This window comes from Aegilops tauschii, chromosome 3 (genome assembly GCF_002575655.3).
Source record: "Aegilops tauschii subsp. strangulata cultivar AL8/78 chromosome 3, Aet v6.0, whole genome shotgun sequence".
In the NCBI taxonomy this organism is placed as follows: domain Eukaryota; kingdom Viridiplantae; phylum Streptophyta; class Magnoliopsida; order Poales; family Poaceae; genus Aegilops; species Aegilops tauschii.
Genome location: NC_053037.3, coordinates 171990781 through 172128402, shown reverse-complemented (window position 1 = coordinate 172128402; position 137622 = coordinate 171990781).

The following is a 137622-nucleotide window of genomic DNA, read 5'->3' as shown; positions in this document are numbered from 1 at the left end:
AGGGGGGGGCATAGGTCGAAGTGTGTGTTGGTCGTGCAGCGTGCAGGTTCGTCCGGCACGTTGTTCGTCGTGGTGTGACATGGCGGCTCCCGCGCGAGGGAACCTCCTGCTCGCCTTTGGCTCGTTTAATTTTCATAAACATCTTGAAGGGGGGGGCATAGGTCGAAGTGTGTGTTGGTCGTGCAGCGTGCTGGTTCGTGCGGCGCGTTGTCCCTCGTGGTGTGACACGGCGCCTCCGGCGCGAGGGAACCTCCTGCTCGCCTTCGGCTCGTTTAATTTTCATAAACATTTTGAAGGGCGGGCATATGTCGAAGTTTGTGTTGGTCGTGCAACGTGCTGGTTCGTGCGGCGCGTTGTCTGTCATGGTGTGACACGGCACCTCCGGCACGAGGGAACCTCCTACTCGCCTTCGGCTCGTTTAATTTTCGTAAACATCTTGAAGAGGGGCATAGGTCGAAGTGTTTGTTGGTCGTGCAGCGTGTTGGTTCGTGCGGCGCGTTGTCCGTCATCGTGTGACACGGCGCCTCCAGCGCGAGGGAACCTCCTGCTCGCCTTCGGCTCGTTTAATTTTCATAAACATCCTGAAGGGGGGGCATAGGCCGAAGTGTGTGTTGGTCGCGCAGCGTGCTGGTTCGTGCGGCGCATTGTCCGTCGTGGTGTGACACGGCGCCTCCAGCGCGAGGGAACCTCCTGCTCGCCTTCGGCTCGTTTAATTTTCATAAACATCTTGAAGGGGGGGCATAGGTCGAAGTGTGTGTTGGTCACGCAGCGTGCTGGTTCGTGCGGCGCGTTGTCCGTCGTGGTGTGACACGGCGCCTCCTGCGCAAGGGAACCTCCTGCTCGCCTTCGGCTCGTTTAATTTTCATAAACATCTTGATGGGGGGGCATAGGTCGAAGTGTGTGTTGGTCGTGCAGCGTGCTGGTTCGTGCGGCGCGTTGTCCGTCGTGGTGTGACACGGTGCCTCGTACGCGAGGGAACCTCCTGCTCGCCTTTGGCTCGTTTAATTTTCATAAACATCTTAAAGGGGGCATAGGTCGAAGTGCGTGTTGGTCGTGCAGCGTGCTGGTTCGTGCGACGCGTTGTCCGTCGTGGTGTGACACGGCGCCTCCTGCGCGAGGGAACCTCCTGCTCGCCTTCGGCTCGTTTAATTCTCATAAACATCTTGAAGGGGGGGGCATATGTCGAAGTGTGTGTTGGTCGTGCAACGGGATGGTTCGTGCGGCGCGTTGTCCGTCGTGGTGTGACACGGCACCTCCGGCACGAGGGAACCTCCTGCTCGCCTACGGCTCATTTAATTTTCATAAACATCTTGAAGGGGGGCATAGGTCGAAGTGTTTGTTGGTCGTGCAGCGTGCTGGTTCGTGCGGCGCGTTGTCCGTCGTGGTGTGACACGGCGCCTCCGCCGCGAGGGAACCTCCTGCTCGCGTGCGGTTCATTTAATTTTCGTAAACATCTTGAAGGAGGGGCATAGGTCGAAGTGTGTGTTGGTCGTGCAGCGTGCTGGTTCGTGCGGCGCGTTGTCCGTCGTGGTGTGACACGGCGCCTCCGGTGCGAGGGAACCTCCTGCTCGCCTTCGGCTCGTTTAATTTTCATAAACATCTTGAAGGGGGGGGCATAGGTCGAAGTGTGTGTTGGTCGTGCAGCGTGCAGGTTCGTCCGGCACGTTGTTCGTCGTGGTGTGACATGGCGGCTCCCGCGCGAGGGAACCTCCTGCTCGCCTTTGGCTCGTTTAATTTTCATAAACATCTTGAAGGGGGGGCATAGGTCGAAGTGTGTGTTGGTCGTGCAGCGTGCTGGTTCGTGCGGCGCGTTGTCCCTCGTGGTGTGACACGGCGCCTCCGGCGCGAGGGAACCTCCTGCTCGCCTTCGGCTCGTTTAATTTTCATAAACATTTTGAAGGGCGGGCATATGTCGAAGTTTGTGTTGGTCGTGCAACGTGCTGGTTCGTGCGGCGCGTTGTCTGTCATGGTGTGACACGGCACCTCCGGCACGAGGGAACCTCCTACTCGCCTTCGGCTCGTTTAATTTTCGTAAACATCTTGAAGAGGGGCATAGGTCGAAGTGTTTGTTGGTCGTGCAGCGTGTTGGTTCGTGCGGCGCGTTGTCCGTCGTCGTGTGACACGGCGCCTCCAGCGCGAGGGAACCTCCTGCTCGCCTTCGGCTCGTTTAATTTTCATAAACATCCTGAAGGGGGGGCATAGGCCGAAGTGTGTGTTGGTCGCGCAGCGTGCTGGTTCGTGCGGCGCATTGTCCGTCGTGGTGTGACACGGCGCCTCCAGCGCGAGGGAACCTCATGCTCGCCTTCGGCTCGTTTAATTTTCATAAACATCCTGAAGGGGGGGCATAGGTCGAAGTGTGTGTTGGTCACGCAGCGTGCTGGTTCGTGCGGCGCGTTGTCCGTCGTGGTGTGACACGGCGCCTCCTGCGCAAGGGAACCTCCTGCTCGCCTTCGGCTCGTTTAATTTTCATAAACATCTTGATGGGGGGGCATAGGTCGAAGTGTGTGTTGGTCGTGCAGCGTGCTGGTTCGTGCGGCGCGTTGTCCGTCGTGGTGTGACACGGTGCCTCGTACGCGAGGGAACCTCCTGCTCGCCTTTGGCTCGTTTAATTTTCATAAACATCTTAAAGGGGGCATAGGTCGAAGTGCGTGTTGGTCGTGCAGCGTGTTGGTTCGTGCGACGCGTTGTCCGTCGTGGTGTGACACGGCGCCTCCTGCGCGAGGGAACCTCCTGCTCGCCTTCGGCTCGTTTAATTTTCATAAACATCTTGAAGGGGGGATAGGTCGAAGTGTGTGTTGGTCGTGCAGCGTGCTGGTTCCTCCGGCGCGTTGTTCGTCGTGGTGTGACACGGCGCCTCCGGCGCGAGGGAACATCTTGCTCGCCTTCGGCTCGTTTAATTTTCATAAACATGTTGAAGGGGGGCATAGGTCGAAGTGTGTGTTGGTCGTGCAGCGTGCTGGTTCGTGCGGCGCGTTGTCCCTCGTGGCGTGACACGGAGCCTCCGGCGCAAGGGAACCTCCTGCTCGCCTTCGGCTCGTTTAATTCTCATAAACATCTTGAAGGGGGGGGCATATGTCGAAGTGTGTGTTGGTCGTGCAACGTGCTGGTTCGTGCGGCGCGTTGTCCGTCGTGGTGTGACACGGCACCTCCGGCACGAGGGAACCTCCTGCTCGCCTACGGCTCATTTAATTTTCATAAACATCTTGAAGGGGGGCATAGGTCGAAGTGTTTGTTGGTCGTGCAGCGTGCTGGTTCGTGCGGCGCGTTGTCCGTCGTGGTGTGACACGGCGCCTCCGCCGCGAGGAAACCTCCTGCTCGCGTGCGGTTCATTTAATTTTCGTAAACATCTTGAAGGGGGGGCATAGGTCGAAGTGTGTGTTGGTCGTGCAGCGTGCTGGTTCGTGCGGCGCGTTGTCCGTCGTGGTGTGACACGGCGCCTCCGGCGCGAGGGAACCTCCTGCTCGCCTTCGGCTCGTTTAATTTTCATAAACATCTTGAAGGGGGGGCACAGGTCGAAGTGTGTGTTGGTCGTGCAGCGTGCTGGTTCGTCCGGCGTGTTGTTCGTCGTGGTGTGACATGGCGGCTCCCGCGCGAGGGAACCTCCTGCTCGCCTTTGGCTCGTTTAATTTTCATAAACATCTTGAAGGGGGGGCATAGGTCGAAGTGTGTGTTGGTCGTGCAGCGTGCTGGTTCGTGCGGCGCGTTGTCCCTCGGGGTGTGACACGGCGCCTCCGGCGCGAGGGAACCTCCTGCTCGCCTTCGGCTCGTTTAATTTTCATAAACATTTTGAAGGGGGGGGGCATATGTCGAAGTTTGTGTTGGTCGTGCAACGTGCTGGTTCGTGCGGCGCGTTGTCTGTCATGGTGTGACACGGCACCTCCGGCACGAGGGAACCTCCTACTCGCCTTCGGCTCGTTTAATTTTCGTAAACATCTTGAAGGGGGGCATAGGTAGAAGTGTTTGTTGGTCGTGCAGCGTGTTGGTTCGTGCGGCGCGTTGTCCGTCGTGGTGTGACACGGCGCCTCCAGCGCGAGGGAACCTCCTGCTCGCCTTCGGCTCGTTTAATTTTCATAAACATCCTGAAGGGGGGGCATAGGTCGAAGTGTGTGTTGGTCGCGCAGCGTGCTGGTTCGTGCGGCGCGTTGTCCGTTGTGGTGTGACACGGCGCCTCCAGCGCGAGGGAACCTCCTGCTCGCCTTCGGCTCGTTTAATTTTCATAAACATCCTGAAGGGGGGGCATAGGTCGAAGTGTGTGTTGGTCGCGCAGCGTGCTGGTTCGTGCGGCGCGTTGTCCGTCGTGGTGTGACACGGCGCCTCCTGCGCGAGGGAACCTCCTACTCGCCTTCGGCTCGTTTAATTTTCATAAACATCTTGATGGGGGGGCATACGTCGAAGTGTGTGTTGGTCGTGCAGCGTGCTGGTTCGTGCGGCGCGTTGTCCGTCGTGGTGTGACACGGCGCCTCCGGCGCGAGGAAACCTCCTTCTCGCCTTCGGCTCGTTTAATTTTCATAAACATCTTGAAAGGGGGGGGCATAGGTCGAAGTGTGTGTTGGTCATGCAGCGTGCTGGTTTGTCCGGCGCGTTGTTCATCGTGGTGTGACATGGCGGCTCCCGCGCGAGGGAACCTCCTGCTCGCCTTTGGCTCGTTTAATTTTCATAAACATCTTGAAGGGGGGGCATAGGTCGAAGTGTGTGTTGGTCGTGCAGCGTGCTGGTTCGTGCGGCGCGTTGTCCCTCGTGGTGTGACACGGCGCCTCCGGCGCGAGGAAACCTCCTGCTCGCCTTCGGCTCGTTTAATTTTCATAAACATTTTGAAGGGGGGGGGGGCATATGTCGAAGTTTGTGTTGGTCGTGCAACGTGCTAGTTCGTGCGGCGCGTTGTCTGTCATGGTGTGACACGGCACATCCGGCACGAGGGAACCTCCTACTCGCCTTCGGCTCGTTTAATTTTCGTAAACATCTTGAAGGGGGGCATAGATCGAAGTGTTAGTTGGTCGTGCAGCGTGTTGGTTCGTGCGGCGCGTTGTCCGTCGTGGTGTGACACGGCGCCTCCAGCGCGAGGGAACCTCCTGCTCGCCTTCGGCTCATTTAATTTTCATAAACATCCTGAAGGGGGGGCATAGGTCGAACTGTGTGTTGGTCGCGCAGCGTGCTGGTTCGTGCGGCGCGTTGTCCGTCGTGGTGTGACACGGCGCCTCCAGCGCGAGGGAACCTCCTGCTCGCCTTCGGCTCGTTTAAGTTTCATAAACATCCTGAAGGGGGGGCATAGGTCGAAGTGTGTGTTGGTCGCGCAGCGTGCTGGTTCGTGCGGCGCGTTGTCCGTCGTGGTGTGACACGGCGCCTCCTGCGCGAGGGAACCTCCTGCTCGCCTTCGGCTCGTTTAATTTTCATAAACATCTTGATGGGGGGGGCATAGGACGAAGTGGGTGTTGGTCATGCAGCGTGCTGGTTCGTGCGGCGCGTTGTCCGTCGTGGTGTGACACGGTGCCTCGTACGCGAGGGAACCTCCAGCTCGCCTTTGGCTCGTTTAATTTTCATAAACATCTTAAAGGGGGCATAGGTCGAAGTGCGTGTTGGTCGTGCAGCGTGCTGGTTCATGCGACGCGTTGTCCGTCGTGGTGTGACACGGCGCCTCCTGCGCGAGGGAACCTCCTGCTCGCCTTCGGCTCGTATAATTTTCATAAACATCTTGAAGGGGGGAATAGGTCGAAGTGTGTGTTGGTCGTGCAGCGTGCTGGTTCCTCCGGCGCGTTGTTCGTCGTGGTGTGACACGGCGCCTCCGGCGCGAGGGAACATCTTGCTCGCCTTCGGCTCGTTTAATTTTCATAAACATGTTGAAGGGGGGCATAGGTCGAAGTGTGTGTTGGACGTGCAGCATGCTGGTTCGTGCGGCGCGTTGTCCCTGGTGGTGTGACACGGAGCCTCCGGCGCGAGGGAACCTCCTGCTCGCCTTCGGCTCGTTTAATTCTCATAAACATCTTGAAGGGGGGGGCATATGTTGAAGTGTGTGTTGGTCGTGCAACGTGCTGGTTCGTGCGGCGCGTTGTCCGTCGTGGTGTGACACGGCACCTCCGGCACGAGGGAACCTCCTGCTCGCCTTCGGCTCGTTTAATTTTCATAAACATCTTGAAGGGGGGGCATAGGTCGAAGTGTGTGTTGGTCCTGCAGCGTGCTGGTTCGTGCGGCGCGTTGTCCCTCGTGGTGTGACACGGCGCCTCCGGCGCGAGGGAACCTCCTGCTCGCCTTCGGCTCGTTTAATTTTCATAAACATTTTGAAGGGGGGGGGCATATGTCGAAGTTTGTGTTGGTCGTGCAACGTGCTGGTTCGTGCGGCGCGTTGTCTGTCATGGTGTGACACGGCACATCCGGCACGAGGGAACCTCCTACTCGCCTTCGGCTCGTTTAATTTTCGTAAACATCTTGAAGGGGGGCATAGATCGAAGTGTTTGTTGGTCGTGCAGCGTGTTGGTTCGTGCGGCGCGTTGTCCGTCGTGGTGTGACACGGCGCCTCCAGCGCGAGGGAACCTCCTGCTCGCCTTCGGCTCGTTTAATTTTCATAAACATCCTGAAGGGGGGGCATAGGTCGAAGTGTGTGTTGGTCGCGCAGCGTGCTGGTTCGTGCGGCGCGTTGTCCGTCGTGGTGTGACACGGCGCCTCCAGCGCGAGGGAACCTCCTGCTCGCCTTCGGCTCGTTTAATTTTCATAAACATCCTGAAGGGGGGGCATAGGTCGAAGTGTGTGTTGGTCGCGCAGCGTGCTGGTTCGTGCGGCGCGTTGTCCGTCGTGGTGTGACACGGCGCCTCCTGCACGAGGGAACCTCCTGCTCGCCTTCGGCTCGTTTAATTTTCATAAACATCTTGATGGGGGGGCATAGGTCGAAGTGGGTGTTGGTCGTGCAGCGTGCTGGTTCGTGCGGCGCGTTGTCCGTCGTGGTGTGACACGGTGCCTCGTACGCGAGGGAACCTCCAGCTCGCCTTTGGCTCGTTTAATTTTCATAAACATCATAAAGGGGGCATAGGTCAAAGTGCGTGTTGGTCGTGCAGCGTGCTGGTTCGTGCGACGCGTTGTCCGTCGTGGTGTGACACGGCGCCTCCTGCGCGAGGGAAGCTCCTGCTCGCCTTCGGCTCGTATAATTTTCATAAACATCTTGAAGGGGGGAATAGGTCGAAGTGTGTGTTGGTCGTGCAGCGTGCTGGTTCCTCCGGCGCGTTGTTCGTCGTGGTGTGACACGGCGCCTCCGGCGCGAGGGAACATCTTGCTCGCCTTCGGCTCGTTTAATTTTCACAAACATGTTGAAGGGGGGCATAGGTCGAAGTGTGTGTTGGTCGTGCAGCATGCTGGTTCGTGCGGCGCGTTGTCCCTCGTGGTGTGACACGGAGCCTCCGGCGCGAGGGAACCTCCTGCTCGCCTTTGGCTCGTTTAATTCTCATAAACATCTTGAAGGGGGGGGCATATGTCGAAGTGTGTGTTGGTCGTGCAACGTGCTGGTTCGTGCGGCGCGTTGTCCGTCGTGGTGTGACACGGCACCTCCGGCACGAGGGAACCTCCTGCTCGCCTACGGCTCATTTAATTTTCATAAACATCTTGAAGGGGGGGCATAGGTCGAAGTGTTTGTTGGTCGTGCAGCGTGCTGGTTCGTGCGGCGCGTTGTCCGTCGTGGTGTGACACGGCGCCTCCGGCGCGAGGGAACCTCCTGCTCGCGTGCGGTTCATTTAATTTTCGTAAACATCTTGAAGGGGGGGCATAGGTCGAAGTGTGTGTTGGTCGTGCAGCGTGCTGGTTCGTGCGGCGCGTTGTCCGTCGTGGTGTGACACGGCGCCTCCGGCGCGAGGGAACCTCCTTCTCGCCTTCGGCTCGTTTAATTTTCATAAACATCTTGAAGGGGGGGGCATAGGTCGAAGTGTGTGTTGGTCGTGCAGCGTGCTGGTTCGTCCGGCGCGTTGTTCGTCGTGGTGTGACATGGCGGCTCCCGCGCGAGGGAACCTCCTGCTCGCCTTTGGCTCGTTTAATTTTCATAAACATTTTGAAGGGGGGGGGCATATGTCGAAGTTTGTGTTGGTCGTGCAACGTGCTGGTTCGTGCGGCGCGTTGTCTGTCATGGTGTGACACGGCACCTCCGGCACGAGGGAACCTCCTACTCGCCTTCGGCTCGTTTAATTTTCGTAAACATCTTGAAGGCGGCCTAGGTCGAAGTGTTTGTTGGTCGTGCAGCGTGTTGGTTCGTGCGGCACGTTGTCCGTCGTGGTGTGACACGGCTCCTCCTGGGCGAGGGAACCTCCTACTCGCCTTCGGCTCGTTTAATTTTCATAAACATCTTGAAGGGGGGCATAGGTCGAAGTGTTTGTTGGTCGTGCAGCGTGTTGGTTCGTGCGGCGCGTTGTTCGTCGTGGTGTGACACGGCGCCTCCAGCGCGAGGGAACCTCCTGCTCGCCTTCGGCTCGTTTAATTTTTATAAACATCCTGAAGGGGGGGCATAGGTCGAAGTGTGTGTTGGTCGTGCAGCGTGCTGGTTCGTGCGGCGCGTTGTCCGTCGTGGTGTGACACGGCGCCTCCAGCGCGAGGGAACCTCCTGCTCGCCTTCGGCTCGTTTAATTTTCATAAACATCTTGAAGGGGGCATAGGTCGAAGTGTGTGTTGGTCATGCAGCGTGCTGGTTCATGCGACGCGTTGTCCGTCGTGGTGTGACACGGCGCCTCCTGCGCGGGGGAACCTCCTGCTCGCCTTCGGCTCGTTTAATTTTCATAAACAACTTGAAGGGGGGAATAGGTCGAAGTGTGTGTTGGTCGTGCAGCATGCTGGTTCCTCCGGCGCGTTGTTCGTCGTGGTGTGACATGGCGCCTCCGGCGCGAGGGAACATCTTGCTCGCCTTCGGCTCGTTTAATTTTCATAAACATGTTGAAGGGGGGCATAGGTCGAAGTGTGTGTTGGTCGTGCAGCATGCTGGTTCGTGCGGCGCGTTGTCCCTCGTGGTGTGACACGGAGCCTCCGGCTAGAGGGAACCTCCTGCTCGCCTTCGGCTCGTTTAATTCTCATAAACATCTTGAAGGGGGGGGGGCATATGTCGAAGTGTGTGTTGGTCGTGCAACGTGCGGGTTCGTGCGGCGCGTTGTCCGTCGTGGTGTGAGACGGCACCTCCGGCACGAGGGAACCTCCTGCTCGCCTACGGCTCATTTAATTTTCATAAACATCTTGAAGGGGGGGCATAGGTCGAAGTGTTTGTTGGTCGGGCAGCGTGCTGGTTCGTGCGGCGCGTTGTCCGTCGTGGTGTGACACGGCGCCTCCGGCGCGAGGGAACCTCCTGCTCGCGTGCGGTTCATTTAATTTTCGTAAACATCTTGAAGGGGGGGCATAGGTCGAAGTGTGTGTTGGTCGTGCAGCGTGCTGGTTCGTGCGGCGCGTTGTCCGTCGTGGTGTGACACGGCGCCTCCGGCGCGAGGGAACCTCCTTCTCGCCTTCGGCTCGTTTAATTTTCATAAACATCTTGAAGGGGGGGCATAGGTCGAAGTGTGTGTTGGTCGTGCAGCGTGCTGGTTTGTCCGGCGCGTTGTTCGTCGTGGTGTGACATGGCGGCTCCCGCGCGAGGGAACCTCCTGCTCGCCTTTGGCTCGTTTAATTTTAATAAATATCTTGAAGGGGGGGCATAGGTCGAAGTGTGTGTTGGTCCTGCAGCGTGCTGGTTCGTGCGGCGCGTTGTCCCTCGTGGTGTGACACGGCGCCTCCGGCGCGAGGGAACCTCCTGCTCGCCTTCGGCTCGTTTAATTTTCATAAACATTTTGAAGGGGGGGGGGCATATGTCGAAGTTTGTGTTGGTCGTGCAACGTGCTGGTTCGTGCGGCGCGTTGTCTGTCATGGTGTGACACGGCACCTCCGGCACGAGGGAACCTCCTACTCGCCTTCGGCTCGTTTAATTTTCGTAAACATCTTGAAGGGGGGCATAGGTCGAAGTGTTTGTTGGTCGTGCAGCGTGTTGGTTCGTGCGGCGCGTTGTTCGTCGTGGTGTGACACGGCGCCTCCAGCGCGAGGGAACCTCCTGCTCGCCTTCGGCTCGTTTAATTTTTATAAACATCCTGAAGGGGGGGCATAGGTCGAAGTGTGTGTTGGTCGTGCAGCGTGCTGGTTCGGGCGGCGCGTTGTCCGTCGTGGTGTGACACGGCGCCTCCTGTGCGAGGGAACCTCCAGCTCGCCTTCGGCTCGTTTAATTTTCATAAACATCTTGAAGGGGGCATAGGTCGAAGTGTTTGTTGGTCGTGCAGCGTGTTGGTTCGTGCGGCACGTTGTCCGTCATGGTGTGACACGGCTCCTCCTGGGCGAGGGAACCTCCTACTCGCCTTCGGCTCGTTTAATTTTCATAAACATCTTGAAGGGGGGCATAGGTCGAAGTGTTTGTTGGTCGTGCAGCGTGTTGGTTCGTGCGGCGCGTTGTTCGTCGTGGTGTGACACGGTGCCTCCAGCGCGAGGGAACCTCCTGCTCGCCTTCGGCTCGTTTAATTTTTATAAACATCCTGAAGGGGGGGCATAGGTCGAAGTGTGTGTTGGTCGTGCAGCGTGCTGGTTCGTGCGGCGCGTTGTCCGTCGTGGTGTGACACGGCGCCTCCAGCGCGAGGGAACCTCCTGCTCGCCTTCGGCTCGTTTAATTTTCATAAACATCTTGAAGGGGGCATAGGTCGAAGTGTGTGTTGGTCATGCAGCGTGCTGGTTCATGCGACGCGTTGTCCGTCCTGGTGTGACACGGCGCCTCCTGCGCGGGGGAACCTCCTGCTCGCCTTCGGCTCGTTTAATTTTCATAAACATCTTGAAGGGGGGAATAGGTCGAAGTGTGTGTTGGTCGTGCAGCGTGCTGGTTCCTCCGGCGCGTTGTTCGTCGTGGTGTGACACGGCGCCTCCGGCGCGAGGGAACATCTTGCTCGCCTTCGGCTCGTTTAATTTTCATAAACATGTTGAAGGGGGGCATAGGTCGAAGTGTGTGTTGGTCGTGCAGCATGCTGGTTCGTGCGGCGCGTTGTCCCTCGTGGTGTGACACGGAGCCTCCGGCTAGAGGGAACCTCCTGCTCGCCTTCGGCTCGTTTAATTCTCATAAACATCTTGAAGGGGGGGGGGCATATGTCGAAGTGTGTGTTGGTCGTGCAACGTGCTGGTTCGTGCGGCGCGTTGTCCGTCGTGGTGTGACACGGCACCTCCGGCACGAGGGAACCTCCTGCTCGCCTACGGCTCATTTAATTTTCATAAACATCTTGAAGGGGGGGCATAGGTCGAAGTGTTTGTTGGTCGGGCAGCGTGCTGGTTCGTGCGGCGCGTTGTCCGTCGTGGTGTGACACGGCGCCTCCGGCGCGAGGGAACCTCCTGCTCGCGTGCGGTTCATTTAATTTTCGTAAACATCTTGAAGGGGGGGCATAGGTCGAAGTGTGTGTTGGTCGTGCAGCGTGCTGGTTCGTGCGGCGCGTTGTCCGTCGTGGTGTGACACGGCGCCTCCGGCGCGAGGGAACCTCCTTCTCGCCTTCGGCTCGTTTAATTTTCATAAACATCTTGAAGGGGGGGGCATAGGTCGAAGTGTGTGTTGGTCGTGCAGCGTGCTGGTTTGTCCGGCGCGTTGTTCGTCGTGGTGTGACATGGCGGCTCCCGCGCGAGGGAACCTCCTGCTCGCCTTTGGCTCGTTTAATTTTCATAAATATCTTGAAGGGGGGGCATAGGTCGAAGTGTGTGTTGGTCCTGCAGCGTGCTGGTTCGTGCGGCGCGTTGTCCCTCGTGGTGTGACACGGCGCCTCCGGCGCGAGGGAACCTCCTGCTCGCCTTCGGCTCGTTTAATTTTCATAAACATTCTGAAGGGGGGGGCATATGTCGAAGTTTGTGTTGGTCGTGCAACGTGCTGGTTCGTGCGGCGCGTTGTCTGTCATGGTGTGACACGGCACCTCCGGCACGAGGGAACCTCCTACTCGCCTTCGGCTCGTTTAATTTTCGTAAACATCTTGAAGGGGGGCATAGGTCGAAGTGTTTGTTGGTCGTGCAGCGTGTTGGTTCGTGCGGCGCGTTGTTCGTCGTGGTGTGACACGGCGCCTCCAGCGCGAGGGAACCTCCTGCTCGCCTTCGGCTCGTTTAATTTTTATAAACATCCTGAAGGGGGGGCATAGGTCGAAGTGTGTGTTGGTCGTGCAGCGTGCTGGTTCGGGCGGCGCGTTGTCCGTCGTGGTGTGACACGGCGCCTCCTGTGCGAGGGAACCTCCAGCTCGCCTTCGGCTCGTTTAATTTTCATAAACATCTTGAAGGGGGCATAGGTCGAAGTGTGTGTTGGTCATGCAGCGTGCTGGTTCATGCGACGCGTTGTCCGTCGTGGTGTGACACGGCGCCTCCTGCGCGGGGGAACCTCCTGCTCGCCTTCGGCTCGTTTAATTTTCATAAACATCTTGAAGGGGGGAATAGGTCGAAGTGTGTGTTGGTCGTGCAGCGTGCTGGTTCCTCCGGCGCGTTGTTCGTCGTGGTGTGACATGGCGCCTCCGGCGCAAGGGAACCTGCTTCTCGCCTACGGCTCGTTTAATTTTCATAAACATCTTGAAGGGGGGGCATATTTCGAAGTGTGTGTTGGTCGTGCAACGTGCTGGTTCGTGCGGCGCGTTGTCCGTCGTGGTGTGACACGGCACCTCCGGCACGAGGGAACCTCCTGCTCGCCTACGGCTCGTTTAATTTTCATAAACATTTTGAAGGGGGGCATAGGTCGAAGTGTTTGTTGGTCGTGCAGCGTGTTGGTTCGGGCGGCGCGTTGTTCGTCGTGGTGTGACACGGCACCTCCGGCGCGAGGGAACCTCCTGCTCGCCTTCGGCTCGTTTAATTTTCACAAACATCTTGAAGGGGGGCATAGGTCGAAGTGTGTGTTGGTCGTGCAGCGTGCTGGTTCGTGCGGCGCGTTGTCCGTCGTGGTGTGACACGGCACCTCCGGCGCGAGGGAACCTCCTGCTCGCGTGCGGCTCATTTAATTTTCGTAAACATCTTGAAGGGGGGGCATAGGTCGAAGTGTGTGTTGGTCGTGCAGCGTGCTGGTTCGTGCGGCGCGTTGTCCGTCGTGGTGTGACACGGCGCCTCCGGCGCGAGGGAACCTCCTGCTCGCCTTCGGCTCATTTACTTTTCATAAACATCTTGAAGGGGGGGCATAGGTCGAAGTGTGTGTTGGTCGTGCAGCGTGCTGGTTCGTCCGGCGCGTTGTTCGTCGTGGTGTGACATGGCGGCTCCCGCGCGAGGGAACCTCCTGCTCGCCTTTGGCTCGTTTAATTTTCATAAACATCTTGAAGGGGGGGCATAGGTCGAAGTGTGTGTTGGTCCTGCAGCGTGCTGGTTCGTGCGGCGCGTTGTCCCTCGTGGTGTGACACGGCGCCTCCGGTGCGAGGGAACCTCCTGCTCGCCTTCGGCTCGTTTAATTTTCATAAACATTTTGAAGGGGGGGGGCATATGTCGAAGTTTGTGTTGGTCGTGCAACGTGCTGGTTCGTGCGGCGCGTTGTCTGTCATGGTGTGACACGGCACCTCCGGCACGAGGGAACCTCCTACTCGCCTTCGGCTCGTTTAATTTTCGTAAACATCTTGAAGGGGGGCATAGGTCGAAGTGTTTGTTGGTCGTGCAGCGTGTTGGTTCGTGCGGCGCGTTGTCCTTCGTGGTGTGACACGGCGCCTCCAACGCGACGGAACCTCCTGCTCGCCTTCGGCTCGTTTAATTTTTATAAACATCCTGAAGGGGGGGCATAGGTCGAAGTGTGTGTTGGTCGCGCAGCGTGCTGGTTCGTGCGGCGCGTTGTCCGTCGTGGTGTGACACGGCGCCTCCTCCGCGAGGGAACCTCCTGCTCGCCTTCGGCTCGTTTAATTTTCATAAACATCTTCAAGGGGGGGCATAGGTCGAACTGTGTGTTGGTCGTGCAGCGTGCTGGTTTGTGCGGCGCGTTGTCCGTCGTGGTGTGACACGGGGCCTCCGGCGCGAGGGAACCTCCAGCTCGCCTTCGGCTCGTTTAATTTTCATAAACATCTTGAAGGGGGCATAGGTCGAAGTGTGTGTTGGTCATGCAGCGTGCTGGTTCATGCGACGCGTTGTCCGTCGTGGTGTGACACGGCGCCTCATGCGCGGGGGAACCTCCTGCTCGCCTTCGGCTCGTTTAATTTTCATAAACATCTTGAAGGGGGGAATAGGACGAAGTGTGTGTTGGTCGTGCAGCGTGCTGGTTCCTCCGGCGCGTTGTTCGTCGTGGTGTGACACGGCGCCTCCGGCGCGAGGGAACATCTTGCTCGCCTTCAGCTCGTTTAATTTTCATAAACATCTTGAAAGGGGGAATAGGTCGAAGTGTGTGTTTGTCGTGCAGCGTGCTGGTTCGTGCGGTGCATTGTCCCTCGTGGTGTGACACAGCGCCTCCAGCGCGAGGGAACCTCCTGCTCGCCTTCGGCTCGTTTAATTCTCATAAACATCTTGAAGGGGGGCATATTTCGAAGTGTGTGTTGGTCGTGCAACGTGCTGGTTCGTGCGGCGCGTTGTCCGTCGTGGTGTGATACGGCACCTCCGGCACGAGGGAACCTCCTGCTCGCCTACGGCTCGTTTAATTTTCATAAACATCTCGAAGAGGGGCATAGGTCGAAGTGTTTGTTGGTCGTGCAGCGTGTTGGTTCGGGCGGCGCGTTGTTCGTCGTGGTGTGACACGGCGCCTCCGGCGCGAGGGAACCTCCTGCTCGCCTTCAGCTCGTTTAATTTTCACAAACATCTTGAAGGGGGGGCATAGGTCGAAGTGTGTGTTGGTCATGCAGCGTGCTGGTTCGTGCGGCGCGTTGTCCGTCGTGGTGTGACACGGCGCCTCCGGCGCGAGGGAACCTCCTGCTCGCGTGCGGCTCATTTAATTTTCGTAAACATCTTGAAGGGGGGGCATAGGTCGAAGTGTGTGTTGGTCGTGCAGCGTGCTGGTTCGTGCGGTGCATTGTCCGTCGTGGTGTGACACGGCGCCTCCGGCGCGAGGGAACCTCCTGCTCGCCTTCAGCTCGTTTAATTTTCATAAACATCTTGAAGGGGGGCATAGGTCGAGGAGTGTGTTGGTCGTGCAGCGTGCTGGTTCGTGCGGCGCGTTGTCGCTCGTGGTGTGACACGGCGCCTCCGGCGCGAGGGAACCTCCTGCTCGCCTTTGGCTCGTTTAATTTTCATAAACATTTTGAAGGGGGGGGCATATGTCAAAGTTTGTGTTGGTCGTGCAACGTGCTGGTTCGTGCGGCGCGTTGTCTGTCGTGGTGTGACATGGCACCTCCGGCAAGAGGGAACCTCCTACTCGCCTTCGGCTCGTTTAATTTTCATAAACATCTTGAAGGGGGGCATAGGTCGAAGTGTTTGTTGGTCGTGCAGCGTGTTGGTTCGGGCGGCGCGTTGTTCGTCGTGGTGTGACACGGCGCCTCCGGCGCCAGGGAACCTCCTGCTCGCCTTCGGCTCGTTTAATTTTCACAAACATCTTGAAGGGGGGGCATAGGTCGAAGTGTGTGTTGGTCGTGCAGCGTGCTGGTTCGTGCGGCGCGTTGTCCGTCGTGGTGTGACACGGCGCCTCCGGCGCGAGGGAACCTCCTGCTCGCGTACGGCTCATTTAATTTTCGTAAACATCTTGAAGGGGGGCATAGGTCGAAGTGTGTGTTGGTCGTGCAGCGTGCTGGTTCGTGCGGCGCATTGTCCGTCGTGGTGTGACACGGCGCCTCCGGCGCGAGGGAAACTCCTGCTCGCCTTCGGCTCGTTTAATTTTCAGAAACATCTTGAAGGGGGGCATAGGTCGAGGAGTGTGTTGGTCGTGCAGCGTGCTGGTTCGTGCGGCGCGTTGTCCCTCGTGGTGTGACACGGCGCCTCCGGCGCGAGGGAACCTCCTGCTCGCCTTCGGCTCGTTTAATTTTCATAAACATTTTGAAGGGGGGGCATATGTCAAAGTTTGTGTTGGTCGTGCAACGTGCTGGTTCGTGCGACGCGTTGTCTGTCGTGGTGTGACACGGCACCTCCGGCACGAGGGAACCTCCTACTCGCCTTCGGCTCGTTTAATTTTCATAAACATCTTGAAGGGGGGCATAGGTCGATGTGTTTGTTGGTCGTGCAGCGTGTTGGTTCGTGCGGCGCGTTGTCCGTCGTGGTGTGACACGGCGCCTCCGGCGCGAGGGAACATCCTGCTCGCCTTCGGCTCGTTTAATTTTCAAAAACATCCTGAAGGGGGGGGGGGCATAGGTCGAAGTGTGTGTTCGTCGCGCAGCGTGCTGGTTCGTGCGGCGCGTTGTCCGTCGTGGTGTGACACGGCGCCTCCTGCGCGAGGGAACCTCCTGCTCGCCTTCGGCTCCTTTAATTTTCATAAACATCTTGAAGGGGGGCATAGGTCGAAGTGTGTGTTGGTCGTGCAGCGTGCGGGTTCGTGCGGCGCGTTGTACGTCGTGGTGTGACACGGGGCCTCCGGCGCGAGGGAACCTCCAGCTCGCCTTCGGCTCGTTTAATTTTCATACACATCTTGAAGGGGGCATAGGTCGAAGTTTGTGTTGGTCGTGCAGCGTGCTGGTTCGTGCGACGCGTTGTCCATCGTGGTGTGACACGGCGCCTCCTGCGCGGGGGAACCTCCTGCTCGCCTTGGGCTCGTTTAATTTTCATAAACATCTTGAAGGGGGGAATAGGACGAAGTGTGTGTTGGTCGTGCAGCGTGCTGGTTCCTCCGGCGCGTTGTTCGTCGTGGTGTGACACGGCGCCTCCGGCGCGAGGGAACATCTTGCTCGCCTTCAGCTCGTTTAATTTTCATAAACATCTTGAAAGGGGGAATAGGTCGAAGTGTGTGTTGGTCGTGCAGCGTGCTGGTTCGTGCGGTGCATTGTCCCTCGTGGTGTGACACAGCGCCTCCAGCGCGAGGGAACCTCCTGCTCGCCTTCGGCTCGTTTAATTCTCATAAACATCTTGAAGGGGGGCATATTTCGAAGTGTGTGTTGGTCGTGCAACGTGCTGGTTCGTGCGGCGCGTTGTCCGTCGTGTTGTGATACGGCACGTCCGGCACGAGGGAACCTCCTGCTCGCCTACGGCTCGTTTAATATTCATAAACATCTCGAAGAGGGGCATAGGTCGAAGTGTTTGTTGGTCGTGCAGCGTGTTGGTTCGGGCGGCGCGTTGTTCGTCGTGGTGTGACACGGCGCCTCCGGCGCGAGGGAACCTCCTGCTCGCCTTCGGCTCGTTTAATTATCACAAACATCTTGAAGGGGGGGCATAGGTCGAAGTGTGTGTTGGTCATGCAGCGTGCTGGTTCGTGCGGCGCGTTGTCCGTCGTGGTGTGACACGGCGCCTCCGGCGCGAGGGAACCTCCTGCTCGCGTGCGGCTCATTTAATTTTCGTAAACATCTTGAAGGGGGGGCATAGGTCGAAGTGTGTGTTGGTCGTGCAGCGTGCTGGTTCGTGCGGTGCATTGTCCGTCGTGGTGTGACACGGCGCCTCCGGCGCGAGGGAACCTCCTGCTCGCCTTCAGCTCGTTTAATTTTCATAAACATCTTGAAGGGGGGCATAGGTCGAGGAGTGTGTTGGTCGTGCAGCGTGCTGGTTCGTGCGGCGCGTTGTCGCTCGTGGTGTGACACGGCGCCTCCGGCGCGAGGGAACCTCCTGCTCGCCTTTGGCTCGTTTAATTTTCATAAACATTTTGAAGGGGGGGCATATGTCAAAGTTTGTGTTGGTCGTGCAACGTGCTGGTTCGTGCGGCGCGTTGTCTGTCGTGGTGTGACATGGCACCTCCGGCAAGAGGGAACCTCCTACTCGCCTTCGGCTCGTTTAATTTTCATAAACAAGTTGAAGGGGGGCATAGGTCGAAGTGTTTGTTGGTCGTGCAGCGTGTTGGTTCGGGCGGCGCGTTGTTCGTCGTGGTGTGACACGGCGCCTCCGGCGCCAGGGAACCTCCTGCTCGCCTTCGGCTCGTTTAATTTTCACAAACATCTTGAAGGGGGGGCATAGGTCGAAGTGTGTGTTGGTCGTGCAGCGTGCTGGTTCGTGCGGCGCGTTGTCCGTCGTGGTGTGACACGGCGCCTCCGGCGCGAGGGAACCTCCTGCTCGCGTGCGGCTCATTTAATTTTCGTAAACATCTTGAAGGGGGGCATAGGTCGAAGTGTGTGTTGGTCGTGCAGCGTGCTGGTTCGTGCGGCGCATTGTCCGTCGTGGTGTGACACGGCGCCTCCGGCGCGAGGGAACCTCCTGCTCGCCTTCGACTCGTTTATATTTCAGAAACATCTTGAAGGGGGGCATAGGTCGAGGAGTGTGTTGGTCGTGCAGCGTGCTGGTTCGTGCGGCGCGTTGTCCCTCGTGGTGTGACACGGCGCCTCCGGCGCGAGGGAACCTCCTGCTCGCCTTCGGCTCGTTTAATTTTCATAAACATTTTGAAGGGGGGGCATATGTCAAAGTTTGTGTTGGTCGTGCAACGTGCTGGTTCGTGCGGCGCGTTGTCTGTCGTGGTGTGACATGGCACCTCCGGCAAGAGGGAACCTCCTACTCGCCTTCGGCTCGTTTAATTTTCATAAACAAATTGAAGGGGGGCATAGGTCGAAGTGTTTGTTGGTCGTGCAGCGTGTTGGTTCGGGCGGCGCGTTGTTCGTCGTGGTGTGACACGGCGCCTCCGGCGCCAGGGAACCTCCTGCTCGCCTTCGGCTCGTTTAATTTTCACAAACATCTTGAAGGGGGGGCATAGGTCGAAGTGTGTGTTGGTCGTGCAGCGTGCTGGTTCGTGCGGCGCATTGTCCGTCGTGGTGTGACACGGCGCCTCCGGCGCGAGGGAACCTCCTGCTCGCGTGCGGCTCATTTAATTTTCGTAAACATCTTGAAGGGGGGCATAGGTCGAAGTGTGTGTTGGTCGTGCAGCGTGCTGGTTCGTGCGGCGCATTGTCCGTCGTGGTGTGACACGGCGCCTCCGGCGCGAGGGAACCTCCTGCTCGCCTTCGACTCGTTTATATTTCAGAAACATCTTGAAGGGGGGCATAGGTCGAGGAGTGTGTTGGTCGTGCAGCGTGCTGGTTCGTGCGGCGCGTTGTCCCTCGTGGTGTGACACGGCGCCTCCGGCGCGAGGGAACCTCCTGCTCGCCTTCGGCTCGTTTAATTTTCATAAACATTTTGAAGGGGGGGCATATGTCAAAGTTTGTGTTGGTCGTGCAACGTGCTGGTTCGTGCGGCGCGTTGTCTGTCGTGGTGTGACACGGCACCTCCGGCACGAGGGAACCTCCTACTCGCCTTCGGCTCGTTTAATTTTCATAAACATCTTGAAGGGGGGCATAGGTCGAAGTGTTTGTTGGTCGTGCAGCGTGTTGGTTCGTGCGGCGCGTTGTCCGTCGTGGTGTGACACGGCGCCTCCGGCGCGAGGGAACATCCTGCTCGCCTTCGGCTCGTTTAATTTTCAAAAACATCCTGAAGGGGGGGGGGGGCATAGGTCGAAGTGTGTGTTCGTCGCGCAGCGTGCTGGTTCGTGCGGCGCATTGTCCGTCGTGGTGTGACACGGCGCCTCCTGCGCGAGGGAACCTCCTGCTCGCCTTCGGCTCCTTTAATTTTCATAAACATCTTGAAGGGGGGGCATAGGTCGAAGTGTGTGTTGGTCGTGCAGCGTGCGGGTTCGTGCGGCGCGTTGTACGTCGTGGTGTGACACGGGGCCTCCGGCGCGAGGGAACCTCCAGCTCGCCTTCGGCTCGTTTAATTTTCATAAACATCTTGAAGGGGGCATAGGTCGAAGTTTGTGTTGGTCGTGCAGCGTGCTGGTTCGTGCGACGCGTTGTCCATCGTGGTGTGACACGGCGCCTCCGGCGCGGGGGAACCTCCTGCTCGCCTTCGGCTCGTTTAATTTTCATAAACATCTTGAAGGGGGGAATAGGTCGAAGTGTGTGTTGGTCGTGAAGCGTGCTGGTTCCTCCGGCGCGTTGTTCGTCGTGGTGTGACACGGCGCCTCCGGCGCGAGGGAACATCTAGCTCGCCTTCGGCTCGTTTAATTTTCACAAACATCTTGAAGGGGGGCATAGGTCGAAGTGTGTGTTGGTCGTGCAGCGTGCTGGTTCGTGCGGCGCGTTGTCCCTCGTGGTATGACACGGCGCCTCCGGCGCGAGGGAACCTCCTGCTCGCCTTCGGCTCGTTTAATTCTCATAAACATCTTGAAGGGGGGAATAGGTCGAAGTGTGTGTTGGTCGTGCAGCGTGCTGGTTCCTCCGGCGCGTTGTTCGTCGTGGTGTGACACGGCGCCTCCGGCGCGAGGGAACATCTTGCTCGCCTTCAGATCGTTTAATTTTCATAAACATCTTGAAGGGGGGCATAGGTCGAAGTGTGTGTTGGTCGTGCAGCGTGCTGGTTCGTGCGGTGCATTGTCCCTCGTGGTGTGACACGGCGCCTCCAGCGCGAGGGAACCTCCTGCTCGCCTTCGGCTCGTTTAATTCTCATAAACATCTTGAAGGGGGGGCATACTTCGAAGTGTGTGCTGGTCGTGCAACGTGCTGGTTCGTGCGGCGCGTTGTCCGTCGTGGTGTGACACGGCACCTCCGGCACGTGGGAACCTCCTGCTCGCCTACGGCTCGTTTAATTTTCATAAACATCTTGAAGGGGGGCATAGGTCGAAGTGTTTGTTGGTCGTGCAGCGTGTTGGTTCGGGCGGCGCGTTGTTCGTCATGGTGTGACACGGCGCTTCCGGCGCGAGGGAACCTCCTGCTCGCCTTCGGCTCGTTTAATTTTCACAAACATCTTGAAGGGGGGGCATAGGTCGAAGTGTGTGTTGGTCATGCAGCGTGCTGGTTCGTGCGGCGCGTTGTCCGTCGTGGTGTGACACGGCGCCTCCGGCGCGAGAGAACCTCCTGCTCGCGTGCGGCTCATTTAATTTTCGTAAACATCTTGAAGGGGGGGCATAGGTCGAAGTGTGTGTTGGTCGTGCAGGGTGCTGGTTCGTGCGGCGCATTGTCCGTCGTGGTGTGACACGGCGCCTCCGGCGCGAGGGAACCTCCTGCTCGCCTTCAGCTCGTTTAATTTTCATAAACATCTTGAAGGGGGGCATAGGTCGAGGAGTGTGTTGGTCGTGCAGCGTGCTGGTTCGTGCGGCGCGTTGTCGCTCGTGGTGTGACACGGCGCCTCCGGCGCGAGGGAACCTCCTGCTCGCCTTTGGCTCGTTTAATTTTCATAAACATTTTGAAGGGGGGGCATATGTCAAAGTTTGTGTTGGTCGTGCAACGTGCTGGTTCGTGCGGCGCGTTGTCTGTCGTGGTGTGACATGGCACCTCCGGCACGAGGGAACCTCCTACTCGCCTTCGGCTCATTTAATTTTCATAAACATCTTGAAGGGGGGCATAGGTCGAAGTGTGTGTTGGTTGTGCAGCGTGCTGGTTCGTGCGGAGCGTTGTCCGTCGTGGTGTGACACGGCGCCTCCGGCGCGAGTGAACCTCCTGCTCGCCTTCGGCTCGTTTAATTTTCATAAACATTTTGAAGGGGGGGCATATGTCAAAGTTTGTGTTGGTCGTGCAACGTGCTGGTTCGTGCGGCGCGTTGTCTGTCGTGGTGTGACACGGCACCTCCGGCACGAGGGAACCTCCTACTCGCCTTCGGCTCGTTTAATTTTCATAAACATCTTGAAGGGGGGCATAGGTCGAAGTGTTTGTTGGTCGTGCAGCGTGTTGGTTCGTGCGGCGCGTTGTCCGTCGTGGTGTGACACGGCGCCTCCGGCGCGAGGGAACATCCTGCTCGCCTTCGGCTCGTTTAATTTTCAAAAACATCCTGAAGGGGGGGGGGGCATAGGTCGAAGTGTGTGTTCGTCGCGCAGCGTGCTGGTTCGTGCGGCGCGTTGTCCGTCGTGGTGTGACACGGCGCCTCCTGCGCGAGGGAACCTCCTGCTCGCCTTCGGCTCCTTTAATTTTCATAAACATCTTGAAGGGGGGCCATAGGTCGAAGTGTGTGTTGGTCGTGCAGCGTGCGGGTTCGTGCGGCGCGTTGTACGTCGTGGTGTGACACGGGGCCTCCGGCGCGAGGGAACCTCCAGCTCGCCTTCGGCTCGTTTAATTTTCATAAACATCTTGAAGGGGGCATAGGTCGAAGTTTGTGTTGGTCGTGCAGCGTGCTGGTTCGTGCGACGCGTTGTCCATCGTGGTGTGACACGGCGCCTCCGGCGCGGGGGAACCTCCTGCTCGCCTTCGGCTCGTTTAATTTTCATAAACATCTTGAAGGGGGGAATAGGTCGAAGTGTGTGTTGGTCGTGAAGCGTGCTGGTTCCTCCGGCGCGTTGTTCGTCGTGGTGTGACACGGCGCCTCCGGCGCGAGGGAACATCTAGCTCGCCTTCGGCTCGTTTAATTTTCATAAACATCTTGAAGGGGGGCATAGGTCGAAGTGTGTGTTGGTCGTGCAGCGTGCTGGTTCGTGCGGCGCGTTGTCCCTCGTGGTATGACACGGCGCCTCCGGCGCGAGGGAACCTCCTGCTCGCCTTCGGCTCGTTTAATTCTCATAAACATCTTGAAGGGGGGAATAGGTCGAAGTGTGTGTTGGTCGTGCAGCGTGCTGGTTCCTCCGGCGCGTTGTTCGTCGTGGTGTGACACGGCGCCTCCGGCGCGAGGGAACATCTTGCTCGCCTTCAGATCGTTTAATTTTCATAAACATCTTGAAGGGGGGCATAGGTCGAAGTGTGTGTTGGTCGTGCAGCGTGCTGGTTCGTGCGGTGCATTGTCCCTCGTGGTGTGACACGGCGCCTCCAGCGCGAGGGAACCTCCTGCTCGCCTTCGGCTCGTTTAATTCTCATAAACATCTTGAAGGGGGGGCATATTTCGAAGTGTGTGCTGGTCGTGCAACGTGCTGGTTCGTGCGGCGCGTTGTCCGTCGTGGTGTGACACGGCACCTCCGGCACGTGGGAACCTCCTGCTCGCCTACGGCTCGTTTAATTTTCATAAACATCTTGAAGGGGGGCATAGGTCGAAGTGTTTGTTGGTCGTGCAGCGTGTTGGTTCGGGCGGCGCGTTGTTCGTCATGGTGTGACACGGCGCTTCCGGCGCGAGGGAACCTCCTGCTCGCCTTCGGCTCGTTTAATTTTCACAAACATCTTGAAGGGGGGGCATAGGTCGAAGTGTGTGTTGGTCATGCAGCGTGCTGGTTCGTGCGGCGCGTTGTCCGTCGTGGTGTGACACGGCGCCTCCGGCGCGAGAGAACCTCCTGCTCGCGTGCGGCTCATTTAATTTTCGTAAACATCTTGAAGGGGGGGCATAGGTCGAAGTGTGTGTTGGTCGTGCAGGGTGCTGGTTCGTGCGGCGCATTGTCCGTCGTGGTGTGACACGGCGCCTCCGGCGCGAGGGAACCTCCTGCTCGCCTTCAGCTCGTTTAATTTTCATAAACATCTTGAAGGGGGGCATAGGTCGAGGAGTGTGTTGGTCGTGCAGCGTGCTGGTTCGTGCGGCGTGTTGTCGCTCGTGGTGTGACACGGCGCCTCCGGCGCGAGGGAACCTCCTGCTCGCCTTTGGCTCGTTTAATTTTCATAAACATTTTGAAGGGGGGGCATATGTCAAAGTTTGTGTTGGTCGTGCAACGTGCTGGTTCGTGCGGCGCGTTGTCTGTCGTGGTGTGACATGGCACCTCCGGCACGAGGGAACCTCCTACTCGCCTTCGGCTCATTTAATTTTCATAAACATCTTGAAGGGGGGCATAGGTCGAAGTGTTTGTTGGTCGTGCAGCGTGTTGGTTCGGGCGGCGCGTTGTTCGTCGTGGTGTGACACGGCGCCTCCGGCGCGAGGGAACCTCCTGCTCGCCTTTGGCTCGTTTAATTTTCACAAACATCTTGAAGGGGGGGCATAGGTCGAAGTGTGTGTTGGTCGTGCAGCGTGCTGGTTCGTGCGGCGCGTTGTCCGTCGTGGTGTGACACGGCGCCTCCGGCGCGAGGGAACCTCCTGCTCGCGTGCGGCTCATTTAATTTTCGTAAACATCTTGAAGGGGGGCATAGGTCGAAGTGTGTGTTGGTCGTGCAGCGTGCTGGTTCGTGCGGCGCATTGTCCGTCGTGGTGTGACACGGCGCCTCCGGCGCGAGGGAACCTCCTGCTCGCCTTCGGCTCGTTTAATTTTCATAAACATTTTGATGGGGGGGCATATGTCAAAGTTTGTGTTGGTCGTGCAACGTGCTGGTTCGTGCGGCGCGTTGTCTGTCGTGGTGTGACACGGCACGAGGGAACCTCCTACTCGCCTTCGGCTCATTTAATTTTCATAAACATCTTGAAGGGGGGCATAGGTCGAAGTGTTTGTTGGTCGTGCAGCGTGTTGGTTTGTGCGGCGCGTTGTCCATCGTGGTGTGACACGGCGCCTCCGGCGCGAGGGAACCTCCTGCTCGGCTTCGGCTCGTTTAATTTTCAAAAACATCCTGAAAGGGGGGGGGGCATAGGTCGAAGTGTGTGTTGGTCGCGCAGCGTGCTGGTTCGTGCGGCGCGTTGTCCGTCGTGGTGTGACACGGCGCCTCCTGCGCGAGGGAACCTCCTGCTCGCCTTCGGCTCCTTTAATTTTCATAAACATCTTGAAGGGGGGCATAGGTCGAAGTGTGTGTTGGTCGTGCAGCGTGCGGGTTCGTGCGGCGCGTTGTACGTCGTGGTGTGACACGGGGCCTCCGGCGCGAGGGAACCTCCAGCTCACCTTCGGCTCGTTTAATTTTTATAAACATCTTGAAGGGGGCATAGGTCGAAGTTTGTGTTGGTCGTGCAGCGTGCTAGTTCGTGCGACGCGTTGTCCGTCGTGGTGTGACACGGCGCCTCCGGCGCGGGGGAACCTCCTGCTCGCCTTCGGCTCGTTTAATTTTCATAAACATCTTGAAGGGGGGAATAGGTCGAAGTGTGTGTTGGTCGTGAAGCGTGCTGGTTCCTCCGGCGCGTTGTTCGTCGCGGTGTGCCACGGCGCCTCCGGCGCGAGGGAACATCTAGCTCGCCTTCGGCTCGTTTAATTTTCATAAACATCTTGAAGGGGGGCATAGGTCGAAGTGTGTGTTGGTCGTGCAGCGTGCTGGTTCGTGCGGCGCGTTGTCCCTCGTGGTATGACACGGCGCCTCCGGTGCGAGGGAACCTCCTGCTCGCCTTCGTCTCGTTTAATTTTCATAAACATCTTGAAGGGGGGAATAGGTCGAAGTGTGTGTTGGTCGTGCAGCGTGCTGGTTCCTCCGGCGCGTTGTTCGTCGTGGTGTGACACGGCGCCTCCGGCGCGAGGGAACATCTTGCTCGCCTTCAGCTCGTTTAATTTTCATAAACATCTTGAAGGGGGGCATAGGTCGAAGTGTGTGTTGGTCGTGCAGCGTGCTGGTTCGTGCGGTGCATTGTCCCTCGTGGTGTGACACGGCGCCTCCAGTGCGAGGGAACCTCCTACTCGCCTTCGGCTCGTTTAATTCTCATAAACATCTTGAAGGGGGGCATATTTCGAAGTGTGTGTTGGTCGTGCAACGTGCTGGTTCGTGCGGCGCGTTGTCCGTCGTGGTGTGACATGGCACCTCCGGCACGAGGGAACCTCCTGCTCGCCTACGGCTCGTTTAATTTTCATAAACATCTTGAAGGGGGGCATAGGTCGAAGTGTTTGTTGGTCGTGCAGCGTGTTGGTTCGGGCGGCGCGTTGTTCGTCATGGTGTGACACGGCGCTTCCGGCGCGAGGGAACCTCCTGCTCGCCTTCGGCTCGTTTAATTTTCACAAACATCTTGAAGGGGGGGCATAGGTCGAAGTGTGTGTTGGTCGTGCAGCGTGCTGGTTCATGCGGCGCGTTGTCCGTTGTGGTGTGACACGGCGCCTCCGGCGCGAGGGAACTTCCTGCTAGCGTGCGGCTCATTTAATTTTCGAAAACATCTTGAAGGGGGGCATAGGTCGAAGTGTGTGTTGGTCGTGCAGCGTGCTGGTTCGTGCGGCGCGTTGTCCGTCGTGGTGGGACACGGCGCCTCCGGCGCGAGGGAACCTCCTGCTCGCCTTCGGCTCGTTTAATTTTCATAAACATCTTGAAGGGGGGCATAGGTCGAGGTGTGTGTTGGTCGTGCAGCGTGCTGGTTCGTGCGGCGCGTTGTCCCTCGTGGTGTGACACGGCGCCTCCGGCGCGAGGGAACCTCCTGCTCGCCTTCGGCTCGTTTAATTTTCATAAACATTTTGAAGGGGGGGCATATGTCGAAGTTTGTGTTGGTCGTGCAACGTGCTGGTTCGTGCGGCGCGTTGTCTGTCGTGGTGTGACACGGCACCTCCGGCACGAGGGAACCTCCTACTCGCCTTCGGCTCGTTTAATTTTCATAAACATCTTGAAGGGGGGCATAGGTCGAAGTGTTTGTTGGTCGTGCAACGTGTTGGTTCGTGCGGCGCGTTGTCCGTCGTGGTGTGACACGGCGCCTCCGGCGCGAGGGAACCTCCTGCTCGCCTTCGGCTCGTTTAATTTTCATAAACATCCTTAAGGGGGGGGCATAGGTCGAAGTGTGTGTTGGTCGCGCAGCGTGCTGGTTCGTGCGGCGCGTTGTCCGTCGTGGTGTGACACGGCGCCTCCTACGCGAGGGAACCTCCTGCTCGCCTTCGGCTCCTCTAATTTTCATAAACATCTTGAAGGGGGGGCATAGGTCGAAGTGTGTGTTGGTCGTGCAGCGTGCTGGTTCGTGCGGCGCGTTGTACGTCGTGGTGTGACACGGGGCCTCCGGCGCGAGGGAACATCCAGCTCGCCTTCGGCTCGTTTAATTTTCATTAACATCTTGAAGGGGGCATAGGTCGAAGTTTGTGTTGGTCGTGCAACGTGCTGCTTCGTGCGACGCGTTGTCCGTCGTGGTGTGACACGGCGCCTCCGGCGCGGGGGAACCTCCTGCTCGCCTTCGGCTCGTTTAATTTTCATAAACATCTTGAAGGGGGGAATAGGTCGAAGTGTGTGTTGGTCGTGCAGCGTGCTGGTTCCTCCGGCGCGTTGTTCGTCGTGGTGTGACACGGCGCCTCCGGCGCGAAGGAACAACTAGCTCGCCTTCGGCTCGTTTAATTTTCATAAACATCTTGAAGGGGGGCATAGGTCGAAGTGTGTGTTGGTCGTGCAGCGTGCTGGTTCGTGCGGCGCGTTGTCCCTCGTGGTGTCACACGGCGCCTCCGGCGCGAGGGAACCTCCTGCTCGCCTTCGGCTCGTTTAATTCTCATAAACATCTTGAAGGGGGGGCATATGTCGAAGTGTGTGTTGGTCGTGCAACGTGCTAGTTCGTGCGGCGCGTTGTCCGTCGTGGTGTGACACGGCACCTCCGGCACGAGGGAACCTCCTGCTCGCCTACGGCTCATTTAATTTTCATAAACATCTTGAAGGGGGGCATAGGTCGAAGTGTTTGTTGGTCGTGCAGCATGTTGGTTCGGGCGGCGCGTTGTCCGTCGTGGTGTGACACGGCGCCTCCGGCGCGAGGGAACCTCCTGCTCGCCTTCGGCTCGTTTAATTTTCATAAACATCTTGAAGAGGGGCATAGGTCGAAGTGTGTGTTGGTCGTGCAGCGTGCTGGTTCGTGCGGCGCGTTCTCCGTCGTGGTGTGACACGGCGCCTCCGGCGCGAGGGAACCTCCTGCTCGCCTTCGGCTCGTTTAATTTTCATAAACATCTTGAAGGGGGAGGCATAGGTCGAAGTGTGTGTTGGTCGTGCAGCGTGCTGGTTCGTCCGGCGCGTTGTTCGTCGTGGTGTGACAGTGCGCCTCCGGCGCGAGGGAACCTCCTGCTCGCCTTTGGCTCGTTTAATTTTCATAAACATCTTGAAGGGGGGGGGGCATAGGTCGAAGTGTGTGTTGGTCGTGCAGCGTGCTGGTTCGTGCGGCGCGTTGTCCCTCGTGGTGTGACACGGCGCCTCCGGCGCGAGGGAACCTCCTGCTCGCCTTCGGCTCGTTTAATTTTCATAAACATTTTGAAGGGGGGCGGCATATGTCGAAGTTTGTGTTGGTCGTGCAACGTGCTGGTTCGTGCGGCGCGTTGTCTGTCGTGGTGTGACACGGCACCTCCGGCACGAGGGAACCTCCTACTCGCCTTCGGCTCGTTTAATTTTCGTAAACATCTTGAACGGGGGCATAGGTCGAAGTGTTTGTTGGTCGTGCAGCGTGTTGGTTCGTGCGGCGCGTTGTCCGTCGTGGTGTGACACGGCGCCTCCAGCGCAAGGGAACCTCTAGCTCGCCTTCGGCTCGTTTAATTTTCATAAACATCCTGAAGGGGGGCATAGGTCGAAGTGTGTGTTGGTCGCGCAGCGTGCTGGTTCGTGCGGCGCGTTGTCCGTCGTGGTGTGACACGGCGACTCCTGCGCGAGGGAACCTCCTGCTCGCCTTCGGCTCGTTTAATTTTCATAAACATCTTGAAGGGGGGAAATAGGTCGAAGTGTGTGTTGGTCGTGCAGCGTGCTGGTTCGTGCGGCACGTTGTCCGTCGTGGTGTGACACGGTGCCTCCTACGCGAGGGAACCTCCTGCTCACCTTTGGCTCGTTTAATTTTCATAAACATCTTGAAGGGGGCACAGGTCGAAGTGCGTGTTGGTCGTGCAGCGTGCTGGTTCGTGCGACGCGTTGTCCGTCGTGGTGTGACACGGCGCCTCCTGCTCGCCTTCGGCTCGTTTAATTTTCATAAACATCTTGAAGGGGGGAATAGGTCGAAGTGTGTGTTGGTCGTGCAGCGTGCTGGTTCCTCCGGCGCGTTGTTCGTCGTGGTGTGACACGGCGCTTCCGGCGCGAGGGAACATCTTGCTCTCCTTCGGCTCGTTTAATTTTCATAAACATGTTGAAGGGGGGCATAGGTCGAAGTGTGTGTTGGTCGTGCAGCGTGCTGGTTCGTGCGGCGCGTTGTCCCTCGTGGTGTGACACGGAGCCTTAGGCGCGAGGGAACCTCCTGCTCGCCTTCGGCTCGTTTAATTGTCATAAACATCTTGAAGGGGGGGGCATATGTCGAAGTGTGTGTTGGTCGTGCAACGTGCTGGTTTGTGCGGCGCGTTGTCCGTCGTGGTGTGACACGGCACCTCCGGCACGAGGGAACCTCCTGCTCGCCTACGGCTCGTTTAATTTTCATAAACATCTTGAAGGGGGGCATAGGTCAAAGTGTTCGTTGGTCGTGCAGCGTGCTGGTTCGTGCGGCGCGTTGTCTGTCGTGGTGTGACACGGCGCCTCCGGCGCGAGGGAACCTCCTGCTCGCGTGCGGCTCATTTAATTTTCGTAAACATCTTGAAGGGGGGCATAGGTCGAAGTGTGTGTTGGTCGTGCAGCGTGCTGGTTTGTGCGGCGCGTTGTCCGTCGTGGTGTGACACGGCGCCTCCGGCGCGAGGGAACCTCCTGCTCGCCTTCGGCTCGTTTAATTTTCATAAACATCTTGAAGGGGGGGCATAGGTCGAAGTGTGTGTTGGTCGTGCAGCGTGCTGGTTCGTCCGGCGCGTTGTTCGTCGTGGTGTGACATGGCGCCTCCGGCACGAGGGAACCTCCTGCTCGCCTTTGGCTCGTTTAATTTTCATAAACATCTTGAAGGGGGGGCATAGGTCGAAGTGTGTGTTGGTCGTGCAGCGTGCTGGTTCGTGCGGCGCGTTGTCCCTCGTGGTGTGACACGGCGCCTCCGGCGCGAGGGAACCTCCTGCTCGCCTTCGGCTCGTTTAATTTTCATAAACATTTTGAAGGGGGGGGGGCATATGTCGAAGTTTGTGTTGGTCGTGCAACGTGCTGGTTCGTGCGGTGCGTTGTCTGTCATGGTGTGACACGGCACCTTCGGCACGAGGGAACCTCCTACTCGCCTTCGGCTCGTTTAATTTTCGTAAACATCTTGAAGGGGGGCATAGGTCGAAGTGTTTGTTGGTCGTGCAGCGTGTTGGTTCGTGCGGCGCGTTGTCCGTCGTGGTGTGACACGGCGCCTCCGGCGCGAGGGAACCTCCTACTCGCCTTCGGCTCGTTTAATATTTATAAACATCCTGAAGGGGGGGCATAGGTCGAAGTGTGTGTTGGTCGCGCAGCGTGCTGGTTCGTGCGGCGCGTTGTCCGTCGTGGTGTGACACGGCGCCTCCTGCGCGAGGGAACCTCCTGCTCGCCTTCGGCTCATTCAATTTTACTAAACATCTTGAAGGGGGGGCATAGGTCGAAGTGTGTGTTGGTCGTGCAGCGTGCTGGTTCGTGCGGCGCGTTGTCCGTCGTGGTGTGACACGGGGCCTCCGGCGCGAGGGAACCTCCAGCTCGCCTTCGGCTCGTTTAATTTTCATAAACATCTTGAAGGGGGCATAGGTCGAAGTGTGTGTTGGTCGTGCAGCATGCTGGTTCGTCCGGCGCGTTGTTCGTCGTGGTGTGACACGGCGCCTCCGGCGCGAGGGAACCTCCTACTCGCCTTTGGCTCGTTTAATTTTCATAAACATCTTGAAGGGGGGGCATAGGTCGAAGTGTGTGTTGGTCGTGCAGCGTGCTGGTTCGTGCGGCGCGTTGTCCCTCGTGGTGTGACACGGCGCCTCCGGCGCGAGGGAACCTCCTGCTCGCCTTCGGCTCGTTTAATTTTCATAAACATTTTGAAGGGGGGGCATATGTCGAAGTTTGTGTTGGTCGTGCAACGTGTTGGTTCGTTCGGCGCGTTGTCTGTCGTGATGTGACACGGCACCTCCGGCATGAGGGAACCTCCTACTCGCCTTCGGCTCGTTTAATTTTCATAAACATCTTGAAGGGGGGCATAGGTCGAAGTGTTTGTTGGTCGTGCAGCGTGTTGGTTCGTGCAGCGCGTTGTCCGTCGTGGTGTGACACGGCGCCTCCGGCGCGAGGGAACCTCCTGCTCGCCTTCGGCTCGTTTAATTTTCATAAACATCCTGAAGGGGGGGGCATAGGTCGAAGTGTGTGTTGGTCGCGCAGCGTGCTGGTTCGTGCGGCGCGTTGTCTGTCATGGTGTGACACGGCACCTCCGGCACGAGGGAACCTCCTACTCGCCTTCGGCTCGTTTAATTTTCGTAAACATCTTGAAGGGGGGCATAGGTCGAAGTGTTTGTTGGTCGTGCAGCGTGTTGGTTCGTGCGGCGCGTTGTCCGTCGTGGTGTGACACGGCGCCTCCGGCACGAGGGAACCTCCTACTCGCCTTCGGCTCGTTTAATTTTCGTAAACATCTTGAAGGGGGGCATAGGTCGAAGTGTTTGTTGGTCGTGCAGCGTGTTGGTTCGTGCGGCGCGTTGTCCTTTGTGGTGTGACACGGCGCCTCCGGCGTGGGGGAACCTCCTGCTCGCCTTCGGCTCGTTTAGGTTTCATAAACATCTTGAAGGGGGGAATAGGTCGAAGTGTGTGTTGGTCGTGCAGCGTGCTGGTTCTTCCGGCGCGTTGTTCGTCGTGGTGTGACACGGCGCCTCCGGCGCGAGGGAACATCTTGCTCGCCTTCGGCTCGTTTAATTTTCATAAACATCTTGAAGGGGGGCATAGGTCGAAGTGTGTGTTGGTCGTGCAGCGTGCTGGTTCGTGCGGCGCGTTGTCCGTCGTGGTGTGACACGGCGCCTCCGGCGCGAGGGAATCTCCTGCTCGCCTTCGGCTCGTTTAATTCTCATAAACATCTTGAAGGGGGGGTCATATGTCGAAGTGTGTGTTGGTCGTGCAACGTGCTAGTTCGTGCGGCGCGTTGTCCGTCGTGGTGTGACACGGCACCTCCGGTATGAGGGAACCTCCTGCTCGCCTACGGCTCGTTTAATTTTCATAAACATCTTGAAGGGGGGGCATATGTCGAAGTTTGTGTTGGTCGTGCAACGTGTTGGTTCGTTCGGCGCGTTGTCTGTCGTGATGTGACACGGCACCTCCGGCATGAGGGAACCTCCTACTCGCCTTCGGCTCGTTTAATTTTCATAAACATCTTGAAGGGGGGCATAGGTCGAAGTGTTTGTTGGTCGTGCAGCGTGTTGGTTCGTGCAGCGCGTTGTCCGTCGTGGTGTGACACGGCGCCTCCGGCGCGAGGGAACCTCCTGCTCGCCTTCGGCTCGTTTAATTTTCATAAACATCCTGAAGGGGGGGGCATAGGTCGAAGTGTGTGTTGGTCGCGCAGCGTGCTGGTTCGTGCGGCGCGTTGTCTGTCATGGTGTGACACGGCACCTCCGGCACGAGGGAACCTCCTACTCGCCTTCGGCTCGTTTAATTTTCGTAAACATCTTGAAGGGGGGCATAGGTCGAAGTGTTTGTTGGTCGTGCAGCGTGTTGGTTCGTGCGGCGCGTTGTCCGTCGTGGTGTGACACGGCGCCTCCGGCACGAGGGAACCTCCTACTCGCCTTCGGCTCGTTTAATTTTCGTAAACATCTTGAAGGGGGGCATAGGTCGAAGTGTGTGTTGGTCGTGCAGCGTGCTGGTTCGTGCGGCGCGTTGTCCGTCGTGGTGTGACACGGCCCCTCCGGGGCGAGGGAACCTCCTGCTCGCGTGCGGCTCATTTAATTTTCGTAAACATCTTGACGGGGGGGCATAGGTCGAAGTGTGTGTTGGTCATGCAGCGTGCTGGTTCGTGCGGCGCGTTGTCCGTCGTGGTGTGACACGGCGCCTCCGGCGCGAGGGAACCTCCTGCTCCCCTTCGGCTCGTTTAATTTTCATAAACATCTTGAAGGAGGGGGGGCATAGGTCGAAGTGTGTGTTGGTCGTGCAGCGTGCTGGTTCGTCCGACGCGTTGTTCGTCGTGGTGTGACATGGCGCCTCCGGCGCGAGGGAACCTCCTGCTCGCCTTTCGCTCGTTTAATTTTCCTAAACATCTTGAAGGGGGGGCATAGGTCGAAGTGTGTGTTGGTCGTGCAGCGTGCTGGTTCGTGCGGCGCGTTGTCCCTCGTGGTGTGACACGGCGCCTCCGGCGCGAGGGAACCTCCTGCTCGCCTTCGGCTCGTTTAATTTTCATAAACATTTTGAAGGGGGGCATATGTCGAAGTTTGTGTTGGTCGTGCAACGTGTTGGTTCGTGCGGCCCGTTGTCTGTCGTGATGTGACACGGCACCTCCGGCATGAGGGAACCTCCTACTCGCCTTCGGCTCGTTTAATTTTCATAAACATCTTGAAGGGGGGCATAGGTCGAAGTGTTTGTTGGTCGTGCAGCGTGTTGGTTCGTGCAGCGCGTTGTCCGTCGTGGTGTGACACGGCGCCTCCGGCGCGAGGGAACCTCCTGCTCGCCTTCGGCTCGTTTAATTTTCATAACCATCCTGAAGGGGGGGGGCACAGGTCGAAGTGTGTGTTGGTCGCGCAGCGTGCTGGTTCGTGCGGCGCGTTGTCCTTCGTGGGGTGACACGGCGCTTCCTGCGCGAGGGAACCTCCTGCTCGCCTTCGGCTCCTTTAATTTTCATAAACATCTTGAAGGGGGGGCATAGGTCGAAGTGTGTGTTGGTCGTGCAGCGTGCTGGTTCGTGCGGCGCGTTGTACGTCGTGCTGTGACACGGGGCCTCCGGCGCGAGGGAACCTCCAGCCCGCCTTCGGCTCCTTTAATTTTCGTAAACATCTTGAAGGGGGCATAGGTCGAAGTGTGTGTTGGTCGTGCAGCGTGCTGGTTCGTCCGGCGCGTTGTTCGTCGTGGTGTGACATGGCGCCTCCGGCGCGAGGGAACCTCCTGCTCGCCTTTCGCTCGTTTAATTTTCATAAACATCTTGAAGGGGGGGCATAGGTCGAAGTGTGTGTTGGTCGTGCAGCGTGCTGGTTCGTGCGGCGCGTTGTGCCTCGTGGTGTGACACGGCGCCTCCGGCGCGAGGGAACCTCCTGCTCGCCTTCGGCTCGTTTAATTTTCATAAACATTTTGAAGGGGGGCATATGTCGAAGTTTGTGTTGGTCGTGCAACGTGTTGGTTCGTGCGGCGCGTTGTCTGTCGTGATGTGACACGGTACCTCTGGCATGAGGGAACCTCCTACTCGCCTTCGGCTCGTTTAATTTTCATAAACATCTTGAAGGGGGGCATAGGTCGAAGTGTTTGTTGGTCGTGCAGCGTGTTGGTTCGTGCAGCGCGTTGTCCGTCGTGGTGTGACACGGCGCCTCCGGCGCGAGGGAACCTCCTGCTCGCCTTCGGCTCGTTTAATTTTCATAACCATCCTGAAGGGGGGGGGCACAGGTCGAAGTGTGTGTTGGTCGCGCAGCGTGCTGGTTCGTGCGGCGCGTTGTCCTTCGTGGGGTGACACGGCGCTTCCTGCGCGAGGGAACCTCCTGCTCGCCTTCGGCTCCTTTAATTTTCATAAACATCATGAAGGGGGGGCATAGGTCGAAGTGTGTGTTGGTCGTGCAGCGTGCTGGTTCGTGCGGCGCGTTGTACGTCGTGCTGTGACACGGGGCCTCCGGCGCGAGGGAACCTCCAGCCCGCCTTCGGCTCGTTTAATTTTCATAAACATCTTGAAGGGGGCATAGGTCGAAGTGTGTGTTGGTCGTGCAACGTGCTAGTTCGTGCGGCGCGTTGTCCGTCGTGGTGTGACACGGCACCTCCGGTATGAGGGAACCTCCTGCTCGCCTACGGCTCGTTTAATTTTCATAAACATCTTAAGGGGGGCATAGGTCGATGTGTTTGTTGGTCGTGGAGCGGGTTGGTTCGGGCGACGCGTTGTCCGTCGTGGTGTGACACGGCGCCTCCGGCGCGAGGGAACCTCCTGCTCGCCTTTGGCTCCTTTAATTTTCACAAACATCTTGAAGGAGGGGCATAGGTCGAAGTGTGTGTTGGTCGTGCAGCGTGCTGGTTCGTGCGGCGCGTTGTCCGTCGTGGTGTGACACGGCGCCTCCGGGGCGAGGGAACCTCCTGCGCGCGTGCGGCTCATTTAATTTTCGTAAACATCTTGAAGGGGGGCATATGTCGAAGTTTGTGTTGGTCGTGCAACGTGTTGGTTCGTGCGGCCCGTTGTCTGTCGTGATGTGACACGGCACCTCCGGCATGAGGGAACCTCCTACTCGCCTTCGGCTCGTTTAATTTTCATAAACATCTTGAAGGGGGGCATAGGTCGAAGTGTTTGTTGGTCGTGCAGCGTGTTGGTTCGTGCAGCGCGTTGTCCGTCGTGGTGTGACACGGCGCCTCCGGCGCGAGGGAACCTCCTGCTCGCCTTCGGCTCGTTTAATTTTCATAACCATCCTGAAGGGGGGGGCACAGGTCGAAGTGTGTGTTGGTCGCGCAGCGTGCTGGTTCGTGCGGCGCGTTGTCCTTCGTGGGGTGACACGGCGCTTCCTGCGCGAGGGAACCTCCTGCTCGCCTTCGGCTCCTTTAATTTTCATAAACATCTTGAAGGGGGGGCATAGGTCGAAGTGTGTGTTGGTCGTGCAGCGTGCTGGTTCGTGCGGCGCGTTGTACGTCGTGCTGTGACACGGGGCCTCCAGCGCGAGGGAACCTCCAGCCCGCCTTCGTCTCGTTTAATTTTCATAAACATCTTGAAGGGGGCATAGGTCGAAGTGTGTGTTGGTCGTGCAGCGTGCTGGTTCGTCCGGCGCGTTGTTCGTCGTGGTGTGACATGGCGCCTCCGGCGCGAGGGAACCTCCTGCTCGCCTTTCGCTCGTTTAATTTTCATAAACATCTTGAAGGGGGGGCATAGGTCGAAGTGTGTGTTGGTCGTGCAGCGTGCTGGTTCGTGCGGCGCGTTGTCCCTCGTGGTGTGACACGGCGCCTCCGGCGCGAGGGAACCTCCTGCTCGCCTTCGGCTCGTTTAATTTTCATAAACATTTTGAAGGGGGGCATAGGTCGAAGTGTGTGTTGGTCGTGCAGCGTGCTGGTTCGTGCGGCGCGTTGTCCGTCGTGGTGTGACACGGCGCCTCCGGGGCGAGGGAACCTCCTGCGCGCGTGCGGCTCATTTAATTTTCGTAAACATCTTGAAGGGGGGCATATGTCGAAGTTTGTGTTGGTCGTGCAACGTGTTGGTTCGTGCGGCCCGTTGTCTGTCGTGATGTGACACGGCACCTCCGGCATGAGGGAACCTCCTACTCGCCTTCGGCTCGTTTAATTTTCATAAACATCTTGAAGGGGGGCATAGGTCGAAGTGTTTGTTGGTCGTGCAGCGTGTTGGTTCGTGCAGCGCGTTGTCCGTCGTGGTGTGACACGGCGCCTCCGGCGCGAGGGAACCTCCTGCTCGCCTTCGGCTCGTTTAATTTTCATAACCATCCTGAAGGGGGGGGGCACAGGTCGAAGTGTGTGTTGGTCGCGCAGCGTGCTGGTTCGTGCGGCGCGTTGTCCTTCGTGGGGTGACACGGCGCTTCCTGCGCGAGGGAACCTCCTGCTCGCCTTCGGCTCCTTTAATTTTCATAAACATCTTGAAGGGGGGGCATAGGTCGAAGTGTGTGTTGGTCGTGCAGCGTGCTGGTTCGTGCGGCGCGTTGTACGTCGTGCTGTGACACGGGGCCTCCGGCGCGAGGGAACCTCCAGCCCGCCTTCGTCTCGTTTAATTTTCATAAACATCTTGAAGGGGGCATAGGTCGAAGTGTGTGTTGGTCGTGCAGCGTGCTGGTTCGTCCGGCGCGTTGTTCGTCGTGGTGTGACATGGCGCCTCCGGCGCGAGGGAACCTCCTGCTCGCCTTTCGCTCGTTTAATTTTCATAAACATCTTGAAGGGGGGGCATAGGTCGAAGTGTGTGTTGGTCGTGCAGCGTGCTGGTTCGTGCGGCGCGTTGTCCCTCGTGGTGTGACACGGCGCCTCCGGCGCGAGGGAACCTCCTGCTCGCCTTCGGCTCGTTTAATTTTCATAAACATTTTGAAGGGGGGCATATGTCGAAGTTTGTGTTGGTCGTGCAACGTGTTGGTTCGTGCGGCGCGTTGTCTGTCGTGATGTGACACGGCACCTCTGGCATGAGGGAACCTCCTACTCGCCTTCGGCTCGTTTAATTTTCATAAACATCTTGAAGGGGGGCATAGGTCGAAGTGTTTGTTGGTCGTGCAGCGTGTTGGTTCGTGCAGCGCGTTGTCCGTCGTGGTGTGACACGGCGCCTCCGGCGCGAGGGAACCTCCTGCTCGCCTTCGGCTCGTTTAATTTTCATAACCATCCTGAAGGGGGGGGGCATAGGTCGAAGTGTGTGTTGGTCGTCCAGCGTGCTGGTTCGTGCGGCGCGTTGTCCTTCGTGGGGTGACACGGCACTTCCTGCGCGAGGGAACCTCCTACTCGCCTTCGGCTCCTTTAATTTTCATAAACATCTTGAAGGGGGGGCATAGGTCGAAGTGTGTGTTGGTCGTGCAGCGTGCTGGTTCGTGCGGCGCGTTGTACGTCGTGCTGTGACACGGGGCCTCCGGCGCGAGGGAACCTCCAGCCCGCCTTCGGCTCGTTTAATTTTCATAAACATCTTGAAGGGGGCATAGGTCGAAGTGTGTGTTGGTCGTGCAGCGTGCTGGTTCGTGCGACGCGTTGTCCTTCGTGGTGTGACACGGCGCCTCCGGCGTGGGGGAACCTCCTGCTCGCCTTCGGCTCGTTTAAGTTTCATAAACATCTTGAAGGGGGGAATAGGTCGAAGTGTGTGTTGGTCGTGCAGCGTGCTGGTTCCTCCGGCGCGTTGTTCGTCGTGGTGTGACACGGCGCCTCCGGCGCGAGGGAACATCTTGCTCGCCTTCGGCTCGTTTAATTTTCATAAACATCTTGAAGGGGGGCATAGGTCGAAGTGTGTGTTGGTCGTGCAGCGTGCTGGTTCGTGCGGCGCGTTGTCCGTCGTGGTGTGACACGGCGCCTCCGGCGCGAGGGAACCTCCTGCTCGCCTTCGGCTCGTTTCATTCTCATAAACATCTTGAAGGGGGGGTCATATGTCGAAGTGTGTGTTGGTCGTGCAACGTGCTAGTTCGTGCGGCGCGTTGTCCGTCGTGGTGTGACACGGCACCTCCGGTATGAGGGAACCTCCTGCTCGCCTACGGCTCGTTTAATTTTCATAAACATCTTAAGGGGGGCACAGGTCGATGTGTTTGTTGGTCGTGGAGCGGGTTGGTTCGGGCGACGCGTTGTCCGTCGTGGTGTGACACGGCGCCTCCGGCGTGAGGGAACCTCCTGCTCGCCTTTGGCTCCTTTAATTTTCACAAACATCTTGAAGGAGGGGCATAGGTCGAAGTGTGTGTTGGTCGTGCAGCGTGCTGGTTCGTGCGGCGCGTTGTCCGTCGTGGTGTGACACGGCGCCTCCGGGGCGAGGGAACCTCCTGCGCGCGTGCGGCTCATTTAATTTTCGTAAACATCTTGAAGGGGGGCATAGGTCGAAGTGTGTGTTGGTCATGCAGCGTGCTGGTTCGTGCGGCGCGTTGTCCGTCGTGGTGTGACACGGCGCCTCCGGCGCGAGGGAACCTCCTGGTCGCCTTCGGCTCGTTTAATTTTCATAAACATCTTGAAGGAGGGGGGGCATAGGTCGAAGTGTGTGTTGGTCGTGCAGCGTGCTGGTTCGTCCGGCGCGTTGTTCGTCGTGGTGTGACATGGCGCCTCCGGTGCGAGGGAACCTCCTGCTCGCCTTTCGCTCGTTTAATTTTCATAAACATCTTGAAGGGGGGGCATAGGTCGAAGTGTGTGTTGGTCGTGCAGCGTGCTGGTTCGTGCGGCGCGTTGTCCCTCGTGGTGTGACACGGCGCCTCCGGCGCGAGGGAACCTCCTGCTCGCCTTCGGCTCGTTTAATTTTCATAAACATTTTGAAGGGGGGGCATATGTCGAAGTTTGTGCTGGTCGTGCAACGTGCTGGTTCGTGCGGCGCGTTGTCTGTCGTGGTGCGACACGGCACCTCCGCCACGAGGGAACTTCCTACTCGCCTTCGGCTCGTTTAATTTTCATAAACATCTCGAAGGGGGGCATGGGTCGAAGTGTTTGTTGGTCGTGCAGCGTGTTGGTTCGTGCGGCGCGTTGTCCGTCGTGGTGTGACACGGTGCCTCCAGCGCGAGGGAACCTCCTGCTCGCCTTCGGCTCCTTTAATTTTCATAAACATCTTGAAGGGGGGGCATAGGTCGAAGTGTGTGTTGGTCGTGCAGCGTGCTGGTTCGTGCGGCGCGTTGTCCGTCGTGGTGTGACACGGCGCCTCCGGCGCGAGGGAACCTCCAGCTCGCCTTCGGCTCGTTTAATTTTGATAAACATCTTGAAGGGGGCATAGGTCGAAGTCTGTGTTGGTCGTGCAGAGTGCAGGTTCGTTCGACGCGTTGCCCGTCGTGGTGTGACACGGCGCCACCGGCGCGGGGGAACCTCCTGCTCGCCTTCGGCTCGTTTAATTTTCATAAACATCTTGAAGGGGGGGTATAGGTCGAAGTGTGTGTTGGTCGTGCAGCGTGCTGGTTCGTGCGGCGCGTTGTCCCTCGTGGTGTGACACGGCGCCTCCGGCGCGAGGGAACCTCCTGCTCACCTTCGACATGTTTAATTTTCATAAACATCTTGAAGGCGCGCATAGGTCGAAGTGTGTGTTAGTCGTGCGGCGTGTTGGTTCGTGCGGCGCGTTGTCCGTCGTGGTGTGACACGACGCCTCCGGCACGAGGGAACCTCCTGTTCGCCTTTAGCTCGTTTAATTTTTATAAACATCTTGAAGGGGGGCATAGGTCGAAGTGTGTGTTGGTCGTGCAGCGTGCTGGTTCGGGCGGCGCGTCGTCCGTCGTGGTGTGACACGACGCCTCTAGTGCGAGGGAACCTCCTGCTCGCCTTCGGCTCGTTTAATTTTCATAAACATCTTGAAGGGGGGGCATAGGTCGAAGTGTGTGTTGGTCGTGCAGCTTGCTGGTTCGTGCGGCGCGCTGTCCGTCGTGGTGTGACATGGCGCCTCTGGCACGAGGGAACCTCCTGCTCGCCTTTGGCTCGTTTAATTTCCATAAACATCTTGAAGGGGGGGCATAGGTCGAAGTGTGTGTTGGTCGTGCAGCGTGCTGTTTCGTGCGGCGCGTTGTCCGTCGTGGTGTGACACGGCGCCTCCGGCGCAAGGGAACCTCCTGCTCGCCTTTGGCTCGTTTGATTTTCATAAACATCTTGAAGGTGGGGCATAGGTCGAAGTGTGTGTTCGTCGGGCAGCGTGCTGGTTCGTGCGGCGCGTTGTCCCTGGTGGTGTGACATGGCGCCTCCGGCGCGAGGGAACCTCCTGCTCACCTTCGGCTCGTTTAATTTTCATAAACATCTTGAAGGGGGGCATAGGTCAAAGTGTGTGTTGGTCGTGCAGCGTGCTGGTTCGTGCAACGCGTTGTCCCTCGTGGTGTGACATGGCGCCTCCGGCGCGAGGGAACCTTCTGCTCGCCTTCGGCTCGTTTAATTTTCATAAACATATTGAAGGGGGGGCATAGGTCGAAGTGTGTGTTGGTCGTGCAGCGTTCTGGTTCGTGCGGCGCGTTCTCCGTCGTGCTGTGACACGGCGCCTCCGGCGCGAGGGAACCTCCTGCTCGCCTTCGGGTCGTTTAATTTTCATAAACATCTTGAAGGGGGGGCATAGGTCGAAGTGTGTGTTGGTCGTGCAGCGTGCTGGTTCGTGCGGCGCGTTGTCCCTCGTGGTGTGACACGGCGCCTCCGGCGCGAGGGAACCTCCTGCTCACCTTCGGTTCGTTTAATATTCATAAACATCTTGAAGGGGGGCATAGGTCGAAGTGTGTGCAGCGTGCTGGTTCGTGCGGCGCGTTGTCCGTCGTGGTGTGACACGCCACCTCCGGCGTGAGGGAACCTCCTGCTCGCCTTCGGCTCGTCTAATTTTTATAAACATCTTGAAGGGGGAGCACAGGTCGAAGTGTGTGTTGGTCGTCAGCGTGCTGGTTCGTGCGGCGCGTTGTCCCTCGTGGTGTGACACGGCGCCTCCGGCTCGAGGGAATCTCCTGCTCACCTTCGGCTCGTTTAATTTTCATAAACATCTTGAAGGGGGCATAGGTCGAAGTGTGTGCTGGTCGTGCAGCGTCTTGGTTCGTGTGGCGCGTTGTCCGTCGTGGTGTGACACGGCCCCTCCGGCGCGAGTGAACCTCCTGCTCGCCTTCGGCACGTTTAATTTTCATAAACATCTTGAAGGGGGGGCTTAGGTCGAAGTGTGTGTTGGTCGTGCAGCGTGCTGGTTCGTGCGGCGCGTTGTCCGTCGTGGTGTGACATGGCGCCTCCGGCGCGAGGGAACCTCCTGCTCGCCTTCGGCTCGTTTAATTTTCATAAACATCTTGAAGGGGGGCTTAGGTCGAAGTGTGTGTTGGTCGTGCAGCGTGCTGGTTCGTGCGGCGCGTTGTCCGTCGTGGTGTGACATGGCGCCTCCGGCGCGAGGGAACCTCCTGCTCGCCTTCGGCGCGTTCAATTTTCATAAACATCTTGAAGGGGGGCATAGGTCGAAGTGTGTGTTGGTCGTGCAGCGTGCTGGTTCGTGCGGCGCGTTGTCCCTCGCGGTGTGACACGGCGCCTCCGGCGTGAGGGAACCTCCTGCTCGCCTTCGGCGCGTTTAATTTTCATAAACATCTTGAAGGGGGGCATAGGTCGAAGTGTGTGTTGGTTGTGCAGCGTGCTGGTTCGTGCGGAGCGTTGTCCGTCGTGGTGTGACACGGCGCCTCCGGCGCGAGGGAACCTCCGGCTCGCCTTCGGCTCGTTTAATTATCATAAACATCTTGAAGGGGGGCATAGGTCGAAGTGTGTGTTGGTCGTGCAGCGTGCTGGTTCGTGCGGCGCGTTGTCCCTCGTGGTGTGACACGGCGCCTCCGGCGCAAGGGAACCTCCTGCTCGCCTTCGGCTCGTTTAATTTTCATAAACATCTTGAAGGGGGCCATATGTCGAAGTGTGTGTTGGTCGTGCAGCGTGCTGGTTCGCGCGGCGCGTTGTCCGTCGTGGTGTGACACGGCGCCTCCGGCGCGAGGGAATCTCCTGCTCGCCTTCGGCTCGTTTAATTTTCATAAACATCTTAAAGGGGGGGCATAGGTCGAAGTGTAGGTTGGTCATGCAGTGTGTTGGTTCGTGCGGCGGGTTGTCCGTCGTGGTGTGACACGGCGCCTCCAGCGCGAGGGAACCTCCTGCTCACGTTCGGCTCGTTTAATTTTCACAAACATCTTGAAGGGGGGCATAGGTCGAAGTGTGTGTTGGTCGTGCAGCGTGCTGGTTCGTGCGGCGCGTTGCCCCTCGTGGTGTGACATGGCGCCTCGGGCGCGAGGGAACCTCCTGCTCGCCTTCGGCTTGTTTAATTTTCATAAACATCTTGAAGGGGGGGCATAGGTCGAAGTGTGTGTTGGTCGTGCAGCGTGCTGGTTCGTGCGGCGCGTTGTCCCTCGTGGTGTGACACGGCGCCTCCGGCGCGAGGGAACCTCCTGGTCACCTTCGGCTCGTTTAATATTCATAAACATCTTGAAGGGGGGCATAGGTCGAAGTGTGTGCAGCGTGCTGGTTCGTGCGGCGCGTTGTCCGTCGTGGTGTGACACGCCACCTCCGGCGTGAGGGAACCTCCTGCTCGCCTTCGGCTCATTTAATTTTTATAAACATCTTGAAGGGGGAGCATAGGTCGAAGTGTGTCTTGGTCGTGCAACGTGCTGGTTCGTGCGGCGCGTTGTCCCTCGTGGTGTGACACGGCGCCTCCGGCGCGAGGGAATCTCCTGCTCACCTTCGGCTCGTTTAATTTTCATAAACATCTTGAAGGGGGCATAGGTCGAAGTGTGTGCTGGTCGTGCAGCATCTTGGTTCGTGTGGCGCGTTGTCCGTCGTAGTGTGACACGGCCCCTCCGGCGCGAGTGAACCTCCTGCTCGCCTTCGGCTCGTTTAATTTTCATAAACATCTTGAAGGGGGGGCTTAGGTCGAAGTGTGTGTTGGTCGTGCAGCGTGCTGGTTCGTGCGGCGCGTTGTCCGTCGTGGTGTGACACGGAGCCTCCGGCGCGAGGGAACCTCCTGCTCGCCTTCGGCTCGTTTAATTTTCATAAACATCTTGAAGGGGGGGCATAGGTCGAAGTGTGTGTTCGTCGTGCAGCATGCTGGTTCGTGCGGCGCGTTGTCCCTCGTGGTGTGACACGGTGCCTCCGGCGTGAGGGAACCTCCTGCTCGCCTTCGGCGCGTTTAATTTTCATAAACATCTTGAAGGGGGGCATAGGTCGAAGTGTGTGTTGGTTGTGCAGCGTGCTGGTTCGTGTGGAGCGTTGTCCGTCGTGGTGTGACACGGCGCCTCCGGCGCGAGGGAACCTCCGGCTCGCCTTCGGCTCGTTTAATTAACATAAACATCTTGAAGGGGGGCATAGGTCGAAGTGTGTGTTGGTCGTGCAGCGTGCTGGTTCGTGCGGCGCGTTGTCCCTCGTGGTGTGACACGGCGCCTCCGGCGCGAGGGAACCTCCTGCTCGCCTTCGGCTCGTTTAATTTTCATAAACATCTTGAAGGGGGGCATAAGTCGAAGTGTGTGTTGGTCGTGCAGCGTGCTGGTTCGCGCGGCGCGTTGTCCGTCGTGGTGTGACACGGCTCCTCCGGCGCGAGGGAATCTCCTGCTCGCCTTCGGCTCGTTTAATTTTCATAAACATCTTAAAGGGGGGGCATAGGTCGAAGTGTAGGTTGGTCATGTAGTGTGTTGGTTCGTGCGGCGCGTTGTCCGTCGTGGTGTGACACGGCGCCTCCGGCGCGAGGGAACCTCCTGCTCGCATTCGTCTCGTTTAATTTTCACAAACATCTTGAAGGGGGGCATAGGTCGAAGTGTGTGTTGGTCATACAGCGTGCTGGTTCGTGCGGCGCGTTGTCCCTCGTGGTGTGACATGGCGCCTCCGGTGCGAGGGAACCTCCTGCTCGCCTTCGGCTCGTTTAATTTTCATAAACATCTTGAAGGGGGAGCATAGGTCGAAGTGTGTCTTGGTCGTGCAGCGTGCTGGTTCGTGCGGCGCGTTGTCCCTCGTGGTGTGACACGGCGCCTCCGGCGCGAGGGAATCTCCTGCTCACCTTCGGCTCGTTTAATTTTCATAAACATCTTGAAGGGGGCATAGGTCGAAGTGTGTGTTGGTCGTCCAGCGTCTTGGTTCGTGTGGCGCGTTGTCCGTCGTGGTGTGACACGGCCCCTCCGGCGCGAGTGATCCTCCTGCTCGCCTTCGGCTCGTTTAATTTTCATAAACATCTTGAAGGGGGGGCTTAGGTCGAAGTGTGTTTTGCTCGTGCAGCGTGCTGGTTCGTGCGGCGCGTTGTCCGTCGTGGTGTGACATGGCGCCTCCGGCGCGAGGGAACCTCCTGCTCGCCTTCGGCTCGTTTAATTTTCAGAAACATCTTGAAGGGGGGCATAGGTCGAAGTGTGTGTTGGTCGTGCAGCGTGCTGGTTCGTGCGGCGCGTTGTCCCTCGTGGTGTGACATGGCGCCTCCGGCGCGAGGGAACCTCCTGCTCGCCTTCGGCTCGTTTAATTTTCATAAACATCTTGAAGGGGGGGCCTAGGTCGAAGTGTGTGTTGGTCGTGCAACGTGCTGGTTCGTGCGGCGCGTTGTCCCTCGTGGTGTGACACGGCGCCTCCGGCGCGAGGGAACCTCCTGCTCACCTTCGGCTCGTTGAATATTCATAAACATCTTGAAGTGGGGCATAGGTCGAAATGTGTGCAGCGTGCTGGTTCGTGCGGCGCGTTGTCCGTCGTGGTGTGACACACCACCTCCGGCGTGAGGGAACCTCCTGCTTGCCTTCGGCTCGTTTAATTTTTATAAACATCTTGAAGGGGGAGCATAGGTCGAAGTGTGTGTTGGTCGTGCAGCGTGCTGGTTCGTGCGGCGCGTTGTCCCTCGTGGTGTGACACGGCGCCTCGGGCGCGAGGGAATCTCCTGCTCACCTTCGGCTCGTTTAATTTTAGAAACATCTTGAAGGGGGCATAGGTCGAAGTGTGTGTTGGTCGTGCAGTGTCTTGGTTCGTGTGGCGCGTTGTCCGTCGTGGTGTGACACGGCCCCTCCAGCGCGAGTGAACCTCCTGCTCGCCTTCGGCTCGTTTAATTTTCATAAACATCTTGAAGGGGGGGCTTAGGTCGAAGTGTGTGTTGGTCGTGCAGCGTGCTGGTTCGTGCGGCGCGTTGTCCGTCGTGGTGTGACATGGCGCCTCCGGCGCGAGGGAACCTCCTGCTCGCCTTCGGCTCATTTAATTTTCACAAACATCTTGAAGGAGGGCATAGGTCGAAGTGTGTGTTGGTCGTGCAGCGTGCTGGTTCGTGCGGTGCGTTGTCCCTCGTGGTGTGACATGGCGCCTCCGGCGCGAGGGAACCTTCTGCTCGCCTTCGGCTCGTTTAATTTTCATAAACATATTGAAGGGGGGGCATAGGTCGAAGTGTGTGTTGGTCGTGCAGCGTTCTGGTTCGTGCGGCGCGTTCTCCGTCGTGCTGTGACACGGCGCCTCCGGCGCGAGGGAACCTCCTGCTCGCCTTCGGGTCGTTTAATTTTCATAAACATCTTGAAGGGGGGGCATAGGTCGAAGTGTGTGTTGGTCGTGCAGCGTGCTGGTTCGTGCGGCGCGTTGTCCCTCGTGGTGTGACACGGCGCCTCCGGCGCGAGGGAACCTCCTGCTCACCTTCGGTTCGTTTAATATTCATAAACATCTTGAAGGGGGGCATAGGTCGAAGTGTGTGCAGCGTGCTGGTTCGTGCGGCGCGTTGTCCGTCGTGGTGTGACACGCCACCTCCGGCGTGAGGGAACCTCCTGCTCGCCTTCGGCTCGTCTAATTTTTATAAACATCTTGAAGGGGGAGCACAGGTCGAAGTGTGTGTTGGTCGTCAGCGTGCTGGTTCGTGCGGCGCGTTGTCCCTCGTGGTGTGACACGGCGCCTCCGGCTCGAGGGAATCTCCTGCTCACCTTCGGCTCGTTTAATTTTCATAAACATCTTGAAGGGGGCATAGGTCGAAGTGTGTGCTGGTCGTGCAGCGTCTTGGTTCGTGTGGCGCGTTGTCCGTCGTGGTGTGACACGGCCCCTCCGGCGCGAGTGAACCTCCTGCTCGCCTTCGGCACGTTTAATTTTCATAAACATCTTGAAGGGGGGGCTTAGGTCGAAGTGTGTGTTGGTCGTGCAGCGTGCTGGTTCGTGCGGCGCGTTGTCCGTCGTGGTGTGACATGGCGCCTCCGGCGCGAGGGAACCTCCTGCTCGCCTTCGGCTCGTTTAATTTTCATAAACATCTTGAAGGGGGGCTTAGGTCGAAGTGTGTGTTGGTCGTGCAGCGTGCTGGTTCGTGCGGCGCGTTGTCCGTCGTGGTGTGACATGGCGCCTCCGGCGCGAGGGAACCTCCTGCTCGCCTTCGGCGCGTTCAATTTTCATAAACATCTTGAAGGGGGGCATAGGTCGAAGTGTGTGTTGGTCGTGCAGCGTGCTGGTTCGTGCGGCGCGTTGTCCCTCGCGGTGTGACACGGCGCCTCCGGCGTGAGGGAACCTCCTGCTCGCCTTCGGCGCGTTTAATTTTCATAAACATCTTGAAGGGGGGCATAGGTCGAAGTGTGTGTTGGTTGTGCAGCGTGCTGGTTCGTGCGGAGCGTTGTCCGTCGTGGTGTGACACGGCGCCTCCGGCGCGAGGGAACCTCCGGCTCGCCTTCGGCTCGTTTAATTATCATAAACATCTTGAAGGGGGGCATAGGTCGAAGTGTGTGTTGGTCGTGCAGCGTGCTGGTTCGTGCGGCGCGTTGTCCCTCGTGGTGTGACACGGCGCCTCCGGCGCAAGGGAACCTCCTGCTCGCCTTCGGCTCGTTTAATTTTCATAAACATCTTGAAGGGGGCCATATGTCGAAGTGTGTGTTGGTCGTGCAGCGTGCTGGTTCGCGCGGCGCGTTGTCCGTCGTGGTGTGACACGGCGCCTCCGGCGCGAGGGAATCTCCTGCTCGCCTTCGGCTCGTTTAATTTTCATAAACATCTTAAAGGGGGGGCATAGGTCGAAGTGTAGGTTGGTCATGCAGTGTGTTGGTTCGTGCGGCGGGTTGTCCGTCGTGGTGTGACACGGCGCCTCCAGCGCGAGGGAACCTCCTGCTCACGTTCGGCTCGTTTAATTTTCACAAACATCTTGAAGGGGGGCATAGGTCGAAGTGTGTGTTGGTCGTGCAGCGTGCTGGTTCGTGCGGCGCGTTGCCCCTCGTGGTGTGACATGGCGCCTCGGGCGCGAGGGAACCTCCTGCTCGCCTTCGGCTTGTTTAATTTTCATAAACATCTTGAAGGGGGGGCATAGGTCGAAGTGTGTGTTGGTCGTGCAGCGTGCTGGTTCGTGCGGCGCGTTGTCCCTCGTGGTGTGACACGGCGCCTCCGGCGCGAGGGAACCTCCTGGTCACCTTCGGCTCGTTTAATATTCATAAACATCTTGAAGGGGGGCATAGGTCGAAGTGTGTGCAGCGTGCTGGTTCGTGCGGCGCGTTGTCCGTCGTGGTGTGACACGCCACCTCCGGCGTGAGGGAACCTCCTGCTCGCCTTCGGCTCATTTAATTTTTATAAACATCTTGAAGGGGGAGCATAGGTCGAAGTGTGTCTTGGTCGTGCAACGTGCTGGTTCGTGCGGCGCGTTGTCCCTCGTGGTGTGACACGGCGCCTCCGGCGCGAGGGAATCTCCTGCTCACCTTCGGCTCGTTTAATTTTCATAAACATCTTGAAGGGGGCATAGGTCGAAGTGTGTGCTGGTCGTGCAGCATCTTGGTTCGTGTGGCGCGTTGTCCGTCGTAGTGTGACACGGCCCCTCCGGCGCGAGTGAACCTCCTGCTCGCCTTCGGCTCGTTTAATTTTCATAAACATCTTGAAGGGGGGGCTTAGGTCGAAGTGTGTGTTGGTCGTGCAGCGTGCTGGTTCGTGCGGCGCGTTGTCCGTCGTGGTGTGACACGGAGCCTCCGGCGCGAGGGAACCTCCTGCTCGCCTTCGGCTCGTTTAATTTTCATAAACATCTTGAAGGGGGGGCATAGGTCGAAGTGTGTGTTCGTCGTGCAGCATGCTGGTTCGTGCGGCGCGTTGTCCCTCGTGGTGTGACACGGTGCCTCCGGCGTGAGGGAACCTCCTGCTCGCCTTCGGCGCGTTTAATTTTCATAAACATCTTGAAGGGGGGCATAGGTCGAAGTGTGTGTTGGTTGTGCAGCGTGCTGGTTCGTGTGGAGCGTTGTCCGTCGTGGTGTGACACGGCGCCTCCGGCGCGAGGGAACCTCCGGCTCGCCTTCGGCTCGTTTAATTAACATAAACATCTTGAAGGGGGGCATAGGTCGAAGTGTGTGTTGGTCGTGCAGCGTGCTGGTTCGTGCGGCGCGTTGTCCCTCGTGGTGTGACACGGCGCCTCCGGCGCGAGGGAACCTCCTGCTCGCCTTCGGCTCGTTTAATTTTCATAAACATCTTGAAGGGGGGCATAAGTCGAAGTGTGTGTTGGTCGTGCAGCGTGCTGGTTCGCGCGGCGCGTTGTCCGTCGTGGTGTGACACGGCTCCTCCGGCGCGAGGGAATCTCCTGCTCGCCTTCGGCTCGTTTAATTTTCATAAACATCTTAAAGGGGGGGCATAGGTCGAAGTGTAGGTTGGTCATGTAGTGTGTTGGTTCGTGCGGCGCGTTGTCCGTCGTGGTGTGACACGGCGCCTCCGGCGCGAGGGAACCTCCTGCTCGCATTCGTCTCGTTTAATTTTCACAAACATCTTGAAGGGGGGCATAGGTCGAAGTGTGTGTTGGTCATACAGCGTGCTGGTTCGTGCGGCGCGTTGTCCCTCGTGGTGTGACATGGCGCCTCCGGTGCGAGGGAACCTCCTGCTCGCCTTCGGCTCGTTTAATTTTCATAAACATCTTGAAGGGGGAGCATAGGTCGAAGTGTGTCTTGGTCGTGCAACGTGCTGGTTCGTGCGGCGCGTTGTCCCTCGTGGTGTGACACGGCGCCTCCAGCGCGAGGGAATCTCCTGCTCACCTTCGGCTCGTTTAATTTTCATAAACATCTTGAAGGGGGCATAGGTCGAAGTGTGTGCTGGTCGTGCAGCATCTTGGTTCGTGTGGCGCGTTGTCCGTCGTAGTGTGACACGGCCCCTCCGGCGCGAGTGAACCTCCTGCTCGCCTTCTGCTCGTTTAATTTTCATAAACATCTTGAAGGGGGGGCTTAGGTCGAAGTGTGTGTTGGTCGTGCAGCGTGCTGGTTCGTGCGGCGCGTTGTCCGTCGTGGTGTGACACGGCGCCTCCGGCGTGAGGGAACCTCCTGCTCGCCTTCGGCTCGTTTAATTATCATAAACATCTTGAAGGGGGGCATAGGTCGAAGTGTGTGTTGGTCGTGCAGCGTGCTGGTTCGTGCGGCGCGTTGTCCCTCGTGGTGTGACACGGCGCCTCCGGCACGAGGGAACCTCCTGCTCGCCTTCGGCTCATTTAATTTTCATCAACATCTTGAAGGGGGCCATAAGTCGAAGTATGTGTTGGTCGTGCAGCGTGCTAGTTCGTGCGGCGCGTTGTCCGTCGTGGTGTGACACGGCGCCGCCGGCGCGAGGGAATCTCCTGCTCGCCTTCGGCTCGTTTAATTTTCATAAACATCTTAAAGGGGGGGCATAGGTCGAAGTGTAGGTTGGTCATGCAGTGTGTTGGTTCGTGCGGCGGGTTGTCCGTCGTGGTGTGACACGGCGCCTCCGGCGCGAGGGAACCTCCTGCTCGCGCTCGGCTCGTTTAATTTTCACAAACATCTTGAAGGGGGTCATAGGTCGAAGTGTGTGTTGGTCGTGCAGCGTGCTGGTTCGTGCGGCGCGTTGTCCCTCGTGGTGTGACATGGCGCCTCGGGCGCGAGGGAACCTCATGCTCGCCTTTGGCTCGTTTAATTTTCATAAACATCTTGAAGGGGGGGCATAGGTCGAAGTGTGTGTTGGTCGTGCAGCGTGCTGGTTCGTGCGGCGTGTTGTCCCTCGTGGTGTGACACGGCGCCTTCGGCGCGAGGGAACCTCCTGCTCACCTTCGGCTCGTTTAATATTAATAAACATCTTGAAGGGGGGCATAGGTCGAAGTGTGTGCAGCGTGCTGGTTCGTGCGGCGCGTTGTCCGTCATGGTGTGACACGCCACCTCCGGCGTGAGGGAACCTCCTGCTCGCCTTCGGCTCGTTTAATTTTTATAAACATCTTGTAGGGGGAGCATAGGTCGAAGTGTGTGTTGGTCGTGCAATGTGCTGGTTCGTGCGGCACGTTGTCCCTCGAGGTGTGACACGGCGCCTCCGGCGCGAGGGAATCTCCTGCTCACCTTCGGCTCGTTTAATTTTCATAAACATCTTGAAGGGGGCATAGGTCAAAGTGTGTGCTGGTCGTGCAGCGTCTTGGTTCCTGTGGCGCGTTGTCCGTCGTGGTGTGACACGGCCCCTCCGGCGCGAGTGAACCTCCTGCTCGCCTTCGGCTCGTTTAATTTTCATAAACATCTTGAAGGGGGGGCTTAGGTCGAAGTGTGTGTTGGTCGTGCAGCGTGCTGGTTCGTGCGGCGCGTTGTCCGTCGTGGTGTGACACGGCGCCTCCGGCGTGAGGGAACCTCCTGCTCGCCTTCGGCTCGTTTAATTTTCATAAACATCTTGAAGGGGGGGCATAGGTCGAAGTGTGTGTTGGTCGTGCAGCATGCTGGTTCGTGCGGCGCGTTGTCCCTCGTGGTGTGACACGGTGCCTCCGGCGTGAGGGAACCTCCTGCTCGCCTTCGGCGCGTTTAATTTTCATAAACATCTTGAAGGGGGGCATAGGTCGAAGTGTGTGTTGGTTGTGCAGCGTGCTGGTTCGTGTGGAGCGTTGTCCGTCGTGGTGTGACACGGAGCCTCCGGCGCGAGGGAACCTCCGGCTCGCCTTCGGCTCGTTTAATTAACATAAACATCTTGAAGGGGGGCATAGGTCGAAGTGTGTGTTGGTCGTGCAGCGTGCTGGTTCGTGCGGCGCGTTGTCCCTCGTGGTGTGACACGGCGCCTCCGGCGCGAGGAAACCTCCTGCTCGCCTTCGGCTCGTTTAATTTTCATAAACATCTTGAAGGGGGGCATAAGTCGAAGTGTGTGTTGGTCGTGCAGCGTGCTGGTTCGCGCGGCGCGTTGTCCGTCGTGGTGTGACACGGCTCCTCCGGCGCGAGGGAATCTCCTGCTCGCCTTCGGCTCGTTTAATTTTCATAAACATCTTAAAGGGGGGGCATAGGTCGAAGTGTAGGTTGGTCATGTAGTGTGTTGGTTCGTGCGGCGCGTTGTCCGTCGTGGTGTGACACGGCGCCTCCGGCGCGAGGGAACCTCCTGCTCGCATTCGTCTCGTTTAATTTTCACAAACATCTTGAAGGGGGGCATAGGTCGAAGTGTGTGTTGGTCGTACAGCGTGCTGGTTCGTGCGGCGCGTTGTCCCTCGTGGTGTGACATGGCGCCTCCGGTGCGAGGGAACCTCCTGCTCGCCTTCGGCTCGTTTAATTTTCATAAACATCTTGAAGGGGGCATAGGTCAAAGTGTGTGCTGGTCGTGCAGCGTCTTGGTTCGTGTGGCGCGTTGTCCGTCGTGGTGTGACACGGCCCCTCCGGCGCGAGTGAACCTCCTGCTCGCCTTCGGCTCGTTTAATTTTCATAAACATCTTGAAGGGGGGGCTTAGGTCGAAGTGTGTGTAGGTCGTGCAGCGTGCTGGTTCGTGCGGCGCGTTGTCCGTCGTGGTGTGACACGGCGCCTCCGGCGTGAGGGAACCTCCTGCTCGCCTTCGGCTCGTTTAATTTTCATAAACATCTTGAAGGGGGGGCATAGGTCGAAGTGTGTGTTGGTCGTGCAGCATGCTGGTTCGTGCGGCGCGTTGTCCCTCGTGGTGTGACACGGTGCCTCCGGCGTGAGGGAACCTCCTGCTCGCCTTCGGCGCGTTTAATTTTCATAAACATCTTGAAGGGGGGCATAGGTCGAAGTGTGTGTTGGTTGTGCAGCGTGCTGGTTCGTGTGGAGCGTTGTCCGTCGTGGTGTGACACGGCGCCTCCGGCGCGAGGGAACCTCCGGCTCGCCTTCGGCTCGTTTAATTAACATAAACATCTTGAAGGGGGGCATAGGTCGAAGTGTGTGTTGGTCGTGCAGCGTGCTGGTTCGTGCGGCGCGTTGTCCCTCGTGGTGTGACACGGCGCCTCCGGCGCGAGGGAACCTCCTGCTCGCCTTCGGCTCGTTTAATTTTCATAAACATCTTGAAGGGGGGCATAAGTCGAAGTGTGTGTTGGTCGTGCAGCGTGCTGGTTCGCGCGGCGCGTTGTCCGTCGTGGTGTGACACGGCTCCTCCGGCGCGAGGGAATCTCCTGCTCGCCTTCGGCTCGTTTAATTTTCATAAACATCTTAAAGGGGGGGCATAGGTCGAAGTGTAGGTTGGTCATGTAGTGTGTTGGTTCGTGCGGCGCGTTGTCCGTCGTGGTGTGACACGGCGCCTCCGGCGCGAGGGAACCTCCTGCTCGCATTCGTCTCGTTTAATTTTCACAAACATCTTGAAGGGGGGCATAGGTCGAAGTGTGTGTTGGTCGTACAGCGTGCTGGTTCGTGCGGCGCGTTGTCCCTCGTGGTGTGACATGGCGCCTCCGGTGCGAGGGAACCTCCTGCTCGCCTTCGGCTCGTTTAATTTTCATAAACATCTTGAAGGGGGAGCATAGGTCGAAGTGTGTCTTGGTCGTGCAACGTGCTGGTTCGTGCGGCGCGTTGTCCCTCGTGGTGTGACACGGCGCCTCCGGCGCGAGGGAATCTCCTGCTCACCTTCGGCTCGTTTAATTTTCATAAACATCTTGAAGGGGGCATAGGTCGAAGTGTGTGCTGGTCGTGCAGCATCTTGGTTCGTGTGGCGCGTTGTCCGTCGTAGTGTGACACGGCCCCTCCGGCGCGAGTGAACCTCCTGCTCGCCTTCGGCTCGTTTAATTTTCATAAACATCTTGAAGGGGGGGCTTAGGTCGAAGTGTGTGTTGGTCGTGCAGCGTGCTGGTTCGTGCGGCGCGTTGTCCGTCGTGGTGTGACACGGCGCCTCCGGCGTGAGGGAACCTCCTGCTCCCCTTCGGCTCGTTTAATTATCATAAACATCTTGAAGGGGGGCATAGGTCGAAGTGTGTGTTGGTCGTGCAGCGTGCTGGTTCGTGCGGCGCGTTGTCCCTCGTGGTGTGACACGGCGCCTCCGGCGCGAGGGAACCTCCTGCTCGCCTTCGGCTCATTTAATTTTCATCAACATCTTGAAGGGGGCCATAAGTCGAAGTATGTGTTGGTCGTGCAGCGTGCTAGTTCGCGCGGCGCGTTGTCCGTCGTGGTGTGACACGGCGCCTCCGGCGCGAGGGAATCTCCTGCTCGCCTTCGGCTCGTTTAATTTTCATAAACATCTTAAAGGGGGGGGCATAGGTCGAAGTGTAGGTTGGTCATGCAGTGTGTTGGTTCGTGCGGCGGGTTGTCCGTCGTGGTGTGACACGGCGCCTCCGGCGCGAGGGAACCTCCTGCTCGCGTTCGGCTCGTTTAATTTTCACAAACATCTTGAAGGGGGGCATAGGTCGAAGTGTGTGTTGGTCGTGCAGCGTGCTGGTTCGTGCGGCGCGTTGTCCCTCGTGGTGTGACATGGCGCCTCGGGCGCGAGGGAACCTCCTGCTCGCCTTTGGCTCGTTTAATTTTCATAAACATCTTGAAGGGGGGGCATAGGTCGAAGTGTGTGTTGGTCGTGCAGCGTGCTGGTTCGTGCGGCGTGTTGTCCCTCGTGGTGTGACACGGCGCCTTCGGCGCGAGGGAACCTCCTGCTCACCTTCGGCTCGTTTAATATTAATAAACATCTTGAAGGGGGGCATAGGTCGAAGTGTGTGCAGCGTGCTGGTTCGTGCGGCGCGTTGTCCGTCATGGTGTGACACGCCACCTCCGGCGTGAGGGAACCTCCTGCTCGCCTTCGGCTCGTTTAATTTTTATAAACATCTTGTAGGGGGAGCATAGGTCGAAGTGTGTGTTGGTCGTGCAATGTGCTGGTTCGTGCGGCACGTTGTCCCTCGAGGTGTGACACGGCGCCTCCGGCGCGAGGGAATCTCCTGCTCACCTTCGGCTCGTTTAATTTTCATTAACATCTTGAAGGGGGCATAGGTCAAAGTGTGTGCTGGTCGTGCAGCGTCTTGGTTCGTGTGGCGCGTTGTCCGTCGTGGTGTGACACGGCCCCTCCGGCGCGAGTGAACCTCCTGCTCGCCTTCGGCTCGTTTAATTTTCATAAACATCTTGAAGGGGGGGCTTAGGTCGAAGTGTGTGTTGGTCGTGCAGCGTGCTGGTTCGTGCGGCGCGTTGTCCGTCGTGGTGTGACAGGGCGCCTCCGGCGCGAGGGAACCTCCTGCTCGCCTTCGGCTCGTTTAATTTTCATAAACATCTTGAAGGGGGGGCATAGGTCGAAGTGTGTGTTGGTCATGCACCGTGCTGGTTCGTGCGGCGCGTTGTCCGTCGTGGTGTGACACGGCGCCTCCGTCGCGAGGGAACCTCCTGCTCGCCTTCGGCTCGTTTAATTTTCATAAACATCTTGAAGGGGGGGCATAGGTCGAAGTGTGTGTTGGTCGTGCAGCGTGCTGGTTCGTGCGGCGCGTTGTCCCTCGTGGTGTGACACGGTGCCTCCGGCGTGAGGGAACCTCCTGCTCGCCTTCGGCGCGTTTAATTTTCATAAACATCTTGAAGGGGAGCATAGGTCGAAGTGTGTGTTGGTTGTGCAGCGTGCTGGTTCGTGCGGAGCGTTGTCCGTCGTGGTGTGACACGGTGCCTCCGGCGCGAGGGAACCTCCGGCTCGCTTTCGGCTCGTTTAATTAACATAAACATCTTGAAGGGGGGCATAGGTCGAAGTGTGTGTTGGTCGTGCAGCGTGCTGGTTCGTGCGGCGCGTTGTCCCTCATGGTGTGACACGGCGCCTCCGGCGCGAGGGAACCTCCTGCTCGCCTTCGGCTCGTTTAATTTTCATAAACATCCTGAAGGGGGGCATAAGTCGAAGTGTGTGTTGGTCGTGCATCGTGCTGGTTCGCGCGGCGCGTTGTCCGTCGTGGTGTGACACGGCTCCTCCGGCGCGAGAGAATCTCCTGCTCGCCTTCGGCTTGTTTAATTTTCATAAACATCTTAAAGGGGGGGCATAGGTCGAAGTGTAGGTTGGTCATGCAGTGTGTTGGTTCGTGTGGCGCGTTGTCCGTCGTGGTGTGATACGGCGCCTCCGGCGTGAGGGAACCTCCTGCTCGCGTTCGTCTCGTTTAATTTTCACAAACATCTTGAAGGGGGGCATAGGTCGAAGTGTGTGTTGGTCGTGCAGCGTGCTGGTTCGTGCGGCGCGTTGTCCCTCGTGGTGTGACATGGCGCCTCCGGTGCGAGGGAACCTCCTGCTCGCCTTCGGCTCGTTTAATTTTCATAAACATCTTGAAGGGGGCATAGGTTGAAGTGTGTGCTGGTCCTGCAGCGTCTTGGTTCGTGTGGCACGTTGTCCGTCGTGGTGTGACACGGCCCCTCCGGCGCGAGTGAACCTCCTGCTCGCCTTCGGCTCGTTTAATTTTCATAAACATCTTGAAGGGGGGGCTTAGGTCGAAGTGTGTGTTGGTCGTGCAGCGTGCTGGTTCGTGCGGCGCGTTGTCCGTCGTGGTGTGACATGGCGCCTCCGGCGCGAGGGAACCTCCTGCTCGCCTACGGCTCGTTTAATTTTCATAAACATCTTGAAGGGGGGGCATAGGTCGAAGTGTGTGTTGGTCGTGCACCGTGCTGGTTCGTGCGGCGCGTTGTCCGTCGTGGTGTGACACGGCGCCTCCGGCGTGAGGGAACCTCCTGCTCGCCTTCGGCGCGTTTAATTTTCATAAACATCTTGAATGGGGGGCATAGGTCGAAGTGTGTGTTGGTAGTGCAGCGTGCTGGTTCGTGCGGCGCGTTGTCCCTCGTGGTGTGACACGGCGCCTCCGGCGTGAGGGAACCTCCTGCTCGCCTTCGGCGCGTTTAATTTTCATAAACATCTTGAAGGGGGGCATAGGTCGAAGTGTGTGTTGGTTGTGCAGCGTGCTGGTTCGTGCGGAGCGTTGTCCGTCGTGGTGTGACACGGCGCCTCCGGCGCGAGGGAACCTCCGGTCGCCTTCGGCTCGTTTAATTATCATAAACATCTTGAAGGGGGGCATAGGTCGAAGTGTGTGTTGGTCTTGCAGCGTGCTGGTTCGTGCGGCGCGTTGTCCCTCGTGGTGTGACACGGCGCCTCCGGCGCGAGGGAACCTCCTGCTCGCCTTCGGCTCATTTAATTTTCATCAACATCTTGAAGGGGGCCATAAGTCGAAGTATGTGTTGGTCGTGCAGCGTGCTAGTTCGCGCGGCGCGTTGTCCGTCGTGGTGTGACACGGCGCCTCCGGCGCGAGGGAATCTCCTGCTCGCCTTCGGCTCGTTTAATTTTCATAAACATCTTAAAGGGGGGGCATAGGTCGAAGTGTAGGTTGGTCATGCAGTGTGTTGGTTCGTGCGGCGGGTTGTCCGTCGTGGTGTGACACGGCGCCTCCGGCGCGAGGGAACCTCCTGCTCGCGTTCGGCTCGTTTAATTTTCACAAACATCTTGAAGGGGGGCATAGGTCGAAGTGTGTGTTGGTCGTGCAGCGTGCTGGTTCGTGCGGCGCGTTGTCCCTCGTGGTGTGACATGGCGCCTCGGGCGCGAGGGAACCTCCTGCTCGCCTTTGGCTCGTTTAATTTTCATAAACATCTTGAAGGGGGGGCATAGGTCGAAGTGTGTGTTGGTCGTGCAGCGTGCTGGTTCGTGCGGCGTGTTGTCCCTCGTGGTGTGACACGGCGCCTTCGGCGCGAGGGAACCTCCTGCTCACCTTCGGCTCGTTTAATATTAATAAACATCTTGAAGGGGGGCATAGGTCGAAGTGTGTGCAGCGTGCTGGTTCGTGCGGCGCGTTGTCCGTCGTGGTGTGACACGCCACCTCCGGCGTGAGGGAACCTCCTGCTCGCCTTCGGCTCATTTAATTTTTATAAACATCTTGTAGGGGGAGCATAGGTCGAAGTGTGTGTTGGTCGTGCAATGTGCTGGTTCGTGCGGCACGTTGTCCCTCGAGGTGTGACACGGCGCCTCCGGCGCGAGGGAATCTCCTGCTCACCTTCGGCTCGTTTAATTTTCATAAACATCTTGAAGGGGGCATAGGTCAAAGTGTGTGCTGGTCGTGCAGCGTCTTGGTTCGTGTGGCGCGTTGTCCGTCGTGGTGTGACACGGCCCCTCCGGCGCGAGTGAACCTCCTGCTCGCCTTCGGCTCGTTTAATTTTCATAAACATCTTGAAGGGGGGGCTTAGGTCGAAGTGTGTGTTGGTCGTGCTGCGTGCTGGTTCGTGCGGCGCGTTGTCCGTCGTGGTGTGACAGGGCGCCTCCGGCGCGTGGGAACCTCCTGCTCGCCTTCGGCTCGTTTAATTTTCATAAACATCTTGAAGGGGGGCATAGGTCGAAGTGTGTGTTGGTCATGCACCGTGCTGGTTCGTGCGGCGCGTTGTCCGTCGTGGTGTGACACGGCGCCTCCTGCGCGAGGGAACCTCCTGCTCGCCTTCGGCTCGTTTAATTTTCATAAACATCTTGAAGGGGGGGCATAGGTCGAAGTGTGTGTTGGTCGTGCAGCGTGCTGGTTCGTGCGGCGCGTTGTCCCTCGTGGTGTGACACGGTGCCTCCGGCGTGAGGGAACCTCCTGCTCGCCTTCGGCGCGTTTAATTTTCATAAACATCTTGAAGGGGGGCATAGGTCGAAGTGTGTGTTGGTTGTGCAGCGTGCTGGTTCGTGCGGAGCGTTGTCCGTCGTGGTGTGACACGGTGCCTCCGGCGCGAGGGAACCTCCGGCTCGCCTTCGGCTCGTTTAATTAACATAAACATCTTGAAGGGGGGCATAGGTCGAAGTGTGTGTTGGTCGTGCAGCGTGCTGGTTCGTGCGGCGCGTTGTCCCTCATGGTGTGACACGGCGCCTCCGGCGCGAGGGAACCTCCTGCTCGCCTTCGGCTCGTTTAATTTTCATAAACATCTTGAAGGGGGGCATAAGTCGAAGTGTGTGTTGGTCGTGCAGCGTGCTGGTTCGCGCGGCGCGTTGTCCGTCGTGGTGTGACACGGCTCCTCCGGCGCGAGAGAATCTCCTGCTCGCCTTCGGCTCGTTTAATTTTCATAAACATCTTAAAGGGGGGGGCATAGGTCGAAGTGTAGGTTGGTCATGCAGTGTGTTGGTTCGTGCGGCGCGTTGTCCGTCGTGGTGTGACACGGCGCCTCCGGCGCGAGGGAACCTCCTGCTCGCGTTCGGCTCGTTTAATTTTCACAAACATCTTGAAGGGGGGCATAGGTCGAAATGTGTGTTGGTCGTGCAGCGTGCTGGTTCGTGCGGCGCGTTGTCCCTCGTGGTGTGACATGATGCCTCCGGCGCGAGGGAACCTCCTGCTCGCCTTCGGCTCGTTTAATTTTCATAAACATCTTGAAGGGGGCATAGGTCGAAGTGTGTACTGGTCGTGCAGCGTCTTGGTTCGTGTGGCGCGTTGTCCGTCGTGGTGTGACACGGCCCCTCCGGCGCGAGTGAACCTCCTGCTCGCCTTTGGCTCGTTTAATTTTCATAAACATCTTGAAGGGGGGGCATAGGTCGAAGTGTGTGTTGGTCGTGCAGCGTGCTGGTTCGTGCGGCGTGTTGTCCCTCGTGGTGTGACACGGCGCCTTCGGCGCGAGGGAACCTCCTGCTCACCTTCGGCTCGTTTAATATTAATAAACATCTTGAAGGGGGGCATAGGTCGAAGTGTGTGCAGCGTGCTGGTTCGTGCGGCGCGTTGTCCGTCGTGGTGTGACACGCCACCTCCGCCGTGAGGGAACCTCCTGCTCGCCTTCGGCTCGTTTAATTTTTATAAACATCTTGTAGGGGGAGCATAGGTCGAAGTGTGTGTTGGTCGTGCAATGTGTTGGTTCGTGCGGCACGTTGTCCCTCGAGGTGTGACACGGCGCCTCCGGCGCGAGGGAATCTCCTGCTCACCTTCGGCTCGTTTAATTTTCATAAACATCTTGAAGGGGGCATAGGTCAAAGTGCGTGCTGGTCGTGCAGCGTCTTGGTTCGTGTGGCGCGTTGTCCGTCGTGGTGTGACACGGCCCCTCCGGCGCGAGTGAACCTCCTGCTCGCCTTCGGCTCGTTTAATTTTCATAAACATCTTGAAGGGGGGCTTGGGTCGAAGTGTGTGTTGGTCGTGCAGCGTGCTGGTTCGTGCAGCGCGTTGTCCGTCGTGGTGTGACAGGGCGCCTCCGGCGCGAGGGAACCTCCTGCTCGCCTTCGGCTCGTTTAATTTTCATAAACATCTTGAAGGGGGGGCATAGGTCGAAGTGTGTGTTGGTCATGCACCGTGCTGGTTCGTGCGGCGCGTTGTCCGTCGTGGTGTGACACGGCGCCTCCGGCGCGAGGGAACCTCCTGCTCGCCTTCGGCTCGTTTAATTTTCATAAACATCTTGAAGGGGGGGCATAGGTCGAAGTGTGTGTTGGTCGTGCAGCGTGCTGGTTCGTGCGGCGCGTTGTCCCTCGTGGTGTGACACGGTGCCTCCGGCGTGAGGGAACCTCCTGCTCGCCTTCGGCTCGTTTAATTTTCATAAACATCTTGAAGGGGGGCATAAGTCGAAGTGTGTGTTGGTCGTGCAGCGTGCTGGTTCGCGCGGCGCGTTGTCCGTCGTGGTGTGACACGGCTCCTCCGGCGCGAGAGAATCTCCTGCTCGCCTTCGGCTCGTTTAATTTTCATAAACATCTTAAAGGGGGGGCATAGGTCGAAGTGTAGGTTGGTCATGCAGTGTGTTGGTTCGTGCGGCGCGTTGTCCGTCGTGGTGTGACACGGCGCCTCCGGCGCGAGGGAACCTCCTGCTCGCGTTCGGCTCGTTTAATTTTCACAAACATCTTGAAGGGGGGCATAGGTCGAAATGTGTGTTGGTCGTGCAGCGTGCTGGTTCGTGCGGCGCGTTGTCCCTCGTGGTGTGACATGATGCCTCCGGCGCGAGGGAACCTCCTGCTCGCCTTCGGCTCGTTTAATTTTCATAAACATCTTGAAGGGGGCATAGGTCGAAGTGTGTACTGGTCGTGCAGCGTCTTGGTTCGTGTGGCGCGTTGTCCGTCGTGGTGTGACACGGCCCCTCCGGCGCGAGTGAACCTCCTGCTCGCCTTTGGCTCGTTTAATTTTCATAAACATCTTGAAGGGGGGGCATAGGTCGAAGTGTGTGTTGGTCGTGCAGCGTGCTGGTTCGTGCAGCGCGTTGTCCGTCGTGGTGTGACAGGGCGCCTCCGGCGCGAGGGAACCTCCTGCTCGCCTTCGGCTCGTTTAATTTTCATAAACATCTTGAAGGGGGGGCATAGGTCGAAGTGTGTGTTGGTCATGCACCGTGCTGTTTCGTGCGGCGCGTTGTCCGTCGTGGTGTGACACGGCGCCTCCGGCGCGAGGGAACCTCCTGCTCGCCTTCGGCTCGTTTAATTTTCATAAACATCTTGAAGGGGGGGCATAGGTCGAAGTGTGTGTTGGTCGTGCAGCGTGCTGGTTCGTGCGGCGCGTTGTCCCTCGTGGTGTGACACGGCGCCTCCGGCGTGAGGGAACCTCCTGCTCGCCTTCGGCTCGTTTAATTTTCATAAACATCTTGAAGGGGGGCATAAGTCGAAGTGTGTGTTGGTCGTGCAGCGTGCTGGTTCGCGCGGCGCGTTGTCCGTCGTGGTGTGACACGGCTCCTCCGGCGCGAGAGAATCTCCTGCTCGCCTTCGGCTCGTTTAATTTTCATAAACATCTTAAAGGGGGGGGCATAGGTCGAAGTGTAGGTTGGTCATGCAGTGTGTTGGTTCGTGCGGCGCGTTGTCCGTCGTGGTGTGACACGGCGCCTCCGGCGCGAGGGAACCTCCTGCTCGCGTTCGGCTCGTTTAATTTTCACAAACATCTTGAAGGGGGGCATAGGTCGAAATGTGTGTTGGTCGTGCAGCGTGCTGGTTCGTGCGGCGCGTTGTCCCTCGTGGTGTGACATGATGCCTCCGGCGCGAGGGAACCTCCTGCTCGCCTTCGGCTCGTTTAATTTTCATAAACATCTTGAAGGGGGCATAGGTCGAAGTGTGTACTGGTCGTGCAGCGTCTTGGTTCGTGTGGCGCGTTGTCCGTCGTGGTGTGACACGGCCCCTCCGGCGCGAGTGAACCTCCTGCTCGCCTTTGGCTCGTTTAATTTTCATAAACATCTTGAAGGGGGGGCATAGGTCGAAGTGTGTGTTGGTCGTGCAGCGTGCTGGTTCGTGCGGCGCGTTGTCCCTCGTGGTGTGACACGGTGCCTCCGGCGTGAGGGAACCTCCTGCTCGCCTTCGGCTCGTTTAATTTTCATAAACATCTTGAAGGGGGGCATAAGTCGAAGTGTGTGTTGGTCGTGCAGCGTGCTGGTTCGCGCGGCGCGTTGTCCGTCGTGGTGTGACACGGCTCCTCCGGCGCGAGAGAATCTCCTGCTCGCCTTCGGCTCGTTTAATTTTCATAAACATCTTAAAGGGGGGGGCATAGGTCGAAGTGTAGGTTGGTCATGCAGTGTGTTGGTTCGTGCGGCGCGTTGTCCGTCGTGGTGTGACACGGCGCCTCCGGCGCGAGGGAACCTCCTGCTCGCGTTCGGCTCGTTTAATTTTCACAAACATCTTGAAGGGGGGCATAGGTCGAAATGTGTGTTGGTCGTGCAGCGTGCTGGTTCGTGCGGCGCGTTGTCCCTCGTGGTGTGACATGATGCCTCCGGCGCGAGGGAACCTCCTGCTCGCCTTCGGCTCGTTTAATTTTCATAAACATCTTGAAGGGGGCATAGGTCGAAGTGTGTACTGGTCGTGCAGCGTCTTGGTTCGTGTGGCGCGTTGTCCGTCGTGGTGTGACACGGCCCCTCCGGCGCGAGTGAACCTCCTGCTCGCCTTTGGCTCGTTTAATTTTCATAAACATCTTGAAGGGGGGGCATAGGTCGAAGTGTGTGTTGGTCGTGCAGCGTGCTGGTTCGTGCAGCGCGTTGTCCGTCGTGGTGTGACAGGGCGCCTCCGGCGCGAGGGAACCTCCTGCTCGCCTTCGGCTCGTTTAATTTTCATAAACATCTTGAAGGGGGGGCATAGGTCGAAGTGTGTGTTGGTCATGCACCGTGCTGGTTCGTGCGGCGCGTTGTCCGTCGTGGTGTGACACGGCGCCTCCGGCGCGAGGGAACCTCCTGCTCGCCTTCGGCTCGTTTAATTTTCATAAACATCTTGAAGGGGGGGCATAGGTCGAAGTGTGTGTTGGTCGTGCAGCGTGCTGGTTCGTGCGGCGCGTTGTCCCTCGTGGTGTGACACGGTGCCTCCGGCGTGAGGGAACCTCCTGCTCGCCTTCGGCTCGTTTAATTTTCATAAACATCTTGAAGGGGGGCATAAGTCGAAGTGTGTGTTGGTCGTGCAGCGTGCTGGTTCGCGCGGCGCGTTGTCCGTCGTGGTGTGACACGGCTCCTCCGGCGCGAGAGAATCTCCTGCTCGCCTTCGGCTCGTTTAATTTTCATAAACATCTTAAAGGGGGGGGCATAGGTCGAAGTGTAGGTTGGTCATGCAGTGTGTTGGTTCGTGCGGCGCGTTGTCCGTCGTGGTGTGACACGGCGCCTCCGGCGCGAGGGAACCTCCTGCTCGCGTTCGGCTCGTTTAATTTTCACAAACATCTTGAAGGGGGGCATAGGTCGAAATGTGTGTTGGTCGTGCAGCGTGCTGGTTCGTGCGGCGCGTTGTCCCTCGTGGTGTGACATGATGCCTCCGGCGCGAGGGAACCTCCTGCTCGCCTTCGGCTCGTTTAATTTTCATAAACATCTTGAAGGGGGCATAGGTCGAAGTGTGTACTGGTCGTGCAGCGTCTTGGTTCGTGTGGCGCGTTGTCCGTCGTGGTGTGACACGGCCCCTCCGGCGCGAGTGAACCTCCTGCTCGCCTTTGGCTCGTTTAATTTTCATAAACATCTTGAAGGGGGGGCATAGGTCGAAGTGTGTGTTGGTCGTGCAGCGTGCTGGTTCGTGCGGCGTGTTGTCCCTCGTGGTGTGACACGGCGCCTTCGGCGCGAGGGAACCTCCTGCTCACCTTCGGCTCGTTTAATATTAATAAACATCTTGAAGGGGGGCATAGGTCGAAGTGTGTGCAGCGTGCTGGTTCGTGCGGCGCGTTGTCCGTCGTGGTGTGACACGCCACCTCCGCCGTGAGGGAACCTCCTGCTCGCCTTCGGCTCGTTTAATTTTTATAAACATCTTGTAGGGGGAGCATAGGTCGAAGTGTGTGTTGGTCGTGCAATGTGCTGGTTCGTGCGGCACGTTGTCCCTCGAGGTGTGACACGGCGCCTCCGGCGCGAGGGAATCTCCTGCTCACCTTCGGCTCGTTTAATTTTCATAAACATCTTGAAGGGGGCATAGGTCAAAGTGCGTGCTGGTCGTGCAGCGTCTTGGTTCGTGTGGCGCGTTGTCCGTCGTGGTGTGACACGGCCCCTCCGGCGCGAGTGAACCTCCTGCTCGCCTTCGGCTCGTTTAATTTTCATAAACATCTTGAAGGGGGGCTTGGGTCGAAGTGTGTGTTGGTCGTGCAGCGTGCTGGTTCGTGCAGCGCGTTGTCCGTCGTGGTGTGACAGGGCGCCTCCGGCGCGAGGGAACCTCCTGCTCGCCTTCGGCTCGTTTAATTTTCATAAACATCTTGAAGGGGGGGCATAGGTCGAAGTGTGTGTTGGTCATGCACCGTGCTGGTTCGTGCGGCGCGTTGTCCGTCGTGGTGTGACACGGCGCCTCCGGCGCGAGGGAACCTCCTGCTCGCCTTCGGCTCGTTTAATTTTCATAAACATCTTGAAGGGGGGGCATAGGTCGAAGTGTGTGTTGGTCGTGCAGCGTGCTGGTTCGTGCGGCGCGTTGTCCCTCGTGGTGTGACACGGTGCCTCCGGCGTGAGGGAACCTCCTGCTCGCCTTCGGCGCGTTTAATTTTCATAAACATCTTGAAGGGGGGCATAGGTCGAAGTGTGTGTTGGTTGTGCAGGGTGCTGGTTCGTGCGGAGCGTTGTCCGTCGTGGTGTGACACGGTGCCTCCGGCGCGAGGGAACCTCCGGCTCGCCTTCGGCTCGTTTAATTAACATAAACATCTTGAAGGGGGGCATAGGTCGAAGTGTGTGTTGGTCGTGCAGCGTGCTGGTTCGTGCGGCGCGTTGTCCCTCATGGTGTGACACGGCGCCTCCGGCGCGAGGGAACCTCCTGCTCGCCTTCGGCTCGTTTAATTTTCATAAACATCTTGAAGGGGGGCATAAGTCGAAGTGAGTGTTGTTCGTGCAGCGTGCTGGTTCGCGCGGCGCGTTGTCCGTCGTGGTGTGACACAGCTCCTCCGGCGCGAGAGAATCTCCTGCTCGCCTTCGGCTCGTTTAATTTTCACAAACATCTTAAAGGGGGGGGGGCATAGGTCGAAGTGTAGGTTGGTCATGCAGTGTGTTGGTTCGTGCGGCGCGTTGTCCGTCGTGGTGTGACACGGCGCCTCCGGCGCGAGGGAACCTCCTGCTCGCGTTCGGCTCGTATAATTTTCACAAACATCTTGAAGGGGGGCATAGGTCGAAGTGTGTGTTGGTCGTGCAGCGTGCTGGTTCGTGCGGCGCGTTGTCCCTCGTGGTGTGACACGGTGCCTCCGGCGTGAGGGAACCTCCTGCTCGCCTTCGGCGCGTTTAATTTTCATAAACATCTTGAAGGGGGGCATAGGTCGAAGTGTGTGTTGGTTGTGGAGCGTGCTGGTTCGTGCGGAGCGTTGTCCGTCGTGGTGTGACACGGCGCCTCCGGCGCGAGGGAACCTCCGGCTCGCCTTCGGCTCGTTTAATTATCATAAACATCTTGAAGGGGGGCATAGGTCGAAATGTGGGTTGGTCGTGCAGCGTGCTGGTTCGTGCGGCGCGTTGTCCCTCGTGGTGTGACACGGCACCTCCGGCGCGAGGGAACCTCCTGCTCGCCTTCGGCTCGTTTAATTTTCATAAACATCTTGAAGGGGGGCATAGGTCGAAGTGTGTGTTGGTCGTGCAGCGTTCTGGTTCGTGCGGCGCATTGTCCCTCGTGGTGTGACACGGCGCCTCCGGCGTGAGGGAACCTCCTGCTCACTTTCGGCGCGTTTAATTTTCATAAACATCTTGAAGGGGGGCATAGGTCGAAGTGTGTGTTGGTTGTGCAGCGTGCTGGTTAGTGCGGAGCGTTGTCCGTCGTGGTGTGACACGGCGCCTCCGGCGCGAGGGAACCTCCGGCTCGCCTTCGGCTCGTTTAATTATCATAAACATCTTGAAGGGGGGCATAGGTCGAAGTGTGTGTTGGTCATGCAGCGTGCTGGTTCGGGCGGCGCGTTGTCCCTCGTGGTGTGACACGGCGCCTCCGGCGCGAGGGAACCTCCTGCTCGCCTTCGGCTCGTTTAATTTTCATAAACATCTTGAATGGGGGCATATGTCGAAGTGTGTGTTGGTCGTGCAGCGTGCTGGTTCGCGCGGTGCGTTGTCCGTCGTGGTGTGACACGGCGCCTCCGGCGCGAGGAAATCTCCTGCTCGCCTTCGGTTCGTTTAATTTTCATAAACATCTTAAAGGGGGGGCATAGGTCGAAGTGTAGGTTGGTCATGCAGTGTGTTGGTTCGTGCGGCGCGTTGTCCGTCGTGGTGTGACACGGCGCCTCCGGCGCGAGGGAACCTCCTGCTCGCCTTCGGCTCGTTTAATTTTCACAAACATCTTGAAGGGGGGCATAGGTCGAAGTGTGTGTTGGTCGTGCAGCGTGCTGGTTCGTGCGGCGCGTTGTCCCTCGTGGTGTGACATGGCGCCTCCGGCGCGAGGGAACCTCCTGCACGCCTTCGACTCGTTTAATTTTCATAACTATATTGAAGGGGGGGCATAGGTCGAAGTGTGTGTTGGTCGTGCAGCGTTCTGGTTCGTGCGGCGCATTGTCCGTCGTGGTGTGACACGGCGCCTCCGGCGCGAGGGAACCTCCTGCTCGCCTTCGGCTCGTTTAATTTTCATAAACATCTTGAAGGGGGGGCATAGGTCGAAGTGTGTGTTGGTTGTGCAGCGTGCTGGTTAGTGCGGAGCGTTGTCCGTCGTGGTGTGACACGGCGCCTCCGGCGCGAGGGAACCTCCGGCTCGCCTTCGGCTCGTTTAATTATCATAAACATCTTGAAGGGGGGCATAGGTCGAAGTGTGTGTTGGTCATGCAGCGTGCTGGTTCGTGCGGCGCGTTGTCCCTCGTGGTGTGACACGGCGCCTCCGGCGCGAGGGAACCTCCTGCTCGCCTTCGGCTCGTTTAATTTTCATAAACATCTTGAAGGGGGCCATATGTCGAAGTATGTGTTGGTCGTGCAGCGTGCTAGTTCGCGCGGCGCGTTGTCCGTCGTGGTGTGACACGGCGCCTCCGGCGCGAGGGAATCTCCTGCTCGCCTTCGGCTCGTTTAATTTTCATAAACATCTTAAAGGGGGGGCATAGGACGAAGTGTAGGTTGGTCATGCAGTGTGTTGGTTCGTGCGGCGCATTGTCCGTCGTGGTGTGACACGGCGCCTCCGGCGCGAGGGAACCTCCTGCTCGCCTTCGGCTCGTTTAATTTTCACAAACATCTTGAAGGGGGGCATAGGTCGAAGTGTGTGTTGGTCGTGCAGCGTGCTGGTTCGTGCGGCGCGTTGTCCCTCGTGGTGTGACATGGCGCCTCTGGCGCGAGGGAACCTCCTGCACGCCTTCGGCTCGTTTAATTTTCATAACTATATTGAAGGGGGGCATAGGTCGAAGTGTGTGTTGGTCGTGCAGCGTTCTGGTTCGTGCGGCGCATTGTCCGTCGTGGTGTGACACGGCGCCTCCGGCGCGAGGGAACCTCCTGCTCGCCTTCGGCTCGTTTAATTTTCATAAACATCTTGAAGGGGGGGCATAGGTTGAAGTGTGTGTTGGTCGTGCAGCGTGCTGGTTCGGGCGGCGCGTTGTCCCTCGTGGTGTGACACGGCGCCTCCGGCGTGAGGGAACCTCCTGCTCTCCTTCGGCTCGTTTAATTTTCATAAACATCTTGAAGGGGGGCATAGGTCGAAGTGTGTGTTGGTTGTGCAGCATGCTAGTTCGTGCGGAGCGTTGTCCGTCGTGGTGTGACACGGCGCCTCCGACGCGAGGGAACCTCCGGCTCGCATTCGGCTCGTTTAATTATCATAAACATCTTAAAGGGGGGCATAGGTCGAAGTGTGTGTTGGTCGTGCAGCGTGCTGGTTCGTGCGGCGCGTTGTCCCTCGTGGTGTGACACGGCGCCTCCGGCGCGAGGGAACCTCCTGCTCGCCTTCGGCTCGTTTAATTTTCATAAACATCTTGAAGGGGGGCATATGTCGAAGTGTGTGTTGGTCGTGCAGCGTGCTGGTTCCCGCGACGCGTTGTCCGTCGTGGTGTGACACGGCGCCTCCGGCGCGAGGGAATCTCCTGCTCGCCTTCGGCTCGTTTAATTTTCATAAACATCTTAAAGGGGGGGGGCATAGGTCGAAGTGTGTGTTGGTCGTGCAGTGTGTTGGTTCGTGCGGCGCGTTGTCCGTCGTGGTGTGACACGGCGCCTCCGGCGCGAGGGAACCTCCTGCTCGCCTTCGGCTCGTTTAATTTTCACAAACATCTTGAAGGGGGGCATAGGTCGAAGTGTGTGTTGGTCGTGCAGCGTGCTGGTTCGTGCGGCGCGTTGTCCCTCGTGGTGTGACATGGTGCCTCCGGCGCGAGGGAACCTCCTGCTCGCCTTCGGCTTGTTTAATTTTCATAAACATCTTGAAGGGGGGCATAGGTCGAAGTGTGTGTTGGTCGTGCAGCGTTCTGGTTCGTGCGGCTCGTTGTCCGTCGTGGTGTGACACGGCGCCTCCGGCGCGAGGGAACCTCCTGCTCGCCTTCGGCTCGTTTAATTTTCATAAACATCTTAAAGGGGGGGCATAGGTCGAAGTGTGTGTTGGTCGTGCAGCGTGCTGGTTCGTGCGGCGCGTTGTCCCTCGTGGTGTGACACGGCGCCTCCGGCGTGAGGGAACCTCCTGCTCTCCTTCGGCTCGTTTAATTTTCATAAACATCTTGAAGGGGGGCATAGGTCGAAGTGTGTGTTGGTTGTGCAGCGTGCTGGTTCGTGCGGAGCGTTGTCCGTCGTGGTGTGACACGGCGCCTCCGGCGTGAGGGAACCTCCGGCTCGCCTTCGGCTCGTTTAATTATCATAAACATCTTAAAGGGGGCATATGTCGAAGTGTGTGTTGGTCGTGCAGCGTGCTGGTTCGTGCGGCGCGTTGTCCCTCGTGGTGTGACACGGCGCCTCCGGCGCGAGGGAACCTCCTGCTCGCCTTCGGCTCGTTTAATTTTCATAAACATCTTGAAGGGGGGCATATGTCGAAGTGTGTGTTGGTCGTGCAGCGTGCTGGTTCGCGCGGCGCGTTGTCCGCCGTGGTGTGACACGGCGCCTCTGGCGCGAGGGAATCTCCTGCTCACCTTCGGCTCGTTTAATTTTCATAAACATCTTAAAGGGGGGGCATAGGTCGAAGTGTGTGTTTGTCGTGCAGTGTGTTGGTTCGTGCGGCGCGCTGTCCGTCGTGGTGTGACACGGCGCCTCCGGCGCGAGGGAACCTCCTGCTCGCCTTCGGCTCGTTCAATTTTCAGAAACATCTTGAAGGGGGGCATAGGTCGAAGTGTGTGTTGGTCGTGCAGCGTGCTGGTTCGCGCGGCGCGTTGTCCGTCGTGGTTTCCCACGGCGCCTCCGGCGCGAGGGAATCTTCTGCTCGCCTTCGGCTCGTTTAATTTTCGTAAACATCTTAAAGGGGGGGCATAGGTCGAAGTGTGTGTTGGTCGTGCAGCGTCTTGGTTCGTGTGGCGCGTTGTCCGTCGTGGTGTTACACGGCGCCTCCGGCGCGAGTGAACCTCCTGCTCGCCTTCGGCTCGTTTAATTTTCATAAACATCTTGAAGGGGGGCATATGTCGAAGTGTGTGTTGGTCGTGCAGCGTGCTGGTTCGCGCGGCGCGTTGTCCGTCGTGGTGTGACACGGCGCCTCCGGCGCGAGGGAATCTCCTGCTCGCCTTCGGCTCGTTTAATTTTCATAAACATCTTAAAGGGGGGGGGCATAGGTCGAAGTGTGTGTTGGTCGTGCAGTGTGTTGGTTCGTGCGGCGCGTTGTCCGTCGTGGTGTGACACGGCGCCTCCGGCGCGAGGGAACCTCCTGCTCGCCTTCGGCTCGTTTAATTTTCACAAACATCTTGAAGGGGGGCATAGGTAGAAGTGTGTGTTGGTCTTGCAGCGTGCCGGTTCGTGCGGCGCGTTGTCCCTCGTGGTGTGACATGGTGCCTCCGGCGCGAGGGAACCTCCTGCTCGCCTTCGGCTTGTTTAATTTTCATAAACATCTTGAAGGGGGGCATAGTTCGAAGTGTGTGTTGGTTGTGCAGCGTGCTGGTTCGTGCGGAGCGTTGTCCGTCGTGGTGTGACACAGCGCCTCCGGCATGAGGGAACCTCCGGCTCGCCTTCGGCTCGTTTAATTATCATAAACATCTTAAAGGGGGCATATGTCGAAGTGTGTGTTGGTCGTGCAGCGTGCTGGTTCGTGCGGCGCGTTGTCCCTCGTGGTGTGACACGGCGCCTCTGGCGCGAGGGAACCTCCTGCTCGCCTTCGGCTCGTTTAATTTTCATAAACATCTTGAAGGGGGGCATATGTCGAAGTGTGTGTTGGTCGTGCAGCGTGCTGGTTCGCGCGGCGCGTTGTCCGTCGTGGTTTGACACGGCGCCTCCGGCACGAGGGAATCTCCTGCTCGCCTTCGGCTCGTTTAATTTTCGTAAACATCTTAAAGGGGGGGGCATAGGTCGAAGTGTGTGTTGGTCGTGCAGCGTCTTGGTTCGTGTGGCGCGTTGTCCGTCCTGGTGTGACACGGCGCCTCCGGCGCGAGGGAATCTCCTGCTCGCCTTCGGCTCGTTTAATTTTCATAAACATCTTAAAGGGGGGGGGCATAGGTCGAAGTGTGTGTTGGTCGTGCAGTGTGTTGGTTCGTGCGGCGCGTTGTCCGTCGTGGTGTGACACGGCGCCTCCGGCGCGAGGGAACCTCCTGCTCGCCTTCGGCTCGTTTAATTTTCACAAACATCTTGAAGGGGGGCATAGGTCGAAGTGTGTGTTGGTCGTGCAGCGTGCTGGTTCGTGCGGCGCGTTGTCCCTCGTGGTATGACATGGTGCCTCCGGCGCGATGGAACCTCCTGCTCGCCTTCGGCTTGTTTAATTTTCATAAACATCTTGAAGGGGGGCATAGGTCGAAGTGTGTGTTGGTCGTGCAGCATTCTGGTTCGTGCGGCTCGTTGTCCGTCGTGGTGTGACACGGTGCCTCCGGCGCGAGGGAACCTCCTGCTCGCCTTCGGCTCGTTTAATTTTCATAAACATCTTGAAGGGGGGTATAGGTCGAAGTGTGTGTTGGTCGTGCAGCGTTCTGGTTCGTGCGGCTCGTTGTCCGTCGTGGTGTGACACGGCGCCTCCGGCACGAGGGAACCTCCTGCTCGCCTTCGGCTCGTTTAATTTTCATAAACATCTTGAAGGGGGGGCATAGGTCGAAGTGTGTGTTGGTCGTGCAGCGTGCTGGTTCGTGCGGAGCGTTGTCCGTCGTGGTGTGACATGGTGCCTCCGGCGCGAGGGAACCTCCTGCTCGCCTTCGGCTTGTTTAATTTTCATAAACATCTTGAAGGGGGGGCATAGGTCGAAGTGTGTGTTGGTCATGCAGCGTTCTGGTTCGTGCGGCTCGTTGTCCGTCGTGGTGTGACACGGCGCCTCCGGCGCGAGGGAACCTCCTGCTCGCCTTCGGCTCGTTTAATTTTCATAAACATCTTGAAGGGGGGGCATAGGTCGAAGTGTGTGTTGGTCGTGCAGCGTGCTGGTTCGTGCGGCGCGTTGTCCCTCGTGGTGTGACACGGCGCCTCCGGCGTAAGGGAACCTCCTGCTCTCCTTCGGCTCGTTTAATTTTCATAAACATCTTGAAGGGGCGCATAGGTCGAAGTGTGTGTTGGTCGTGCAGCGTGCTGGTTCGCGCGGCGCGTTGTCCGTCGTGGTGTGACACGGCGCCTCCGGCGTGAGGGAACCTCCGGCTCGCCTTCGGCTCGTTTAATTATCATAAACATCTTAAAGGGGGCATATGTCGAAGTGTGTGTTGGTCGTGCAGCGTGCTGGTTCGTGCGGCGCGTTGTCCCTCGTGGTGTGACACGGCGCCTCTGGCACGAGGGAACCTCCTGCTCGCTTTCGGCTCGTTTAATTTTCATAAACATCTTGAAGGGGGGCATATGTCGAAGTGTGTGTTGGTCGTGCAGTGTGTTGGTTCGTGCGGCGCGTTGTCCGTCGTGGTGTGACACGGCGCCTCCGGCGCGAGGGAACCTCCTGCTCGCCTTCGGCTCGTTTAATTTTCACAAACATCTTGAAGGGGGGCATAGGTCGAAGTGTGTGTTGGTCGTGCAGCGTGCTGGTTCGTGCGGCGCGTTGTCCCTCGTGGTATGACATGGTGCCTCCGGCGCGATGGAACCTCCTGCTCGCCTTCGGCTTGTTTAATTTTCATAAACATCTTGAAGGGGGGCATAGGTCGAAGTGTGTGTTGGTCGTGCAGCATTCTGGTTCGTGCGGCTCGTTGTCCGTCGTGGTGTGACACGGTGCCTCCGGCGCGAGGGAACCTCCTGCTCGCCTTCGGCTCGTTTAATTTTCATAAACATCTTGAAGGGGGGTATAGGTCGAAGTGTGTGTTGGTCGTGCAGCGTTCTGGTTCGTGCGGCTCGTTGTCCGTCGTGGTGTGACACGGCGCCTCCGGCACGAGGGAACCTCCTGCTCGCCTTCGGCTCGTTTAATTTTCATAAACATCTTGAAGGGGGGGCATAGGTCGAAGTGTGTGTTGGTCGTGCAGCGTGCTGGTTCGTGCGGAGCGTTGTCCGTCGTGGTGTGACATGGTGCCTCCGGCGCGAGGGAACCTCCTGCTCGCCTTCGGCTTGTTTAATTTTCATAAACATCTTGAAGGGGGGGCATAGGTCGAAGTGTGTGTTGGTCATGCAGCGTTCTGGTTCGTGCGGCTCGTTGTCCGTCGTGGTGTGACACGGCGCCTCCGGCGCGAGGGAACCTCCTGCTCGCCTTCGGCTCGTTTAATTTTCATAAACATCTTGAAGGGGGGGCATAGGTCGAAGTGTGTGTTGGTCGTGCAGCGTGCTGGTTCGTGCGGCGCGTTGTCCCTCGTGGTGTGACACGGCGCCTCCGGCGTAAGGGAACCTCCTGCTCTCCTTCGGCTCGTTTAATTTTCATAAACATCTTGAAGGGGCGCATAGGTCGAAGTGTGTGTTGGTCGTGCAGCGTGCTGGTTCGCGCGGCGCGTTGTCCTTCGTGGTGTGACACGGCGCCTCCGGCGTGAGGGAACCTCCGGCTCGCCTTCGGCTCGTTTAATTATCATAAACATCTTAAAGGGGGCATATGTCGAAGTGTGTGTTGGTCGTGCAGCGTGCTGGTTCGTGCGGCGCGTTGTCCCTCGTGGTGTGACACGGCGCCTCTGGCGCGAGGGAACCTCCTGCTCGCTTTCGGCTCGTTTAATTTTCATAAACATCTTGAAGGGGGGCATATGTCGAAGTGTGTGTTGGTCGTGCAGCGTGCTGGTTCGCGCGGCGCGTTGTCCGCCGTGGTGTGACACGGCGCCTCTGGCGCGAGGGAATCTCCTGCTCACCTTCGGCTCGTTTAATTTTCATAAACATCTTAAAGGGGGGGGCATAGGTCGAAGTGTGTGTTGGTCGTGCAGTGTGTTGGTTCGTGCGGCGCGCTGTCCGTCGTGGTGTGACACGGCGCCTCCGGCGCGAGGGAACCTCCTGCTCGCCTTCGGCTCGTTCAATTTTCAGAAACATCTTGAAGGGGGGCATAGGTCGAAGTGTGTGTTGGTCGTGCAGCGTGCTGGTTCGCGCGGCGCGTTGTCCGTCGTGGTTTGACACGGCGCCTCCGGCGTGAGGGAATCTCCTGCTCTTCTTCGGCTCGTTTAATTTTCGTAAACATCTTAAAGGGGGGGCATAGGTCGAAGTGTGTGTTGGTCGTGCAGCGTCTTGGTTCGTGTGGCGCGTTGTCCGTCGTGGTGTTACACGGCGCCTCCGGCGCGAGTGAACCTCCTGCTCGCCTTCGGCTCGTTTAATTTTCATAAACATCTTGAAGGGGGGCATATGTCGAAGTGTGTGTTGGTCGTGCAGCGTGCTGGTTCGTGCGGCGCGTTGTCCCTCGTGGTGTGACATGGTGCCTCCGGCGCGAGGGAACCTCCTGCTCGCCTTCGGCTCGTTTAATTTTCACAAACATCTTGAAGGGGGGCATAGGTCGAAGTGTGTGTTGGTCGTGCAGCGTGCTGGTTCGTGCGGCGCGTTGTCCCTCGTGGTGTGACATGGTGCCTCCGGCGCGAGGGAACCTCCTGCTCGCCTTCGGCTTGTTTAATTTTCATAAACATCTTGAAGGGGGGCATAGGTCGAAGTGTGTGTTGGTCGTGCAGCGTTCTGGTTCGTGCGGCTCGTTGTCTGTCGTGGTGTGACACGGCGCCTCTGGCGCGAGGGAACCTCCTGCTCGCCTTCGGCTCGTTTAATTTTCATAAACATCTTAAAGGGGGGGCATAGGTCGAAGTGTGTGTTGGTCGTGCAGCGTGCTGGTTCGTGCGGCGCGTTGTCCCTCGTGGTGTGACACGGCGCCTCCGGCGTGAGGGAACCTCCTGCTCTCCTTCGGCTCGTTTAATTTTCATAAACATCTTGAAGGGGGGCATAGTTCGAAGTGTGTGTTGGTTGGGCAGCGTGCTGGTTCGTGCGGAGCGTTGTCCGTCGTGGTGTGACACGGCGCCTCCGGCGTGAGGGAACCTCCGGCTCGCCTTCGGCTCGTTTAATTATCATAAACATCTTAAAGGGGGCATATGTCGAAGTGTGTGTTGGTCGTGCAGCGTGCTGGTTCGCGCGGCGCGTTGTCCGTCGTGGTGTGACACGGCGCCTCCGGCGCGAGGGAACCTCCTGCTCGCCTTCGGCTCGTTTAATTTTCATAAACATCTTAAAGGGGGGGGCATAGGTCGAACTGTGTGTTGGTCGTGCAGTGTGTTGGTTCGTGCGGCGCGTTGTCCGTCGTGGTGTGACACGGCGCCTCCGGCGCGAGGGAACCTCCTGCTCGCCTTCGGCTCGTTTAATTTTCACAAACATCTTGAAGGGGGGCATAGGTCGAAGTGTGTGTTGGTCGTGCAGCGTGCTGGTTCGTGCGGCGCGTTGTCCCTCGTGGTATGACATGGTGCCTCCGGCGCGAGGGAACCTCCTGCTCGCCTTCGGCTTGTTTAATTTTCATAAACATCTTGAAGGGGGGGGGCATAGGTCGAAGTGTGTGTTGGTCGTGTAGCGTTCGGGTTCGTGCGGCTCGTTGTCCGTCGTGGTGTGACACGGCGCCTCCGGCGCGAGGGAACCTCCTGCTCACCTTCGGCTCGTTTAATTTTCATAAACATCTTGAAGGGGGGCATAGGTCGAAGTGTGTGTTGCTCGTGCAGCATTCTGGTTCGTGCGGCTCGTTGTCCGTCGTGGTGTGTCACGGCGCCTCCGGCGCGAGGGAACCTCCTGCTCGCCTTCGGCTCGTTTAATTTTCATAAACATCTTGAAGGGGGGCATAGGTCAAAGTGTGTGTTGGTCGTGCAGCGTTCTGGTTCGTGCGGCCCGTTGTCCGTCGTGGTGTGACACGGCGCCTCCGGCGCGAGGGAACCTCCTGCTCGCCTTCGGCTCGTTTAATTTTCATAAACATCTTGAAGGGGGGGCATAGGTCGAAGTGTGTGTTGGTCGTGCAGCGTGCTGGTTCGTGCGGAGCGTTGTCCGTCGTGGTGTGACATGGTGCCTCCGGCGCGAGGGAACCTCCTGCTCGCTTTCGGCTTGTTTAATTTTCATAAACATCTTAAAGGGGGGGGCATAGGTCGAAGTGTGTGTTGGTCGTGCAGTGTGTTGGTTCGTGCGGCGCGTTGTCCGTCTTGGTGTGACACGGCGCCTCCGGTGCGAGGGAACCTCCTGCTCGCCTTCGGCTCGTTTAATTTTCACAAACATCTTGAAGGGGGGCATAGGTCGAAGTGTGTGTTGGTCGTGCAGCGTTCTGGTTCGTGCGGCTCGTTGTCCGTCGTGGTGTGACACGGCGCCTCCGGCACGAGGGAACCTCCTGCTCGCCTTCGTCTCGTTTAATTTTCATAAACATCTTGAAGGGGGGGCATAGGTCGAAGTGTGTGTTGGTCGTGCAGCGTGCTGGTTCGTGCGGAGCGTTGTCCGTCGTGGTGTGACATGGTGCCTCCGGCGCGAGGGAACCTCCTGCTCGCCTTCGGCTTGTTTAATTTTCATAAACATCTTGAAGGGGGGGCATAGGTCGAAGTGTGTGTTGGTCATGCAGCGTTCTGGTTCGTGCGGCTCGTTGTCCGTCGTGGTGTGACACGGCGCCTCCGGCGCGAGGGAACCTCCTGCTCGCCTTCGGCTCGTTTAATTTTCATAAACATCTTGAAGGGGGGGCATAGGTCGAAGTGTGTGTTGGTCGTGCAGCGTGCTGGTTCGTGCGGCGCGTTGTCCCTCGTGGTGTGACACGGCGCCTCCGGCGCGAGGGAACCTCCTGCTCTCCTTCGGCTCGTTTAATTTTCATAAACATCTTGAAGGGGGGCATAGGTCGAAGTGTGTGTTGGTCGTGCGGCGTGCTGGTTCGCGCGGCGCGTTGTCCGTCGAGGTGTGACACGGCGCCTCCGGCGTGAGGGAACCTCCGGCTCGCCTTCGGCTCGTTTAATTATCATAAACATCTTAAAGGGGGCATATGTCGAAGTGTGTGTTGGTCGTGCAGCGTGCTGGTTCGTGCGGCGCGTTGTCCCTCGTGGTGTGACACGGCGCCTCCGGCGCGAGGGAACCTCCTGCTCGCTTTCGGCTCATTTAATTTTCATAAACATCTTGAAGGGGGGCATATGTCGAAGTGTGTGTTGGTCGTGCAGCATGCTGGTTCGCGCGGCGCGTTGTCCGCCGTGGTGTGACACGGCGCCTCTGGCGCGAGGGAATCTCCTGCTCACCTTCGGCTCGTTTAATTTTCATAAACATCTTAAAGGGGGGGGCATAGGTCGAAGTGTGTGTTGGTCGTGCAGTGTGTTGGTTCGTGCGGCGCGCTGTCCGTCGTGGTGTGACACGGCGCCTCCGGCGCGAGGGAACCTCCTGCTCGCCTTCGGCTCATTCAATTTTCAGAAACATCTTGAAGGGGGGCATAGGTCGAAGTGTGTGTTGGTCGTGCAGCGTGCTGGTTCGCGCGGCGCGTTGTCCGTCGTGGTTTGACACGGCGCCTCCAGCGCGAGGGAATCTCCTGCTCGCCTTCGGCTCGTTTAATTTTCGTAAACATCTTAAAGGGGGGGCATAGGTCGAAGTGTGTGTTGGTCGTGCAGCGTCTTGGTTCGTGTGGCGCGTTGTCCGTCGTGGTGTTACACGGCGCCTCCGGCGCGAGTGAACCTCCTGCTCGCCTTCGGCTCGTTTAATTTTCATAAACATCTTGAAGGGGGGCATATGTCGAAGTGTGTGTTGGTCGTCCAGCGTGCTGGTTCGCGCGGCGCGTTGTCCGTCGTGGTGTGACACGGCGCCTCCGGCGCGAGGGAATCTCCTGCTCGCCTTCGGCTCGTTTAATTTTCATAAACATCTTAAAGGGGGGGGCATAGGTCGAAGTGTGTGTTGGTCGTGCAGTGTGTTGGTTCGTGCGGCGCGTTGTCCGTCGTGGTGTGACACGGCGCCTCCGGCGCGAGGGAACCTCCTGCTCGCCTTCGGCTCGTTTAATTTTCACAAACATCTTGAAGGGGGGCATAGGTCGAAGTGTGTGTTGGTCGTGCAGCGTTCTGGTTCGTGCGGCTCGTTGTCTGTCGTGGTGTGACACGGCGCCTCCGGCGCGAGGGAACCTCCTGCTCGCCTTCGGCTCGTTTAATTTTCATAAACATCTTAAAGGGGGGGCATAGGTCGAAGTGTGTGTTGGTCGTGCAGCGTGCTGGTTCGTGCGGCGCGTTGTCCCTCGTGGTGTGACACGGCGCCTCCGGCGTGAGGGAACCTCCTGCTCTCCTTCGGCTCGTTTAATTTTCATAAACATCTTGAAGGGGGGCATAGTTCGAAGTGTGTGTTGGTTGTGCAGCGTGCTGGTTCGTGCGGAGCGTTGTCCGTCGTGGTGTGACACGGCGCCTCCGGCGTGAGGGAACCTCCGGCTCGCCTTCGGCTCGTTTAATTATCATAAACATCTTAAAGGGGGCATATGTCGAAGTGTGTGTTGGTCGTGCAGCGTGCTGGTTCGCGCGGCGCGTTGTCCGTCGTGGTGTGACACGGCGCCTCCGGCGCGAGGGAACCTCCTGCTCGCCTTCGGCTCGTTTAATTTTCATAAACATCTTAAAGGGGGGGCATAGGTCGAACTGTGTGTTGGTCGTGCAGTGTGTTGGTTCGTGCGGCGCGTTGTCCGTCGTGGTGTGACACGGCGCCTCCGGCGCGAGGGAACCTCCTGCTCGCCTTCGGCTCGTTTAATTTTCACAAACATCTTGAAGGGGGGCATAGGTCGAAGTGTGTGTTGGTCGTGCAGCGTGCTGGTTCGTGCGGCGCGTTGTCCCTCGTGGTATGACATGGTGCCTCCGGCGCGAGGGAACCTCCTGCTCGCCTTCGGCTTGTTTAATTTTCATAAACATCTTGAAGGGGGGGGGCATAGGTCGAAGTGTGTGTTGGTCGTGTAGCGTTCGGGTTCGTGCGGCTCGTTGTCCGTCGTGGTGTGACACGGCGCCTCCGGCGCGAGGGAACCTCCTGCTCACCTTCGGCTCGTTTAATTTTCATAAACATCTTGAAGGGGGGCATAGGTCGAAGTGTGTGTTGGTCGTGCAGCGTTCTGGTTCGTGCGGCCCGTTGTCCGTCGTGGTGTGACACGGCGCCTCCGGCGCGAGGGAACCTCCTGCTCGCCTTCGGCTCGTTTAATTTTGATAAACATCTTGAAGGGGGGGCATAGGTCGAAGTGTGTGTTGGTCGTGCAGCGTGCTGGTTCGTGCGGAGCGTTGTCCGTCGTGGTGTGACATGGTGCCTCCGGCGCGAGGGAACCTCCTGCTCGCCTTCGGCTTGTTTAACTTTCATAAACATCTTAAAGGGGGGGGCATAGGTCGAAGTGTGTGTTGGTCGTGCAGTGTGTTGGTTCGTGCGGCGCGTTGTCCGTCGTGGTGTGACACGGCGCCTCCGGCGCGAGGGAATCTCCTGCTCGCCTTCGGCTCGTTTAATTTTCATAAACATCTTAAAGGGGGGGGGCATAGGTCGAAGTGTGTGTTGGTCGTGCAGTGTGTTGGTTCGTGCGGCGCGCTGTCCGTCGTGGTGTGACACGGCGCCTCCGGCGCGAGGGAACCTCCTGCTCGCCTTCGGCTCGTTCAATTTTCAGAAACATCTTGAAGGGGGGCATAGGTCGAAGTGTGTGTTGGTCGTGCAGCGTGCTGGTTCGCGCGGCGCGTTGTCCGTCGTGGTTTGACACGGCGCCTCCAGCGCGAGGGAATCTCCTGCTCGCCTTCGGCTCGTTTAATTTTCGTAAACATCTTAAAGGGGGGGCACAGGTCGAAGTGTGTGTTGGTCGTGCAGCGTTCTGGTTCGTGCGGCTCGTTGTCTGTCGTGGTGTGACACGGCGCCTTCGGCGCGAGGGAACCTCCTGCTCGCCTTCGGCTCGTTTACTTTTCATAAACATCTTAAAGGGGGGGCTTAGGTCGAAGTGTGTGTTGGTCGTGCAGCGTGCTGGTTCGTGCGGCGCGTTGTCCCTCGTGGTGTGACACGGCGCCTCCGGCGTGAGGGAACCTCCTGCTCTCCTTCGGCTCGTTTAATTTTCATAAACATCTTGAAGGGGGGCATAGTTCGAAGTGTGTGTTGGTTGTGCAGCGTGCTGGTTCGTGCGGAGCGTTGTCCGTCGTGGTGTGACACGGCGCCTCCGGCGTGAGGGAACCTGCGGCTCGCCTTCGGCTCGTTTAATTATCATAAACATCTTAAAGGGGGCATATGTCGAAGTGTGTGTTGGTCGTGCAGCGTGCTGGTTCGCGCGGCGCGTTGTCCGTCGTGGTGTGACACGGCGCCTCCGGCGCGAGGGAACCTCCTGCTCGCCTTCGGCTCGTTTAATTTTCATAAACATCTTAAAGGGGGGGGGCATAGGTCGAACTGTGTGTTGGTCGTGCAGTGTGTTGGTTCGTGCGGCGCGTTGTCCGTCGTGGTGTGACACGGCGCCTCCGGCGCGAGGGAACCTCCTGCTCGCCTTCGGCTCGTTTAATTTTCACAAACATCTTGAAGGGGGGCATAGGTCGAAGTGTGTGTTGGTCGTGCAGCGTGCTGGTTCGTGCGGCGCGTTGTCCCTCGTGGTATGACATGGTGCCTCCGGCGCGAGGGAACCTCCTGCTCGCCTTCGGCTTGTTTAATTTTCATAAACATCTTGAAGGGGGGGCATAGGTCGAAGTGTGTGTTGGTCGTGCAGCGTTCGGGTTCGTGCGGCTCGTTGTCCGTCGTGGTGTGACACGGCGCCTCCGGCGCGAGGGAACCTCCTGCTCACCTTCGGCTCGTTTAATTTTCATAAACATCTTGAAGGGGGGCATAGGTCGAAGTGTGTGTTGGTCGTGCAGCATTCTGGTTCGTGCGGCTCGTTGTCCGTCGTGGTGTGACACGGCGCCTCCGGCGCGAGGGAACCTCCTGCTCGCCTTCGGCTCGTTTAATTTTCATAAACATCTTGAAGGGGGGCATAGGTCGAAGTGTGTGTTGGTCGTGCAGCGTTCTGGTTCGTGCGGCTCGTTGTCCGTCGTGGTGTGACACGGCGCCTCCGGCGCGAGGGAACCTCCTGCTCGCCTTCGGCTCGTTTAATTTTCATAAACATCTTGAAGGGGGGGCATAGGTCGAAGTGTGTGTTGGTCGTGCAGCGTGCTGGTTCGTGCGGAGCGTTGTCCGTCGTGGTGTGACATGGTGCCTCCGGCGCGAGGGAACCTCCTGCTCGCCTTCGGCTTGTTTAATTTTCATAAACATCTTGAAGGGGGGGCATAGGTCGAAGTGTGTGTTGGTCATGCAGCGTTCTGGTTCGTGCGGCTCGTTGTCCGTCGTGCTGTGACACGGCGCCTCCGGCGCGAGGGAACCTCCTGCTCGCCTTCGGCTCGTTTAATTTTCATAAACATCTTGAAGGGGGGGCATAGGTCGAAGTGTGTGTTGGTCGTGCAGCGTGCTGGTTCGTGCGGCGCGTTGTCCCTCGTGGTGTGACACGGCGCCTCCGGCGTGAGGGAACCTCCTGCTCTCCTTCGGCTCGTTTAATTTTCATAAACATCTTGAAGGGGGGCATAGGTCGAAGTGTGTGTTGGTCGTGCAGCGTGCTGGTTCGCGCGGCGCGTTGTCCGTCGTGGTGTGACACGGCGCCTCCGGCGCGAGGGAATCTCCTGCTCGCCTTCGGCTCGTTTAATTTTCATAAACATCTTAAAGGGGGGGCATAGGTCGAAGTGTGTGTTGGTCGTGCAGCGTCTTGGTTCGTGTGGCGCGTTGTCCGTCGTGGTGTTACACGGCGCCTCCGGCGTGAGTGAACCTCCTGCTCGCCTTCGGCTCGTTTAATTTTCATAAACATCTTGAAGGGGGGCATATGTCGAAGTGTGTGTTGGTCGTGCAGCGTGCTGGTTCGCGCAGCGCGTTGTCCGTCGTGGTGTGACACGGCGCCTCCGGCGCGAGGGAACCTCCTGCTCGCCTTCGGCTCATTTAATTTTCATAAACATCTTAAAGGGGGGGCATAGGTCGAACTGTGTGTTGGTCGTGCAGTGTGTTGGTTCGTGCGGCGCGTTGTCCATCGTGGTGTGACACGGAGCCTCCGGCGCGAGGGAACCTCCTGCTCGCCTTCGGCTCGTTTAATTTTCACAAACATCTTGAAGGGGGGCATAGGTCGAAGTGTGTGTTGGTCGTGCAGCGTGCTGGTTCGTGCGGCGCGTTGCCCCTCGTGGTGTGACACGGCGCCTCCGGCGCGAGGGAACCTCCTGCTCGCCTTCGGCTCGTTTAATTTTCATAAACATCTTGAAGGGGGGCATAGGTCGAAGTGTGTGTTGGTCGTGCAGCATGCTGGTTCGTGCGGCGCGTTGTCCCTCGTGGTGTGACACGGCGCCTCCGGCGTGAGGGAACCTCCTGCTCTCCTTCGGCTTGTTTAATTTTCATAAACATCTTGAAGGGGGGCATAGGTCGAAGTGTGTGTTGGTTGTGCAGCGTGCTGGTTCGTGCGGAGCGTTGTCCGTCGTGGTGTGACACGGCCCCTCCGGCACGAGGGAACCTCCGGCTCGCCTTCGGCTCGTTTAATTATCATAAACATCTTGAAGGGGGGCATAGGTCGAAGTGTGTGTTGGTCGTGCAGCGTGATGGTTCGTGCGGCGCGTTCTCCCTCGTGGTGTGACACGGCGCCTCCGGCGCGAGGGAACCTCCTGCTCGCCTTCAGCTCGTTTAATTTTCACAAACATCTTGAAGGGGGCATAGGTCGAAGTGTGTGTTCGTCGTGCAGCGTGCTGGTTCGTGCGGCGCATTGTCCCTCGTGGTGTGACACGGCGCCTCCGGCGCGAGGGAACCTCCTGCTCGCCTTCGGCTCGTTTAATTTTCGTAAACATCTTGAAGGGGGGCATAGGTCGAAGTGTGTGTTGGTCGTGCAGCGTCTTGGTTCGTGTGGCGCGTAGTCCGTCGTGGTGTGACACGGCGCCTCTGGCGCGAGTGAACCTCCTGCTCGCCTTCGGCTCGTTTAATTTTCATAAACATCTTGAAGGGGGGGCATAGGTCGAAGTGTGTGTTGGTCGTGCAGCGTGCTGGTTCGTGCGGCGCGTTGTCCCTCGTGGTGTGACACGGCGCCTCCGGCGCGAGGGAACCTACTGCTCGCCTTCGGCTCGTTTAATTTTCAAAAACATCTTGAAGGGGGGGCATAGGTCGAAGTGTGTGTTGGTCGTGAAACGTGCTGGTTCGTGCGGCGCGTTGTCCCTCGTGGTGTGACATGGCGCCTCCGGCGTGAGGGAACCTCCTGCTCTCCTTCGACTCGTTTAATTTTCATAAACATCTTGAAGGGGGGCATAGGTCGAAGTGTGTGTTGGTCGTGCAGCGTGCTGGTTCGCGCGGCGCGTTGTCCGTTGTGGTGTGACACGGCGCCTCCGGCACGAGGGAGTCTCCTGCTCGCCTTCGGCTCGTTTAATTTTCATAAACATCTTAAAGGGGGGGCATAGGTCGAAGTGTGTGTTGGTCGTGCAGCGTCTTGGTTCGTGTGGCGCGTTGTCCGTCGTGGTGTTACACGGCGCCTCCGGCATGAGTGAACCTCCTTCTCGCCTTCGGCTCGTTTAATTTTCATAAACATCTTGAAGGGGGGCATATGTTGAAGTGTGTGTTGGTCGTGCAGCGTGCTGGTTCGCGCGGCGCGTTGTCCGTCGTGGTGTGACACGGCGCCTCCGGCGCGAGGGAACCTCCTGCTCGCCTTCGGCTCGTTTAATTTTCATAAACATCTTAAAGGGGGGGGCATAGGTCGAACTGTGTGTTGGTCGTGCAGTGTGTTGGTTCGTACGGCGCGTTGTCCGTCGTGGTGTGACACGGCGCCTCCGGCGCGAGGGAACCTCCTGCTCGCCTTCGGCTCGTTTAATTTTCACAAACATCTTGAAGGGGGGCATAGGTCGAAGTGTGTGTTGGTCGTGCAGCGTGCTGGTTCGTGCGGCGCGTTGTCCCTCGTGGTATGACATGGTGCCTCCGGCGCGAGGGAACCTCCTGCTCGCCTTCGGCTTGTTTAATTTTCATAAACATCTTGAAGGGGGGGCATAGGTCGAAGTGTGTGTTGGTCGTGCAGCGTTCGGGTTCGTGCGGCTCGTTGTCCGTCGTGGTGGGACACGGCGCCTCCGGGGCGAGGGAACCTCCTGCTCACCTTCGGCTCATTTAATTTTCGTAAACATCTTGAAGGGAGGCATAGGTCGAAGTGTGTGTTGGTCGTGCAGCATGCTGGTTCGTGCGGCGCGTTGTCCCTCGTGGTGTGACACGGCGCCTCCGGCGTGAGGGAACCTCCTGCTCTCCTTCGACTCGTTTAATTTTCATAAACATCTTGAAGGGGGGCATAGGTCGAAGTGTGTGTTGGTCGTGCAGCGTGCTGGTTCGCGCGGCGCGTTGTCCGTTGTGGTGTGACACGGCGCCTCCGGCACGAGGGAGTCTCCTGCTCGCCTTCGGCTCGTTTAATTTTCATAAACATCTTAAAGGGGGGGCATAGGTCGAAGTGTGTGTTGGTCGTGCAGCGTCTTGGTTCGTGTGGCGCGTTGTCCGTCGTGGTGTTACACGGCGCCTCCGGCATGAGTGAACCTCCTTCTCGCCTTCGGCTCGTTTAATTTTCATAAACATCTTGAAGGGGGGCATATGTTGAAGTGTGTGTTGGTCGTGCAGCGTGCTGGTTCGCGCGGCGCGTTGTCCGTCGTGGTGTGACACGGCGCCTCCGGCGCGAGGGAACCTCCTGCTCGCCTTCGGCTCGTTTAATTTTCATAAACATCTTAAAGGGGGGGGCATAGGTCGAACTGTGTGTTGGTCGTGCAGTGTGTTGGTTCGTGCGGCGCGTTGTCCGTCGTGGTGTGACACGGCGCCTCCGGCGCGAGGGAACCTCCTGCTCGCCTTCGGCTCGTTTAATTTTCACAAACATCTTGAAGGGGGGCATAGGTCGAAGTGTGTGTTGGTCGTGCAGCGTGCAGGTTCGTGCGGCGCGTTGTCCCTCGTGGTATGACATGGTGCCTCCGGCGCGAGGGAACCTCCTGCTCGCCTTCGGCTTGTTTAATTTTCATAAACATCTTGAAGGGGGGGGGCATAGGTCGAAGTGTGTGTTGGTTGTGCAGCGTTCGGGTTCGTGCGGCTCGTTGTCCGTCGTGGTGGGACACGGCGCCTCCGGCGCGAGGGAACCTCCTGCTCACCTTCGGCTCATTTAATTTTCGTAAACATCTTGAAGGGGGGCATAGGTCGAAGTGTGTGTTGGTCGTGCAGCATGCTGGTTCGTGCGGCGCGTTGTCCCTCGTGGTGTGACACGGCGCCTCCGGCGTGAGGGAACCTCCTGCTCTCCTTCGGCTCGTTTAATTTTCATAAACATCTTGAAGGGGGGCATAGGTCGAAGTGTGTGTTGGTTGTGCAGCGTGCTGGTTCGTGCGGAGCGTTGTCCGTCGTGGTGTGACACGGCCCCTCCGGCACGAGGGAACCTCCGGCTCGCCTTCGGCTCGTTTAATTATCATAAACATCTTGAAGGGGGGCATAGGTCGAAGTGTGTGTTGGTCGTGCAGCGTGATGGTTCGTGCGGCGCGTTGTCCCTCGTGGTGTGACACGGCGCCTCCGGCGCGAGGGAACCTCCTGCTCGCCTTCGGCTCGTTTAATTTTCACAAACATCTTGAAGGGGGCATAGGTCGAAGTGTGTGTTCGTCGTGCAGCGTGCCGGTTCGTCCGGCGCGTTGTCCCTCGTGGTGCGACACGGCGCCTCCGTCGCGAGGGAACCTCCTGCTCGCCTTCGGCTCGTTTAATTTTCGTAAACATCTTGAAGGGGGGGCATAGGTCGAAGTGTGTGTTGGTCGTGCAGCGTCTTGGTTCGTGTGGCGCGTTGTCCGTCGTGGTGTGACACGGCGCCTCCGGCGCGAGTGAACCTCCTGCTCGCCTTCGGCTCGTTTAATTTTCATAAACATCTTGAAGGGGGGCATAGGTCGAAGTGTGTGTTGGTCGTGCAGCGTGCTGGTTCGTGCGGCGCGTTGTCCGTCGTGGTGTGACATGGCGCCTCCGGCGCGAGGGAACCTCCTGCTCGCCTTCGGCTCGTTTAATTTTCATAAACATCTTGATGGGGGGCATATGTCGAAGTGTGTGTTGGTCGTGCAGCCTGCTGGTTCGTGCGGCGCGTTGTCCGTCGTGGTGTGACACGGCGCCTCCGGCGCGAGGAAATCTCCTGCTCGCCTTCGGCTCGTTTAATTTTCATAAACATCTTAAAGGGGGGGCATAGGTCGAAGTGTAGGTTGGTCATGCAGTGTGTTGGTTCGTGCGGCGCGTTGTCCGTCGTGGTGTGACACGGCGCCTCCGGCGCGAGGGAACCTCCTGCTCGCCTTCGGCTTGTTTAATTTTCACAAACATCTTGAAGGGGGGCATAGGTCGAAGTGTGTGTTGGTCGTGCAGCGTGCTGGTTCGTGCGGCGCGTTGTCCCTCGTGGTGTGACACGGCGCCTCCGGCGCGAGGGAATCTCCTGCTCGCCTTCGGCTCGTTTAATTTTCATAAACATCTTGAAGGGGGGCATAGGTCGAAGTGTGTGTTGGTTGTGCAGCGTGCTGGTTCGTGCGGAGCGTTGTCCGTCGTGGTGTGACACGGCGACTCAGGCGCGAGTGAACCTCCTGCTCGCCTTCGGCTCGTTTAATTTTCATAAACATCTTGAAGGGGGGCATAGGTCGAAGTGTGTGTTGGTCGTGCAGCGTGCTGGTTCGTGCGGCGCGTTGTCCGTCGTGGTGTGACATGGCGCCTCCGGCGCGAGGGAACCTCCTGCTCGCCTTCGGCTCGTTTAATTTTCATAAACATCTTGAAGGGGGGGCATAGGTCGAAGTGTGTGTAGGTCGTGCAGCATGCTGGTTCGTGCGGCGCGTTGTCCGTCGTGGTGTGACACGGCGCCTCCGGCGCGAGGGAACCTCCTGCTCGCCTTCGGCTCGTTTAATTTTCATAAACATCTTGAAGGGGGCATAGGTCGAAGTGTGTGTTGGTCGTGCAGCGTGCTGGTTCGTGCGGCGCGTTGTCCGTCGTGGTGTGACATGGCGCCTCCGGCGCGAGGGAACCTCCTGCTCGCCTTCGGCTCGTTTAATTTTCATAAACATCTTGATGGGGGGCATATGTCGAAGTGTGTGTTGGTCGTGCAGCCTGCTGGTTCGTGCGGCGCGTTGTCCGTCGTGGTGTGACACGGCGCCTCCGGCGCGAGCAAATCTCCTGCTCGCCTTCGGCTCGTTTAATTTTCATAAACATCTTAAAGGGGGGGCATAGGTCGAAGTGTAGGTTGGTCATGCAGTGTGTTGGTTCGTGCGGCGCGTTGTCCGTCGTGGTGTGACACGGCGCCTCCGGCGCGAGGGAACCTCCTGCTCGCCTTCGGCTTGTTTAATTTTCACAAACATCTTGAAGGGGGGCATAGGTCGAAGTGTGTGTTGGTCGTGCAGCGTGCTGGTTCGTGCGGCGCGTTGTCCCTCGTGGTGTGACACGGCGCCTCCGGCGCGAGGGAATCTCCTGCTCGCCTTCGGCTCGTTTAATTTTCATAAACATCTTGAAGGGGGGCATAGGTCGAAGTGTGTGTTGGTTGTGCAGCGTGCTGGTTCGTGCGGAGCGTTGTCCGTCGTGGTGTGACACGGCGACTCAGGCGCGAGTGAACCTCCTGCTCGCCTTCGGCTCGTTTAATTTTCATAAACATCTTGAAGGGGGGCATAGGTCGAAGTGTGTGTTGGTCGTGCAGCGTGCTGGTTCGTGCGGCGCGTTGTCCGTCGTGGTGTGACATGGCGCCTCCGGCGCGAGGGAACCTCCTGCTCGCCTTCGGCTCGTTTAATTTTCATAAACATCTTGAAGGGGGGGCATAGGTCGAAGTGTGTGTAGGTCGTGCAGCATGCTGGTTCGTGCGGCGCGTTGTCCGTCGTGGTGTGACACGGCGCCTCCAGCGCGAGGGAACCTCCTGCTCGCCTTCGGCTCGTTTAATTTTCATAAACATTTTGAAGGGGGGCATAGGTCGAAGTGTGTGTTGGTTGTGCAGCGTGCTGGTTCGTTCGGAGCGTTGTCCGTCGTGGTGTGACACGGCGCCTCCGGCGCGAGGGAACCACCGGCTCGCCTTCGGCTCGTTTAATTATCATAAACATCTTGAAGGGGGGCATAGGTCGAAGTGTGTGTTGGTCGTACAGCGTGCTGGTTCGGGCGGCGCGTTGTCCGTCGTGGTGTGACACGGCGCCTCCGGCGCGAGGGAACATCCTGCTCGCCTTCGGCTCGTTTAATTTTCATAAACATCTTGATGGGGGGCATATGTCGAAGTGTGTGTTGGTCGTGCAGCGTGCTGGTACGCGCGGCGCGTTGTCCGTCGTGGTGTGACACGGCGCCTCCGGCGCGAGGAAATCTCCTGCTCGCCTTCGGCTCGTTTAATTTTCTTAAACATCTTAAAGGTGGGGCATAGGTCGAAGTGTAGGTTGGTCATGCAGTGTGTTGGTTCGTGCGGCGCGTTGTCCGTCGTGGTGTGACACGGCGCCTCCGGCGCGAGGGAACCTCCTGCTCGCCTTCGGCTCGTTTAATTTTCACAAACATCTTGAAGGGGGGCATAGGTCGAAGTGTGTGTTGGTCGTGCAGCGTGCTGGTTCGTGCGGCGCGTTGTCCCTCGTGGTGTGACACGGCGACTCCGGCGCGAGGGAACCTCCTGCTCGCCTTCGGCTCTTTTAATTTTCACAAACATCTTGAAGGGGGGGCATAGGTCGAAGTGTGTGTAGGTCGTGCAGCATGCTGGTTCGTGCGGCGCGTTGTCCGTCGTGGTGTGACACGGCGCCTCCGGCGCGAGGGAACCTCCTGCTCGCCTTCGGCTCGTTTAATTTTCATAAACATTTTGAAGGGGGGCATAGGTCGAAGTGTGTGTTGGTTGTGCAGCGTGCTGGTTCGTTCGGAGCGTTGTCCGTCGTGGTGTGACACGGCGCCTCCGGCGCGAGGGAACCTCCGGCTCGCCTTCGGCTCGTTTAATTATCATAAACATCTTGAAGGGGGGCATAGGTCGAAGTGTGTGTTGGTCGTACAGCGTGCTGGTTCGGGTGGCGCGTTGTCCGTCGTGGTGTGACACGGCGCCTCCGGCGCGAGGGAACATCCTGCTCGCCTTCGGCTCGTTTAATTTTCATAAACATCTTGATGGGGGGCATATGTCGAAGTGTGTGTTGGTCGTGCAGCGTGCTGGTACGCGCGGCGCGTTGTCCGTCGTGGTGTGACACAGCGCCTCCGGCGCGAGGAAATCTCCTGCTCGCCTTCGGCTCGTTTAATTTTCTTAAACATCTTAAAGGTGGGGCATAGGTCGAAGTGTAGGTTGGTCATGCAGTGTGTTGGTTCGTGCGGCGCGTTGTCCGTCGTGGTGTGACACGGCGCCTCCGGCGCGAGGGAACCTCCTGCTCGCCTTCGGCTCGTTTAATTTTCACAAACATCTTGAAGGGGGGCATAGGTCGAAGTGTGTGTTGGTCGTGCAGCGTGCTGGTTCGTGCGGCGCGTTGTCCCTCGTGGTGTGACACGGCGCCTCCGGCGCGAGGGAATCTCCTGCTCGCCTTCGGCTCTTTTAATTTTCACAAACATCTTGAAGGGGGGGCATAGGTCGAAGTGTGTGTTGGTCGTGCAGCGTGCTGGTTCGTGCGGCGCGTTGTCCGTCGTGGTGTGACACGGCGCCTCCGGCGCGAGGGAACATCCTGCTCGCCTTCGGCTCGTTTAATTTTCATAAACATCTTGATGGGGGGCATATGTCGAAGTGTGTGTTGGTCGTGCAGCGTGCTGGTACGCGCGGCGCGTTGTCCGTCGTGGTGTGACACGGCGCCTCCGGCGCGAGGAAATCTCCTGCTCGCCTTCGGCTCGTTTAATTTTCTTAAACATCTTAAAGGTGGGGCATAGGTCGAAGTGTAGGTTGGTCATGCAGTGTGTTGGTTCGTGCGGCGCGTTGTCCGTCGTGGTGTGACACGGCGCCTCCGGCGCGAGGGAACATCCTGCTCGCCTTCGGCTCGTTTAATTTTCATAAACATCTTGATGGGGGGCATATGTCGAAGTGTGTGTTGGTCGTGCAGCGTGCTGGTACGCGCGGCGCGTTGTCCGTCGTGGTGTGACACGGCGCCTCCGGCGCGAGGGAACCTCCTGCTCGCCTTCGGCTCGTTTAATTTTCATAAACATCTTGATGGGGGGCATATGTCGAAGTGTGTGTTGGTCGTGCAGCGTGCTGGTACGCGCGGCGCGTTGTCCGTCGTGGTGTGACACGGCGCCTCCGGCGCGAGGAAATCTCCTGCTCGCCTTCGGCTCGTTTAATTTTCTTAAACATCTTAATGGTGGTGCATAGGTCGAAGTGTAGGTTGGTCATGCAGTGTGTTGGTTCGTGCGGCGCGTTGTCCGTCGTGGTGTGACACGGCGCCTCCGGCGCGAGGGAACCTCCTGCTCGCCTTCGGCTCGTTTAATTTTCACAAACATCTTGAAGGGGGGCATAGGTCGAAGTGTGTGTTGGTCGTGCAGCGTGCTGGTTCGTGCGGCGCGTTGTCCCTCGTGGTGTGACACGGCGCCTCCGGCGCGAGGGAATCTCCTGCTCGCCTTCGGCTCGTTTAATTTTCATAAACATCTTGAAGGGGGGCATAGGTCGAAGTGTGTGTTGGTTGTGCAGCGTGCTGGTTCGTGCGGAGCGTTGTCCGTCGTGGTGTGACACGGCGCCTCCGGCGCGAGTGAACCTCCTGCTCGCCTTCGGCTCGTTTAATTTTCATAAACATCTTGAAGGGGGGCATAGGTCGAAGTGTGTGTTGGTCGTGCAGCGTGCTGGTTCGTGCGGCGCGTTGTCCGTCGTGGTGTGACATGGCGCCTCCGGCGCGAGGGAACCTCCTGCTCGCCTTCGGCTCGTTTAATTTTCATAAACATCTTGAAGGGGGGGCATAGGTCGAAGTGTGTGTAGGTCGTGCAGCATGCTGGTTCGTGCGGCGCGTTGTCCGTCGTGGTGTGACACGGCGCCTCCGGCGCGAGGGAACCTCCTGCTCGCCTTCGGCTCGTTTAATTTTCATAAACATCTTGATGGGGGGCATATGTCGAAGTGTGTGTTGGTCGTGCAGCGTGCTGGTACGCGTGGCGCGTTGTCCGTCGTGGTGTGACACGGCGCCTCCAGCGCGAGGAAATCTCCTGCTCGCCTTCGGCTCGTTTAATTTTCATAAACATCTTGAAGGGGGGCATAGGTCGAAGTGTGTGTTGGTTGTGCAGCGTGATGGTTCGTGCGGAGCGTTGTCCGTCGTGGTGTGACACGGCGCCTCCGGCGCGAGGGAACCTCCGGCTCGCCTTCGGCTCGTTTAATTATCATTAACATCTTAAAGGGGGTCATAGGTCGAAGTGTGTGTTGGTCGTGCAGCGTGCTGGTTCGTGCGGCGCGTTGTCCCTCGTGGTGTGACACGGCGCCTCCGGCGCGAGGGAACCTCCTGCTCGCCTTCGGCTCGTTTAATTTTCATAAACATCTTGAAGGGGGGGCATAGGTCGAAGTGTGTGTAGGTCGTGCAGCATGCTGGTTCGTGCGGCGCGTTGTCCGTCGTGGTGTGACACGGCGCCTCCGGCGCGAGGGAACCTCCTGCTCGCCTTCGGCTCGTTTAATTTTCATAAACATCTTGAAGGGGGGGCATAGGTCGAAGTGTGTGTTGGTCGTGCAGCGTGCTGGTTCGTGCGGCGCGTTGTCCGTCGTGGTGTGACACGGCGCCTCCGGCGCGAGGGAACCTCCTGCTCGCCTTCGGCTCGTTTAATTTTCATAAACATCTTGATGGGGGGCATATGTCGAAGTGTGTGTTGGTCGTGCAGCGTGCTGGTACGCGTGGCGCGTTGTCCGTCGTGGTGTGACACGGCGCCTCCAGCGCGAGGAAATCTCCTGCTCGCATTCGGCTCGTTTAATTTTCATAAACATCTTAAAGGTGGGGCATAGGTCGAAGTGTAGGTTGGTCATGCAGTGTGTTGGTTCGTGCGGTGCGTTGTCCGTCGTGGTGTGACACGGCGCCTCCGGCGCGAGGGAACCTCCTGCTCGCCTTCGGCTCGTTTAATTTTCACAAACATCTTGAGGGGGGGCATAGGTCGAAGTGTGTGTTGGTCGTGCAGCGTGCTGGTTCGTGCGGCGCGTTGTCCCTCGTGGTGTGACACGGCGCCTCCGGCGCGAGGGAATCTCCTGCTCGCCTTCTGCTCGTTTAATTTTCATAAACATCTTGAAGGGGGGCATAGGTCGAAGTGTGTGTTGGTTGTGCAGCGTGATGGTTCGTGCGGAGCGTTGTCCGTCGTGGTGTGACACGGCGCCTCCGGCGCGAGGGAACCTCCGGCTCGCCTTCGGCTCGTTTAATTATCATTAACATCTTAAAGGGGGTCATAGGTCGAAGTGTGTGTTGGTCGTGCAGCGTGCTGGTTCGTGCGGCGCGTTGTCCCTCGTGGTGTGACACGGCGCCTCCGGCGCGAGGGAACCTCCTGCTCGCCTTCGGCTCGTTTAATTTTCATAAACATCTTGAAGGGGGGCATAGGTCGAAGTGTGTGTTGGTTGTGCAGCGTGCTGGTTCGTTCGGAGCGTTGTCCGTCGTGGTGTGACACGGTGCCTCCGGCGCGAGGGAACCTCCGGCTCGCCTTCGGCTCGTTTAATTATCATAAACATCTTGAAGGGGGGCATAGGTCGAAGTGTGTGTTGGTCGTACAGCGTGCTGGTACGTGCGGCGCGTTGTCCCTCGTGGTGTGATACGGCGCCTCCGGCGCGAGGGAACCTCCTGCTCGCCTTCGGCTCGTTTAATTTTCATAAACATCTTGATGGGGGGCATATGTCGAAGATTGTGTTGTCGTGCAGCGTGCTGGTACGCGTGGCGCGTTGTCCGTCGTGGTGTGACACGGCGCCTCCAGCGCGAGGAAATCTCCTGCTCGCCTTCGGCTCGTTTAATTTTCATAAACATCTTAAAGGTGGGGCATAGGTCGAAGTGTAGGTTGGTCATGCAGTGTGTTGGTTCGTGCGGCGCGTTGTCCGTCGTGGTGTGACACGGCGCCTCCGGCGCGAGGGAACCTCCTGCTCGCCTTCGGCTCGTTTAATTTTCACAAACATCTTGAGGGGGGCATAGGTCGAAGTGTGTGTTGGTCGTGCAGCGTGCTGGTTCGTGCGGCGCGTTGTCCCTCGTGGTGTGACACGGCGCCTCCGGCGCGAGGGAATCTCCTGCTCGCCTTCGGCTCGTTTAATTTTCATAAACATCTTGAAGGGGGGCATAGGTCGAAGTGTGTGTTGGTTGTGCAGCGTGATGGTTCGTGCGGAGCGTTGTCCGTCGTGGTGTGACACGGCGCCTCCGGCGCGAGGGAACCTCCGGCTCGCCTTCGGCTCGTTTAATTATCATAAACATCTTAAAGGGGGTCATAGGTCGAAGTGTGTGTTGGTCGTGCAGCGTGCTGGTTCGTGCGGCGCGTTGTCCCTCGTGGTGTGACACGGCGCCTCCGGCGCGAGGGAACCTCCTGCTCGCCTTCGGCTCGTTTAATTTTCATAAACATCTTGACGGGGGGCATAGGTCGAAGTGTGTGTTGGTCGTGCAGCGTGCTGGTTCGTGCGGCGCGTTTTCCCTCGTGGTATGACATGGTGCCTCCGGCGCGAGGGAACCTCCTGCTCGCCTTCGGATTGTTTAATTTTCATAAACATCTTGAAGGGGGGCATAGGTCGAAGTGTGTGTTGGTCGTGCAGCGTTCTGGTTCGTGCGGCTCGTTGTCCGTCGTGGTGTGACACGGCGCCTCCGGCGCGAGGGAACTTCCTGCTCGCATTCGGCTCGTTTAATTTTCATAAACATCTTGAAGGGGGGCATAGGTCGAAGTGTGTGTTGGTCGTGCAGCGTGCTGGTTCGTGCGGCGCGTTGTCCCTCGTGGTATGACATGGTGCCTCCGGCGGGAGGGAACCTCCTGCTCGCCTTTGGCTTGTTTAATTTTCATAAACATCTTGAAGGGGGGGCATAGGTCGAAGTGTGTGTTGGTCGTGCAGCGTGCTGGTTCGTGCGGCGCGTTTTCCCTCGTGGTATGACATGGTGCCTCCGGCGCGAGGGAACCTCCTGCTCGCCTTCGGATTGTTTAATTTTCATAAACATCTTGAAGGGGGGCATAGGTCGAAGTGTGTGTTGGTCGTGCAGCGTTCTGGTTCGTGCGGCTCGTTGTCCGTCGTGGTGTGACACAGCGCCTCCGGCGCGAGGGAATCTCCTGCTCGCCTTCGGCTCGTTTAATTTTCATAAACATCTTAAAGGGGGGGGGCATAGGTCGAAGTGTGTGTTGGTCGTGCAGTGTGTTGGTTCGTGCGGCGCGTTGTCCGTCGTGGTGTGACACGGCGCCTCCGGCGCGAGGGAACCTCCTGCTCGCCTTCGGCTCGTTTAATTTTCACAAACATCTTGAAGGGGGCATAGGTCGAAGTGTGTGTTGGTGGTGCAGCGTGCTGGTTCGTGCGGCGCGTTGTCCCTCGTGGTATGACATGGTGCCTCCGGCGGGAGGGAACCTCCTGCTCGCCTTTGGCTTGTTTAATTTTCATAAACATCTTGAAGGGGGGGCATAGGTCGAAGTGTGTGTTGGTCGTGCAGCGTTCTGGTTCGTGCGGCTCGTTGTCCGTCGTGGTGTGACACGGCGCCTCCGGCGCGAGGGAACCTCCTGCTCGCCTTCGGCTCGTTTAATTTTCATAAACATCTTGATGGGGGGCATAGGTCGAAGTGTGTGTTGGTCGTGCAGCGTGCTGGTTCGTGCGGCGCGTTGTCCCTCGTGGTGTGACACGGCGCCTCCGGCGTGAGGGAACCTCCTGCTCTCCTTCGGCTCGTTTAATTTTCATAAACATCTTGAAGGGGGGCATAGGTCGAAGTGTGTGTTGGTGGTGCAGCGTGCTGGTTCGTGCGGAGCGTTGTCCGTCGTGGTGTGACACGGCGCCTCCGGCACGAGGGAACCTCCGGCTCGCCTTCGGCTCGTTTAATTATCATAAACATCTTGAAGGGGGGCATGGGTCGAAGTGTGTGTTGGACGTGCAGCGTGCTGGTTCGTGCGGCGCGTTGTCCCTCGTGGTGTGACACGGCGCCTCCGGCGCGAGGGAACCTCCTGCTCGCCTTCGGCTCGTTTAATTTTCACAAACATCTTGAACGGGGGCATATGTCGAAGTGTGTGTTGGTCGTGCAGCGTGCTGGTTCGCGCGGCGCGTTGTCCGTCGTGGTGTGACACGGCACCTCCGGCGCGAGGAAATCTCCTGCTCGCCTTCGGCTCGTTTAATTTTCATAAACATCTTAAAGGGGGGGCATAGGTCGAAGTGTAGGTTGGTCATGCAGTGTGTTGGTTCGTGCGGCGCATTGTCCGTCGTGGTGTGGCACGGCGCCTCCGGCGCGAGGGAACCTCCTGCTCGCCTTCGGCTCGTTTAATTTTCACAAACATCTTGAAGGGGGGCATAGGTCGAAGTGTGTGTTGGTCGTGCAGCGTGCTGGTTCGTGCGGCGCGTTTTCCCTCGTGGTGTGACACGGCGCCTCCGGCGCGAGGGAATCTCCTGCTCGCCTCCGGCTCGTTTAATTTTCGTAAACATCTTGAAGGGGGGCATAGGTCGAAGTGTGTGTTGGTCGTGCAGCGTCTTGGTTCGTGTGGCGCGTTGTCCGTCGTGTTGTGACACGGCGCCTCCGGCGCGAGTGAACCTCCTGCTCGCCTTCGGCTCGTTTAATTTTCATAAACATCTTGAAGGGGGGAATAGGTGGAAGTGTGTGTTGGTCGTGCAGCGTGCTGGTTCGTGCGGCGCGTTATCCGTCGTGGTGTGGCATGGCGCCTCCGGCGCGAGGGAACCTCCTGCTCGCCTTCGGCTCGTTTAATTTTCATAAACATCTTGAAGGGGGGGCATAGGTCGAAGTGTGTGTTGGTCGTGCAGCGTTCTGGTTCGTGCGGCTCGTTGTCCGTCGTGGTGTGACACGGCGCCTCCGGCGCGAGGGAACCTCCTGCTCGCCTTCGGCTCGTTTAATTTTCATAAACATCTTGATGGGGGGCATAGGTCGAAGTGTGTGTTGGTCGTGCAGCGTGCTGGTTCGTGCGGCGCGTGGTCCCTCGTGGTGTGACACGGCGCCTCCGGCGTGAGGGAACCTCCTGCTCTCCTTCGGCTCGTTTAATTTTCATAAACATCTTGAAGGGCGGCATAGGTCGAAGTGTGTGTTGGTGGTGCAGCGTGCTGGTTCGTGCGGAGCGTTGTCCGTCGTGGTGTGACACGGCGCCTCCGGCACGAGGGAACCTCCGGCTCGCCTTCGGCTCGTTTAATTATCATAAACATCTTGAAGGGGGGCATGGGTCGAAGTGTGTGTTGGTCGTGCAGCGTGCTGGTTCGTGCGGCGCGTTGTCCCTCGTGGTGTGACACGGCGCCTCCGGCGCGAGGGAACCTCCTGCTCGCCTTCGGCTCGTTTAATTTTCACAAACATCTTGAAGGGGGCATAGGTCGAAGTGTGTGTTGGTCGTGCAGCGTGCTGGTTCGTCCGGCGCGTTGTCCCTCGTGGTGTGACACGGCGCCTCCAGCGCGAGGGAACCTCCTGCTTGCCTTCGGCTCGTTTAATTTTATTAAACATCTTGAACGGGGGCATATGTCGAAGTGTGTGTTGGTCGTGCAGCGTGCTGGTTCGCGCTGCGCGTTGTCCGTCGTGGTGTGACACGGCACCTCCGGCGCGAGGAAATCTCCTGCTCGCCTTCGGCTCGTTTAATTTTCATAAACATCTTAAAGGGGGGGCATAGGTCGAAGTGTAGGTTGGTCATGCAGTGTGTTGGTTCGTGCGGCGCATTGTCCGTCGTGGTGTGGCACGGCGCCTCCGGCGCGAGGGAACCTCCTGCTCGCCTTCGGCTCGTTTAATTTTCACAAACATCTTGAAGGGGGGCATAGGTCGAAGTGTGTGTTGGTCGTGCAGCGTGCTGCTTCGTGCGGCGCGTTGTCCCTCGTGGTGTGACACGGCGCCTCCGGCGCGAGGGAATCTCCTGCTCGCCTCCGGCTCGTTTAATTTTCGTAAACATCTTGAAGGGGGGCATAGGTCGAAGTGTGTGTTGGTCGTGCAGCGTCTTGGTTCGTGTGGCGCGTTGTCCGTCGTGTTGTGACACGGCGCCTCCGGCGCGAGTGAACCTCCTGCTCGCCTTCGGCTCGTTTAATTTTCATAAACATCTTGAAGGGGGGCATAGGTGGAAGTGTGTGTTGGTCGTGCAGCGTGCTGGTTCGTGCGGCGCGTTATCCGTCGTGGTGTGACATGGCGCCTCCGGCGCGAAGGAACCTCCTGCTCGCCTTCGGCTCGTTTAATTTTCATAAACATCTTGTAGGGGGGGCATAGGTCGAAGTGTGTGTTGGTCGTGCAGCGTTCTGGTTCGTGCGGCTCGTTGTCCGTCGTGGTGTGACACGGCGCCTCCGGCGCGAGGGAACCTCCTGCTCGCCTTCGGCTCGTTTAATTTTCATAAACATCTTGATGGGGGGCATAGGTCGAAGTGTGTGTTGGTCGTGCAGCGTGCTGGTTCGTGCGGCGCGTTGTCCCTCGTGGTGTGACACGGCGCCTCCGGCGTGAGGGAACCTCCTGCTCTCCTTCGGCTCGTTTAATTTTCATAAACATCTTGAAGGGGGGCATAGGTCGAAGTGTGTGTTGGTGGTGCAGCGTGCTGGTTCGTGCGGAGCGTTGTCCGTCGTGGTGTGACACGGCGCCTCTGGCACGAGGGAATCTCCGGCTCGCCTTCGGCTCGTTTAATTATCATAAACATCTTGAAGGGGGGCATGGGTCGAAGTGTGTGTTGGTCGTGCAGCGTGCTGGTTCGTGCGGCGCGTTGTCCCTCGTGGTGTGACACGGCGCCTCCGGCGCGAGGGAACCTCCTGCTCGCCTTCGGCTCGTTTAATTTTCACAAACATCTTGGGGGCATAGGTCGAAGTGTGTGTTGGTCGTGCAGCGTGCTGGTTCGTGCGGCGCGTTGTCCCTCGTGGTGTGACACGGCGCCTCCGGCGCGAGGGAACCTCCTGCTTGCCTTCGGATCGTTTAATTTTCATAAACATCTTGAACGGGGGCATATGTCGAAGTGTGTGTTGGTCGTGCAGCGTGCTGGTTCGCGCGGCGCGTTGTCCGTCGTGGTGTGACACGGCACCTCCGGCGCGAGGAAATCTCCTGCTCGCCTTCGGCTCGTTTAATTTTCATAAACATCTTAAAGGGGGGGCATAGGTCGAAGTGTAGGTTGGTCATGCAGTGTGTTGGTTCGTGCGGCGCATTGTCCGTCGTGGTGTGGCACGGCACCTCCGGCGCGAGGGAACCTCCTGCTCGCCTTCGGCTCGTTTAATTTTCACAAACATCTTGAAGGGGGGCATAGGTCGAAGTGTGTGTTGGTCGTGCAGCGTGCTGGTTCGTGCGGCGCGTTGTCCCTCGTGGTGTGACACGGCGCCTCCGGCGCGAGGGAATCTCCTGCTCGCCTCCGGCTCGTTTAATTTTCGTAAACATCTTGAAGGGGGGCATAGGTCGAAGTGTAGGTTGGTCATGCAGTGTGTTGGTTCGTGCGGCGCATTGTCCGTCGTGGTGTGGCACGGCGCCTCCGGCGCGAGGGAACCTCCTGCTCGCCTTCGGCTCGTTTAATTTTCACAAACATCTTGAAGGGGGGCATAGGTCGAAGTGTGTGTTGGTCGTGCAGCGTGCTGGTTCGTGCGGCGCGTTGTCCCTCGTGGTGTGACACGGCGCCTCCGGCGCGAGGGAATCTCCTGCTCGCCTCCGGCTCGTTTAATTTTCGTAAACATCTTGAAGGGGGGCATAGGTCGAAGTGTGTGTTGGTCGTGCAGCGTCTTGGTTCGTGTGGCGCGTTGTCCGTCGTGTTGTGACACGGCGCCTCCGGCGCGAGTGAACCTCCTGCTCGCCTTCGGCTCGTTTAATTTTCATAAACATCTTGAAGGGGGGCATAGGTGGAAGTGTGTGTTGGTCGTGCAGCGTGCTGGTTCGTGCGGCGCGTTATCCGTCGTGGTGTGACATGGCGCCTCCGGCGCGAGGGAACCTCCTGCTCGCCTTCGGCTCATTTAATTTTCATAAACATCTTGAAGGGGGGGCATAGGTCGAAGTGTGTGTTGGTCGTGCAGCATGCTGGTTCGTGCGGCGCGTTGTCCGTCGTGGTGTGACACGGCGCCTCCGGCGCGAGGGAACCTCCTGCTCGCCTTCGGCTCGTTTAATTTTCATAAACATCTTGAAGGGGGGCATAGGTCGAAGTGTGTGTTGGTTGTGCAGCGTGCTGGTTCGTGCGGAGCGTTGTCCGTCGTGGTGTGACACGGCACCTCCGGCGCGAGGGAACCTCCGGCTCGCCTTTGGCTCGTTTAATTATCATAAACATCTTGAAGGGGGTATAGGTCGAAGTGTGTGTTGGTCGTGCAGCGTGCTGGTTCGTGCGGCGCGTTGTCCCTCATGGTGTGACACGGCGCCTCCGGCGCGAGGGAACCTCCTGCTCACCTTCGGCTCGTTTAATTTTCATAAACATCTTGAAGGGGGGCATATGTCGAAGTGTGTGTTGGTCGTGCAGCGTGCTGGTTCGTGCGGCGCGTTGTCCGTCGTGGTGTGACACGGCGCCTCCGGCGCGAGGGAACCTCCTGCTCGCCTTCGGCTCTTTTAATTTTCATAAACATCTTGAAGGGGGGCATAGGTCGAAGTGTGTGTTGGTTGTGCAGCGTGCTGGTTCGTGCGGAGCGTTGTCCCTCGTGGTGTGACACGGCACCTCCGGCGCGAGGGAACCTCCGGCTCGCCTTCGGCTCGTTTAATTATCATAAACATCTTGAAGGGGGTATAGGTCGAAGTGTGTGTTGGTCGTGCAGCGTGCTGGTTCGTGCGGCGCGTTGTCCCTCGTGGTGTGACACGGCGCCTCCGGCGCGAGGGAACCTCCTGCTCACCTTCGGCTCGTTTAATTTTCATAAACATCTTGAAGGGGGGCATATGTCGAAGTGTGTGTTGGTCGTGCAGCGTGCTGGTTCGTGCGGCGCGTTGTCCCTCGTGGTGTGACACGGCGCCTCCGGCGCGAGGGAATCTCCTGCTCGCCTCCGGCTCGTTTAATTTTCGTAAACATCTTGAAGGGGGTATAGGTCGAAGTGTGTGTTGGTCGTGCAGCGTGCTGGTTCGTGCGGCGCGTTGTCCCTCGTGGTGTGACACGGCGCCTCCGGCGCGAGGGAACCTCCTGCTCACCTTCGGCTCGTTTAATTTTCATAAACATCTTGAAGGGGGGGCATAGGTCGAAGTGTGTGTTGGTCGTGCAGCATGCTAGTTCGTGCGGCGCGTTGTCCGTCGTGGTGTGACACGGCGCCTCCGGCGCGAGGGAACCTCCTGCTCGCCTTCGGCTCGTTTAATTTTCATAAACATCTTGAAGGGGGGCATAGGTCGAAGTGTGTGTTGGTTGTGCAGCGTGCTGGTTCGTGCGGAGCGTTGTCCGTCGTGGTGTGACACGGCACCTCCGGCGCGAGGGAACCTCCGGCTCGCCTTCGGCTCGTTTAATTATCATAAACATCTTGAAGGGGGTATAGGTCGAAGTGTGTGTTGGTCGTGCAGCGTGCTGGTTCGTGCGGCGCGTTGTCCCTCGTGGTGTGACACGGCGCCTCCGGCGCGAGGGAACCTCCTGCTCACCTTCGGCTCGTTTAATTTTCATAAACATCTTGAAGGGGGGCATATGTCGAATTGTGTGTTGGTCGTGCAGCGTGCTGGTTCGCGAGGCGCGTTGTCCGTCGTGGTGTGACACGGCGCCTCCGGCGCGAGGAAATCTCCTGCTCGCCTTCGGCTCGTTTAATTTTCATAAACATCTTAAAGGGGGGGCATAGGTCGAAGTGTAGGTTGGTCATGCAGTGTGTTGGTTCGTGCGTCGCGTTGTCCGTCGTGGTGTGGCACGGCGCGTCCGGCGCGAGGGAACCTCCTGCTCGCCTTCGGCTCGTTTAATTTTCACAAACATCTTGAAGGGGGGCATAGGTCGAAGTGTGTGTTGGTCGTGCAGCGTGCTGGTTCGTGCGGCGCGTTGTCCCTCGTGGTGTGAAATGGCGCCTCCGGCGCGAGGGAATCTCCTGCTCGCCTTCGGCTCGTTTAATTTTCATAAACATCTTAAAGGGGGGGGCATAGGTCGAAGTGTGTGTTGGTCGTGCAGTGTGTTGGTTCGTGCGGCGCGTTGTCCGTCGTGGTGTGACACGGCGCCTCCGGCGCGAGGGAACCTCCTGCTCGCCTTCGGCTCGTTTAATTTTCACAAACATCTTGAAGGGGGCATAGGTCGAAGTGTGTGTTGGTGGTGCAGCGTGCTGGTTCGTGCGGCGCGTTGTCCCTCGTGGTATGACATGGTGCCTCCGGCGGGAGGGAACCTCCTGCTCGCCTTTGGCTTGTTTAATTTTCATAAACATCTTGAAGGGGGGGCATAGGTCGAAGTGTGTGTTGGTCGTGCAGCGTTCTGGTTCGTGCGGCTCGTTGTCCGTCGTGGTGTGACACGGCGCCTCCGGCGCGAGGGAACCTCCTGCTCGCCTTCGGCTCGTTTAATTTTCATAAACATCTTGATGGGGGGCATAGGTCGAAGTGTGTGTTGGTCGTGCAGCGTGCTGGTTCGTGCGGCGCGTTGTCCCTCGTGGTGCGACACGGCGCCTCCGGCGTGAGGGAACCTCCTGCTCTCCTTCGGCTCGTTTAATTTTCATAAACATCTTGAAGGGGGGCATAGGTCGAAGTGTGTGTTGGTCGTGCAGCGTGCTGGTTCGTGCGGCGCGTTGTCCCTCGTGGTGTGACACGGCGCCTCCGGCGTGAGGGAACCTCCTGCTCTCCTTCGGCTCGTTTAATTTTCATAAACATCTTGAAGGGGGGCATAGGTCGAAGTGTGTGTTGGTGGTGCAGCGTGCTGGTTCGTGCGGAGCGTTGTCCGTCGTGGTGTGACACGGCGCCTCCGGGACGAGGGAACCTCCGGCTCGCCTTCGGCTCGTTTAATTATCATAAACATCTTGAAGGGGGGCATGGGTCGAAGTGTGTGTTGGTCGTGCAGCGTGCTGGTTCATGCGGCGCTTGTCCCTCGTGGTGTGACACGGCGCCTCCGGCGCGAGGGAACCTCCTGCTCGCCTTCGGCTCGTTTAATTTTCACAAACATCTTGAAGGGGGCATAGGTCGAAGTGTGTGTTGGTCGTGCAGCGTGCTGGTTCGTGCGGCGCGTTGTCCCTCGTGGTGTGACACGGCGCCTCCGGCGCGAGGGAACCTCCTGCTTGCCTTCGGCTCTCTTAATTTTCATAAACATCTTGAACGGGGGCATATGTCGAAGTGTGTGTTGGTCGTGCAGCGTGCTGGTTCGCGCGGCGCGTTGTCCGTCGTGGTGTGACACGGCACCTCCGGCGCGAGGAAATCTCCTGCTCGCCTTCGGCTCGTTTAATTTTCATAAACATCTTAAAGGGGGGGCATAGGTCGAAGTGTAGGTTGGTCATGCAGTGTGTTGGTTCGTGCGGCGCATTGTCCGTCGTGGTGTGGCACGGCGCCTCCGGCGTGAGGGAACCTCCTACTCGCCTTCGGCTCGTTTAATTTTCACAAACATCTTGAAGGGGGGCATAGGTCGAAGTGTGTGTTGGTCGTGCAGCGTGCTGGTTCGTGCGGCGCGTTGTCCCTCGTGGTGTGACATGGCGCCTCCGGCGCGAGGGAATCTCCTGCTCGCCTTCGGCTCGTTTAATTTTCATAAACATCTTAAAGGGGGGGCATAGGTCGAAGTGTGTGTTGGTCGTGCAGTGTGTTGGTTCGTGCGGCGCGTTGTCCATCGTGGTGTGACACAGCGCCTCCGGCGCGAGGGAACCTCTGGCTCGCCTTCGGCTCGTTTAATTATCATAAACATCTTGAAGGTGGGCATAGGTCGAAGTGTGTGTTGGTCGTGCAGCGTGCTGGTTCGTGCGGCGCGTTGTCCCTCGTGGTGTGACACGGCGCCTCCGGCGCAAGGGAACCTCCTGCTCGCCTTCGGCTCGTTTAATTTTCACAAACATCTTGAAGGGGGCATAGGTCGAAGTGTGTGTTGGTCGTGCAGCGTGCTGGTTCGTGCGGCGCGTTGTCCCTCGTGGTGTGACACGGCGCCTCCGGCGCGAGGGAACCTCCTGCTTGCCTTCGGCTCGTTTAATTTTCATAAACATCTTGAACGGGGGCATATGTCGAAGTGTGCGTTGGTCGTGCAGCGTGCTGGTTCGCGCGGCGCGTTGTCCGTCGTGGTGTGACACGGCACCTCCGGCGCGAGGAAATCTCCTGCTCGCCTTCGGCTCGTTTAATTTTCATAAACATCTTAAAGGGGGGGCATAGCTCGAAGTGTAGGTTGGTCATGCAGTGTGTTGGTTCGTGCGGCGCGTTGCCCGTCGTGGTGTGACACGGCGCCTCCGGCGCGAGGGAACCTCCTGCTCGCCTTCGGCTCGTTTAATTTTCACAAACATCTTGAAGGGGGGCATAGGTCGAAGTGTGTGTTGGTCGTGCAGCGTGCTGGTTCGTGCGGCGCGTTGTCCCTCGTGGTGTGACACGGCGCCTCCGGCGCGACGGAATCTCCTTCTCGCCTTCGGCTCGTTTAATTTTCATAAACATCTTAAAGGGGGGGCATAGGTCGAAGTGTGTGTTGGTCGTCCAATGTGTTGGTTCGTGCGGCGCGTTGTCCGTCGTGGTGTGACACGGCGCCTCCGGCGCGAGGGAACCTCCTGCTCGCCTTCGGCTCGTTTAATTTTCACAAACATCTTGAAGGGTGGCATAGGTCGAAGTGTGTGTTGGTGGTGCAGCGTGCTGGTTCGTGCGGCGCGTTGTCCCTCGTGGTATGACATGGTGCCTCCGGCGCGAGGGAACCTCCTGCTCGCCTTCGACTTGTTTAATTTTCATAAACATCTTGAAGGGGCGGCATAGGTCGAAGTGTGTGTTGGTCGTGCAGCGTTCTGGTTCGTGCGGCTCGTTGTCCGTTGTGGTATGACACGGCGCCTCCGGCGCGAGGGAACCTCCTGCTCGCCTTCGGCTCGTTTAATTTTCATAAACATCTTGAAGGGGGGCATAGGTCGAAGTGTGTGTTGGTCGTGCAGCGTGCTGGTTCGTGCGGCGCGTTGTCCCTCGTGGTGTGACACGGCGCCTCCGGCGTGAGGGAACCTCCTGCTCTCCTTCGGCTCGTTTAATTTTCATAAACATCTTGAAGGGGGGCATAGGTCGAAGTGTGTGTTGGTTGTGCAGCGTGCTGGTTCGTGCGGAGCGTTGTCCGTCGTGGTGTGACACGGTGCCTCCGGTGCGAGGGAACCTGCGGCTCGCCTTCGGCTCGTTTAATTTTCATAAACATCTTGAAGGGGGGCATATGTCGAAGTGTGTGTTGGTCGTGCAGCGTGCTGGTTCGCGCGGCGCGTTGTCCGTCGTGGTGTGACACGGCGCCTCTGGCGACAGGGAATCTCCTGCTCGCCTTCGGCTCGTTTAATTTTCATAAACATCTTAAAGGGGGTGGGGCATAGGTCGAAGTGTGTGTTGGTCGTGCAGTGTGTTGGTTCGTGCGGCGCGTTGTCCGTCGTGGTGTGACACGGCGCCTCCGGCGCGAGGGAACCTCCTGCTCGCCTTCGGCTCGTTTAATTTTCGCAAACATCTTGAAGGGGGGCATCGGTCGAAGTGTGTGTTGGTCGTGCAGCGTGCTGGTTCGTGCGGCGCGTTGTCCCTCGTGGTGTGACACGGCGCCTCCGGCGCGAGGGAACCTCCTGCTCGCCTTCGGCTCGTTTAATTTTCGTAAACATCTTGAAGGGGGGGCATAGGTCGAAGTGTGTGTTGGTCGTGCAGCGTCTTGGTTCGTGTGGCGCGTTGTCCGTCGTGGTGTGACACGGCGCCTCCGGCGCGAGTGAACCTCCTGCTCGCCTTCGGCTCGTTTAATTTTCATAAACATCTTGAAGGGGGGCATAGGTCGAAGTGTGGGTTGGTCGTGCAGCGTGTTGGTTCGTGCGGCGCGTTGTCCGTCGTGGTGTGACATGGCGCCTCCCGCGCGAGGGAACCTCCTGCTAGCCTTCGGCTCGTTTAATTGTCATAAACATCTTGAAGGGGGGGCATAGGTCGAAGTGTGTGTTGGTCGTGCAGCGTGCTGGTTCGTGCGGCGCGTTGTCCGTCGTGGTGTGACACGGCGCCTCCGGCGCGAGGGAACCTCCTGCTCGCCTTCGGCTCGTTTAATTTTCATAAACATCTTGAAGGGGGGCATAGGTCGAAGTGTGTGTTGGTTGTGCAGCGTGCTGGTTCGTGCGGAGCGTTGTCCGTCGTGGTGTGACACGGCCCCTCCGGCGCGAGGGAACCTCCGGCTCGCCTTCGACTCGTTTAATTATCATAAACATCTTGAAGGGGGGCATAGGTCGAAGTGTGGGTTGGTCGTTGAGCGTGCTGGTTCGTGCGGCGCGTTGTCCCTCGTGGTGTGACACGGCGCCTCCGGCGCGAGGGAACCTCCTGCTCGCCTTCGGCTCGTTTAATTTTCATAAACATCTTGAAGGGGGGCATATGTCGAAGTGTGTGTTGGTCGTGCAGCGTGCTGGTTCGCGCGGCGCGTTGTCCGTCGTGGTGTGACACGGCACCTCCGGCGCGAGGAAATCTCCTGCTCGCCTTCGGCTCGTTTAATTTTCATAAACATCTTAAAGGGGGGGCATAGGTCGAAGTGTAGGTTGGTCATGCAGTGTGTTGGTTCGTGCGGCGCGTTGTCCGTCGTGGTGTGACACGGCGCCTCCGGCGCGAGGGAACCTCCTGCTCGCCTTCGGCTCGTTTAATTTTCACAAACATCTTGAAGGGGGCATAGGTCGAAGTGTGTGTTGGTGGTGCAGCGTGCTGGTTCGTGCAGCGCGTTGTCCCTCGTGGTATGACATGGTGCCTCCGGCGCGAGGGAACCTCCTGCTCGCCTTTGGCTTGTTTAATTTTCATAAACATCTTGAAGGGGGGGCATAGGTCGAAGTGTGTGTTGGTCGTGCAGCGTTCTGGTTCGTGCGGCTCGTTGTCCGTCGTGGTGTGACACGGCGCCTCCGGCGCGAGGGAACCTCCTGCTCGCCTTCGGCTCGTTTAATTTTCATAAACATCTTGATGGGGGGCATAGGTCGAAGTGTGTGTTGGTCGTGCAGCGTGCTGGTTCGTGCGGCGCGTTGTCCCTCGTGGTGTGACACGGCGCCTCCGGTGTGAGGCAACCTCCTACTCTCCTTCGGCTCGTTTAATTTTCATAAACATCTTGAAGGGGGGCATAGGTCGAAGTGTGTGTTGGTCGTGCAGCGTGCTGGTTCGTGCGGAGCGTTGTCCGTCGTGGTGTGACACGGCGCCTCCGGCACGAGGGAACCTCCGGCTCGCCTTCGGCTCGTTTAATTATCATAAACATCTTGAAGGGGGGCATAGGTCGAAGTGTGTGTTGGTCGTGCAGCGTGCTGGTTCGTGCGGCGCGTTGTCCCTCGTGGTGTGACACGGCGCCTCCGGCGCGAGGGAACCTCCTGCTCGCCTTCGGCTCGTTTAATTTTCACAAACATCTTGAAGGGGGCATAGGTCGAAGTGTGTGTTGGTCGTGCAGCGTGCTGGTTCGTGCGGCGCGTTGTCCCTCGTGGTGTGACACGGCGCCTCCGGCGCGACGGAATCTCCTTCTCGCCTTCGGCTCGTTTAATTTTCATAAACATCTTAAAGGGGGGGCATAGGTCGAAGTGTGTGTTGGTCGTGCAGTGTGTTGGTTCGTGCGGCGCGTTGTCCGTCGTGGTGTGACACGGCGCCTCCGGCGCGAGCGAACCTCCTGCTCGCCTTCGGCTCGTTTAATTTTCACAAACATCTTGAAGGGGGGCATAGGTCGAAGTGTGTGTTGTTGGTGCAGCGTGCTGGTTCGTGCGGCGCGTTGTCCCTCGTGGTATCACATGGTGCCTCCGGCGCGAGGGAACCTCCTGCTCGCCTTCGACTTGTTTAATTTTCATAAACATCTTGAAGGGGCGGCATAGGTCGAAGTGTGTGTTGGTCGTGCAGCGTTCTGGTTCGTGCGGCTCGTTGTCCGTTGTGGTATGACACGGCGCCTCCGGCGCGAGGGAACCTCCTGCTCGACTTCGGCTCGTTTAATTTTCATAAACATCTTGAATGGGGGCATAGGTCGAAGTGTGTGTTGGTCGTGCAGCGTGCTGGTTCGTGCGGCGCGTTGTCCCTCGTGGTGTGACACGGCGCCTCCGGCGTGAGGGAACCTCCTGCTCTCCTTCGGCTCGTTTAATTTTCATAAACATCTTGAAGGGGGTCATAGGTCGAAGTGTGTGTTGGTTGTGCAGCGTGCTGGTTCGTGCGGAGCGTTGTCCGTCGTGGTGTGACACGGCGCCTCCGGTGCGAGGGAACCTGCGGCTCGCCTTCGGCTCGTTTAATTTTCATAAACATCTTGAAGGGGGGCATATGTCGAAGTGTGTGTTGGTCGTGCAGCGTGCTGGTTCGCGCGGCGCGTTGTCCGTCGTGGTGTGACACGGCGCCTCTGGCGACAGGGAATCTCCTGCTCGCCTTCGGCTCGTTTAATTTTCATAAACATCTTAAAGGGGGGCATAGGTCGAAGTGTAGGTTGGTCATGCAGTGTGTTGGTTCGTGCGGCGCGTTGTCCGTCGTGGTGTGACACGGCGCCTCCGGCGCGAGGGAACCTCCTGCTCGCCTTCGGCTCGTTTAACTTTCACAAACATCTTGAAGGGGGGCATAGGTCGAAGTGTGTGTTGGTCGTGCAGCGTGCTGGTTCGTGCGGCGCGTTGTCCCTCGTGGTGTGACACGGCGCCTCCGGCGCGAGGGAACCTCCTGCTCGCCTTCGGCTCGTTTAATTTTCGTAAACATCTTGAAGGGGGGCATAGGTCGAAGTGTGTGTTGGTCGTGCAGCGTGCTGGTTCGTGCGGCGCGTTGTCCCTCGTGGTGTGACACGGCGCCTCCGGCGCGAGGGAACCTCCTGCTCGCCTTCGGCTCGTTTAATTTTCGTAAACATCTTGAAGGGGGGGCATAGGTCGAAGTGTGTGTTGGTCGTGCAGCGTCTTGGTTCGTGTGGCGCGTTGTCCGTCGTGGTGTGACACGGCGCCTCCGGCACGAGGGAACCTCCGGCTCGCCTTCGGCTCGTTTAATTATCATAAACATCTTGAAGGGGGGCATAGGTCGAAGTGTGTGTTGGTCGTGCAGCGTGCTGGTTCGTGCGGCGCGTTGTCCCTCGTGGTGTGACACGGCGCCTCCGGCGCGAGGGAACCTCCTGCTCGCCTTCGGCTCGTTTAATTTTCACAAACATCTTGAAGGGGGCATAGGTCGAAGTGTGTGTTGGTCGTGCAGCGTGCTGGTTCGTGCGGCGCGTTGTCCCTCGTGGTGTGACACGGCGCCTCCGGCGCGACGGAATCTCCTTCTCGCCTTCGGCTCGTTTAATTTTCATAAACATCTTAAAGGGGGGGCATAGGTCGAAGTGTGTGTTGGTCGTGCAGTGTGTTGGTTCGTGCGGCGCGTTGTCCGTCGTGGTGTGACACGGCGCCTCCGGCGCGAGCGAACCTCCTGCTCGCCTTCGGCTCGTTTAATTTTCACAAACATCTTGAAGGGGGGCATAGGTCGAAGTGTGTGTTGGTGGTGCAGCGTGCTGGTTCGTGCGGCGCGTTGTCCCTCGTGGTATCACATGGTGCCTCCGGCGCGAGGGAACCTCCTGCTCGCCTTCGACTTGTTTAATTTTCATAAACATCTTGAAGGGGCGGCATAGGTCGAAGTGTGTGTTGGTCGTGCAGCGTTCTGGTTCGTGCGGCTCGTTGTCCGTTGTGGTATGACACGGCGCATCCGGCGCGAGGGAACCTCCTGCTCGACTTCGGCTCGTTTAATTTTCATAAACATCTTGAATGGGGGCATAGGTCGAAGTGTGTGTTGGTCGTGCAGCGTGCTGGTTCGTGCGGCGCGTTGTCCCTCGTGGTGTGACACGGCGCCTCCGGCGTGAGGGAACCTCCTGCTCTCCTTCGGCTCGTTTAATTTTCATAAACATCTTGAAGGGTGTCATAGGTCGAAGTGTGTGTTGGTTGTGCAGCGTGCTGGTTCGTGCGGAGCGTTGTCCGTCGTGGTGTGACACGGCGCCTCCGGTGCGAGGGAACCTGCGGCTCGCCTTCGGCTCGTTTAATTTTCATAAACATCTTGAAGGGGGGCATATGTCGAAGTGTGTGTTGGTCGTGCAGCGTGCTGGTTCGCGCGGCGCGTTGTCCGTCGTGGTGTGACACGGCGCCTCTGGCGACAGGGAATCTCCTGCTCGCCTTCGGCTCGTTTAATTTTCATAAACATCTTAAAGGGGGGCATAGGTCGAAGTGTAGGTTGGTCATGCAGTGTGTTGGTTCGTGCGGCGCGTTGTCCGTCGTGGTGTGACACGGCGCCTCCGGCGCGAGGGAACCTCCTGCTCGCCTTCGGCTCGTTTAACTTTCACAAACATCTTGAAGGGGGGCATAGGTCGAAGTGTGTGTTGGTCGTGCAGCGTGCTGGTTCGTGCGGCGCGTTGTCCCTCGTGGTGTGACACGGCGCCTCCGGCGCGAGGGAACCTCCTGCTCGCCTTCGGCTCGTTTAATTTTCGTAAACATCTTGAAGGGGGGGCATAGGTCGAAGTGTGTGTTGGTCGTGCAGCGTCTTGGTTCGTGTGGCGCGTTGTCCGTCGTGGTGTGACACGGCGCCTCCGGCGCGAGTGAACCTCCTGCTCGCCTTCGGCTCCTTTAATTTTCATAAACATCTTGAAGGGGGGCATAGGTCGAAGTGTGGGTTGGTCGTGCAGCGTGTTGGTTCGTGCGGCGCGTTGTCCGTCGTGGTGTGACATGGCGCCTCCCGCGCGAGGGAACCTCCTGCTAGCCTTCGGCTCGTTTAATTGTCATAAACATCTTGAAGGGGGGGCATAGGTCGAAGTGTGTGTTAGTCGTGCAGTGTGTTGGTTCGTGCGGCGCGTTGTCCGTCGTGGTGTGACACGGCGCCTCCGGCGCGAGGGAACCTCCGGCTCGCCTTCGGCTCGTTTAATTTTCGCAAACATCTTGAAGGGGGGCATAGGTCGAAGTGTGTGTTGGTCGTGCAGCGTGCTGGTTCGTGCGGCGCGTTGTCCCTCGTGGTGTGACACGGAGCCTCCGGCGCGAGGGAACCTCCTGCTCGCCTTCGGCTCGTTTAATTTTCGTAAACATCTTGAAGGGGGGGCATAGGTCGAAGTGTGTGTTGGTCGTGCAGCGTCTTGGTTCGTGTGGCGCGTTGTCCGTCGTGGTGTGACACGGCGCCTCCGGCGCGAGTGAACCTCCTGCTCGCCTTCGGCTCGTTTAATTTTCATAAACATCTTGAAGGGGGGCATAGGTCGAAGTGTGGGTTGGTCGTGCAGCGTGTTGGTTCGTGCGGCGCGTTGTCCGTCGTGGTGTGACATGGCGCCTCCCGCGCGAGGGAACCTCCTGCTAGCCTTCGGCTCGTTTAATTGTCATAAACATCTTGAAGGGGGGGCATAGGTCGAAGTGTGTGTTGGTCGTGCAGTGTGCTGGTTCGTGCGGCGCGTTGTCCGTCGTGGTGTGACACGGCGCCTCCGGCGCGAGGGAACCTCCTGCTCGCCTTCGGCTCGTTTAATTTTCATAAACATCTTGAAGGGGGGCATAGGTCGAAGTGTGTGTTGGTTGTGCAGCGTGCTGGTTCGTGCGGAGCGTTGTCCGTCGTGGTGTGACACGGCCCCTCCGGCGCGAGGGAACCTCCGGCTCGCCTTCGGCTCGTTTAATTATCATAAACATCTTGAAGGGGGGCATAGGTCGAAGTGTGGGTTGGTCGTTGAGCGTGCTGGTTCGTGCGGCGCGTTGTCCCTCGTGGTGTGACACGGCGCCTCCGGCGCGAGGGAACCTCCTGCTCGCCTTCGGCTCGTTTAATTTTCATAAACATCTTGAAGGGGGGCATATGTCGAAGTGTGTGTTGGTCGTGCAGCGTGCTGGTTCGCGCGGCGCGTTGTCCGTCGTGGTGTGACACGGCACCTCCGGCGCGAGGAAATCTCCTGCTCGCCTTCGGCTCGTTTAATTTTCATAAACATCTTAAAGGGGGGGAATAGGTCGAAGTGTAGGTTGGTCATGCAGTGTGTTGGTTCGTGCGGCGCGTTGTCCGTCGTGGTGTGACACGGCGCCTCCGGCGCGAGGGAACCTCCTGCTCGCCTTCGGCTCGTTTAACTTTCACAAACATCTTGAAGGGGGGCATAGGTCGAAGTGTGTGTTGGTCATGCAGCGTGCTGGTTCGTGCGGCGCGTTGTCCCTCGTGGTGTGACATTGCGCCTCCAGCGCGAGGGAACCTCCTGCACGCCATCGGCTCGTTTAATTTTCATAAACATATTGAAGGGGGGGCATAGGTCGAAGTGTGTGTTGGTCGTGCAGCGTGCTGGTTCGTGCGGCGCGTTGTCCCTCGTGGTGTGACACGGCGCCTCCGGCGCGAGGGAACCTCCTGCTCGCCTTCGGCTCGTTTAATTTTCGTAAACATCTTGAAGGGGGGGCATAGGTCGAAGTGTGTGTTGGTCGTGCAGCGTCTTGGTTCGTGTGGCGCGTTGTCCGTCGTGGTGTGACACGGCGCCTCCGGCGCGAGTGAACCTCCTGCTCGCCTTCGGCTCGTTTAATTTTCATAAACATCTTGAAGGGGGGCATAGGTCGAAGTGTGGGTTGGTCGTGCAGCGTGTTGGTTCGTGCGGCGCGTTGTCCGTCGTGGTGTGACATGGCGCCTCCCGCGCGAGGGAACCTCCTGCTAGCCTTCGGCTCGTTTAATTGTCATAAACATCTTGAAGGGGGGGGGCATAGGTCGAAGTGTGTGTTGGTCGTGCAGCGTGCTGGTTCGTGCGGCGCGTTGTCCGTCGTGGTGTGACACGGCGCCTCCGGCGCGAGGGAACCTCCTGCTCGCCTTCGGCTCGTTTAATTTTCATAAACATCTTGAAGGGGGGCATAGGTCGAAGTGTGTGTTGGTTGTGCAGCGTGCTGGTTCGTGCGGAGCGTTGTCCGTCGTGGTGTGACACGGCCCCTCCGGCGCGAGGGAACCTCCGGCTCGCCTTCGGCTCGTTTAATTATCATAAACATCTTGAAGGGGGGCATAGGTCGAAGTGTGGGTTGGTCGTTGAGCGTGCTGGTTCGTGCGGCGCGTTGTCCCTCGTGGTGTGACACGGCGCCTCCGGCGCGAGGGAACCTCCTGCTCGCCTTCGGCTCGTTTAATTTTCATAAACATCTTGAAGGGGGGCATATGTCGAAGTGTGTGTTGGTCGTGCAGCGTGCTGGTTCGCGCGGCGCGTTGTCCGTCGTGGTGTGACACGGCACCTCCGGCGCGAGGAAATCTCTTGCTCGCCTTCGGCTCGTTTAATTTTCATAAACATCTTAAAGGGGGGGCATAGGTCGAAGTGTAGGTTGGTCATGCAGTGTGTTGGTTCGTGCGGCGCGTTGTCCGTCGTGGTGTGACACGGCGCCTCCGGCGCGAGGGAACCTCCTGCTCGCCTTCGGCTCGTTTAACTTTCACAAACATCTTGAAGGGGGGCAAAGGTCGAAGTGTGTGTTGGTCATGCAGCGTGCTGGTTCGTGCGGCGCGTTGTCCCTCGTGGTGTGACATGGCGCCTCCAGCGCGAGGGAACCTCCTGCACGCCATCGGCTCGTTTAATTTTCATAAACATATTGAAGGGGGGGCATAGGTCGAAGTGTGTGTTGGTCGTGCAGCGTGCTGGTTCGTGCGGCGCGTTGTCCCTCGTGGTGTGACACGGCGCCTCCGGCGCGAGGGAACCTCCTGCTCGCCTTCGGCTCGTTTAATTTTCGTAAACATCTTGAAGGGGGGGCATAGGTCGAAGTGTGTGTTGGTCGTGCAGCGTCTTGGTTCGTGTGGCGCGTTGTCCGTCGTGGTGTGACACGGCGCCTCCGGCGCGAGTGAACCTCCTGCTCGCCTTCGGCTCGTTTAATTTTCATAAACATCTTGAAGGGGGGCATAGGTCGAAGTGTGGGTTGGTCGTGCAGCGTGTTGGTTCGTGCGGCGCGTTGTCCGTCGTGGTGTGACATGGCGCCTCCCGCGCGAGGGAACCTCCTGCTAGCCTTCGGCTCGTTTAATTGTCATAAACATCTTGAAGGGGGGGGCATAGGTCGAAGTGTGTGTTGGTCGTGCAGCGTGCTGGTTCGTGCGGCGCGTTGTCCGTCGTGGTGTGACACGGCGCCTCCGGCGCGAGGGAACCTCCTGCTCGCCTTCGGCTCGTTTAATTTTCATAAACATCTTGAAGGGGGGCATAGGTCGAAGTGTGTGTTGGTTGTGCAGCGTGCTGGTTCGTGCGGAGCGTTGTCCGTCGTGGTGTGACACGGCCCCTCCGGCGCGAGGGAACCTCCGGCTCGCCTTCGGCTCGTTTAATTATCATAAACATCTTGAAGGGGGGCATAGGTCGAAGTGTGGGTTGGTCGTTGAGCGTGCTGGTTCGTGCGGCGCGTTGTCCCTCGTGGTGTGACACGGCGCCTCCGGCGCGAGGGAACCTCCTGCTCGCCTTCGGCTCGTTTAATTTTCATAAACATCTTGAAGGGGGGCATATGTCGAAGTGTGTGTTGGTCGTGCAGCGTGCTGGTTCGCGCGGCGCGTTGTCCGTCGTGGTGTGACACGGCACCTCCGGCGCGAGGAAATCTCCTGCTCGCCTTCGGCTCGTTTAATTTTCATAAACATCTTAAAGGGGGGGAATAGGTCGAAGTGTAGGTTGGTCATGCAGTGTGTTGGTTCGTGCGGCGCGTTGTCCGTCGTGGTGTGACACGGCGCCTCCGGCGCGAGGGAACCTCCTGCTCGCCTTCGGCTCGTTTAACTTTCACAAACATCTTGAAGGGGGGCATAGGTCGAAGTGTGTGTTGGTCATGCAGCGTGCTGGTTCGTGCGGCGCGTTGTCCCTCGTGGTGTGACATTGCGCCTCCAGCGCGAGGGAACCTCCTGCACGCCATCGGCTCGTTTAATTTTCATAAACATATTGAAGGGGGGGCATAGGTCGAAGTGTGTGTTGGTCGTGCAGCGTGCTGGTTCGTGCGGCGCGTTGTCCCTCGTGGTGTGACACGGCGCCTCCGGCGCGAGGGAACCTCCTGCTCGCCTTCGGCTCGTTTAATTTTCGTAAACATCTTGAAGGGGGGGCATAGGTCGAAGTGTGTGTTGGTCGTGCAGCGTCTTGGTTCGTGTGGCGCGTTGTCCGTCGTGGTGTGACACGGCGCCTCCGGCGCGAGTGAACCTCCTGCTCGCCTTCGGCTCGTTTAATTTTCATAAACATCTTGAAGGGGGGCATAGGTCGAAGTGTGGGTTGGTCGTGCAGCGTGTTGGTTCGTGCGGCGCGTTGTCCGTCGTGGTGTGACATGGCGCCTCCCGCGCGAGGGAACCTCCTGCTAGCCTTCGGCTCGTTTAATTGTCATAAACATCTTGAAGGGGGGGGGCATAGGTCGAAGTGTGTGTTGGTCGTGCAGCGTGCTGGTTCGTGCGGCGCGTTGTCCGTCGTGGTGTGACACGGCGCCTCCGGCGCGAGGGAACCTCCTGCTCGCCTTCGGCTCGTTTAATTTTCATAAACATCTTGAAGGGGGGCATAGGTCGAAGTGTGTGTTGGTTGTGCAGCGTGCTGGTTCGTGCGGAGCGTTGTCCGTCGTGGTGTGACACGGCCCCTCCGGCGCGAGGGAACCTCCGGCTCGCCTTCGGCTCGTTTAATTATCATAAACATCTTGAAGGGGGGCATAGGTCGAAGTGTGGGTTGGTCGTTGAGCGTGCTGGTTCGTGCGGCGCGTTGTCCCTCGTGGTGTGACACGGCGCCTCCGGCGCGAGGGAACCTCCTGCTCGCCTTCGGCTCGTTTAATTTTCATAAACATCTTGAAGGGGGGCATATGTCGAAGTGTGTGTTGGTCGTGCAGCGTGCTGGTTCGCGCGGCGCGTTGTCCGTCGTGGTGTGACACGGCACCTCCGGCGCGAGGAAATCTCTTGCTCGCCTTCGGCTCGTTTAATTTTCATAAACATCTTAAAGGGGGGGCATAGGTCGAAGTGTAGGTTGGTCATGCAGTGTGTTGGTTCGTGCGGCGCGTTGTCCGTCGTGGTGTGACACGGCGCCTCCGGCGCGAGGGAACCTCCTGCTCGCCTTCGGCTCGTTTAACTTTCACAAACATCTTGAAGGGGGGCAAAGGTCGAAGTGTGTGTTGGTCATGCAGCGTGCTGGTTCGTGCGGCGCGTTGTCCCTCGTGGTGTGACATGGCGCCTCCAGCGCGAGGGAACCTCCTGCACGCCATCGGCTCGTTTAATTTTCATAAACATATTGAAGGGGGGGCATAGGTCGAAGTGTGTGTTGGTCGTGCAGCGTGCTGGTTCGTGCGGCGCGTTGTCCCTCGTGGTGTGACACGGCGCCTCCGGCGCGAGGGAACCTCCTGCTCGCCTTCGGCTCGTTTAATTTTCGTAAACATCTTGAAGGGGGGGCATAGGTCGAAGTGTGTGTTGGTCGTGCAGCGTCTTGGTTCGTGTGGCGCGTTGTCCGTCGTGGTGTGACACGGCGCCTCCGGCGCGAGTGAACCTCCTGCTCGCCTTCGGCTCGTTTAATTTTCATAAACATCTTGAAGGGGGCATAGGTCGAAGTGTGGGTTGGTCGTGCAGCGTGTTGGTTCGTGCGGCGCGTTGTCCGTCGTGGTGTGACATGGCGCCTCCCGCGCGAGGGAACCTCCTGCTAGCCTTCGGCTCGTTTAATTGTCATAAACATCTTGAAGGGGGGGGGCATAGGTCGAAGTGTGTGTTGGTCGTGCAGCGTGCTGGTTCGTGCGGCGCGTTGTCCGTCGTGGTGTGACACGGCGCCTCCGGCGCGAGGGAACCTCCTGCTCGCCTTCGGCTCGTTTAATTTTCATAAACATCTTGAAGGGGGGCATAGGTCGAAGTGTGTGTTGGTTGTGCAGCGTGCTGGTTCGTGCGGAGCGTTGTCCGTCGTGGTGTGACACGGCCCCTCCGGCGCGAGGGAACCTCCGGCTCGCCTTCGGCTCGTTTAATTATCATAAACATCTTGAAGGGGGGCATAGGTCGAAGTGTGGGTTGGTCGTTGAGCGTGCTGGTTCGTGCGGCGCGTTGTCCCTCGTGGTGTGACACGGCGCCTCCGGCGCGAGGGAACCTCCTGCTCGCCTTCGGCTCGTTTAATTTTCATAAACATCTTGAAGGGGGGCATATGTCGAAGTGTGTGTTGGTCGTGCAGCGTGCTGGTTCGCGCGGCGCGTTGTCCGTCGTGGTGTGACACGGCACCTCCGGCGCGAGGAAATCTCCTGCTCGCCTTCGGCTCGTTTAATTTTCATAAACATCTTAAAGGGGGGGCATAGGTCGAAGTGTAGGTTGGTCATGCAGTGTGTTGGTTCGTGCGGCGCGTTGTCCGTCGTGGTGTGACACGGCGCCTCCGGCGCGAGGGAACCTCCTGCTCGCCTTCGGCTCGTTTAACTTTCACAAACATCTTGAAGGGGGGCAAAGGTCGAAGTGTGTGTTGGTCATGCAGCGTGCTGGTTCGTGCGGCGCGTTGTCCCTCGTGGTGTGACATGGCGCCTCCAGCGCGAGGGAACCTCCTGCACGCCATCGGCTCGTTTAATTTTCATAAACATATTGAAGGGGGGGCATAGGTCGAAGTGTGTGTTGGTCGTGCAGCGTGCTGGTTCGTGCGGCGCGTTGTCCCTCGTGGTGTGACACGGCGCCTCCGGCGCGAGGGAACCTCCTGCTCGCCTTCGGCTCGTTTAATTTTCGTAAACATCTTGAAGGGGGGGCATAGGTCGAAGTGTGTGTTGGTCGTGCAGCGTCTTGGTTCGTGTGGCGCGTTGTCCGTCGTGGTGTGACACGGCGCCTCCGGCGCGAGTGAACCTCCTGCTCGCCTTCGGCTCGTTTAATTTTCATAAACATCTTGAAGGGGGGCATAGGTCGAAGTGTGGGTTGGTCGTGCAGCGTGTTGGTTCGTGCGGCGCATTGTCCGTCGTGGTGTGACATGGCGCCTCCCGCGCGAGGGAACCTCCTGCTAGCCTTCGGCTCGTTTAATTGTCATAAACATCTTGAAGGGGGGGCATAGGTCGAAGTGTGTGTTGGTCGTGCAGCGTGCTGGTTCGTGCGGCGCGTTGTCCGTCGTGGTGTGACACGGCGCCTCCGGCGCGAGGGAACCTCCTGCTCGCCTTCGGCTCGTTTAATTTTCATAAACATCTTGAAGGGGGGCATAGGTCGAAGTGTGTGTTGGTTGTGCAGCGTGCTGGTTCGTGCGGAGCGTTGTCCGTCGTGGTGTGACACGGCCCCTCCGGCGCGAGGGAACCTCCGGCTCGCCTTCGGCTCGTTTAATTATCATAAACATCTTGAAGGGGGGCATAGGTCGAAGTGTGGGTTGGTCGTTGAGCGTGCTGGTTCGTGCGGCGCGTTGTCCCTCGTGGTGTGACACGGCGCCTCCGGCGCGAGGGAACCTCCTGCTCGCCTTCGGCTCGTTTAATTTTCATAAACATCTTGAAGGGGGGCATATGTCGAAGTGTGTGTTGGTCGTGCAGCGTGCTGGTTCGCGCGGCGCGTTGTCCGTCGTGGTGTGACACGGCACCTCCGGCGCGAGGAAATCTCCTGCTCGCCTTCGGCTCGTTTAATTTTCATAAACATCTTAAAGGGGGGGCATAGGTCGAAGTGTAGGTTGGTCATGCAGTGTGTTGGTTCGTGCGGCGCGTTGTCCGTCGTGGTGTGACACGGCGCCTCCGGCGCGAGGGAACCTCCTGCTCGCCTTCGGCTCGTTTAACTTTCACAAACATCTTGAAGGGGTGCATAAGTCGAAGTGTGTGTTGGTCATGCAGCGTGCTGGTTCGTGCGGCGCGTTGTCCCTCGTGGTGTGACATGGCGCCTCCAGCGCGAGGGAACCTCCTGCACGCCATCGGCTCGTTTAATTTTCATAAACATATTGAAGGGGGGGGCATAGGTCGAAGTGTGTGTTGGTCGTGCAGCGTTCTGGTTCGTGCGGCGCGTTGTCCGTCGTGGTGTGACACGGCGCCTCCGGCGCGAGGGAACCTCCTGCTCGCCTTCGGCTCGTTTAATTTTCACAAACATCTTGAAGGGGGCATAGGTCGAAGTGTGTGTTGGTCGTGCAGCGTGCTGGTTCGGGCGGCGCGTTGTCCCTCGTGGTGTGACACGGCGCCTCCGGCGTGAGGGAACCTCCTGCTCTCCTTCGGCTCGTTTAATTGTCGTAAACATCTTGAAGGGGGGCATAGGTCGAAGTGTGTGTTGGTTGTGCAGCGTGCTGGTTCGTGCGGCGCGTTGTCCGTCGTGGTGTGACACGGCGCCTCCGGCGCGAGGGAACCTCCTGCTCGCCTTCGGCTCGTTTAATTTTCGCAAACATCTTGAAGGGGGGCATAGGTCCAAGTGTGTGTTGGTCGTGCAGCGTGCTGGTTCGTGCGGCGCGTTGTCCCTCGTGGTGTGACACGGCGCCTCCGGCGCGAGGGAACCTCCTGCTCGCCTTCGGCTCGTTTAATTTTCACAAACATCTTGAAGGGGGGCATAGGTCAAAGTGTGTGTTGGTCGTGCAGCGTGCTGGTTCGCGCGGCGCGTTGTCCGTCGTGGTGTGACACGGCGCCTCCGGCGCGAGGGAATCTCCTGCTCGCCTTCGGCTCGTTTAATTTTCATAAACATCTTAAAGGGGGGGCATAGGTCGAAGTGTGTGTTGGTCGTGCAGTGTGTTGGTTCGTGCGGCGCGTTGTCCGTCGTGGTGTGACACGGCGCCTCCGTCGCGAGGGAACCTCCTACTCACCTTCGGCTCGTTTAATTTTCACAAACATCTTGAAGGGGGGCATATGTCGAAGTGTGTGTTGGTCGTGCAGCGTGCTGGTTCGTGCGGCGCGTTGTCCCTCGTCGTGTGACATGGTGCCTCCGGGGCGAGGGAACCTCCTGCTCGCCTTCGGCTCGTTTAATTTTCATAAACATCTTGAAGGGGGGCAATAGGTCAAAGTGTGTGTTGGTCGTGCAGCGTGCTGGTTCGTGCGGCGCGTTGTCCCTCGTGGTGTGACACGGCGCCTCCGGCGTGAGGGAACCTCCTGCTCTCCTTCGGCTCGTTTAATTTTCATAAACATCTTGAAGGGGGGCATAGGTCGAAGTGTGTGTTGGTCGTGCAGCGTGCTGGTTCGTGTGGCGCGTTGTCCGTCGTGGTGTGACACGGCGCCTCCGGCGCGAGTGAACCTCCTGCTCGCCTTCGGCTCGTTTAATTTTCATAAACATCTTGAAGGGGGGCATAGGTCGAAGTGTGTGTTGGTCGTGCAGCGTGCTGGTTCGTGCGGCGCGTTGTCCGTCGTGGTGTCACATGGCGCCTCCGGCGCGAGGGAACCTCCTGCTCGCCTTCGGCTCGTTTAATTTTCATAAACATCTTGAAGGAGGGCATAGGTCGAAGTGTGTGTTGGTCGTGCAGCGTGCTGGTTCGTGCGGCGCGTTGTCCGTCGTGGTGTGACACGGCGCCTCCGGCGCGAGGGAACCTCCTGCTCGCCTTTGGCTCGTTTAATTTTCATAAACATCTTGAAGGGGGGCATAGGTCGATGTGTGTGTTGGTCGTGCAGCGTGCTGGTTCGTGTGGCGCGTTGTCCGTCGTGGTGTGACACGGCGCCTCCGGCGCGAGTGAACCTCCTGCTCGCCTTCGGCTCGTTTAATTTTCATAAACATCTTGAAGGGGGGCATAGGTCGAAGTGTGTGTTGGTCGTGCAGCGTGCTGGTTCGTGCGGCGCGTTGTCCGTCGTGGTGTGACATGGCGCCTCCGGCGCGAGGGAACCTCCTGCTCGCCTTCGGCTCGTTTAATTTTCATAAACATCTTGAAGGAGGGCATAGGTCGAAGTGTGTGTTGGTCGTGCAGCGTGCTGGTTCGTGCGGCGCGTTGTCCGTCGTGGTGTGACACGGCGCCTCCGGCGCGAGGGAACCTCCTGCTCGCCTTTGGCTCGTTTAATTTTCATAAACATCTTGATGGGGGGCATAGGTCGATGTGTGTGTTGGTCGTGCAGCGTGCTGGTTCGTGCGGCGCGTTGTCCCTCGTGGTGTGACACGGCGCCTCCGGCGCGAGGGAACCTCCTGCTCGCCTTCGGCTCGTTTAATTTTCATAAACATCTTGAAGGGGGGCATATGTCGAAGTGTGTGTTGGTCGTGCAGCGTGCTGGTTCGCGCGGCGCGTTGTCCGCCGTGGTGTGACACGGCGCCTCTGGCGCGAGGGAATCTCCTGCTCGCCTTCGGCTCGTTTAATTTTCATAAACATCTTGAAGGGGGGCATAGGTCGAAGTGTGTGTTGGTCGTGCAGTGTGCTGGTTCGTGCGGAGCCTTGTCCGTCGTGGTGTGACACGGCGCCTCCGGCGCGAGGGAACCTCCTGCTCGCCTTCGGCTCGTTTAATTTTCACAAACATCTTGAAGGGGGGCATAGGTCGAAGGGTGTGTTGGTCGTGCAGCGTGCTGGTTCGTGCGGAGCGTTGTCCGTCGTGGTGTGACACGGCGCCTTCGGCGCGAGGGAACCTCCGGCTCGCCTTCGGCTCGTTTAATTATCATAAACATCTTGAAGGGGGGCATAGGTCGAAGTGTGTGTTGGTCGTGCAGCGTGCTGGTTCGGGCGGCGCGTTGTCCCTCGTGGTGTGACACGGCGCCTCCGGCGCGAGGGAACCTACTGCTCGCCTTCGGCTCGTTTAATTTTCATAAACATCTTGAAGGGGGGCATATGTCGAAGTGTGTGTTGGTCGTGCAGCGTGCTGGTTCGCGCGATGTGTTGTCCGTCGTGGTGTGACACGGCACCTCCGGCGCGAGGAAATCTCCTGCTCGCCTTCGGCTTGTTTAATTTTCATAAACATCTTAAAGGGGGGGCATAGGTCGAAGTGTAGGTTGGTCATGCAGTGTGTTGGTTCGTGCGGCGCGTTGTCCGTCGTGGTGTGACACGGCGCCTCCGGCGCGAGGGAACCTCCTGCTCGCCATCGGCTCGTCTAATTTTCACAAACATCTTGAAGGGGGGCATAGGTCGAAGTGTGTGTTGGTCATGTAGCGTGCTGGTTCGTGCGGCGCGTTGTCCCTCGTGGTGTGACATGGCGCCTCCAGCGCGAGGGAACCTCCTGCACGCCATCGGCTCGTTTAATTTTCATAAACATATTGAAGGGGGGCATAGGTCGAAGTGTGTGTTGGTCGTGCAGCGTTCTGGTTCGTGCGGCGCATTGTCCGTCGTGGTGTGACACGGCGCCTCCGGCGCGAGGGAACCCCCTTCTCGCCTTCGGCTCGTTTAATTTTCATAAACATCTTGAAGGGGGGCATAGGTCGAAGTGTGTGTTGGTCGTGCAGCGTGCTGCTTCGTGCGGCCCGTTGTCCCTCGTGGTGTGACACGGTGCCTCCGGCGCGAGGGAACCTCCTACTCGCCTTCGGCTCGTTTAATTTTCATAAACATCTTGAAGGGGGGCATATGTCGAAGTGTGTGTTGGTCGTGCAGCGTGCTGGTTCGCGCGGCGCGTTGTCCGCCGTGGTGTGACACGGCGCCTCTGGCGCGAGGGAATCTCCTGCTCGCCTTCGGCTCGTTTAATTTTCATAAACATCTCAAAGGGGGGGCATAGGTCGAAGTGTGTGTTGGTCGGGCGGTGTGTTGGTTCGTGCGGCGCGTTGTCCGTCGTGGTGTGACATGGCGCCTCCGGCGCGAGGGAACCTCCTGCTCGCCTTCGGCTCGTTTAATTTTCACAAACATCTTGAAGGGGGGCATAGGTCGAAGTGTGTGTTGGTCGTGCAGCGTGCTGGTTCGTGCGGCGCGTTGTCCCTCGTGGTGTGACACGGCGCCTCCGGCGCGAGGGAACCTCCTGCTCGCCTTCGGCTCGTTTAATTTTCGTCAACATCTTGTAGGGGGGGGGCATAGGTCGAAGTGTGTGTTGGTCGTGCAGCGTCTTGGTTCGTGTGGCGCGTTGTCCGTCGTGGTGTGACACGGCGCCTCCGGCGCGAGGGAACCTACTGCTCGCCTTCGGCTCGTTTAATTTTCATAAACATCTTGAAGGGGGGCATATGTCGAAGTGTGTGTTGGTCGTGCAGCGTGCTGGTTCGCGCGATGTGTTGTCCGTCGTGGTGTGACACGGCACCTCCGGCGCGAGGAAATCTCCTGCTCGCCTTCGGCTTGTTTAATTTTCATAAACATCTTAAAGGGGGGGCATAGGTCGAAGTGTAGGTTGGTCATGCAGTGTGTTGGTTCGTGCGGCGCGTTGTCCGTCGTGGTGTGACACGGCGCCTCCGGCGCGAGGGAACCTCCTGCTCGCCATCGGCTCGTCTAATTTTCACAAACATCTTGAAGGGGGGCATAGGTCGAAGTGTGTGTTGGTCATGTAGCGTGCTGGTTCGTGCGGCGCGTTGTCCCTCGTGGTGTGACATGGCGCCTCCAGCGCGAGGGAACCTCCTGCACGCCATCGGCTCGTTTAATTTTCATAAACATATTGAAGGGGGGCATAGGTCGAAGTGTGTGTTGGTCGTGCAGCGTTCTGGTTCGTGCGGCGCATTGTCCGTCGTGGTGTGACACGGCGCCTCCGGCGCGAGGGAACCCCCTTCTCGCCTTCGGCTCGTTTAATTTTCATAAACATCTTGAAGGGGGGCATAGGTCGAAGTGTGTGTTGGTCGTGCAGCGTGCTGCTTCGTGCGGCCCGTTGTCCCTCGTGGTGTGACACGGTGCCTCCGGCGCGAGGGAACCTCCTACTCGCCTTCGGCTCGTTTAATTTTCATAAACATCTTGAAGGGGGGCATATGTCGAAGTGTGTGTTGGTCGTGCAGCGTGCTGGTTCGCGCGGCGCGTTGTCCGCCGTGGTGTGACACGGCGCCTCTGGCGCGAGGGAATCTCCTGCTCGCCTTCGGGTCGTTTAATTTTCATAAACATCTCAAAGGGGGGGCATAGGTCGAAGTGTGTGTTGGTCGGGCGGTGTGTTGGTTCGTGCGGCGCGTTGTCCGTCGTGGTGTGACATGGCGCCTCCGGCGCGAGGGAACCTCCTGCTCGCCTTCGGCTCGTTTAATTTTCACAAACATCTTGAAGGGGGGCATAGGTCGAAGTGTGTGTTGGTCGTGCAGCGTGCTGGTTCGTGCGGCGCGTTGTCCCTCGTGGTGTGACACGGCGCCTCCGGCGCGAGGGAACCTCCTGCTCGCCTTCGGCTCGTTTAATTTTCGTCAACATCTTGTAGGGGGGGGGGCATAGGTCGAAGTGTGTGTTGGTCGTGCAGCGTCTTGGTTCGTGTGGCGCGTTGTCCGTCGTGGTGTGACACGGCGCCTCCGGCGCGAGTGAACCTCCTGCTCGCCTTCGGCTCGTTTAATTTTCATAAACATCTTGAAGGGGGGCATAGGTCGAAGTGTGTGTTGGTCGTGCAGCGTGCTGGTTCGTGCGGCGCATTGTCCGTCGTGGTGTGACATGGCGCCTCTGGCGCGAGGGAACCTCCTGCTCGCCTTCGGCTCGTTTAATTTTCATAAACATCTTGAAGGAGGGCATAGGTCGAAGTGTGTGTTGGTCGTGCAGCGTGCTGGTTCGTGCGCCCCGTTGTCCGTCGTGGTGTGACACGGCGCCTCCGGCGCGAGGGAACCTCCTGCTCGCCTTCGGCTCGTTTAATTTTCATAAACATCTTGAAGAGGGGCATAGGTCGATGTGTGTGTTGGTCGTGCAGCGTGCTGGTTCGTGCGGCGCGTTGTCCCTCGTGGTGTGACACGGCGCCACCGGCGCGAGGGAACCTCCTGCTCGCCTTCGGCTCGTTTAATTTTCATAAACATCTTGAAGGGGGGCATAAGTCGAAGTATGTGTTGGTCGTGCAGCGTGCTGGTTCGCGCGGCGCGTTGTCCGCCGTGGTGTGACACGGCGCCTCTGGCGCGAGGGAATCTCCTGCTCGCCTTCGGCTCGTTTAATTTTCATAAACATCTTAAAGGGGGGGCATAGGTCGAAGTCTGTGTTGGTCGTGCAGTGTGTTGGTTCGTGCGGCGCGTTGTCCGTCGTGGTGTGACACGGCGCCTTCGGCGCGAGGGAACCTCCGGCTCGCCTTCGGCTCGTTTAATTATCATAAACATCTTGAAGGGGGGCATAGGTCGAAGTGTGTGTTGGTCGTGCAGCGTGCTGGTTCGGGCGGCGCGTTGTCCCTCGTGGTGTGACACGGCGCCTCCGGCGCGAGGGAACCTACTGCTCGCCTTCGGCTCGTTTAATTTTCATAAACATCTTGAAGGGGGGCATATGTCGAAGTGTGTGTTGGTCGTGCAGCGTGCTGGTTCGCGCGATGTGTTGTCCGTCGTGGTGTGACACGGCACCTCCGGCGCGAGGAAATCTCCTGCTCGCCTTCGGCTTGTTTAATTTTCATAAACATCTTAAAGGGGGGGCATAGGTCGAAGTGTAGGTTGGTCATGCAGTGTGTTGGTTCGTGCGGCGCGTTGTCCGTCGTGGTGTGACACGGCGCCTCCGGCGCGAGGGAACCTCCTGCTCGCCATCGGCTCGTCTAATTTTCACAAACATCTTGAAGGGGGGCATAGGTCGAAGTGTGTGTTGGTCATGTAGCGTGCTGGTTCGTGCGGCGCGTTGTCCCTCGTGGTGTGACATGGCGCCTCCAGCGCGAGGGAACCTCCTGCACGCCATCGGCTCGTTTAATTTTCATAAACATATTGAAGGGGGGCATAGGTCGAAGTGTGTGTTGGTCGTGCAGCGTTCTGGTTCGTGCGGCGCATTGTCCGTCGTGGTGTGACACGGCGCCTCCGGCGCGAGGGAACCCCCTTCTCGCCTTCGGCTCGTTTAATTTTCATAAACATCTTGAAGGGGGGCATAGGTCGAAGTGTGTGTTGGTCGTGCAGCGTGCTGCTTCGTGCGGCCCGTTGTCCCTCGTGGTGTGACACGGTGCCTCCGGCGCGAGGGAACCTCCTACTCGCCTTCGGCTCGTTTAATTTTCATAAACATCTTGAAGGGGGGCATATGTCGAAGTGTGTGTTGGTCGTGCAGCGTGCTGGTTCGCGCGGCGCGTTGTCCGCCGTGGTGTGACACGGCGCCTCTGGCGCGAGGGAATCTCCTGCTCGCCTTCGGCTCGTTTAATTTTCATAAACATCTCAAAGGGGGGGCATAGGTCGAAGTGTGTGTTGGTCGGGCGGTGTGTTGGTTCGTGCGGCGCGTTGTCCGTCGTGGTGTGACATGGCGCCTCCGGCGCGAGGGAACCTCCTGCTCGCCTTCGGCTCGTTTAATTTTCACAAACATCTTGAAGGGGGGCATAGGTCGAAGTGTGTGTTGGTCGTGCAGCGTGCTGGTTCGTGCGGCGCGTTGTCCCTCGTGGTGTGACACGGCGCCTCCGGCGCGAGGGAACCTCCTGCTCGCCTTCGGCTCGTTTAATTTTCGTCAACATCTTGTAGGGGGGGGGGCATAGGTCGAAGTGTGTGTTGGTCGTGCAGCGTCTTGGTTCGTGTGGCGCGTTGTCCGTCGTGGTGTGACACGGCGCCTCCGGCGCGAGTGAACCTCCTGCTCGCCTTCGGCTCGTTTAATTTTCATAAACATCTTGAAGGGGGGCATAGGTCGAAGTGTGTGTTGGTCGTGCAGCGTGCTGGTTCGTGCGGCGCATTGTCCGTCGTGGTGTGACATGGCGCCTCTGGCGCGAGGGAACCTCCTGCTCGCCTTCGGCTCGTTTAATTTTCATAAACATCTTGAAGGAGGGCATAGGTCGAAGTGTGTGTTGGTCGTGCAGCGTGCTGGTTCGTGCGCCCCGTTGTCCGTCGTGGTGTGACACGGCGCCTCCGGCGCGAGGGAACCTCCTGCTCGCCTTCGGCTCGTTTAATTTTCATAAACATCTTGAAGAGGGGCATAGGTCGATGTGTGTGTTGGTCGTGCAGCGTGCTGGTTCGTGCGGCGCGTTGTCCCTCGTGGTGTGACACGGCGCCTCCGGCGCGAGGGAACCTCCTGCTCGCCTTCGGCTCGTTTAATTTTCATAAACATCTTGAAGGGGGGCATAAGTCGAAGTATGTGTTGGTCGTGCAGCGTGCTGGTTCGCGCGGCGCGTTGTCCGCCGTGGTGTGACACGGCGCCTCTGGCGCTAGGGAATCTCCTGCTCGCCTTCGGCTCGTTTAATTTTCATAAACATCTTAAAGGGGGGGCATAGGTCGAAGTCTGTGTTGGTCGTGCAGTGTGTTGGTTCGTGCGGCGCGTTGTCCGTCGTGGTGTGACACGGCGCCTCCGGCGCGAGGGAACCTCCTGCTCGCCTTCGGCTCGTTTAATTTTCACAAACATCTTGAAGGGGGGCATAGGTCGAAGTGTGTGTTGGTCGTGCAGCGTGCTGGTTCGTGCGAAGCGTTGTCCGTCGTTGTGTGACACGGCGCCTCCGGCGCGAGGGAACCTCCAGCTCGCCTTCGGCTCGTTTAATTATCATAAACATCTTGAAGGGGGGCATAGGTCGAAGTGTGTGTTGGTCGTGCAGCGTGCTGGTTCGTGCGGCGCGTTGTCCCTCGTGGTGTGACACGGCGCCTCCGGCGCGAGGGAACCTACTGCTCGCCTTCGGCTCGTTTAATTTTCATAAACATCTTGAAGGGGGGCATATGTCGAAGTGTGTGTTGGTCGTGCAGCGTGCTGGTTCGCGCGACGTGTTGTCCGTCGTGGTGTGACACGGCACCTCCGGCGCGAGGAAATCTCCTGCTCGCCTTCGGCTTGTTTAATTTTCATAAACATCTTAAAGGGGGGGCATAGGTCGAAGTGTAGGTTGGTCATGCAGTGTGTTGGTTCGTGCGGCGCGTTGTCCGTCGTGGTGTGACACGGCGCCTCCGGCGCGAGGGAACCTCCTGCTCGCCATCGGCTCGTTTAATTTTCACAAACATCTTGAAGGGGGGCATAGGTCGAAGTGTGTGTTGGTCATGCAGCGTGCTGGTTCGTGCGGCGCGTTGTCCCTCGTGGTGTGACATGGCGCCTACAGCGCGAGGGAACCTCCTGCACGCCATCGGCTCGTTTAATTTTCATAAACATATTGAAGGGGGGCATAGGTCGAAGTGTGTGTTGGTCGTGCAGCGTTCTGGTTCGTGCGGCGCATTGTCCGTCTTGGTGTGACACGGCGCCTCCGGCGCGAGGGAACCTCCTTCTCGCCTTCGGCTCGTTTGATTTTCATAAACATCTTGAAGGGGGGCATAGGTCGAAGTGTGTGTTGGTCGTGCAGCGTGCTGGTTCGGGTGGCGCGTTGTCCCTCGTGGTGTGACACGGCGCCTCCGGCGTGAGGGAACCTCCTGCTCTCCTTCGGCTCGTTTAATTTTCATAAACATCTTGAAGGGGGGCATAGGTCGAAGTGTGTGTTGGTTGTGCAGCGTGCTGGTTCGTGCGGAGCGTTGTCCATCGTGGTGTGACACGGCGCCTCCGGCGCGAGGGAACCTCCTGCTCGCCTTCAGCTCGTTTAATTTTCATAAACATCTTAAAGGGGGGGCATAGGTCGAAGTGTGTGTTGGTCGTGCAGTGTGTTGGTTCGTGCGGCGCGTTGTCCGTCGTGGTGTGACACGGCGCCTCCGGCGCGAGGGAACCTCCTGCTCGCCTTCGGCTCGTTTAATTTTCACAAACATCTTGAAGGGGGGCATAGGTCGAAGTGTGTGTTGGTCGTGCAGCGTGCTGGTTCGTGCGGCGCGTTGTCCCTCGTGGTGTGACATGGTGCCTCCGGTGCGAGGGAACCTCCTGCTCGCCTTCGGCTCGTTTAATTTTCATAAACATCTTGAAGGGGGGCAATAGGTCGAAGTGTGTGTTGGTCGTGCAGCGTGCTGGTTCGTGCGGCGCGTTGTCCCTCGTGGTGTGACACGGCGACTCCGGCGTGAGGGAACCTCCTGCTCTCCTTCGGCTTGTTTAATTTTCATAAACATCTTGAAGGGGGGCATAGGTCGAAATGTGTGTTGGTCGTGCAGCGTGCTGGTTCGTGCGGAGCGTTGTCCGTCGTGGTGTGACACGGCGCCTCCGGCGCAAGGGAACCTCCGGCTCGCCTTCGGCTCGTTTAATTATCATAAACATCCTAAAGGGGGCATAGGTCGAAGTGTGTGTTGGTCGTGCAGCGTGCTGCTTCGTGCGGCGCGTTGTCCCTCGTGGTGTGACACGGCGCCTCCGGCGCGAGGGAACCTCCTGCTCGCCTTCGGCTCGTTTAATTTTCATAAACATCTTGAAGGGGGGCATATGTCGAAGTGTGTGTTGGTCGTGCAGCGTGCTGGTTCGCGCGGCGCGTTGTCCGCCGTGGTGTGACACGGCGCCTCTGGCGCGAGGGAATCTCCTGCTCGCCTTCGGCTCGTTTAATTATCATAAACATCTTAAAGGGGGGCATAGGTCGAAGTGTGTGTTGGTTCGTGCGGCGCGTTGTCCGTCGTGGTGTGACACGACGCCTCCGGCGCGAGGGAATCTCCTGCTCGCCTTCGGCTCGTTTAATTTTCATAAACATCTTAAAGGGGGGGCATAGGTCGAAGTGTGTGTTGGTTGTGCAGTGTGTTGGTTCGTGCGGCGCGTTGTCCGTCGTGGTGTGACACGGCGCCTCCGGCGCGAGGGAACCTCCTGCTCGCCTTCGGCTCGTTTAATTTTCACAAACATCTTGAAGGGGGGCATAGGTCGAAGTGTGTCTTGGTCGTGCAGCGTGCTGGTTTGTGCGGCGCGTTGTCCCTCGTGGTGTGACATGGTGCCTCCGGTGCGAGGGAACGTCCTGCTCGCCTTCGGCTCGTTTAATTTTCATAAACATCTTGAAGGGGGGCAATAGGTCGAAGTGTGTGTTGGTCGTGCAGCGTGCTGGTTCGTGCGGCGCGTTGTCCCTCGTGGTGTGACACGGCGCCTCCGGCGTGAGGGAACCTCCTGCTCTCCTTCGGCTCGTTTAATTTTCATAAACATCTTGAAGGGGGGCATAGGTCGAAGTGTGTGTTGGTCGTGCAGCGTGCTGGTTCGTGCGGAGCGTTGTCCGTCGTGGTGTGACACGGCGCCTCCGGCGAAAGGGAACCTCCGGCTCGCCTTCGGCTCGTTTAATTATCATAAACATCTTAAAGGGGGCATAGGTCGAAGTGTGTGTTGGTCGTGCAGCGTGCTGCTTCGTGCGGCGCGTTGTCCCTCGTGGTGTGACACGGCGCCTCCGGCGCGAGGGAACCTCCTGCTCGCCTTCGGCTCGTTTAATTTTCATAAACATCTTGAAGGGGGGCATATGTCGAAGTGTGTGTTGGTCGTGCAGCGTGCTGGTTCGCGCGGCGCGTTGTCCGCCGTGGTGTGACACGGCGCCTCTGGCGCGAGGGAATCTCCTGCTCGCCTTCGGCTCGTTTAATTATCATAAACATCTTAAAGGGGGGCATAGGTCGAAGTGTGTGTTGGTCGTGCAGTGTGTTGGTTCGTGCGCGCGTTGTCCGTCGTGGTGTGACACGACGCCTCCGGCGCGAGGGAATCTCCTGCTCGCCTTCGGCTCGTTTAATTTTCATAAACATCTTAAAGGGGGGGCATAGGTCGAAGTGTGTGTTGGTCGTGCAGTGTGTTGGTTCGTGCGGCGCGTTGTCCGTCGTGGTGTGACACGGCGCCTCCGGCGCGAGGGAACCTCCTGCTCGCCTTCGGCTCGTTTAATTTTCACAAACATCTTGAAGGGGGGCATAGGTCGAAGTGTGTGTTGGTCGTGCAGCGTGCTGGTTTGTGCGGCGCGTTGTCCCTCGTTGTGTGACATGGTGCCTCCGGTGCGAGGGAACGTCCTGCTCGCCTTCGGCTCGTTTAATTTTCATAAACATCTTGAAGGGGGGAATAGGTCGAAGTGTGTGTTGGTCGTGCAGCGTGCTGGTTCGTGCGGCGCGTTGTCCCTCGTGGTGTGACACGGCGCCTCCGGCGTGAGGGAACCTCCTGCTCTCCTTCGGCTCGTTTAATTTTCATAAACATCTTGAAGGGGGGCATAGGTCGAAGTGTGTGTTGGTCGTGCAGCGTGCTGGTTCGTGCGGAGCGTTGTCCGTCGTGGTGTGACACGGCGCCTCCGGCGCAAGGGAACCTCCGGCTCGCCTTCGGCTCGTTTAATTATCATAAACATCTTAAAGGGGGCATAGGTCGAAGTGTGTGTTGGTCGTGCAGCGTGCTGCTTCGTGCGGCGCGTTGTCCCTCGTGGTGTGACACGGCGCCTCCAGCGCGAGGGAACCTCCTGCTCGCCTTCGGCTCGTTTAATTTTCATAAACATCTTGAAGGGGGGCATATGTCGAAGTGTGTGTTGGTCGTGCAGCGTGCTGGTTCGCGCGGCGCGTTGTCCGCCGTGGTGTGACACGGCGCCTCTGGCGCGAGGGAATCTCCTGCTCGCCTTCGGCTCGTTTAATTATCATAAACATCTTAAAGGGGGGCATAGGTCGAAGTGTGTGTTGGTCGTGCAGTGTGTTGGTTCGTGCGGCGCGTTGTCCGTCGTGGTGTGACACGACGCCTCCGGCGCGAGGGAATCTCCTGCTCGCCTTCGGCTCGTTTAATTTTCATAAACATCTTAAAGGGGGGCATAGGTCGAAGTGTGTGTTGGTCGTGCAGCGTGCTGGTTCGGGCGGCGCGTTGTCCCTCGTGGTGTGACATGGTGCCTCCGGTGCGAGGGAACGTCCTGCTCGCCTTCGGCTCGTTTAATTTTCATAAACATCTTGAAGGGGGGCATAGGTCGAAGTGTGTGTTGGTCGTGCAGCGTGCTGGTTCGTGCGGAGCGTTGTCCGTCGTGGTGTGACACGGCGCCTCCGGCGCAAGGGAACCTCCGGCTCGCCTTCGGCTCGTTTAATTATCATAAACATCTTAAAGGGGGCATAGGTCGAAGTGTGTGTTGGTCGTGCAGCGTGCTGCTTCGTGCGGCGCGTTGTCCCTCGTGGTGTGACACGGCGCCTCCGGCGCGAGGGAACCTCCTGCTCGCCTTCGGCTCGTTTAATTTTCATAAACATCTTGAAGGGGGGCATATGTCGAAGTGTGTGTTCGTCGTGCAGCGTGCTGGTTCGCGCGGCGCGTTGTCCGCCGTGGTGTGACACGGCGCCTCTGGCGCGAGGGAATCTCCTGCTCGCCTTCGGCTCGTTTAATTTTCATAAACATCTTAAAGGGGGGGCATAGGTCGAAGTGTGTGTTGGTCGTGCAGTGTGTTGGTTCGTGCGGCGCGTTGTCCGTCGTGGTGTGACACGGCGCCTCCGGCGTGAGGGAACCTCCTGCTCGCCTTCGGCTCGTTTAATTTTCACAAACATCTTGAAGGGGGGCATAGGTCGAAGTGTGTGTTGGTCGTGCAGCGTGCTGGTTCGTGCGGCGCGTTGTCCCTCGTGGTGTGACACGGCGCCTCCGGCCCGAGGGAACCTCCTGCTCGCCTTCGGCTCGTTTAATTTTCGTAAACATCTTGTAGGGGGGCATAGGTCGAAGTGTGTGTTGGTCGTGCAGCGTCTTGGTTTGTGTGGCGCGTTGTCCGTCGTGGTGTGACACGGCGCCTCCGGCGCGAGTGAACCTGCTGCTCGCCTTCGGCTCGTTTAATTTTCATAAACATCTTAAAGGGGGGGCATAGGTCGAAGTGTAGGTTGGTCATGCAGTGTGTTGGTTCGTGCGGCGCGTTGTCCGTCGTGGTGTGACACGGTGCCTCCGGCGCGAGGAAACCTCCTGCTCGCCTTCGGCTCGTTTAATTTTCACAAACATCTTAAAGGGGGGCATAGGTCGAAGTGTGTGTTGGTCATGCAGCGTGCTGGTTCATGCGGCGCGTTGTCCCTCGTGGTGTGACATGGCGCCTCCAGCGCGAGGGAACCTCCTGCACGCCATCGGCTCGTTTAATTTTCATAAACATATTGAAGGGGGGGCATAGGTCGAAGTGTGTGTTGGTCTTGCAGCGTTCTGGTTCGTACGGCGCGTTGTCCATCGTGGTGTGACACGGCGCCTCCGGCGCGAGGGAACCTCCTGCTCGCCTTCGGCTCGTTTAATTTTCATAAACATCTTGAAGGGGGGCATAGGTCGAAGTGTGTGTTGGTCGTGCAGCGTGCTGGTTCGGGCGGCGCGTTGTCCCTCGTGGTGTGACACGGCGCCTCCGGCGTGAGGGAACCTCCTGCTCTCTTTCGGCTCGTTTAATTTTCATAAACATCTTGAAGGGGGGCATAGGTCGAAGTGTGTGTTGGTTGTGCAGCGTGCTGGTTCGTGCGGAGCCTTGTCCGTCGTGGTATGACACGGCGCCTCCGGCGCGAGGGAACCTCCGGCTCGCCTTTGGCTCGTTTAATTATCATAAACATCTTAAAGGGGGGCATAGGTCGAAGTGTGTGTTGGTCGTGCAGCGTGCTGGTTCACGGCGCCTCCGGCGCGAGGGAACCTCCTGCTCGCCTTCGGCTCGTTTAATTTTCATAAACATCTTGAAGGGGGGCATATGTCGAAGTGTGTGTTGGTCGTGCAGCGTGCTGGTTCGCGCGGCGCGTTGTCCGTCGTGGTGTGACACGGCGCCTCCGGCGCGAGGGAATCTCCTGCTCGCCTTCGGCTCGTTTAATTTTCATAAACATCTTAAAGGGTGGGCATAGGTCGAAGTGTGTGTTGGTCGTGCAGTGTGTTGGTTCGTGCGGCGCGTTGTCCGTCGTGGTGTGACACGGCGCCTCCGGCGCGAGGGAACCTCCTGCTCGCCTTCGGCTCGTTTAATTTTCACAAACATCTTGAAGGGGGGCATAGGTCGAAGTGTGTGTTGGTCGTGCAGCGTGCTGCTTCGTGCGGCGCGTTGTCCCTCGTGGTGTGACACGGTGCCTCCGGCGCGAGGGAACCTCCTGCTCGCCTTCGGCTAGTTTAATTTTCATAAACATCTTGAAGGGGGGCATATGTCGAAGTGTGTGTTGGTCGTGCAGCGTGCTGGTTCGCGCGGCGCGTTGTCCGCCGTGGTGTGACACGGCGCCTCTGGCGCGAGGGAATCTCCTGCTCGCCTTCGGCTCGTTTAATTTTCATAAACATCTTGAAGGGGGGGCATAGGTCGAAGTGTGTGTTGGTCGTGTGGTGTGTTGGTTCGTGCGGCGCGTTGTCCGTCGTGGTGTGACACGGCGCCTCCGGCGCGAGGGAACCTCCTGCTCGCCTTCGGCTCGTTTAATTTTCACAAACATCTTGAAGGGGGGCATAGGTCGAAGTGTGTGTTGGTCGTGCAGCGTGCTGGTTCGTGCGGCGCGTTGTCCCTCGTGGTGTGACACGGCGCCTCCGGCGCGAGGGAACCTCCTGCTCGCCTTCGGCTCGTTTAATTTTCGTAAACATCTTGTAGGGGGGCATAGGTCAAACTGTGTGTTGGTCGTGCAGCGTCTTGGTTCGTGTGGCGCGTTGTCCATCGTGGTGTGACACGGCGCCTCCGGCGCGAGTGAACCTCCTGCTCGCCTTCGGCTCGTTTAATTTTCATAAACATCTTGAAGGGGGGCATAGGTCGAAGTGTGTGTTGGTTGTGCAGCGTGCTGGTTTGTGCGGAGCCTTGTCCGTCGTGGTATGACACGGCGCCTCCGGCGCGAGGGAACCTCCGGCTCGCCTTTGGCTCGTTTAATTATCATAAACATCTTAAAGGGGGGCATAGGTCGAAGTGTGTGTTGGTCGTGCAGCGTGCTGGTTCGTGCGGCGCGTTGTCCCTCGTGGTGTGACACGGCGCCTCCGGCGCGAGGGAACCTCCTGCTCGCCTTCGGCTCGTTTAATTTTCATAAACATCTTGAAGGGGGGCATATGTCGAAGTGTGTGTTGGTCGTGCAGCGTGCTGGTTCGCGCGGCGCGTTGTCCGTCGTGGTGTGACACGGCGCCTCCGGCGCGAGGGAATCTCCTGCTCGCCTTCGGCTCGTTTAATTTTCATAAACATCTTAAAGGGTGGGCATAGGTCGAAGTGTGTGTTGGTCGTGCAGTGTGTTGGTTCGTGCGGCGTGTTGTCCGTCGTGGTGTGACACGGCGCCTCCGGCGCGAGGGAACCTCCTGCTCGCCTTCGGCTCGTTTAATTTTCACAAACATCTTGAAGGGGGGCATAGGTCGAAGTGTGTGTTGGTCGTGCAGCGTGCTGCTTCGTGCGGCGCGTTGTCCCTCGTGGTGTGACACGGTGCCTCCGGCGCGAGGGAACCTCCTGCTCGCCTTCGGCTAGTTTAATTTTCATAAACATCTTGAAGGGGGGCATATGTCGAAGTGTGTGTTGGTCGTGCAGCGTGCTGGTTCGCGCGGCGCGTTGTCCGCCGTGGTGTGACACGGCGCCTCTGGCGCGAGGGAATCTCCTGCTCGCCTTCGGCTCGTTTAATTTTCATAAACATCTTGAAGGGGGGGCATAGGTCGAAGTGTGTGTTGGTCGTGTGGTGTGTTGGTTCGTGCGGCGCGTTGTCCGTCGTGGTGTGACACGGCGCCTCCGGCGCGAGGGAACCTCCTGCTCGCCTTCGGCTCGTTTAATTTTCACAAACATCTTGAAGGGGGGCATAGGTCGAAGTGTGTGTTGGTCGTGCAGCGTGCTGGTTCGTGCGGCGCGTTGTCCCTCGTGGTGTGACACGGCGCCTCCGGCGCGAGGGAACCTCCTGCTCGCCTTCGGCTCGTTTAATTTTCGTAAACATCTTGTAGGGGGGCATAGGTCAAACTGTGTGTTGGTCGTGCAGCGTCTTGGTTCGTGTGGCGCGTTGTCCATCGTGGTGTGACACGGCGCCTCCGGCGCGAGTGAACCTCCTGCTCGCCTTCGGCTCGTTTAATTTTCATAAACATCTTGAAGGGGGGCATAGGTCGAAGTGTGTGTTCGTCGTGCAGCGTGTTGGTTCGTGCGGCGCGTTGTCCGTCGTGGTGTGACATGGCGCCTCCGGCGCGAGGGAACCTCTTGCTCGCCTTCGGCTCGTTTAATTTTCATAAACATCTTGAAGGGGGGGCATAGGTCGAAGTTTGTGTTGGTCGTGCAGCGTGCTGGTTCGTGCGGCGCGTTGTCCGTCGTGGTGTGACACGGCGCCTCCGGCGCGAGGGAACCTCCTGCTCGCCTTCGGCTCGTTTAATTTTCACAAACCTCTTGAAGGGGGGCATAGGTCGAAGTGTGTGTTGGTTGTGCAGCGTGCTGGTTCGTGCGGAGCCTTGTCCGTCGTGGTGTGACACGGCGCCTCCGGCGCGAGGGAACCTCCGGCTCGCCTTCGGCTTGTTTAATTATCATAAACATCTTAAAGGGGGGCATAGGTCGAAGTGTGTGTTGCTCGTGCAGCGTGCTGGTTCGTGCGGCGCGTTGTCCCTCGTGGTGTGACACGGCGCCTCCGGCGCGAGGGAACCTCCTGCTCGCCTTCGGCTCGTTTAATTTTCATAAACATCTTGAAGGGGGGCATATGTCGAAGTGTGTGTTGGTCGTGCAGCGTGCTGGTTCGCGCGGTGCGTTGTCCGTCGGGGTGTGACACGGCGCCTCCGGCGCGAGGGAATCTCCTGCTCGCCTTCGGCTCGTTTAATTTTCATAAACATCTTAAAGGGGGGGCATAGGTCGAAGTGTGTGTTGGTCGTGCAGTGTGGTGGTTCGTGCGGCGCGTTGTCCGTCGTGGTGTGACACGGCGCCTCCGGCGCGAGGGAACCTCCTGCTCGCCTTCGGCTCGTTTAATTTTCATAAACATCTTGAAGGGGGGAATATGTCGAAGTGTGTGTTGGTCTTGCAGCGTGCTGGTTCGCGCGGCGCGTTGTCCGCCGTGGTGTGACACGGCGCCTCTGGCGCGAGGGAATCTCCTGCTCGCCTTCGGCTCGTTTAATTTTCATAAACATCTTGAAGGGGGGGCATAGGTCGAAGTGTGTGTTGGTCGTGTGGTGTGTTGGTTCGTGCGGCGCGTTGTCCGTCGTGGTGTGACACGGCGCCTCCGGCGCGAGGGAACCTCCTGCTCGCCTTCGGCTCGTTTAATTTTCACAAACATCTTGAAGGGGGGCATAGGTCGAAGTGTGTGTTGGTCGTGCAGCGTGCTGGTTCGTGCGGCGCGTTGTCCCTCGTGGTGTGACACGGCGCCTCCGGCGCGAGGGAACCTCCTGCTCGCCTTCGGCTCGTTTAATTTTCGTAAACATCTTGTAGGGGGGGCATAGGTCGAAGTGTGTGTTGGTCGTGCAGCGTCTTGGTTCGTGTGGCGCGTTGTCCGTCGTGGTGTGACACGGCGCCTCCGGCGCGAGTGAACCTCCTGCTCGCCTTCGGCTCGTTTAATTTTCATAAACATCTTGAAGGGGGGCATAGGTCGAAGTGTGTGTTGGTCGTGCAGCGTGCTGGTTCGTGCGGCGCGTTGTCCGTCGTGGTGTGACATGGCGCCTCCGGCGCGAGGGAACCTCCTGCTCGCCTTCGGCTCGTTTAATTTTCATAAACATCTTGAAGGGGGGGCATAGGTCGAAGTGTGTGTTGGTCGTGCAGCGTGCTGCTTCGTGCGGCGCGTTGTCCCTCGTGGTGTGACACGGTGCCTCCGGCGCGAGGGAACCTCCTGCTCGCCTTCGGCTCGTTTAATTTTCATAAACATCTTGAAGGGGGGCATATGTCGAAGTGTGTGTTGGTCGTGCAGCGTGCTGGTTCGCGCGGCGCGTTGTCCGCCGTGGTGTGACACGGCGCCTCTGGCGCGAGGGAATCTCCTGCTCGCCTTCGGCTCGTTTAATTTTCATAAACATCTTGAAGGGGGGGCATAGGTCGAAGTGTGTGTTGGTCGTGTGGTGTGTTGGTTCGTGCGGCGCGTTGTCCGTCGTGGTGTGACACGGCGCCTCCGGCGCGAGGGAACCTCCTGCTCGCCTTCGGCTCGTTTAATTTTCACAAACATCTTGAAGGGGGGCATAGGTCGAAGTGTGTGTTGGTCGTGCCGCGTGCTGGTTCGTGCGGCGCGTTGTCCCTCGTGGTGTGACACGGCGCCTCCGGCGCGAGGGAACCTCCTGCTCGCCTTCGGCTCGTTTAATTTTCGTAAACATCGTGTAGGGGGGCATAGGTCAAACTGTGTCTTGGTCGTGCAGCGTCTTGGTTCGTGTGGCGCGTTGTCCGTCGTGGTGTGACACGGCGCCTCCGGCGCGAGTGAACCTCCTGCTCGCCTTCGGCTCGTTTAATTTTCATAAACATCTTGAAGGGGGGCATAGGTCGAAGTGTGTGTTGGTCGTGCAGCGTGTTGGTTCGTGCGGCGCGTTGTCCGTCGTGGTGTGACATGGCGCCTCCGGCGCGAGGGAACCTCTTGCTCGCCTTCGGCTCGTTTAATTTTCACAAACATCTTGAAGGGGGGCATAGGTCGAAGTGTGTGTTGGTTGTGCAGCGTGCTGGTTCGTGCGGAGCCTTGTCCGTCGTGGTGTGACACGGCGCCTCCGGCGCGAGGGAACCTCCGGCTCGCCTTCGGCTCGTTTAATTATCATAAACATCTTAAAGGGGGGCATAGGTCGAAGTGTGTGTTGGTCGTGCAGCGTGCTGGTTCGTGCGGCGCGTTGTCCCTCGTGGTGTGACACGGCGCCTCCGGCGCGAGGGAATCTCCTGCCCGCCTTCGGCTCGTTTAATTTTCATAAACATCTTGAAGGGGGGGCATAGGTCGAAGTGTGTGTTGGTCGTGCAGTGTGTTGGTTCGTGCGGCGCGTTGTCCGTCGTGGTGTGACACGGCGCCTCCGGCGCGAGGGAACCTCCTGCTCGCCTTCGGCTCGTTTAATTTTCACAAACATCTTGAAGGGGGGGCATAGGTCGAAGTGTGTGTTGGTCGTGCAGCGTGCTGCTTCGTGCGGCGCGTTGTCCCTCGTGGTGTGACACGGTGCCTCCGGCGCGAGGGAACCTCCTACTCGCCTTCGGCTCGTTTAATTTTCATAAACATCTTGAAGGGGGGCATATGTCGAAGTGTGTGTTGGTCGTGCAGCGTGCTGGTTCGCGCGGCGCGTTGTCCATCGTGGTGTGACACGGCGCCTCCGGCGTGAGGGAATCTCCTGCCCGCCTTCGGCTCGTTTAATTTTCATAAACATCTTGAAGGGGGGGCATAGGTCGAAGTGTGTGTTGGTCGTGCAGTGTGTTGGTTCGTGCGGCGCGTTGTCCGTCGTGGTGTGACACGGCGCCTCCGGCGCGAGGGAACCTCCTGCTCGCCTTCGGCTCGTTTAATTTTCACAAACATCTTGAAGGGGGGGCATAGGTCGAAGTGTGTGTTGGTCGTGCAGCGTGCTGCTTCGTGCGGCGCGTTGTCCCTCGTGGTGTGACACGGTGCCTCCGGCGCGAGGGAACCTCCTGCTCGCCTTCGGCTCGTTTAATTTTCATAAACATCTTGAAGGGGGGCATATGTCGAAGTGTGTGTTGGTCGTGCAGCGTGCTGGTTCGCGCGGCGCGTTGTCCGCCGTGGTGTGACACGGCGCCTCTGGCGCGAGGGAATCTCCTGCTCGCCTTCGGCTCGTTTAATTTTCATAAACATCTTGAAGGGGGGGCATAGGTCGAAGTGTGTGTTGGTCGTGTGGTGTGTTGGTTCGTGCGGCGCGTTGTCCGTCGTGGTGTGACACGGCGCCTCCGGCGCGAGGGAACCTCCTGCTCGCCTTCGGCTCGTTTAATTTTCACAAACATCTTGAAGGGGGGCATAGGTCGAAGTGTGTGTTGGTCGTGCCGCGTGCTGGTTCGTGCGGCGCGTTGTCCCTCGTGGTGTGACACGGCGCCTCCGGCGCGAGGGAACCTCCTGCTCGCCTTCGGCTCGTTTAATTTTCGTAAACATCGTGTAGGGGGGCATAGGTCAAACTGTGTCTTGGTCGTGCAGCGTCTTGGTTCGTGTGGCGCGTTGTCCGTCGTGGTGTGACACGGCGCCTCCGGCGCGAGTGAACCTCCTGCTCGCCTTCGGCTCGTTTAATTTTCATAAACATCTTGAAGGGGGGCATAGGTCGAAGTGTGTGTTGGTCGTGCAGCGTGTTGGTTCGTGCGGCGCGTTGTCCGTCGTGGTGTGACATGGCGCCTCCGGCGCGAGGGAACCTCTTGCTCGCCTTCGGCTCGTTTAATTTTCACAAACATCTTGAAGGGGGGCATAGGTCGAAGTGTGTGTTGGTTGTGCAGCGTGCTGGTTCGTGCGGAGCCTTGTCCGTCGTGGTGTGACACGGCGCCTCCGGCGCGAGGGAACCTCCGGCTCGCCTTCGGCTCGTTTAATTATCATAAACATCTTAAAGGGGGGCATAGGTCGAAGTGTGTGTTGGTCGTGCAGCGTGCTGGTTCGTGCGGCGCGTTGTCCCTCGTGGTGTGACACGGCGCCTCCGGCGCGAGGGAATCTCCTGCCCGCCTTCGGCTCGTTTAATTTTCATAAACATCTTGAAGGGGGGGCATAGGTCGAAGTGTGTGTTGGTCGTGCAGTGTGTTGGTTCGTGCGGCGCGTTGTCCGTCGTGGTGTGACACGGCGCCTCCGGCGCGAGGGAACCTCCTGCTCGCCTTCGGCTCGTTTAATTTTCACAAACATCTTGAAGGGGGGGCATAGGTCGAAGTGTGTGTTGGTCGTGCAGCGTGCTGCTTCGTGCGGCGCGTTGTCCCTCGTGGTGTGACACGGTGCCTCCGGCGCGAGGGAACCTCCTGCTCGCCTTCGGCTCGTTTAATTTTCATAAACATCTTGAAGGGGGGCATATGTCGAAGTGTGTGTTGGTCGTGCAGCGTGCTGGTTCGCGCGGCGCGTTGTCCATCGTGGTGTGACACGGCGCCTCCGGCGTGAGGGAATCTCCTGCCCGCCTTCGGCTCGTTTAATTTTCATAAACATCTTGAAGGGGGGGCATAGGTCGAAGTGTGTGTTGGTCGTGCAGTGTG